General features: G+C 47.4%; 3 protein-coding genes, 1 long non-coding RNA gene and 1 pseudogene across 10 annotated transcripts; 3 read left to right on the forward strand and 2 right to left on the reverse strand.

Annotated features, from left to right (window-relative positions):
• Positions 1 to 1,901: 1,901 nt before the first annotated feature.
• TMEM150C (transmembrane protein 150C) lies at positions 1,902 to 69,586 on the forward strand. 3 transcript variants are annotated; one of them, XM_059152453.1, is made up of 9 exons: positions 2,384 to 2,504; positions 54,193 to 54,282; positions 55,130 to 55,183; positions 55,301 to 55,333; positions 55,814 to 55,881; positions 62,532 to 62,659; positions 65,198 to 65,375; positions 67,363 to 67,597; positions 67,845 to 69,586. In XM_059152453.1, exons 2-8 carry the CDS (start codon positions 54,203 to 54,205, stop codon positions 67,569 to 67,571), a joined length of 750 nt encoding a protein of 249 aa, XP_059008436.1. In that variant the 5' UTR covers positions 2,384 to 2,504; positions 54,193 to 54,202; the 3' UTR covers positions 67,572 to 67,597; positions 67,845 to 69,586. The 3 variants fall into 3 exon arrangements, with proteins under 3 accessions (XP_059008502.1, XP_059008436.1, XP_059008344.1); XM_059152519.1 differs by lacking the exon at positions 2,384 to 2,504 and adding an exon at positions 1,902 to 2,252 and having other exon boundaries at positions 67,363 to 69,586; XM_059152361.1 differs by having other exon boundaries at positions 67,363 to 69,586.
• A 3,039-nt stretch (positions 69,587 to 72,625) lies between these two features.
• On the reverse strand, positions 72,626 to 79,833 carry LOC131818346 (uncharacterized). 2 transcript variants are annotated; one of them, XR_009348797.1, is made up of 4 exons: positions 79,432 to 79,833; positions 77,260 to 77,331; positions 75,627 to 75,796; positions 72,626 to 73,111 (listed from the first exon to the last, which is right to left on the reverse strand). It is a non-coding gene; the product is annotated as an uncharacterized LOC131818346 (long non-coding RNA). The 2 variants fall into 2 exon arrangements; XR_009348791.1 differs by having other exon boundaries at positions 76,451 to 77,331.
• A 2,412-nt stretch (positions 79,834 to 82,245) lies between these two features.
• On the reverse strand, positions 82,246 to 114,033 carry ENOPH1 (enolase-phosphatase 1). 3 transcript variants are annotated; one of them, XM_059152139.1, is made up of 8 exons: positions 113,759 to 113,889; positions 97,439 to 97,471; positions 97,055 to 97,182; positions 95,528 to 95,629; positions 93,958 to 94,160; positions 90,884 to 91,016; positions 88,791 to 88,914; positions 82,246 to 83,365 (listed from the first exon to the last, which is right to left on the reverse strand). In XM_059152139.1, the coding sequence occupies exons 5-8, from the start codon at positions 94,044 to 94,046 to the stop codon at positions 83,226 to 83,228; spliced, it is 486 nt and encodes a 161-aa protein (XP_059008122.1). In that variant the 5' UTR covers positions 94,047 to 94,160; positions 95,528 to 95,629; positions 97,055 to 97,182; positions 97,439 to 97,471; positions 113,759 to 113,889; the 3' UTR covers positions 82,246 to 83,225. The 3 variants fall into 3 exon arrangements, with proteins under 3 accessions (XP_059008122.1, XP_059008048.1, XP_059008205.1); XM_059152065.1 differs by lacking the exons at positions 97,055 to 97,182; positions 97,439 to 97,471 and having other exon boundaries at positions 113,759 to 114,033; XM_059152222.1 differs by lacking the exons at positions 97,055 to 97,182; positions 97,439 to 97,471; positions 113,759 to 113,889 and adding an exon at positions 96,014 to 96,033.
• Positions 114,034 to 114,751: 718 nt separating this feature from the next.
• Positions 114,752 to 120,008, forward strand: HNRNPDL (heterogeneous nuclear ribonucleoprotein D like). Of its 2 annotated transcripts, XR_009348638.1 has the most exons (9): positions 114,752 to 115,428; positions 116,058 to 116,226; positions 116,304 to 116,465; positions 116,901 to 117,032; positions 117,366 to 117,480; positions 117,988 to 118,158; positions 118,501 to 118,593; positions 118,967 to 119,071; positions 119,744 to 120,008. XR_009348638.1 is itself a non-coding variant. In XM_059151759.1 (8 exons), the coding sequence occupies exons 1-7, from the start codon at positions 114,986 to 114,988 to the stop codon at positions 118,569 to 118,571; spliced, it is 1,263 nt and encodes a 420-aa protein (XP_059007742.1). In that variant the 5' UTR covers positions 114,752 to 114,985; the 3' UTR covers positions 118,572 to 118,593; positions 119,744 to 120,008. The 2 variants fall into 2 exon arrangements, 1 of the variants encoding a protein (XP_059007742.1); XM_059151759.1 differs by lacking the exon at positions 118,967 to 119,071.
• Positions 120,009 to 126,825: 6,817 nt separating this feature from the next.
• Positions 126,826 to 129,053, forward strand: LOC131818859 (mediator of RNA polymerase II transcription subunit 20-like; annotated as a pseudogene).
• Positions 129,054 to 141,745: the final 12,692 nt, after the last annotated feature.

A 141,745-nucleotide genomic window follows, 5' to 3' on the forward strand; every position in this document is an offset into this window, starting at 1 on the left:
CAATGGTCCCTATAAAGATTCCTTAATAGGTAGATGTTGGAAAAGATCAAATGCCGTTTCAACAAATTGCATAGTTTTGTTGTTTATTGGAGACTAACTTGAATTATCGGTGGCTGGCACTAACTTCGTGGTGCAGAGTTTTATTACAACAAGATATACTGCAACTCCAGCGGCAGCAAGGATCCCTGAACCCCCGCAGTGTTATTTATAAGTCGTGCTTCTCTGCTTTTCCAACCAAACAAGGGACGTGGTTTGCATCGTAAACAACCACAAACTGGCTGCCTAAGAGAAAGGAAATGAGCAAAATACAGAATTTCTTAGAATTCTGCATGTTTTGTTGTGGTTTCTATTAGATAACCAGGTCTCATATCAGAAGAGCCATGGCCCCTACTCAGACCAGTGGACACCTGTGCTGTTCACTGAACACCGGTCAGTAGCGCGGTATCAGAATCACGGTGCCTCCTCGTGGTCCTGGGGACTGATTAAGTCTCTGCATAATGATCTCCATCCTGTCCCACCGTGGCTACGGCGGGCGTCTACTGGCAGGCCTTAAACCCTATTCGTTCTGTACTTAGCCCTTTCCTCAAAGCCCCAAGCGCTTTGGAACACTGTCAACAAATCATTTAGGAACACAGGATGAATCTTTATGTACATTTTTTTAAAAGACAACCGGTTCTAGGAAAGTATTTCGATCTTACACACATATGTGATTTAAAATAGCACAGGTCATACTGAGTGCAGAGTGAACACATTTTAAGGCGTGCAGTTCGAAGAGCAATAAAAGGAGATAAGAGCGTAAAGTTGCGTTTTGTTGGTCATCAGTTCTCTAGACGTTTCACTAGATGGCTCAGGACAGTGACAGACCTGGTCACAGCAACCAGCACTCCTTCGTGGCCAGTATTTTAACATAATGTCTTAGTTGTCGGTGTCACCGTCAGGAATACAGTTTCGTTCATACTTGGGGCTTATCCAGACGGACATCTTGGAGAGGAAGGTGGTTGTGATCCGGTGTTGCTGGCGAGCGGCGCTGAGCCCACCATCCTTGCAAATCCAAGTTGGTTTCTTAGGAGTGGGCCTGACTCTAAGTGACAGTGACATCTCAGATAAATTAAATATAGTGCAGGAGTTCTCAATCCTCCTGTGGAGAAAAGGAAGGACATTCTATAAATCGAGGACCCTTTTTCCAAGAAAGGCAGTGACTTAGTCATAGGCAGGTCAAATCATCTACTTGTGAAAGTACCTTCCCCTGCCACCCCTGCTCCTCCCGGATCCCGACTCTGGGGTCTATGGTGGGAGCCGGCTCTTGTCTTTTTTTATTCTTTTAAAGGCCTTCGCGGGCGGTTCTGGTGTGCAGTTCAGGAGGGGTCGAGCTGTTTGGATGCGTCCGGAACTTCTGGGAGACGGGCTGGGAGACGGTAGAGGGTCTGGCTAGCGGGTTCCTTCAGGCACCGCAGAGAGAGGTGTAGGGCCCGAGGCGCATGGAGGGGGAGGCCCTCACACCCGGCTGGGGTCATCCACGGATGGGACTTGGAGGGGCTCAGGGATCCCGTGGAGAGTGTGATGAGGGACCATCCCCGCAGACACGCACGGGCTGACCCAGACCCCTCAGGGGGTCCCGAGGAGCAGGAGTTTCGTCGCGAGCAGGTGGGCCGCACCCGCACTGCCTCGAGAGGCCGGCGGGCTGGTGGCCGCAGCACAGCGGCTCGCGCCGGGTGAGCAGGGCTGGTGGGGGAGGGGCGCAGGGGGTCGGGCCGGGGTTGAACCCTCGGCCCTGAGCCGCCGCGGACCCAAGGAGATGGGCGTGGCCCGGCCGGCGGCCGTCCTGGGGCGGGGGCGGGGGTCCTCCCGCGGGGCCGCGAGGAACCGGAGCCCGCGCGGGCGGGGGGACAATGGCGCGGGGCTCGCGGCTGCCCGAGGTCCCCGGCGCGGCGCCGGGTCGGCCGAGGTGGGGCGCGGGGGCGACTAGGACGCGGGACTGCGGTCTCCCCGCACCCTGACGCGGCCGAGCGCCCGCCGCGGGGTCGGAAGCCGGCGGGGCCCGGTCCTGCCGCGGGGGGAGCCGCCCCGGCCGCTGGTGCAGACCCGCGGGCGCGGACCCGAGGCGGCAGCCGGAAGGTCACCGCGGGTCGCGGAGAATCGCCTCCGCGCGGAGGGTCGCCCGTTCCGTCCTGCCTGTCCCCGGGCGGCGGCGGGCGCGTCCACGCGGGCTCGGGAACGCGGCGCTTCGGCGGGGCCGCGCGGCGCAGCGCCCGGTAAGGACTCGGGGCCCGGGGATGGGGGGGGGCGGCGGCCGGAGGCCCGGGGGGGGCGGGGGCTCGGCTCCCGGGGGCGGCCTCGCGGCGGGGACCCCGGGAGGAGCGCGGGGCGGGCCGCGGGGCGGGGGCGGGCGGGCGCGCAGGTCCCACCCCTTCCTGAAGGAAGCGCCCGCCTCGCCGCCGCCGCCGCTGCCTCCGCCGCAGGTCACGGCCCCGCCAGGCGACCGCGGCCCCGCCGCTCCCGACCAGGTAGGCGCGGCGCCCCCTCCTCCGCCGGGCCGCGGGGCAGCGGGGGCCGCGGGGCAGCCGGGGGCGGGGGCCGGCTCCGCGCCCAGCTTGGAGGCGGAGACCGGGGACGGCGGGCGCTGCTGCGGGACTGGGGCGCCGGGGTCCTCCCGGCCGCGGGGGCCCCGCTCCGCCCTGCCCCAGCCCCGCAGCGCCCCGGGCGCGGGTGCGCCCGGCCGAGCCCCCGCGGGGGAGACGCGCGTGTCCGGCCGCGCCGGAGCTGCCCCCGCCTGTCCCCCGCGCCTCGGTCCCCGCCGCCGCCGCAGTCTGTCCGCCGAGCCCGTGCGCCGCCCGCCGGCCGCGGCCCCGTCCCGCGCGGTGACAGGTGTCCCCACGCGCCAACCCCCACCGCACTGCCCGGCCCTTTGTTGTCCGGTGGACTCGGTCGGGAGCGACCCCAGGTTCGGCCTCCGGGGCTCCTGCCGCCGCGGCTCACTTGACCGTTAGCCGAGTCGGGCCGGCTCGGGCGACGGGGCCCCGGGAGGGACCGGGAGGGACCGGGAGGGGCCCGGAGGGGCCCGGAGGGGCCGGGGCGGCACGAGCTCGCCTCGCCCCGCACAGCCGCGCCGTCTCTCCGGCCGCACGCGGGCAGGACGCGGGCTTTTCGGCTTCTCCGCGCCGGCGGGGGCTGCCGGGTCCGCTCGTCTGTGGGAGCGACTCGCTGCGGGTGGCGGAGGGCGACCCGGTGCGCGGATTTCCCCGCCTCAGAGGAGTGTCGCTCCCGCGTGAGACTCACGCTCCCCGCTCGGTGCTCGTCGCTCCCGTCCGCGCGTCCGGCCCCGAGCGCCCCACGGGGTCCCCACGCCCCACGGACGGTCCGCGGGGCCCGGTCCACTGCGCGGGGCCCGGCCGTGCTCGCAGCGCGTCCGCAAGAGCAGGGGCGGCCGGTGGCGGTTTCGAGGCCGGACGGCGGTGCGAGCTCCCGCTGGGGCATTTCTGCTCCGACCCGGGCAGGGTTCGGGGCGCGCGGCTGTCCCCGCCGGCCTGGCCGCAGGCGAGGGCGACTCTGGAGACCCCGCGGGGCCGGTAGCGAGCGGACCCGCTTACGGTTTCGAGGACGAACTCGTTGGGCTCGCGCGTGGGGTGTTTGCAGATCAGAGAGTTTGGGGCTCAGCCGTGGTGCGCGAAACCCCGCACTGTCTCCCCTCCGCGTCCCGGAGACGCTTCCAGGCTGCGTCCTCCTAAGGGGCGGCGCGTTTCCTCGGGGGGCCGCAGCTCGGGCCTTCTAAGGGCCGGTGGGTTCTGGATTTGCTCCCCAGGTTCGTCGCTCGGGCACTGGCCATGGTAGACAGAAGGGAGGAAGTGCGGCCCGCGGGGACCAGCCCTGGTCGGTGCTGCCGACCTCGGACTGACGCAGCGGGAGCGGGGAAGCGCGGTCACTCTGCCGCCAGCGCGAGGCCGTCTGGGTTGTTTAAATCCAGGTCAAAGTATCTTTGTAGCCGTTGCTCAAGGCACAGATTTCTCCTCAAATCCCCTTACAGTGTGCTGTGCGCAGGGGAGCTGCCCCGGGCAGTGACTGTGCGAACCCAGTAGGGCCGGTGTTAGGCTTTGCTCTGGATCCGCCACACCCGTGTGTGCTGTGACCTTGCTGGGTGTCCGCTCACGGCACCTGCTCTGCGGTCATCCACAGGGACAGTTCTTTGCGTCACTGCTTCGTTTCCCCTGTGCCCGGAGCGCACCTCCGGCGTCCAGCGGGCCCAGAGCCCCACGACGGCCTGCGGTCCCCACGCGGAGAAGCTGGCGGGGCCTGCAGTTTGAGCCTTTTGCTCCCACGAAACTCTGGCCACTGGGGATCATTTCAGGAACCAATGGAGCAAGACAGACACTGACAGGATAACGTATGACCTCTCAGTCTCCCCGTCACCAGCAGAGTCTGTAGGTCCCAGAATCCATCCCACAGTGGTGATCAGTTCTGAGAGGCTGAAGTAAGATTTGAGCTAAAGCTCTCAAAAGTGTGATACAAACATCAAGTGTTCCTGAATCGGGGCCTACATTCATGACAAGCGAGGAGCACACTCTGGTGTGTAATAAAGGCTTTACCCGGAGCTGACGGCAGAAGTGCCTCCCTACTAACTCCAACCGCAGACTTCTCCTGGCTCTGCGGGTGGCCTGTGTCTCCATGTTTCTCACCAACTGTTCTGAGTACTTTCAAAGGAGCTTATCTAACGAGTTGTTGTTTTTGCCAAATACCCTTTCCTGGCGTGGTGGGATGGCGAAAGATAGCTTCTTGGCGATGGCAAGTCTTCATGGGAAGAGATTTCAGACAAGCAGTTGCAATGATAGTGTGAGGTAGCGTGGAATCTTCCGGCAGACCAACCTCGCTGCGGAGCAAGTCAAGCCAGCGCTGCTGAGTCCGGCTTGGAATTCTTCTACTGATTAAGAAATCAGCATTTTTCTTTTAGCTTCTGTAAATGGCCTTTCTCTATATTGGTGCTGTCCATAGGGGCGCCTGGGTGGCTCAGTGGTTAAAGCCTCTGCCTTCGGCTCAGGTCATGGTCCCAGAGTCCTGGGATCAAGACCCACATCAGGCTCTCTGCTCGACGGGGAGCCTGCTTCCTCCTCTATCTCCCTTGCCTACTTGTAATCTCTGTCTGTCAAATAAATAAATATATTGGTGCTGTCCAGTAAAACTTTCTGTAGTTCCATCATTTGTCCGAGGTGCTGGCCACAAGCCACATGTGGCTGTTGAGCACTTGGTATGTGCCTCGTACAACTGAGGGACTCGATTCTAATTTTTATTTAATTTTAATTAATTTAAATAGCCACATGGGACTAGTGGCTATCATGCTGGACGGTGTAGCTCTAAACTGTTTTTACCTGTTTCCTGTAGAGATAACATTTAATGGCAATTCCTTTTTTTTTTAAGATTGACTTTATTTATTTAGAGAACATGAGTGGTTGGGGGGAGGGGCAGAGGGAGGAAGAGCAAGAAAATCCCTGCACTAAGCATGGAGTCCAATGTGGGGCTCGATCTCACAACCCTGAGATCATGACCTGAGCCGAAATGAAGAGTTGGACCCTTAACTGACTGAGCCACCCGGGGGCCCCTGTTGGCAATTATTCTTTGGAAGAAAGTGGAAATAGGCAGTGATAGACCCAGAAATTAAATTTCACTCTGTCATCCTACTGTTACCAAAACACTATCATTTACTCTAAAGGAGGTGTTTTATGCTGAAGTTTCAGCCCACTCTAAAAATTAAGTTTCCCTTTTTAATTTATACGTATTTGCTCACCCGCAGAATAAGCAATGTCCAGAGTGGTTTAGATGCTCGGCCCCTTGCGAGCAGGTGTTCTTCCACATCCTTGAATCTGCTGTCTTGCACGTAATAGAATCATTTATTCTTAAAGTTGGTTTCTGTGCTTCTAGATTTCTCAAGGGGAGGCACGTTTGAAGAAGAGGTGGTAGGCGAGGGCTGATGCACAACCATTCTCCCGTCCGATTCCCGTTCCTGTCTAACAGTCACAGAAATCCCGTGAAAAAGCCAACAAATGAGTACCCCCGCCTCAGGGAGCGGCTGAGGCCACTGGGGGAGGCTTCATGAATTTAGGAAATGTTCCATGTACTCCTGTTTTGGTTTGTCGTTGTTTTTGAGGTCTGCCGTGCACCGTAACATGGTCAAGCCTCCAAGACGAGACACATGTTCTTGCTTAACTTTCTTCTTATGTTTCCAAAACGTTTTCATACACCCTTACAGTATTTTTCAAACCATGTGTCCTGAGTCATGGAATTAATGTAAAAGGTTAAGGTCAGTGTTTTGTTTATTGTTTTTTTAATGAAATGAAATACACAGTGGAATAGGAATTCTCACTCTGTGTCCCTCTCAGTGGAAGCTGCTAGCGACTGGTGAAATTTTTGCTTCTCCCACGTCCGGCAAATACAAGGCCACAGGGAGGGTGGTGACAGAAAGCACAACATTACCAGGACCCTCGGACTCAAATCCTGACGCTGCAATGCCCGGTCCTTATATAGTGAGCACTGTATAAGCAGGGTCATTATTTCTAGTATTATTATATGAGTGTTTGTGTGTCTCTTGGATCATGATATCAAATATTGCCTTTGAAAGTAGACTCAGGACCCACTTTTGGGAAGCATTGATCTAAGGCCTCCACAAATCACTGAGTACTTCCCAAGGGCCCCCAAGGAATGCTTCACATGTATTACATTGCTTCTCACGACAGTCCTGTGAGCCTCGCCACGATCCCATGGTACCTCCAATCCCAGGAAGTCGGAGAGGCAGGATGTGAGCCCCAGGCAGTCGGTGACAGATCCTCACCTTCCACACTGCAGTGTGACAGCGATGTGCAGGGGGACAGCGGCACACCTGTGAGGCTCAGACATTGCGTAGCCTTGCACAAGCACAGAAGTGAGCAGACCACAGCTGTCGTCTGAGTAAGATGAATCCTGTTGGGTGGGTGGGGAGTCACTCTGTGTTTAGTCGCGGTCCTTATGCCAGGAGAGACCTTGCTGCTCCCAGCCTCTGGCCCCTGAAAGTGAATGCCCTGGATCAGGAAGCCTGGGGACCAAAGAAACGCAAATTACCCAAAGACTGACTACAGACTGTGTGGGCTTCCTTCCTTCCTAACCCCTCGCTGACTTCTACCCACTGCTTTGTAGCAAGTCGTCCCATATGGTCTGAATAGATAAGGTCCATCCCATAAATCTCCCACTTTTTACTACATTCTAAATTGTTTTTTGGAATCACTTCTTGCCTGTGTTTCGTGATATGTATATATTTTTATTTGTAATAGACATATAATAGTATAATACTTTCAGATGTACACCATGTTGATTAGGTATTTGCATATGTTGCAAAAGGACTAAGTCAGTCTAGTTAACCTCCCTCAGCACATAGAGATAGATATTTTTTCTTGGGATGAGAACTTTTGACATCCACTCTCTCAGCAATCTTCGAATGCAGAATACAGTATTATTTACTGCAGTCACCACACTATACATTATATGCCCAAGACGACTTTATTTTATAACTGGAAGTTTGTACCTTTTGATTTCACTTTAATATAATAAATGGAAAGAGTGTTGTTTTCAGAATTTTATGTATAGGGGCAGCCAGGTGGCTCAGTTGGTTGAGCATCTACCTTCGGCTCAGGCCATGATCCCAGGGTCCGGGGATGGAGCCCCGTGTCAGGCTCTCTGCTCAGCAACGGTCTGCTTCTCCCCTCCCTCTGCCTGCTGCTCCCCCTGCTTGTGCGCGCTCTCTCTGTCAAATAAATAAGTAAAATCTTTTTTAAAAAAGAATTTTATGTACAAGGAGAGGTCTTAAAACAAGCTGGAAATTTTTTTTTCCCTCACCTAGTGTCATCTAGAAAGTAAAACCAAATTCATTTTGGAAGGAAGGTTTCAGTTTTCCCTAAAGGTCAAACTAAATCTGAGCGACCACATGTCCATGGACTTCATCAGGCAGACGAGAAGAGGAAACAGCTTGTCGTCTCGGCTACTTTTCTTCTTTGGACTCCATGGGTAGAGTCTGTACCCCTGTCTCCAGAGGTGGACACTTCTGAAGCTTTGAACGACATCTGAATGCCTCCAGGACATTCTGGAGATTTTAAAGGAGTGCAGCGAAGGTCTTTGAAAACGTGCCGGAGGTCGTGTAATACTTTTAGGCAAGTGTAGGCAACGCTTAAGAAGTCATTGTGAGGGCGCCAGGGTGGATCAGTGGGTTAAGCGTCTGCCCTGGGCTCAGGTCATGATCCCAGCATCCTGGGATCGAGTCCCACATCGGGCTCCCTGCTCAGCGGGGAGCCTGCTTCTCCCTCTGCCTGCTGCTCCCCCTGCTTGTACTCTCTCACTCTGTCTGTCAAATAAATAAATAAAAATAAAATCTTAAAAAAAAAAGTAATTGTGATTAACTATGGCAGTAGAGGAAATCAGCCTGTAGTTTAAATGGTGTTATTTAACTGTGCAGTAATTATAATGAATTCTAATGGTTTTCAACTGAATGTAAACATAAGTGTCTCCAAAAATAGCAGAGCCTTACTGTTCATCAGACATTTCACTTATTAACAAAGTAGACTGCTTCCTGGTTTTTTTTTTTTTTTTACACTTATAATGATTTAGCTGCCACAGAAAATAGTTTAGATGGTAATAATGGGAAGTTTTAAGGCATAAATTAAAACCGTACACGGCCAAGGGCACCTGGCTGGCTCAGTTAGTAGAGCATGTGATCTGGGGTTGTGAGTGCAAGCCCCATGCTGGGGGTAGAGATTACTTAAAAACAACAACAATAACAAAAACAAAAGCGGGCCCCTGGGGGTTCAGTTAGTTAAGCCTCGGCTCATGGTCTCAGCTCAGGTCTTGATTTCAGGGTCATGAGTTCAAGCCCTCTGTTGGGCTTCACACTGTGTGTGGAACCTACTTAGAAAAACGAAAAACAGGGGCACCTGAGTGGCTCAGTCAGGTAAGCATCTGCCTTGTCTAGGTCACAATCTCGGGGTCTCGGGACCGAGCCTCACGTGGGGCTCCCTGCTCAGGGGGGTCTCCTTTGCCTCCGTCTGCCTCTCCCCCAGCCCCACTCCTGCTCTCTTTCTCTCCCAAATAAATAAATATCATCTTTAAAACAAAAAACAAAAGCAAAAGACAAACAAAAAACAAAACAAAACAAAACAACAAGAAGAAATCTGTACATAGCCAAAATGGACATGATAGTATTTAAACTGGTCTGGTTAATAAAACAGCCTTTCAAATTATCTTTCATTTTATTGACTTATGAGTGAAAGGTGGTTTTTCTTTTTTTAAAGATTTTGTTTATTTGAGATAGCAAAAACAAGAGATAGAGCGAGAGAGAGCAAGGAATAGGGCAGAGGGAGAGGGAGAAGCAGGCTCCCCGCTGAGCAGAGAGCCCGATGTGTGGCTCCATCCCAGGACCCTGGGATCATGACCTGAGCCCAAGGCAGAAGCTTGACTTGAGCCACCCAGGCGCCCCACTGAAAGGTGTTAATTAAGAAATACTGATACCATTGTAAAGCCATTTCAAATAGATACTATTTTTTACTGCACCTGGACTGTTTGTAAATTAGAATTCCATAATGTAATTATTCTGGAAATTCTAGTGGAAATGTATCTCCTGGAATTCCTGAGTTCTTCTTTTCAATAAAATTTTTAAAATGTATTTACGTAGAAACACGAGCAACTAAAAATACCTGCATGCAATGGCAGTAATATGAACTCATGGGGGATAGTTTTTCTTTCTTGTGGGATTATGTTCCCACATGCCCTAGACTTAGAAAATTTTGAAAAATTTTCCAGGCTTGTCCGTGGCAGCACAGAGTTCACAAGAACAGGATTTATCACCCTATAATTTTAATAGCTAATAGAATTGTTCCTGAATAAACTGATTATTTTTTCTATGGCATTTTGATTGGTGTTTTTCCATTTTATTTTGAGCTTCTATGTGGCATAACGATTGATCTGTATGAAAAGGAGTGGGTTGCCATTTGCATGCCAGAATCTTGATTTTCTATATGCGCATGTAAAAATAAAGACAAAGTCTTTCCATTAACGGATCTGGGGAAAGCACGTCCTTGTGATCAAAGAGCAGCACATGGTGACCTTTTAAGATGAGGCCGTCGAACACAGTGAGCGTTTACTTGTAGGGCCACAAACTTGGCAGTTCGCCAGCGCTGTTCTCTGTCAGCCGTCCCTCGCATGTTCCCTCGCCCGGAGGAACTTTTTCTTCACTGCTACTTCCTCCTTATTCATAACACAGGTTTTAACTCCTTTCAGCCCCTGGGAAATTAAAGAGGATTGTTCTGGATAACTGCTCCCCCAATGAGCATTTCTAAGAGCTAGAAAAGCCTTAGGAAGTCAGATAATTTACTTCTTAGAGTCGTGGCATGACCACAGTCATCACAGAAAGATATCTAGGCTCCGTTCTACTTTTAGCCTGTGAATATTTTACACCAGTTCTTGACATATTGTCTGTCCGGGCTGACTTCACGGCACTTTGACGTTGAACCTAGGCTCAGTCCCGTTTCAAGTGTCTCCTGGTTTGCTTGCTTGTGGCACATGTATCTTGTCTTTTCCAATTAAGACACGTCCTCCGCACGTCCCCTGCATTTGGACGGGTCTTTAAGAAGAGAGGCACTGGCTGCAACTTTGTCCTGGGTTGTGTTTCCCAGCACGTGTGTGTAGCGAACAGTCTTGGATGATAGAGGTGGCGTTGCCCTCGAGCAACGGGCAGGCATGCGTCCATCCAGTATGAAGGACACGGGTCCGCAGGGCGGCCTTCCTGTCCAGGAACGCTCCTGCCTGTGTGTGCAGGGGCCACGTGGCCCTTGTTGTGACACCTGTAGACGTCAGAGCTGGAGGACGGTTATGAGAAAATGCAGGTACTCTAGCTATTGCTGTTGCTGAGAGTAATACAGTCATCTGTCCCTGACCCAGGAGCCCCGAGTCTTCTTCAGCATCCATGACTTGTGCAAATAGCATAAAATCCCAGAATTTCCCAGTTCTCAGACACCAATTCCGTGGGCTATTATGAAACTTGAATAAGGTAACGAATAGAAGTCATTTAACACGGTGCCTGGCAGACAGTAATTGCCTGATAGATGTTAGCTGTGAGTTATTACCGAGCTGGCTATTAACTCTGAGGTGCGAAGGCGAGTCCCAGATTCTTGTCTCCAACTTGTATCTTAAGGTAGTGGTTTTTCAAGCTGTAGGTCAGCAGGGCTATGAAAACAGACGAGTAGATTAATTTTTATAATGAAACAGAAAATACAATAGAATAGAATAATAAAGAAAACATCCAAGTGCAGAATTTGTAGTAAGGATAAATACTGATTTCTGAAATATTTCTTTTCAGTTACATACATATATATCTGTATATTGGATTGTGATATTAAATACTTCTGTTTACTGTCAGTCTTGGTCAAAAAAGTTGGAAAGCCACCACTGCCCTAATACATGTAATGGAACTACTCAGAACTGTTGTTCATGGGAGCCTAGAATTCCTGTCCTAGTTCTCATTCTGGAAAAGGCGTATAAAGGGCCGCTTTCATCTAGGTGTGGCTGCTCAGAAGGAATGACCAGAAGTTCAGTTTGTTTACCCTCTGCAAACCATTTTGCCTGTGATTAACAGAAAATCAATATAGCCACAGGTTACTTTCAGAAGAAGGGGATTAGGGACACCTGGGGGGCTCAGTGGGTTAAAGCCTCTGCCTTCTGCTCAGGTCATGATCCCAGGGTCCTGGGATCGAGCCCCGCATCGGGCTCTCTGCTCAGCGGGGAGCCTGCTTCCCCCTCTCTCTGCCTGCCTCTCTGCCTACTTGTGATCTCTGTCTGTCAAATAAATAAATAAAACCTTAAAAAAAAAAAAGAAGAAGAAGAAGAAGAAGGGGCCTGGTAGTTGTTGTTAGCCTCCGCCACTAGAACTTTCTGTGGTAATGGAAATGTTCCCTTTCCGCATCTTGCCATATGGTGGCCACTCTGTGTTGAGCAACTGAATGTGCAACTGAGGAGCTGAATTTTTAATTAAAATTTTTTAAAATCTGGATTAATTGAAATTTAAATAGCCACGTGGAGGCCCTTGGACAGCACAGTTTTATTCAAACTGAACACAAAGTTGTGCTTTCCTCCAGTACAATTAACTGTGTTGTGGCTTCGGTACTGCCCCAAGTGCAGCACCCTTCCACTGCGTGGTTCAGACAACCACTGACCCTTGCCCAGGCCCGCTGGGCGGACATCAGGGTGAAGACGTGCTTGAGGAGCGGCTACCTTGGACAGCGCCACACACCAGGAGAAGACGACGTCTGGTTGCTGGGGGCAGAGCCTCTCAACCCTGACTGTACAATAGAATCATTTGAAAATCTATAAAAATCCAGGCTGCGCTCCAAACCAAAGAAGACATTGTTTATTTTTTTTAAGATTTTATTTATTTATTCATGAGAGGGAGAGAGAGGCAGAGGGAGAAGCAGGCTCCCTGCCTGATGCCTGGCTGGATCCCAGGACCCTGAGATCATGACCTGAGCCAGAGGCAGTCGCTTAACCATCCGAGCACCCCAGGTGCCCCAAATCAGACATTGTTTAGACGTTCCTGGGGTGCTCTTTCATTTCGTCATCTGGGAGCATCCCCGGCTGGCAGGACAGGCTCGCCTGTGGTCCCCAGCTGGCAGGGGAAGGGGCACATGAAAGACAGCGGATCCCTCTCTTCTCTTACAGATAAAGACTCCAGCTGATCTCTGGTGTGGAGAGCTGAGCTGTTTCCTACCTGGTTGCCCTTGCACCAGAAGTCAGTCCCCTTGCTCAGTGGGCCAAAGTGCAAATTTTTGTGTGACAAAACTGAGCTTCAAAGAAGGAAAATATAGTCTGTTACTGACCTGATTCACATGCGCAGTACTTACCATTTATATACCCAGCAAACGTTTGTAGACGTCTGCCTGTGTGTTTGCGGGAAGGCGTGCCCCTTCTGTCCGGCGGGGGAGGCCCACACAGTAATAGTTATCCGACCTCAGAGGAAGCGCAATGTGGAGAGAAAAGCCCCTGGGTGCCTCGAGAGCACTGCCAGGGCTGGGTGTCCTGGGTCGAAGAGCAGAGACATCAGAGGGTTTCTGAGAGACACGGACACACAAGTTGAACCTTGTAGGATCAGAAGGAACAGTCACATCTAAGAGGCGGAAAATGAAGGAAAGAACAGATACGACCTGGGAGGCGGCCCTGGCCTACGTCTTCCGTCCCTTTACTGCTGAGACTCTAAGACAGCTCCCTCCTGAGGGAGGCCCGTGCTGCAGTTTTAGCAAACTTCTTGGGATATCCTCATCCTAACTGGTTTTTGCCATTTATTCATTCACTCGATTATTCATTCCACGTGATTTATTGAGGTGTTACTATACGGAGACGTATCTAGGTGCTGGAGATAGAGCAGAGAACAAAACAGACGCATTCCTGCCCTCCGGGAGCTGTACAGTCTATGGGAGAAGACCAACCAGAAATGGGTAGATAAGGAAATAGATAGCGTACGACGAAGGGACGAATGTGCTGTGGAGAAAAAGAAGTCATGGGAAGGAAGCTGGAGACGCGTGAGAACTGGAAGCCTCCGAGCACGCTGTCTCTCTGCAAACTTAATAGCATTTCCTGCCACTTTTCTGAAACTAGACTGGGTCCTGCGTTCTCTTTCTTTTGTTCAAGCCTGGCCATCCACCGACGTCCGGAGCCCTGTGACCTCCTCCGTCTTCCACAGTCTGCGTCAGTGAGACCTCTCACACCCACCTGCCTTACCTCTGCCCGCCATATATCGTAACTTGCATTTTCATGGCTTCTTAACGTTTTCATTTCTGCTCCTCTTTTGAATCCCCCCATTCTTTCCCTCCGCACCCCAGGGAGCCCACGCTGAATGAAGCCCTTGACCTTCCGCTGATTGCTCTCTCCCTCCTCTGTGGGTCGCTGCATGGAAAGCCGTGTCATCCCCAACTCTAAGACCATGGTAAACCGCCTTCCACGCCTCTCAGCACACTCTCCATCCAGCTCCCAGGCACTTCATTCATATCTCGGGTTGCTGGCTCTGTGCCTGCCCTGCCTCCCGCCTCCCCATCTCTTGTCCTGACTCTCAGCAACAGCAGTCGTCCTGGATCATCAGACCATAGATCTGGCCTCAAAATCCACGGGACCTTTTCCATAAGTTCACCTCCAACTAAACCGTAGCTGTTCACTCCCAGGCCTCCACCCAGGTTCTTGTGCCATTGGGACTTTTCCACCTCAGACATCATAGCCTCAGTGTCCCCTTCCCTGGGCATCCCTGTGTTTCCTTCCAGCTGCCTCACACCCTCCTCCCGCCACTGCTCAGCTCCGCAGAGGCTCCAGGCTCGGACTTCCTTCAGGGGCCCCAGCTCTTCCTTAGAAATGCAAATGGAGTCCCCTGATCCTCAGAGGATGTGGTTTTCTTTTTTGCACGTCTTTAAGGCCAGTCCATTCCCTGAACCCCAAATGCCTTCTCTCATCCTTCCTCCGGGACCTTGGCTCTGTTGACAATCCTCTTTCTTCTGGGTCATGTACCTCTGCCCTTTACTGGCCCCTCCCCTTAGCCAAGCACCCACCGGTCACATCCAGAAAAATAATTTTCTTAGCTTAAGTAAATTAAGATAGATCATGCCAACAATACTATACTGAAAATTGGAATATTGGAATATTGATGGGGATACGTGTGTGTGTGTGTGTGTGTGTGTGTCAATCACACGGAGAGGTGATCACAAAAATAAGTTAAAGGATATTTAGACAGATTTATTAACTGATTTTCTTTTTAAAATTTATTTCTTTATTTTTAATTTTGTAGTAGAGCACGTATAGTAGAAAGTCACTCTCTTAACCAGTTTTAAGTGCACGGTCAGTGGTGGTAAGTTTACTCACGGTGTTGTGCACCCAGCCTCCAAAACTCTTTTTATCTTGCAAAATTGAAACTGTACCATTGAACGACTCCCCCTTTCGCCCTCCTTCTCCAGTCCCTGCAGCCACCATTCTGCTCTCTCTGAATTCGACTAGTGCAGGCGGCTTGTGTCAGTGGGATTCTGCAGTGTTTGTCTTTTTGTGACTGGCTCATTTCACTTAGCATGATGTCCTGGAGGTCTCTCCATGCTGTAGGATATGTTCGAATTTCCTTCCTCTTGTAAGGCAGAGTATTACTACCTTGTAGGTGTAACCCTATTGCTAAATGATTCCATTTTTGAAGTTATTATTAGTATAAACACACACACACATAACAGATTGCACAACAAGATGTTAACCGTGGTTCTCTCTCTCCGTTGTGGAATTCTGAATACTTTTCGCCCTTTCCCTGACCTGTACCTTCTAAAGTATTTGCAGTGAGCCTCCTTCTCTGTTGTAAAAGCCAAGGAGACTCTTCCTTGGTGACGGTGGGTCACACCCGCAATCGGCACCTGCTGGGCCGCAGGCCGCCCCCTCACCTGCCCCCACTCTGCTCTGAGCCCCGCCAACCCCAGCCTTCTGCATGCGCAGCCTTTGGAGGCCTTGGAGCCCTCGCGTGCCTCTTGCTGCGGCCGCATGGGAGACCTCCCCGTCCCTGCAGACGCAGCCCAAGGTCATTTCCTCCTTCATTGCACACCCCCTGCCCTCAGTGCCAGGTCGGTTCCTCCCTCTGGAGCTCCCCAATCCCCCGTACCTGTCTCTGGTGCTGTATCCTCTCCTAATGGACGGTGAGCACCTCGGGGCGAGTACTCTGCGTTCGTCGGTGGACTCTCAGCCAGTGGCACAGAGCCTGGTAGATGAGCCGAGCAGCCTGGGGAGCCTCCGGCCCTCAGAGGGGCTGGAGCGCAGGATGCTGAGAGATGCGGTTGGAAAAAGCTTGCCCTGAGGCCGTTTTTCCACCACCTGCTGTTGCCCCTTGCATGAACGATGTATTAAAAATACATTTTACTAAAAACTAATTGGACTTTTTAAAAGATTTTATGTATTTATTGGAGACAGCTAGCTAGAGAGAGCAGCAGACCCCCACCCCCCCACACACACACACACACTGAGCAGGGAGCCCAACGCGGGACTCGATCCTAGGACCCTGGGATCATGACCTGAGCCCAGCAAATTCTTAACCGACGAAGACAACCAGGCGCCCCTACATTTGATTTTAAAATCATTCAAAGACACCCCATTTTTATCTTAATAATGCCGGTGAGCTCTGGCCTGGTCCTCGGTCTCCCGTGGTGCGTGTTTGGTAAATCCCTGTTCATCTCCTTGGTCCCCGCCCAGCTCCCTGTGAGCAAACCTCCCTTCCTTCAGTTCTGCTGGTCGACAAGCTGGAACAGGAGTTGGGGGGGGGGGGCTCCTTCGTCATCCCCCGCCCGTCATAGGCAGTGACTAGCAGCCTCCACCACGGGTCCGACTGCTGCCGGTCAAGCCCGGTCGGAGAAGGGAAGGAGTGAAGCGATGCACTGCTGCTCCGGCTCGGAGCCCCTGGTGAGGGGAGACAGCGGAGGACGCTTGCCCGCTGCCCTTGACCTGGCAGCGAACATCATACTGTAGTAGTAGTTCACACGGAGGAGCCGTCGCGGGCCACGCACAATTGCGGAAACACATTTCAGGCGCGCCTGGGGGACTCAGTCGTTAAGTGTCTGCCTTCAGCTCAGGTTATGATCCCAGAGTCCTGGGATCAAGCCCCCTGCGAGGGGCTCCCTGCTCAGCGGGAGGCCTGCCTCTCCCTTTCCCACTCCCCCCTGCTTGTGTTCCCTCTCTCGCTGTGTCTCTCTGTCAAATAAATAAATAAAATCTTTAAAAAAAATTTCATAGGCTTGTTCGGGTAAGTAGTTTTGGATAGTTCCCTTCCATTGTAAATGAAGGATTCTAGTCCTCCTTTAGGAAGTATGAGAGGGGCAGATGAGAAGATGAAAAACAGGTTTTTTTTTTAAAGATTTTATTCATCTATTTATTTGATAGCGAGAGAGATCACAAGTAGGCAGAGAGGCAGGCAGAGAGAGAGGAAGAAGCAGGTTCCCCGCTGAGCAGAGAGCCCGATGCAGGGCTCGATCCCAGGACCCTGAGATCATGACCTGAGCTGAAGGCAGAGGCTTTAACCTACTGAGCCACCCAGGTGCCCTGAAAAATAGTTTTAGTTACTGGGGAACTTAATCAGTTGGGACCCTCTTCAGCTTCTCAACCCACAAGGATTTATATTGGTTTTTCTTAAGGAAAGTGGTCCAGTATGAGTGACTCACCCAAAGCACCTGAAATTATTTTAGCAAAAATTATTAATGATACGACACTTTGTATCTGAAATGAAACATTTTGCAACTTTTGGACCAGTGTGTGGTTCATTGGCCTGTCGGCACCCGAATCACAGTGGCTTCCTGTAAAGTCTCCTTCTTACCAACCAGCTCTGTTGCGGCTCGGCCAGACTGGAGAACCCTGCTGGCGGTACTGTCCTGCTGGCGGTGCTGTCCTGCTGGCGGTACTGTTGTCGTGTTTTCTTTTCTTACTGCCACACCACAAGGAGTGACAACACTCCTGAGAATAAGCGTTAGACTCGGAGATGTTAATAACGGCCTTTAAGTCTCGGCCTTCCCGTCCTCATTTCTGGCTGCGCGCTCGGATGAGCTACTTAATTCACGGAAGCTTCGAGTTTCTGTTGTTCATCAGTAAATGGATCTGTGTGTCCGTCTTGCTGACTAGGCTGCGGGCTCCCCCACAGGAGGGGTCGTGCTTCATCCATCCTTCGAAACTCAGTACGTAGGACGAGGCCTGGCAGGTAAGAATTCTGCGCGTATTTGCCGGGCAAACCAGATTCATCTTCCTTCCTCCCCTCGTCGGTGGTTTCGAGGAGCGGTGGGACGTGCAGCGGCGGAGTGTGTGATGCTGGGCTCTCGGGCTCTGGAGTCACCCCCCGGGGGCCGAGTTCTGGCCCCGGCATCCCCAGCAACGGGACGCTGGACAGGTTATCCTCCGTGCGTCTGTAGACACACGTGATGGATGGTACCTGCCTCCTCGGGTTGTGAGAACTCGCCGCTGTGCCTGTCCGAGGGTCCGGGCTCTGTACGTGCCAGTTCTTGGTGTGACACGTGAAAAGCTTTTCAAATTGCTGCTCAGGTAAAGGTGACAATTTTTCCATGAGGTCTTGCCAAGGATCAAATGCTCCGAGATACTTAACAGTAATGTGTCTTTCCTTGTCTTCCCGCGTGGTAATTCCTTCTGTTTCACATTCTCTAAAGCCCAGGTAGGGTGTCTTTCATGGGGGCCCTTTAATAAAAAAAACTCACGGCTCACTCTGATATAAAATATAAGGTTCGGGGACACCTGGGTGGCTTGGTCGGTTAAATGTCTGCCTTTGGCTCAGGTCATGATCCCAAAGTGTTGGTTGGGATCAAGTCTCACATCAGGCTCATGGCTTGGCAGGGAGCCTGCTTTGCCCTCTGCCTGCTGCTCCCCCTGCCTGTGCTCTCTCTGCCAAATAAATACATAAAATCTTTTAAAATAAATAAAATATCAGATTCAAAGAGGGCCTAACCTTGGGCTGTTCCTGGCTGAGACCAGCTGCCCGCTCTCTTCCCACTGTTTGCGATACAGAAATCGCTCTGGTCAGTTCCCAGCATTACAGATTTTGAAGATCACGTGAAATGATAAGGATTTCAGAGGTGAGGGCACAGCGGCAGGTCCTCCACTGACGTCCTCTTTTGCTGTCTCTTCCCGGGTCTGTCGTGCGCGGCGCTGTCTGTTCATCCTCCGGACATTTCTCCTCCATAAGGTCTCCCCGTCCAGGGAGCCTCGGAGAAAGTGCCTTAGTTATGGGACCAAACCCAAGTACTAGTGACATTCAAGGCCGTGTGCAATGGGAACCCATTCTATCCATGGTTTTATCTATTTATTTTATCGACTCTCTCCCAATTCCTCTCCAACGTACACTTTTCCCACCCACTCACCTGAACAGTCTTGGCTTCTCTCATTTTCCTGGTTCTCACACCAAGATGCCCTGCTAGGCCCATGGTGTTTGTCTACCTTGGTGCGCCGCCCCGTGGATTCTACGTCTTGTTGAGCACTGAGCAGCTTCTGTCCACGTGTCTGCGTTTCCCTGTATTGAATCTCGAGCTTGGTCAGGTGCTATTTAAAAATGCTCATGAGGACTCCGACTGTTGACTTGATATCAGAAGCTGATTAGCTGGGCATTGAGGGAAACTGCGCTGTTTTATATGTGTAGGTAAAAAAGTAAAAATCAAAAATTAACATTGCCTCTTGGCAGCTGTGATTCCACCCACCGCACACAGCCCGGACCGAATGTGGCAAAACAGACACCGCCGGGGAGCGGGTGGGGCTGCGGCGGCCGTTACCGGGCGCCTCGGTCTCTGCTTCTTGACATTCGTCCCAGGGCCAGCGCAGCCGCTTCGGGTGGCAGCGTCTCCTCCCTGCTGAGCCCCGGCTGGAGCGGAGAAGCCAGAGCCGGAGCCTCGACTCACCCACGTCGGTAGCGGACGCTCGGGGACGGTCGCGAACACGTTAGCTGCGGCCTGGTCTGGGCTCCTCCCCGAGGGAGTCTGACTTGCACGTGTCAGCTCAGTCTCTGCTAGTTGAGCGCATCTTCCACGGTCCCAGGATTTCATTCCGGAGTGAGACCGTCGTGCCAGAGCAGAAACGCTGCGTGTGTCACGGCCGCCAGCCTCTCCTCCTGCCTCCCCCTCCTCCTGTTCCTCTCCTTCTCCTGGCTGCATCCGAAGCGCAGACAGAGCCCTGGGCTAGGCCCGGGAGGGAAACGGCGCCTTCGCTCTCAGAAGCCACAGCCCAGCACGGGAGACACACGTGGGAGCAGCCGTGTTCTACCCAGAACGTGAGGCTGAGCTACATAAGAGGGTGCCGGGGTGGCTCAGTCGTTTAAGCGTCAACTCGATTTCAGCTCAGGTCGTGATCTGAGGGTCCTGGGATACAGCACTGCCTCGTGGGGTACAGCCCTGCCTCGTGGGGTACAGCCCTGCCTTGGGGGGGTACAGCCCTGCGTCGGCTCCGTGCTCAGCCAGGAGTCCGCTTGAGGATTCTCTCCTGCTCCCTCTGCCCCTCCCCCTAAAATAAATAAATAGATCTTTTTTTAAAAAAAGTAAATGGTGACATAGCAAACCAGTGAAAATGAAGAGAAAGGGAAGCTTGAAAAGTATGTAATTTGCATAAATCATACTACGTTTCTAGGATGTGCCAAGCTGTGTGCTAGGTAATAATTGTGTGATGGTAACCTCACGGCAAGGACAGGAAGCAGGTAGGTATAGGAGTCTACTTTTCCAAAAAATAAACTAGAACACAGTCCAATAGAGGCAGAGCTGGGACTGAATTCTGGACCACTCTTTCACTATACCAGCCTGCTCTTATGCCACTATAAAAATAAAGTTGCATCAGTAAATTAAAAGATTTAGAAGTACCAGGGGTACTTTTAAATAGCCACAAAGCTCTGGATGGGCTCACATTCCCTAGAGGAAATTAACCAGGGTAAAAAGGAATAAAATGCAGAGAAATAACAAGCAGAATAAAACAACTTTTTAAAGGAAATATCTTTCAGTTTTGAAGCCTCTAAAGTAATGAATGCTAATCTTTTATTAATTTAATAGCTGAAAGAACAGGCAGAGACATTGAATGACTTATTTTGTGAAATCTCCAAATAAAACTAACTTCCTTCAGGATTATTAAGAAGGTTTTAAAAAGGTTCTTAAACACAAATTCTTTTATGTGGTTGTGTTTCGACTATAATGTGTTTCATTCCAGATGAACTTTACAAATACTGTCAAATTCCAAATTAATCCCCTTGAGTTGTCTTTTTAATTGAATTCCGGATATCTCTAAATTAATGTGGCAAGAGTGGCTTTCTTCACAGTACTCTAATTAACCCTCCAGGAACATTTATTTAAGTTTTTGTGTGTCACGGAGTTTTGTGGGGTTTTTCATGTATATCTCTTATTACAGATAGTCTTAGATATTTTATGGTTTTTCAATGCTATTAAAAATCTTTTGTTTCCATTTTTTCTGTATAATTAAAAGTCGTTTGAATTTTCGTCTTTTATCCAACCCTTTATACAAACTTTCATTAACTCCAGTAATATTTTAATTAATCTCTGATCTTATTTTTGTAGTAGAAAATAACTCTACTTCTATATTTCTTATAACTAGACCCCTTATTTCTCTTTGTCTTACTGAATTAGTAAAAACTGCCAAGACGTGTTAATAATCATGGTAACAGTATCATTCAGCTGGTTTTGAGAGCAGAGAGAGACAAAACACGAGTGGTAGGGAGGGACAGAGGGAGAGGGAGAAGCAGGCTCCACACTGAGCAGGGAGCCCAACGTGGAGCTCCAACCCAGGATCCCGAGATCATGACCTGAACAGAAGGCAGATACTTAACAAACTGAGCCACCCACGTGCCCTTCATAGAAGCCTTCTGTTTCTAATTTTCCTAGGTATGTTGTAAGGGATGGGCACTGAATCTTATCAGTTATCTTTTCAATATTCTCTTAGGGTGTTTCTTATTTGGTGTCTTGATATATTACATTACATTGACAATAATAATTATCTATCTCCTGGGATAAACTCTCCTGGGTCATGGTTTCTTTTTCTTTCAGTGTACTGTTGACTTTATGTGATGTTTTCCATTTGGGACTTTTTATTCCTGTTACCCATCAGGGTTGTTCATACACATAAGCAGACATCCTATACACATGTGCATTTGAGGGTCACATGGTACCTCCACTTGTTTTCTGAATTTTGTTTGTATGCTGTAAACATTTCCCGCGGCATTTGAAATTCTTCAAAACACATTCTTTTTTTTTTTTTTTTTTTAAAGATTTTATTTATTTATTTGACAGAGAGAAATCACAAGTAGATGGAGAGGCAGGCAGAGAGAGAGAGAGGGAAACAGGCTCCCTGCTGAGCAGAGAGCCCGATGTGGGACTCGATCCCAGGACCCTGAGATCATGACCTGAGCCGAAGGCAGCGGCTTAACCCACTGAGCCACCCAGGCGCCCAAAACACATTCTTTAATGGCTGTACAATATATTATAGGTATATTCTAGCTTATTTAACCCTTCCTCTATTTTCATTGCTTTAAGTTTTTCCTAATTTTTGCTGTTACAAATCATGCAAAGATGAACATCTCTACATATAAACCTTTCCTTATGTCAACGGTTGTTTCCATAGTGTATTAGTTTCCAAGAGCTGCCACAATCTTAGTGGCCTAAAAGAGCAGAAATGTATTCTTTTATTGTTCCAGAGGCCAAACACCCAAAACCAGGGTGTTAGCCAGGCCTTGCTCCTTTTGAAGGCTCTGGGGAGAGACACTGTCCTTGCCTCTTCTGGTTTCTGGTGGCTCCCGGAGCTCCTGGGACCATGGTAGCATCACTCCAGTCTTCACATGACCTTCTTTCCTGAGTGTGTCTCTGGGTCCTTTCCTTTTCTTATAAGGACAGCAGTCATTGGACTTGGGGTCCCCCCTAAATGCATGATGTATCTTTTCACCGTACTTCGCTACACCTGCAGAGGTCCTGTTTCCAGATACAGTCAAGGGTTAGACTCGGGTCGTTTTCGAAGGGGATGCAGTCTAACTCAGTGTACTTTCTGTGAGTACAAACACAAAGTGAAAGATAGAAGCCTTCTTAAGCTTTTTCCTACTTAGGACCATGTGGTTTTCCAGAATGTGTAAGAGGTCATGGCTCGTTTATCGTTGCCGGTATAGAGAGTACCTGTTTATCTACATCTTCACCCGCATTATCATTTAAACACACACACACATACACATTTGCCTCTTGGATGGAATAAAATGGAAAATTCATTATTTTTACATTTCATTCCATCCGTTGTTGGGAAAGTTGACACCATTCTTAGGGACTTATTATGGACATTTATAATTCTCCTGTGCAATCTTTGTTCAAGCTCTTTGCCCATTTTTCTTTTGACACATTAGTTGTTTTCTTATTGACACTGTCATTATACACGAAGCATGTTAGTCCGTTGTCATGCTGCTTGTAAGTATCTTCCCAGTTTGTCCTTTACCTTTTAATTTTACAAAACTTGGGCCGTGTGTGCTCAAGGATATCGGCATTTCTCTTGTGATTTTTCCCATTTGTGCTTCCCTCTCCAGCCCGTACCTGAAATATTTTCCTAAGTTTCCCAGCCATGTTACAGCTTCAGGTTTTACACTTGATTCTGTTTCACCTGGAATTTACCTACGGGTATGACGTAGCGAGCATTCCCCCACTTTAGGACAGATTTTCTGCACGTCGGCGGGGACCCGGCTTCTCCTCTTCCTCCGCTGTCCCTGCTTGTGTCCTCTCTCGCCCTCTCTGCCAAATATACAAAGAAAATCCTTAAAAAAAACAAAAGCAAAACCCTAACTAGAGGGAAACATAAATTTAAAGTGTTTGTGCATCTGGTGTGTGAGATTAACACGGAACGAGTCTCTATAATTTCATCCAAAATTTGGATAGTTTTTACAGACAAGAATTTCCTTTATTATTGTTATTATTTTTAAGTTTTTATTTGCGTACTTAGTTGTTGGGGAGGGGGAGGGTAGAGGGGGGAGGGGAAGGTGAGGGGAGAGGTAGGGGGAGAGGCGGGCAGGAGGGCGGCCGAGCCCCGGGCCCAGGTGCTCCGTCGTCACCTTTGCTAAAATGCACTGATTCACAAACGTCTTGGGTCTCATGCCGGGGCTCAAATCAGGGCTGTATCTGGGCACCCCACTGAAGTGTTCTGTCTGTTCATTAGATTTTATTCACTGACTTGAGAGAGTGAGCAGGGGGCGCGGGGAGAATCCGGAGCCGACCCCACCCTGAGCACGGAGCCTGACGCGGGGCTCGATCTCACGACTGTGGGGTCATGACCTGAGCTGAAACCAAGAGCTGGACACTTAACCGATGGAGCCACCCAGGTGCCTCCATCCCACCGCATGTAAACATGAGTCCTCATGATCTTACAAGGGGACTCGACATAAAATAGAGGGGAAATAAGTGTGCCTCACTGTAACTGTAGGTTGCCTTAATTTCCCAGTCATAGCACTCACTGACCTGAAATATCCCATTAGACAGAGATGCTCGAATATAACGAACAATAAATTAAAGCTAATGTAAGTTTGGGGCATTTTACAAATTGACTTGGTGAACGGAACCCCACAGATCCCAGTTACGATTCTTATTTGGCCCCAAATAAGTTAAAATAGGACCTTCAGAGAGTAAGACTCATTATCTAAACCGCATACATACAGGAGTGATTATCCCCTCTGCCTCTCCATTTGACAGTCTAATTTTGCCTGTTCTTAAATCTGAAAAGTAACGGGGCCTCCTGGTGCAGCACTAAAGCTTAGTGCTGTGGCCACGCCAGCCGGCCGGTACCCAGCACCCAGCACCCAGCACCTAGTGTGGTTGAAGGTACTGACTGCTCAGCCGACCACCCGTAAGCTTTTGCTCTCACAGGGCGGCTCACGCGTTCGAGTCAGGGCCGCTTGGTCGGCTGTGGTGCGCCTCCCCGCAAAGGGACACCGGATGCCTTTTCTCAGCGGTCGTGGGGTGTTTCCACAGCTTCACCATCACACAGTCCTTCTGACCCCGCCGACATCCACCTTCCTCCAGGTCATTAAATCGATAACATCTTTTTCAAGAAGATGCACTTGATACACATATTAATGACACTTGAGTCTAATACCCTCCAGTGCTTTCTGGGTCGTGCCCACTGCATACTCCTCATTTGCCAACGTTACTTAATGAAACTGAACAGCGGTGGCGCATGGCAGGCCCCGTCGGAAGAGCGTGGGACTCTTGATCTGGGGCTCTCGGGTTCGAGCCTCACGTTGGGCGCACAGATTCCTTACATGAATAGCAAACTGGGAAAACGTTAAGATAACCCACAGGCACTGCCATCAGTGTCTTCAACAACTCCTTCACCGTAGAGGTTCGGGCAGCCGCTGGTTGCCCCCGGGGTTCGGAGGAAACTGCCCCTCCGTCTCCTGCTGTGCTCCCTCGGGACACCGAGTGACTGGCTACCGCTGGGCTCTCCCGGCAATAGAGACCCTCACAGACCCTGAGCCTGGGGCCCTCCGTACCCCGTTGCACCCTCTGCTTTGCATTAAAACAACACCCTTGCTCTGTCTGCTGAGGCCTCCTGAAGACAACTTGGAGCCACACCCGGACCCTCCGGCATATTCCATCACCAGGAGTGGGTGGCTCCCCTGTCCTCAGTTCCCCACCAGAGGCCAGGGTGCTGAAGAGAGGTCGCCACTGCCCCAGCGCCCCTGGCCACTTGGAGAACCTCTCGGGATTGACTGAGGGAAGCCCTGGGAGGTCAGGTCCTGTGTGAATGGCATGGCCAGGCCTCAGGCGTGCTGGAGGTCAGCGGAATGTTGCTGCTTTCTGTCCCTTCACCAGAACGTCCCCCGTAAAGGATGGGACCCGAGAAACAACAACATACGTGGCCAAATGTTAGGTGGTCATCTTAGCGCCAGACGCCCTGGCAGGTTATGGCCTCGTCCTCACATTTATTATATACTGTTGGGCCATTGCCTAAAAATTAGCTCCTTCAAGAAAGATGGTTGAGAAATCTCTTGCCTCACAGATCGCCAAGATCTAATTCTAAATCACGCATTCCTCAGCGTATGTTAAGGCCACAAACACGTGGCCTTGCCAGGACACTCCTTGTCCCCTTCAGAGTTACAGAGTCACTGGTAGGAACAAAGCGCACATTTTCACTTTTCGGAATACATAATGCCGGACTCTTGAAGAAGGTAGTCAACAGAATGTTCATGGAAGGTCCCAGATACTTGGTTTAGTTGAGAGAAATACGGTGTTCTTTTCAAATACGAGTACAACAAATTAAAGTTCTCTATCTTGCCCCCGGACTTAACTTTTTTTTTAAGATTTTATTTATCCGTTTGAGAGTGCGAGCGAGCTAGAGCCAGGGGGAGCAGCAGAGGGAGAGGGAGACGCGGACTCCCCGCCGAGCAGAGAGCCCGACGCGGGGCTCGATCCCAGCACCCTGAGATCATGACCTGAGCCGAAGGCGGACACTTAACCCACTGAGTCCCCCAGGAGCTCCCCCCCCAACTTACTTTAGTTCACTCTTACCCCCATCTCAGGGCTGAGGCCAGAAGAAGGGCACACACTCTCGTGGGACTCACTGGCCACACGTCATCCCGCCTGCCGGAGAGCTTGCTTCTGTGATGGGGCCCGTCTGAACCTAAACTTCCACCAAAAACGAAAACAAACGCCGTGGCAGGTGTGACTGTCTCCCCATTCTGCTGACTGTTGGCCTGGTTCCTGCTGGTCCGGGCACCTTCGCTGCTTTAGTCTGGAGACCCACTCGGGTGGGACCCCGTCCCGCACCCCAGACATCGTAGGATCGACCGCATTCTAACCTCTGAAAACGTCACCTTCCTGCTGCCTCAGCGTCCGAGTCCCCTTGCCCAGACGGCCAGGTGCGCCAGTGCCACAAAGCTGGTGCCTGCCACGGGCACCCTCCTCGGCCTCCCCGCCTGTGACCCAGGGACATTCAAGCGCACCAGAGAAATGCCTTCCCTTCGTGTGTGCGTGCCCTCCCCTCGGACCCCCAGTTAAGGCACTTGCCTTAATAGGTTCTCCCTCTCCCCCCACTCCCCCCTGCCCCCGCTCGCTGAGCCCACTGCTCGGGCCTCCTCCCGGGAACCCGAGGTGAGTGCCAGCGCTCCCTCTGCAAGGCTGCGAGTTCGGCCGTCCTTTCGGTCCGGACTCCCGGGGTGTTCGGGGTGTGCCCCGACCGATCGCAGAACAACACGGCACCAAAATCCATTCGGGGGCACCCGGGTGGCTCTGGCAGTGAGAATCAAATTCTTCTTTTTTTTTTTTTAAAGATTATTGATTTATCTGACAGAGAGGACAAGCAGGCGGAGAGGGAGAGAGCGGGGAGCCCGACGTGCGGGCCCTGGGGAGCCCAGACGCCGGGACCACGGCCTGAGCCAAGGCCAGGCTTTAGCCCACTGAGCCCCCAGGCGCCCAAGCATCAGACTCTGGATCTAGGCTCAGGCCAGGATCTCAGGGCCGCGGGACCGAGCCCTGCGTTGGGTGCTGTGCCGGGCGTCGAGCCGGCCCCGACTCCTCCTCTCTGCCTCTGCCCGCCGCCCCCACCACCAAAAATACAACCAGAAAGAGAAAGCATTGTGAACCTCATTTTAAGGAATGGAATCACTCTTTCCGCCTGGCCACGCTGTCTCTCTGGCGCGAGCACCAAGTCCTGCCAAACGTAGCTTCCGAACCGGGTTGAAGGCGCAGCCGGTCCTGGTCGCCCTCGGCCCGCAAGGACGCCAGTCAGCCCGTTCGGTGTCCGCGCTTCATCCGTTCATTCCGTCAACTTCCTCAGCCCGTACGCGGCAGGGTGACCAATAAGGGCCAAGCGACGGGGGGAGCCAATCAGAGTCCTGTTGCTATGCGGACTAAATTCGGAACAGCCAATGACTACGTCCTCCTGCAGGCGGGCTTCCGCGGACCGCGGTGGTTCACGAGCAGCGGCTTGTGTTGGCAGTGAGCCAAGCGCCATCTTGTACCGGCGGGACGTCCCGGCCGAGGCGTCCCCACAGTCCTGAAGACGCGGAAACCGGCGGGTGGACCCGATTCCACTTCAGTCACTTAAGACAGGATCGTCTTCGGACTCTTCCGCTACGTTGTTTGCAGCTTTTTGTCAAAAACTCGCATGATGTCCATTCCCGACGTGCGCGCTGGGCCGCGCCGACGGACTTTCCCGGGCGCAGGCCCCGTGGACCCCCGCGGACCGCTGGGGTCGGACCGAGGGGCCGGGGCACCGCCCGGAGCGGGGTCGCGACCCTGCGCGTCTGTCGGGGTCCCTCGGGGAGCCCGGTGAGAACCGTATCCGGCCCCCGTGGTTCTCGCGTCGGGGTCAGCCCAGGAATCTGCGCTTTAACCCCCGCCGACGCTTGGTCCTCGCCCCCGTGCCCAGACGCGCGGCCCGAGCAGCGGCCCGGGACCGGCCGGTCTCCACCGCCCTTCGCCGTCGGGTCGGCGGCCGCCGGGAACCACCGTCCTCCTTCCGACGGGTCGCCGGGCCCGCGGCGGCTCCCCCGGTCCGTCGGGGCCGCGGGGCGCGGGGTGACCGCCCGCTCGGTTTGCCCCCGCCGCGGCGCAACCGACGGTCTCGGGTCAGGCCCTGCGCCGGCCGCGGGGGCTCGGGACACGGGGTCGTGTTCCCCCCCACCCCGCGCGGCGCCCGCCGGCCCCGTCGCGTGTCCCCGCGGCCCGCAGCCTCCAGGACTCCTGCGCTCCCGCTTCCGCGGCTTCAGGGTTACGAGTGGTCGCGCCGTCACTGTCGTCCGTAAAGACGCAGTTGTTCAGAGAGTGGGTGTGAGGTCGGGGGCGCAGAGGAGGAGGGAGACGAGCAGACCCAGCCTCCACCCCAGGACCCTGGAACCGTCGCCGCGCTGAAACCCAGACCCCCAGGCACCCGATCCGCGACGGATTTTAGGTCTTTTTTCAGTTGGTGTGACGGAAAGAGCGGACTCTTCTGGTTTCTTCATGCTGCTGCTACCTTTTAATTTCATGAATAAACACTGGTGTTTCCGCTTATTAACATCTGTTGTATGACTGGCCCCGGGGCTGCAGGTCTGTGGATCCCCGGGCTACACACTTCACAGCACTCACCGGGGCACACGCCCGCCCCCTGGGCGTCCCCCAGCAGGAATGGGTGTAGAAACCGCAGGAGGAAAACATCTTTGTTCCTATACCCTCTTAAGTTCTGTAGCCGGGACCCTGTAAATTGGGGTGACAAAAGGCCGATGAACAAAGAAAACAACGAAGTTTATTGCATGGGAATTCCCACTTACGCAGGGAGCACCCAGAGAGGAGTGCCTCAAGCGGGGGGGGGGGGGGGGGGGCTGTGGCCTGAGCTATGTTGTATGTCATTCATACCGCAGTAAGAAGCACAGATTAGGGGTCCGTGTATCTAACTTCCTAGGCAAGGAGAAGAAGGGGCCCTACTGGAAAAGCAGACTTTGGGGGAAGACCTGTGGGCCCTTGGGAGAATAGACAGGAGACGTGCTAGTGTGTGACAGAGTCACTCCTGGTGGGGGATTGATGAGAGTTGATTTCCTTGGGGAGGCCCTTCTTGTAGACAGATAAGGAATTTCAGAAACTCCAATGTGTTCACCCCAAAACAATTCTCATGTCAAGGAGGCATACTTTGGCATGCCACCTCCTACCCGGTCCACTTCAAATCTAACTTAGTGGCTCTCAGTGTCTACTGAAGGAGTAAAATGGTTTTTCCTTTTTTTTTTTTTTCCTTTTTAAAGGGTATTAATAAAATTTCTAACCCATCAGGGCACCTGGGTGCCTCGGTTGGTTAAGCACCCCACTCTTGATTTTGGCTTACGACATAATCTCGGGGTCCTGAGATCTAGCCCAGCATTGGGTCCCTGCCCAACAGGAAGTTTGGTCAAGATTCTCTCCCTCCCTCTCTGCTCCCCCATCTCTAAAAATAAATACGTATATCTTTTAAAAAATATCTGACCCATCCTTATTCTTCTGAAATAGCTCATACTTGGTTGTGGTTCATTCTTCTTATTCATTTATTCCGAATTTTATTCCCTACAGTTGCAGTCTCTAACTGTGAGATATTTTCGTTCTAAAAAGTCACTTGCCTGCCAAACTACAGTTGGCAAAACCGAGGTATTAAAGATGAGAGTAAGGCACTGACTTCCATTTTGATTATGAACTAAATTCAGTAAAGGGAAAATTCTAGGTGGCAAGCTCTTCCAAGACAGACCAAATTCGTTGATATTAAAACCCAAGCTGAGAGGCACCTGTGAGGCTCAGTCAGTTAAGCATCCGACTTGGTTTCAGCTTGGGTCATGATCTTGTGGGTGATGGGATCAAGCCCCGACTTGGGCTCCACACTCAGGTGGGGGCATCTGTCTGCTGGAGGCTTCTCTCTCTCTCCATCCCTCCCCTGCCCATGTATGTGCTCTCTCTCTCTCTCTCTCTCCCCCTCTCTCTAAAATAAATTTTAAAAATCTTTTAAAAAAATAATAAAACCTGTGGCTGGGTAACTTTTTTCCTGATTCACATTCTCTAATTGATCAGAAAACATTTTTTTGGTTTCGTAGTTCACTGAGAGACTGAATACACTTTGAAAACTCCGTTTGTTTTTACAAATTTGGCTAAATATTCCTTAAACAATGCTCATTTAAGAAAATTATTGAAGTAGCTACTGGCGTGTTTTGGACAGGCTTCCTGATGATGGATCTGTGTATAGAGAAGACAGCCAAAAGATCTGTCTGATCCACTCAATAGACGTACCTATAAGATCTAAAGACAGCAATAGTTGTTGTCTTGGGGTTTTTTGTTTGTTTGTTTAAAGGCATAAAGTATATAAAAACAATCAAGAATTGCCTTCGGCTTGGGTCGTGGTCCCAGGGTCCTGGGATCGAGCCCCGCATAGGGCTCTCTGCTTGGCAGGGAGCCTGCTTCTCTTCCTCTCTCTACCTACTTGTGATCTCTCTCTCAAATAAATAAATAAAAAATCTTAAAAAAAAAAAAAAAAAGAATTAGTAATTTGGGGTAAAGATAAAACTTGATGAAGTTTTATATCAAAAATACTTATTCTGAGACAAACCATAAGACTCTTAATCTCACAAAACAAACTGAGGGTTGCTGGGGTGAGAGGCAGGGATGGGGTGGCCGGGTGATGGACACTGGGGAAGGTAAGGTGCTATGGTGAGTGCTGTGAAGTGTGCAAACCTGGCGATTCACAGACCTGTACCCCTGGTGCTAATAATACATTAGATATTAATTTAAAAATTTTTTTAATTAAAAAACTTATTCTGGGGCACCCAGGTGGTTTTGTCAGTTAAGCGTCCAGGTCTTGGCTTCAGGTCATGACGGTCATGCTCTCAGGGTGCTGGGATTGAGCCCCGCAGGGGCCTCCCTGCTCGGCTTGGACTACGCTAGCTCATGCATGTGTTTTTTTTTTCCTGTCTCAAGTAAATCTTTAAATATATTTATTCAAATATTCAAATACCTATTCAAAAATATGAGAGATGATATCTTTTTATTTAGAAATAAAATTAGTCTCTACATTTTTTGGAGACATGTTCATCAGTTTTTGGTATGAGAAAACTCTACTTTCGAAAGAATTTGGGTAGCTTCCCATAGTTTTCCATGTTCTAGTATAATATATTTAGCTTTAAAATTGGCTTTTCCTTCAAAGTTTGAAACTGTTAACAAATAATATTTAGAATTTGGCAAATTCGCGACTGTCATACAGATATAAAATGAACATGTGGTACAGACTTTATTGTCATTATTCAATGAGGGAACCAGGCAGATGTTATAACCAGTTCAAAGAGAATTTTTAAAAAACTTATAGATCAATGGTGTTGAATTATAGATAAGCAATACTGAAAGAATGAATAAATGAGCAAATGGAAGCAGAAGTGGTTTTTTCGCAGGGGAATCCGTGGAGCTTCCGCCAGACAGACTAGAGCCTGTGTGTGGGTAGGAATGATTTTTGTCTTGCTCTCAGTTACTTAGGGTTCATAGTGCTAAACTAGCTCCGGTAGATGGGATCACGGGCCTCTGGATAATGTGCGGTTTTCCACTGAACACAACTTTCTTTCCTACAGAAACGACACAGTAGGGAAGTTAAAGAAATCATTCAACAAAGGTTTGCATGTGATGGGTTTGCTAGTGCCCCCTAACTATCCATTTCTTCCTGAATTTAATCCGTTTGGTACTGATGCCTGCAAAAGTTTGAGACTCCCCCAACTAGTGAATTTCTGTTGTTTTCTTTTTAAGATTTTTTAAATTCAGGGGCGCCTGGGTGGCTCAGTGGGTTAAGCCTCTGCCTTCGGCTCGGGTCATGATCCCAGGGTCCTGGGATGGAGCCCCACATCGGGCTCTCTGCTCAGCGGGGAGCCTGCTTCCTCCTCTCTCTCTGCCTGCCTCTCTGTCTGCTTGTGATCTCTCTCTCTGTCAAATAAATAAATAAAATTTAAAAAAAAAAAAGATTTTTTAAATTCATTTTGAGAGACAGAAAGAGAGAGCAAGAGAGCACCAGCAAGGCAAGGAGAGAGAAGCAGACTCCTGGATGAGCAGAGAGCCTGATGTGGGATTTGATCCCAGCACTCTGGGATCATGACCTGAGCCAAAGGCGTACGCTTAACCGGCGGAGCCACCCAGGCACCCCAGAACTGGTGGGTTTCTTAGCCATTCTTCATGGCCCAGTGTCAGTGTTACTTGACCTCATGTGCAGAACCCTCCCAGGCCTCTCAGACAGAAGGAATGACTTTCTCCTGTGTCTGCCCGTAGTACTTTATTCCTGCGTTTCCGTCGCACTTGTCTCATTACGGTTCCTGAACAGTCTCCCCACTCCCTGGGTTATAAGGTCTAGGGTTATTGTTGCTCTTTGCATTTTCCAGCACCTGGCCTGGTGCCTGGCAGGAAGGAGAGCTGTGTCATACTATCACAAATTACTTTCATGTCTTCTGCTTCCATGACCCCTTTTCACTCTCTGTCTTTCCCTTCCTGGATCTTGGCTTCTGGGTGTGAATAAATCATCCACATGAGATCTTGCCATCCAAAAGGATTGTTTTCACTTGATTCAAGGCTTCAACCCCTTCGTATCTATCACATACGGCTCAAAGAGAGAAGCAAAACCACGAATGGAGATTATATATATATATATATATATATATATATATATGATTGATTATAGGGATTTAAATTTTTTTTTAAGTATCAATTTGTCAAAGAGAGAGAGAGAGAGAGAGCACAAGCAGGGGGAGCAGCAGGCTCCCCGCTGAGCAAGGAGCTTAGTGCAGGACTCAATCCCAGGACTCTGGGATCATGACCTGAACTGAAGGCAGAAACTTGACCCACAGAGCCGCGCAGGCGCCCCAGGGATGTGAGTCAAACACGGCTGCAGAATCGGTTAAACTGTGCAGAACTGTTGTCTTCCCTTCCGTGCGGGAGCATGAAGTTCCCTGGGCAGACACTGGGCAGGACAGATGCATGAGTGGGGATGTGGGGGAGCATGAAGGAAGACTGAGTCCCGTGAGCACACAGTGGGACTCGTGAGCAAGAACTGGAACCCACGAGGACAGATGGGGACCGAGTCTGTTCTCCTGGCGCCAACCTTGGTGAAGCAGATGTCCCACTGGAGAAGCCGGTGCCTCCGTCATGGAGCAAACACACTCCTGCCCCAGGAGCTGGAGAAGCTGAAGGGGGGGTTCTGGACAGAGGGGAGCCGCAGCAGACCCACAGCGGCCCCGCAGCAAGGAGGGCGTGGGCAGACGGACAACCCTGTGTGGGAGCCACAGGAGAACCCGCCCCAACATTCCAACATAAAGGCAGAAAGGCTCTGCGCATCTAAAATCCTTCTAAGATAAAGCCTGGTTTTGTTTTTTCCTTAAATGGCTCCTCTTCACTTTCACCTCCAGGTCTCTTGTGGCCCGCTCTTAACCAGAAACCTATGGGGAAGGAAATTCTGGAGAACTTAACAAAGTCAACACAATATCGGTGTGTCTGATTCGGAAATAACTGAGGTTTATTCTGTGAACTGAAAAATCTGAAATATGGGCAATATTTTATCCCCCAAAAAACCATTGTGCGGTGGTGGTGAGGGAAAAACCCTTCATAGATTGGATGGCAATGGAACTGGTTCTAGAAAGATGGTTAAGAATTCCCTGGTGGGGGGTGCCTGGGTAGCTGGGTCGTTAAGCCTCCGCTTTCAGCTCAGGTTATGATCTCAGGTCCTGGGATCAAGTCCCGCATTGGGTTCTCTGTTCAGTGGGGAGTCTGCTTCTCCCTCACTCCTCCTCTTTGTTCTCTCTCTCTCAAACAAATGAATAAAATCTTTAAAAAAAAAAAAAAAAAAAAAGAATTCCATGGGGGAAGGTTAAGACATCCCACAGGAGACAAGTCATGATGTGCAATATTAGACTCTCAGTCGCCAGTCAAAGGCACAATTATGTGAGTATATTGTCTTTCCTGAGGTGAGACAGACCCGAGCAAGATTATCAGTAAATTTCAGAGCAAAGCCATCTAAATGTAATTAATTAGAACATCATGCATTACAGTTCATTGAGTTTTTTTAGTAAGTGGTGAGTGTAATAAAGGGTAATAGCGTTTAGTAGAACCATAGTGGCCAAGAGCTGGGACTCAGCCACTTCTAGCTGTGTGACCTTGAGCAAGATGTTAAACCTTTGTCAACCTTTGTGTTCTCATTTGTGAATTGGCAGTAGGAACGGTCTGTCCCTCACAGAGTTCTTACGAGGACTTGCGAATTCATAGAAAGTACTCAGCAGAATATTAGAGGCATCGTATATTAACTGTGGCCAATATCCTATCATCATCGCTGTGGTTGCTATTATTTTATCATTGACCTAGGAAATACTTCCCAGGCCAGTTGATTTCCAGAGTCTCCGTAATACCTTTGTCCGCTCAAAGTGACAGGCCAGTGTAGCAGATGGGCCAGTGTGGACTGTTGGAAGAAATTTGCTTTAGTTATTAATAATGTAATTAGTTATTGTAATATCTTTGTAATGTAACTAGTTGCTGTAATATATCTGTAATGTGACTAGTTGTAGTATAACCTTAGTTGCAATCCGCTTCTTAGCCCCAGCCCCAAAATGCATTCCTGCACTTCCCTGTAAAACTTCTCTTTTCCTTTGTGGCTTTTCTGCATCCCCTGCTCTACCAGCCCTGGGGCCAGGATGGTTTTAGAACCGGGGTGTGATGGCTGGAGACAGGCATCCTGCGGGTCCGTGATGTGGGCCTCTGTGGTCTTCGCAGGAATGAGAGGAAAAGCAGACTGATGTCCACCGCAGCCATGGGTGTCATTTTATAACCATAAACAGGAGCTGGTAAGCATTTATCTATCTGCCCAAGAGAGAGAGAACCGGGTATCTCTTTATCTTTGTTCAACAATTAAAAACAAAGAATGGAATATTGTCCTTTAATTAAAGAGCTATTCTAACCTCTTTATCCTGATTATCATTGAGTTTCCATAAATCTTCATCTGCTGTAAATCTGCAGTCTCATTTTCTCTCCCCCATCTTAATTAGGTTTTCTGGTTTCTGGCCATTTTAACTGGAGAAAAATCACTGAAGTGTAATTTGGAAGTGATAGCCCCTTCTGGTTTTATTACCCAAGTCCAGTATTGATCGGATCCCCAGAATGTACTTTTGATGAAGTTCTTGAACCTAGGTGAGGTTCAATAGGGTGAGGTTCGGAGCAGACGGCTAAGAAAGAATTCTTTAGACATCTTTGGTGCAAAAAGGTGGTTTATTAGAGCACAGGGACAGGACCCGTGGGCAGACGGAGATGCTGCTGCGCCGGGCATGTGAGGAGTGGCTGGTTATATACACAGGAGTTGGGTAGGTGAGGACAAAGGGTTGTTCAGAAGGGCTATTGGGATAAAGAAGACTGTCAGGATATGGAAGGCCTGGTTACTATCAAGCCAAGGCCACTTTCCCTCTAATGAGGCACTAACATAAAGACAATTGGGAGTCTCCTGGTGGAATGTTACATTCCTGCTATCAAACGTCCTTGTTAGTGAGATTTAGATTTTAAAAGAAATTTAACTTTATTTACTTTTCCTTCTACCTCAGTCTCCTTCGGTTTTTTTATGGAGGGGAGGGTGACGTTAGGGCTTGAGGAACTGAGTTATGTGTCTTTGGAAATTGGGCTATTGATAAGGTAACTTCTTTGTTGTAAATCTCAAGGACATTTGTAAACCAAGAGAGACTCCTGCCTTGCAAGATAACCATTTGCTCTTCTTGTAGGGCAGTCAGGGGTGCCTGTGAAATGTCACACATATCACCAAGGGGAGTGGGTGGAGAGGGGGTGCAAGGCGCCAGCCCCTGCTCCATCCTCAGCCAGGCTCCTACTCCCTCATCACTTTCATTTACATCCCTCTCTTTTGGAACAAAATCTATGAATCGTATCAAAACAGGGATTTTTTCTCTTTTATTGAGCCCAAACTGACATTACTCCAAATAAAAAATTCCCTCGTTGGAAATGAATTAAAGGATTTCTATTCATTGAAAGATGCGTCCTGCAGGTCCCACCTCGGCTAGGAATGAAATGCATCAAGCATTCTTTCTGCTTTTGCCTCCAGAACCCTGACGTATTTCTTGAATTTGTCTCTTTCATGATCTTTCAACAGCTTCTGCTTTGGTCCAGGATGCAGGTATCTCTCTCCAGGAACATAGCAGTACCTCTCACTCTCCACCCCCCAGCCCCCACCCCCACCCCCGAATATTTCTGTACTGCAACCACAATGAAATCCGCTTCCTGGGTAAAATAGGTTCAAGACCACATCTGAGGCTTTGTTCAAGCTCTCCCTCTGCCCAGAATGCCCTTTGAAGCTTTGTTTGCTGGTGAATTCCGCCAAGACTATTTTAAATGTCACCTTCTCCTCTCATCTCTCCCAGCTCCCCCAGTCGGGATTAAACAGGTCTTATTCTGGGCTGCGTAGAGCTTGCTGGTATTGCAAAATCTGTTACATTTGCATCTGTAATTATTTCATTGTGTCTGTCTTCAAGAGGCCCTTTGAGACGGGGGTGGGGGGCCAATCCTTGCCTTTCTCATTGAACCTAAACCACTGGCTCCCCAGCGCAGTCGCTGAGGCAGGGAGGCACTTGGTAAATACTTGCTGAATGAATGTAAATACAATCTTGTTTGTTTCGATGGGCATATAAATAAGAAAGAAAGACATAATAAAGAAGACAATTACTTGGATATTTTTCTCAAGAAACTAGAGAAAGCTGCAAGTAACTTGTTTGCAATTTAAAAGAAATGGGCTATTCATTCACATTTGGAGGATGAAATTCTGGGCTCCCAGGACACACTTCTCTCTCAAAATGAAGTGCTAGTGCCACCTAAATGGACAATGAATGCTTTGGGGAAAGAAAAAACCTTTTTTAAAAATTTTCCTTGTTGTCCCTCAAAAAGAAAATCAAAGAGTAAAATGGTTCTTCTGAGAAAATCATAGCTTGTGTCATCTAATTTTGAGTTAGAGTTAGTCATGGTTTAGTTATTGTGTTTCAATAAAGCAAGTCATTTTGACCCAACACACTTTCCCCTCTCATTCTCTTAACGTCATCTAGAATGCTTCGTGACCGCATAGTTGGCTATCTGGATGGCCTGTGGAGACAGTGCCCAGTTTGATTCTGTGCGTTAAGATGCCAAAATTTCTTTGTCCCCCAAATCAATGTAAAGCACCTCTTTATCTTTGTAAATTTATCATTTAGTACTCATCTGGAAGTATACTCGTGAGTGCCCGTGACCTCTAACTGATTGCCAGAATACGTTCTGGGGTGTTTTGTTGGAGCTTCCTCCCACCATGGCCGCCCTCGCGGTCTCTCCACATTATCTCACCGCGGGCAGTTGTGGATTTTGGTGAGGGAACAGGACAGGGCACACCCTGGCTAGCTCACTATTCCCACCAGGAGAACTCCCAAGGAGAAGTGTCACTAGAACGTGGCAGTTCTTCATGTGGCCCCCTCGCCTCTACTTCCCACGTCTTTCTGTTTCTGAAGAATTCCATAAACATATAGTGAATTTAATCCTCCCAAAGCACTGTCTTCTCCTTATTGCTCTATAAAGGGATGCCCACCCCCCCACCCCTTTACCCAAGAATGTATTTCCTTTCAAACCCCTTCCCAAGCAAGGGTGGTGGGCTCCATACAGCCTGGCTGCAGACCCCTCCCCAGCCTTGCCTCCCACCTCAGGTCTCCTCAACCAAACGCCCCTCCCATCAGCCACGCTGCCCCACCAACTCTTCCCCACAAATACTTTGTACTCCCTCTTCCAGCAGTTTCTCTGCTAATAGCCTGCTGTTCCCTCTCAGTATGTTGGGATTCTACTCATCATCCGAGGCACAGCTCCAACTCCACCCTCTCCACAGACCCTGTCCTAACCCCCATAGTCAATTAATCAGTCTGCTGTAGTATAGACATCTTTGTTTTCAGTGTAGACACAGCAGTAATCAGATTGCTCCTTATATCATAATTATTTGTGTCCCCATTTATGTTCCCTTGAGCCAAAGTCCCTGCTTTCGTTTTACTCTTTCAAGTCTTGTATTTCCCATTTCCAAGCACAGCGTCTTTCATTCACTCTTGACCAGACATTCACTGACACCTGACTATGGGCCAGGCCTTCTTCTACACACTGGGGATGAAGCAGGAAACAGAAGATGAAATGTCTTCTCTCATAGAGCTTATATTTAGTGAAAGAAGGTCTGATATAGAATAAATTGATACAATACAGTACGCGGTGCCATGGAGAATAAGGAAGCAGACCGGAGCAGGGGTTCAGGAGGTGAGGGGTAAGGGTGATTTAAATCGGCTTTCAGGGAAGCCCTCCCCAGAAGGTACCATCTTGGTGAAGATTTGTGGGGGTGAGGGGAGTCAAGTGCATTTGTAGGGGCAGCTCAGGGAGGTGTCGGGGATATCCAAGGGCCGCGTGGAGGCCAGAGTGGCAGGAGCCCGGTGGGGAGGTAGTGGGCCAGGTCAGAGCAGAGGCCCCTTGGAGGTGGGGGCCTGGGTGTTTACCCTTGGCAGGTGTTGAGCTGAAGAAGTCCGTGATCTGATCTGTGTTTCAGAAAGATACCCCTGGCTGCTGTGGTGAGACAGAGCCAGGATCCGGATCGTTTCTAGATCAGGTTTTGCAGGCACGTTGAATGTGGGTGTTTGAGAAACTGAGGTGTGTAAGGTGACCCTGAGGCTTCTGGTCTGAGAAACAGGAAGGATGGAGTGGCTGTTAATGGAGAAGTAGAGACTGCAGGATTATGGGACCGAGATCGAAAGGACATCTGCGTCCACTGTCGCCTAAAGAGGCTCACAGTTCATTAAGTACAAGATTTCACACGTGCGTGACAGGGGGAGGCTTGGAGGATGGACGTTGTAACTGTCAGCAGCTCACTTTTTCCACATGGCATTGCTGGGGGCTTACGCTTCCCATTTCCTAACTCTTAATTCCACATGCGTGCAATCCCCAAGTGCAGGTGGTCTGAGGGCAGCACGATGTGGGAGACATGCCGGGGCCTCGGCGTGCGTAGGAAGAGTGCAGAGTAGGTGCGGGAGGGTGATGGGACCCCGGGAGTGCCCACGTCCCACACCTGGCTCGCAGCTTTTCACATTTCTTCCTTCACTCCCCAGAAAGTCCAGCCCTTGGAGGCCACCTCACAACGACAACCAGAACAGAAATGCATTCACAGTGGAGTTAAAGTAACGTTAATTATTTGCTTAGGAAATTCCTTTCTTGTCAGTAACTCCATTCAGAAAACCATATTATAAGGGCCCCCCAGGTGGCTCAGTTGGTTAAGCGTCAGCTCCGGCTCAGGTCATGATCCCTGGGTCCTGGAATTAAGCCCTGAGTCGCTCAAATAAATAAATAAATAAATAAAATCCTAAAAAAGAAAAGAAAACCATATTATAGGCCTATAGATGACTTGGTAGATAGGGATTTGCAAGAGAGGATATTTCTGTCAAACAAGACTAGTTTGGAATCAAAGCACCCCACCCCCCAAGTCCAGCACTACTCAGACACACTAGGAATTCTAATGGTTCAATGTCCTCAGTCAGCAAATCCACCCGTAATTCACACAAGCCAGGACAGTTCACCATGTTAAGGGGAGTACAGCGGGTCTGAGAATGTGCCTACCATGCTCTCAACTCGTTCTCTACAGAAAGAGAACAGGCTATTTCCTGATGAGCTCTCTCTCAAAGAAAACGGTTGTCCCGGTGCGTCCTTTGCAAGGGGACGAACGACAGCAGGGCTGGCACAGGGCATTAGAGGTACCAGAGCTGGGAGGGAGCAGCAGCACACGCAGGGGGCCTGTCCTGAGAGGTGGCCGGGTGTTCACTGTTCTCCAGCCAGGCCGCCGGACCACAGCAGAGAGAGACGGTTGCTCCAGGTCGGGTGAAGAGAAGAGGGAGGGACTTGGGAGAGAACGCGTGTGTGTCTCAGGGGTGGTTGCCCCGCCCCCAATCTTGTCCCCTCCATTCTGGGGAACGACTCTGGCGGGAGAGCGGGAGGGCTTCAGCCTTCATGGGGAGGTAGAGCTGGCATTTGAGCGGCGAAAAGGGACAGTGGGAGAACGGTATCCTGAACGGGTGACTCAAGTTCAAGGCCACAGTTGCCTTGGTCTGGTGATGGGACACCCGAGGGCCACCAAGAGGCACGCCAGCCTCTTGTTACGGAGAACTGAGAAACATGCCAGTCCTGGGGCACCTGGGTGGCTCAGTCGGTTAAGCATCTGCCTTCAGCTCAGGTCATGATCCCAGGGTCCTGGGATCAAGTCCTGCATTGGGGCTCCCTGCTCTTGAGGGAGGCGGCTTCTCCCTCTGCCCCTCCCCTCTGCTCATGCTCGCTCTTTCTCTCTCTTGCGCGCTCTCTCAAATAAATAAAATCCTAAAAAAAGAAATTTAAAAATTAAATTAAAAAAATATATAGAAACATGCCATTCCTCCTAGTGGCATGCTTATAAGTCGTTGTTGGGTTGAGGGGTTGAGGAAGACCGAGAAGGTTGATAATTTATGAGGTCTGCTGCGGGGGCTTTCTGGACAGGAACTGTACAAAATGAGAAACTTATTAGATCACCTTGTACAGGTGTGTGGTGGGCAGCCCGGCTGTGGAAAAACGAGCATGAGGCACTTAAGCACGTCTTCTGAGGCCCTGGATTCTGTGGTTCTCGCTGTGGGGATGCAGGGGTTCTGAGTGTTTGGGGGAGTTGGGGTTCTGAGTTATTGATTCATTCTTCTGGCCGTGGAAAGGACGCAAGGTGATGTACAACCTTCAGCACTGGTCTGAACCCCTCAAAGAAACCTCCGCTCCCACCTCTTTCATGTGGTTTTTCTCTTTCCAAAGAAAAGTCACCAGTGTGATTTCTAAGAGACAGCTGGGAGGATTTTTGTACAAGGTCATACCCTGCTTCACCGACAGAAGCAGGGCCAGCAGACGGGCAGCTGCGTGGTGGATGCCTTATACCAAAGGTGAAAAGGCTAGCCTAGATTCTCTTTCCAGTTTCTCACCAAATTCCCAAGTTGTTACCGTTAAACTGAAGTAAATCTGTAGTTCTTCTTGTTTCTCTTGGATCGAAGATGGGTCGGGCATCAGTGAGATTAGGACAGCTACTCACAATAATAGACTTCTCATTACTGAGTGCCTGCTATATGCTTACCGAAGAGCCTTACATGTATGAACTCCCTTAATCCTTGTGGCAGCCCGAGGAGACTGTACTATTATGATCCCATTCTATAGATGAGAAAACTGAGGTTTAGGGAGGTTAAGCAATTTGCACATCACCCCCCCCCCCACCCCGCCATACAGTGGCAGAGCCTGGACTTGAGACCAGAGAATCTGGATCCAGGACACGTGTTCATGGTCCTGGCTGTGGAGATGGGATGAATTCTCATTAGGGCCATCACCTTTGGTATAAGGCATCCACCACGCAGCTGCCCGTCTGCTGGCCCAGGACATCCAAGTTCAGGGTTTGGGCTTTGACGGCCAGGTGCAGCAGCCTAGCATTTCTCAGCCTGTGTTCTCCCCCTAGCCAGGTAAGATTCTGCCTGAGTTTCCTCCTCAGCGTCCCCATTTCTTGAACTTCGTGGACCGTGGGGATTTCTCGTTTGCTCTGGTTTGTTTCGTGTTTGGTTGTTTCTCTTCCCGGAGCCAGGCCTGAGAGGCGGTGTCTGAGCACAGCAGGCGGGAGGCAGCATCCTGCCCAGGCACTGTTTGTCTTGGCACGTGGAGCTGGGACTCTGAGTCAGAAGAGGTTGCCCTGATGCTCTTCGAAGCTGCGGGTTAGTGATTGCAGGCACAAGGATTTCATTTTCAATTAGCTGTGGCCAGACGGCTCTACCGAGTTGTGTTTGTGTTTCCCCTTAGGGATAGGAAGGCATATGAAGCAACTGCATATGGTGGAGGTTCTAGAAAAGGTTCTTCAGAGCTGCTGAATCAGGCATGTCAAGAGTAAACACCTCATTGTCATCTATCAAATAAAATTAATATTTCCTACCCTTTTTTTAGACCTCCCAGGATACCGTGAGTCATTGTCTAATTCCCAATCTATAAAACGCAGCTAGCTCTTTGCAGGGAAGCTGTGGGTATTTATAAAACCTTTGTAAAAGTTATGTGTGTAAAGGTTAGTCGCTGCTAAGGAAGGAAGCCATTCCCTGGCCTTGATTCTTCCGCGTCCTTAAAGAAACCACCTAGTTGCTTGGAACATCTGATCCAGCAGAGCAGAAATCTGTGAAATTACTGTTGCCTAAGAATGGAGCTCATGGAGAGAGTGACTTTGTCATTTCTGTGTCGAAGAGTGTGAGGAATTGGACAAGCTTCCTGGCCTGTAAACAGAGCATGTGAACGCGGTTAGAGTGTCTGAGTGTCAGCTAGAAGAAAAGACTCAGCTGTTACAACAGGAAAACCGACAATAATGGGGCTTAAAAATGAAGGTGTTTTTTTGTCGTGTTAGAGTCCAGGGTGACAGCCCCTGTCACCGGAGGAGGAGAGGTTCACGAGAACCAGGCCAGGCTCAGCACAGCTGCTTGCTTCCGCTCGTTGCCATCTCCGCTCGTGGGAAGAGTGAGAGCTGTGTGTGCCGGGCCAGGAAGGTCCCATGGCAGTTTAGTTCCATGGTGACTTCACAGCCCGGAGGGGTTTGGGCAGGCAAAGGCCTAGCTAGCCGTTCTTGAAACATGGAAGAAAGGCCCAAGAATGGGTTGTCTTTTTTTTTTTTTTTAAGATTTTATTTATTCATTTGAGAGAGACAATGAGGGAGAGAGCACAAGCAGGGGGGAGAGGGAGAAGCAGGCTCCCCCCCACTGAGCGGGGAGCCAGACCTGGGACTCAATCCCAGGACCCTGGGACCACAACCCGAGCTAAAGGCAGATGCTCAACCTACTGACCACCCAGGCACCCTGAGGATGGGTCTTCATAGACATGGACAGCTAACAGCCCGGGCACAGTCGGTCCCTCTGGCCACCAGGTTCACTGAACACCCTGTTTCCAACTTGTGGAACACTCTCTCTTCATCCCAAGCGAGACAAGCGAAACGTGTCCATGAATGCACCCCCTGCGAGTTCTGTCTCTGGGTAATGCACAGTCCTTCCACCAGGCTTGGATGTGGTTTCTAATGGTCTGGCCACCTGTGAACCGGAAGGCACATGACCTCCCCTCTACACCCATACGCACACTCCTTGCACAGTGGTAGAGCAGGGGTAGAAACCACAATTAAGGAGAAAGAAATGCACACAGCAGTCCCTGGCTAGAATTCCAGAGTGGGCAACGGGAGGGCTCCTTACCGTGCCAGAGAAGGTTCCCCATGAGACCCTGATTCTGCCTTTTCAAGAGGACTCCCCTCGTTCAGGGCTCTCCGTGTGTCCCTCAGCCCTGCCCTTGGACGGGCGTCGCCCTATACTCTTTAGCGGAACCTGAAGTGGGTGTTGGGATCTGCCCCCCTTGGTGGCCGCCCAGCTTTCGCAGCGCACGGCCTGCCGGTGCAAATCTGGAGAACTGAGCGCACCGCCGTCACGAGGCTTTATTGGCTGCCGTACCTTCACAAAAGCCACAATTCCCTCGGAAACTCCGCTGGCTCCTGATCGGTTAATTTCCAGGCAGTTCACATACCAGCAATCTCTCCCCAAGTTCTTTCCAGGTCGTGGCTCTCAAGCCTGCTCTATCTCTCTGCTTCCACGCTTGCCTCTCTTGCCTCTCTGCTCTCACCCTAGGCTCGTGTCTTTCTTATCATTCATACTAAGAACAAGAACAACTAATTCGCACTAATACACAGGCTCTTTCCAGTCGTTTCTCAGAAAGTTAGAATTGCAGTCGGAATGTGATCTGCTTTCCAAGTCAGACTATCAGGGGACAGTTTTATTTCTTTAAGAATCAAAAAACTTTGTTGACGCAGACCAGATTTTAAAAAACACTTTCCCTGTATCTATTTCTTTTAACCATGGTAAAATATCGTAACACTGAAGTTACCATTTTAACCAATGTAATTATGTGATTCAGTGGCATTAAGTACATTCCCACTGCTTTGCAACCCTCACCACTGCCCATCTCCAGAACTCTGTTCCCATTAAACATGAACTCCCCGTTCCCCCTTTCTCCTCAGTCCCTGGCAAGCCATTCTACTTCCTGTCTCTGTGAATCTGACCACCCTAGAAGTGCCCTTAAACTGCAATCATACACATGCGTCCTGCCATCACTGGCTTGTTTAATTTACTGTGAGATCCTCGAGGGTCATCCATGTTGTAGCCCGTGTCAGAATGTCCATCTTCTTTAAGGCTGAGCAATATTCCGTTGTTTGTACGTATCCCACGTTTTGTTTATCCCTTTCCCCATTGATGGGCATTTAGGCTGCTTCCTCCTTTTGGCTCTTGTGAAAAATGCTGCTGGGAACACAGATAGGCAAATATCTCCTCAAGTCTCTGCCTTCACAGCCGGAAACGGAAGTCCTGGATCGTATGTTAATACCTAGTTTAATGTTTTCAGGACCCTTTACGCTGTTTCTCACAGCAGCTGCACTGTTTTCTCTTCCCAGCAATGGTCACAAGGGTTCCAATTTCTCTACGTCTCTGCCAACACTTGCTATTTTCCAGGATTTTTTGGGGGGGGAGGGTTGATAATAGACATCCTGATGGGTGTCTTTTTCTTTTCCTTTTTTTAAGATTTTATTTTTAAGTAATCTCTCTACCCATCATGGGCATTGAGCCCACAACCCTGTGATCAAGAGTCACATGCTCCACTGACAGAGCCAGCCAGGTGCCCCTTCCCAATCTTTGTCATCACTCCATTGGTGAAGTGTTTGTCAGTTTTAGACATTATGATGATTTTTTTTTAAGATTTTATTTATTTATTTGTAAGAGAGAGTGAGAGCGAGCACAGGCAGACAGAGTGGAAGGCAGAGTCAGAGAGAGAAGCAGGCTCCCTGCGGAGCAAGGAGCCCGATGTGGGACACGATCCCAGGACGCTGGGATCATGACCTGAGCCGAAGGCAGCTGCTTAACCAACTGAGCCACCCAGGCGTCCCACATTATGATGATTGATCCCTAAATGCTTCGGTATGTGTCTCTAGGAAGTAGAAACACATACATCCTATATGATACAATGCTATTACCACAGGATGCTAAGTTTTATCATATGAACACTCCCATTCCACTGGAGAAAAGTTACAAATAGGGTCACGCTTACTTGAAAGGGAGGCTGCTAATGAGGCTGTAGTTGGGCACCATTTGCCCGGTTTTAATGGAAGAAGGAAGAATGGATTCTGGTACTTTACCAAGCTACAGCAACAGTGCAATAAAGGCTTCCCTGATTCGCATCACAAGAATTTGGGTGGCTGGTTTCTGGGAGTTTGGTGCAGTGTCTCAGTGATGTTATCAAGGAGTCTGTTCTTTCCGTCTTCTGCTCTGCCACCCTCAGTCTGTTGTCTTTGGATCCTCCTGTTTGTTGTCTCATGATTCCATGACAACCAACATGGCACTGGGTACCAAGTTTTCACAACAGCATCCCAAGTGGGAGAGGAGAAGAGTGGAAGAAGCTTCCCATTACCAGGGATGCAAGCCCTTCTCATTTGCTCTTCAGCAAGTAGACCTCCCCTTGACTCTCACTGGCCATGTTCAAGGGGTCTGGAAAGATACTCATCGCGGGAACAGGATAGCTATGTTTGGCTTAGACCAGTAATGACTTAGACCAGTTAGGGCTGGAGCCATTGCAGTCCTAAATAAAGCTAGATACTGTCAGGTAAGAAAAAGAAGGGAAATGACTGGTAGGTTGGCAATAAATCTGCCACATGAGCAACATTTTAAAGTACTGTTAAAGATATAAACGGATATAAAGATATAAATGATGCCTGGTTGGCTCAGTTGTTAAGCATCTGCCTTCGGCTTAGGTCATGATCCCAGGGTTCTGGGATCAAACCACGCCATCAGGCTCCCTGCTCAGCAGGAAACCTGTTTCTCCTTCTCCCACTCCCCCTGCTTGTGTTCCCTTTCAAGCTATCTATCAATTAAAAATATAATCTTTTGGGGAAGAAAAGATCATATAAATGGACTCTGGGGAGGATCTTGGCTTAGAAATTCTAAGAAGATATCAAATTGAAAACCTGGGAGGAGGGCCTCTTTCTGGGATTATTCCATGAATGGTGTGGGGACAGTGTCTACCATCTGTTTCTGAGAGAAAGAGTTCGTTGGGCCACTTGCATGAGAGGATCCCTACAGTGATCTGCTTCTAGATCTTCTAGACTGCTTCTAGAAATCGAGAACGCACTGGAGATAAACCAGTCACCATGGTTCTACTTAGAAATCATCATGTTATTTAGAGATGTAATATTTTATGGAAATCTTTTACTAATTAATATATCATCTTTTGCCAGTGCTCATAAAAATTATTTGGTGGCAAAATTTGACCTCATTGATTGAACAAAATTGCTCACATCCGATTAAAGAAAGTCATATAGGGCACTGGGGTGGCTCAGTGAGTTAAGCCTCTGCCTTCTGCTCAGGTCATGATCTCAGGGTCCTGGGATTGAGCCCCGCATCGGGCTCTCTGCTCAGTGGGGAGCCTGCTTCCCCCTCTCTCTCTGCCTGCCTCTCTGCCTACTTGTGATCTCTCTCTCTCTGTCAAATAAAATAAAGTTTAAAAAAAAAGATGTATATTTTAGGGTGACACCAGGTCACTCAAATTATGCTTTCCCAAACTTAGGATTCATGAAAGCAAAATTTTTACTGTCAGCATAATGAGCTGGTTGTACTGCAGTTTTATATCTGAGAGCCTGTAAACATTTTAGCAAAACAAAACAAGGAGTCCCTGTTATTACCCCTTATTATTGTAAATTAATTACGAAATAACACAAGCCTTCCACGCTGGCCCACGACACGAACCAGGAAATAGCTTAAGATTCCCAGAACGTTAAAAAAAAAAAAAAATCAAGGATGCTCACAGACACTGTGACAATCCCAGTTTTTAGTGGGTGACTCGCTAATCTTTCCTGTTCCATTCCAGCTGGCCCTGAGAGGAAAAAAAAATTGCTTTGGCAGGGAGCTCATTCCTGATAAATCATAAAATAAAAAACAAAAACAGAAAACTGAAGATCCCAAACATCACTCGCAGTGGAATATAGTTAACACTGAAAAGCCATCAAATGCTAGGCAGTTACCAGTGCTTTCAGTGTACTTCCAACCATTTTAAAAACCCTCTGAGTAGGTACCATTATTTTTCCCACTTGACTGATGAAGAAACTGAGGCACAGTGAGAGCTCAACAGCCAGCCTCACACAACAGTGCAGAGCTGAAATTCAAAGTCATGGTCGTCTGGCTCCAGAGTCCTTGAGCTGGAGCTCCCTCCTCACCGTGACCCTAGCCTGTGAGATATTCTTCCAATTCATAACAGGCACATCGTCTCCAGTCCCCAAAGTATTATCTTAACTTTGAGGACATTTTTTTGTAAGCAGTTTCTCACCAGTAAAGTTGTAAAATCTGTAAATGAAGATGACCTAGTGGGCTTTATTTTTCTGTTTGTAGGTTGGCGGAGGTTTACCATTGCTGCTAGAATAGGTGTGTCTTCAGGGATCATCACTGGGAACAGTATGCTATATTCTTGACTTCCCAAGCTTCATGAGGTTATATTGCAAGAACCATCTGTTTGGAAATTTGATTAATTATATGACCTCAATTTTATCAAGACCCCTTTTTCGAGTCCATTAAAGTAGTTGGAGTCCTAGGTGCTGGGGTAAAGTGTGCTTAAACTAACACTTTGTTGGGGCACCTGGGTGGCTCAGATGGTTAGCATCTGCCTTGGGCTCGGGTCGTGGTCCCAGGGTCCTGGGATTGAGTCCCAACTTCAGGCTCCTTGCTCAGCGGGGAGCCTGCTTCTCCTTCTGCCTGCCGTGGCCCTGCTTGTGTTCTCTCTCTCTCTCTGACAAATACATAAATAACATCTTTTTTTTATTAAAGATTTTATTTATTTATTTGACAGAGATCACAAGCAGGCAGAGAGGCAGGCAGAGAGAGAGGAGGAAGCAGGCTCCCTACTGAACAGAGAGCCCGATGCGGGGCTCGATCCCAGGACCCTGAGATCATGACCTGAGCGGAAGGCAGAGGCTTTAACCCACTGGGCCACCCAGGCATCCCATAAATAAAATCTTTAAAAAAATTTAACACTCTGTTTGCTTCCATGAGATTGTAAGTTTTAAAATGGCCAGGTCTTCTCTTGATGCTTCATAGCTAGAAGACTTATAGAAGAACCTAAGTGTCACCAGCAGGAGCCACCACAAATGTTTGCTACAGGTCAGGTTCTCTCTGAGGAAGAATGAAAGCTTCAGGAGAGCAGGGGCCAGGTCAGCATTTTCAGCCTTTGACTCTGTGCTGACGAGTCTCCACAACACAGTCTCATTTGTGCCACAGATGGGGTGAAAGAAAGTGAAGATAACTCAAACTTTGGGAATATTTATTGCAAGAAAAGGACACAAAATAGACATGTACAGAGAGTACAGAGAGCTCGTATTGGCTCTCTAGGAGGATCTGACCATCTGGATAACAGCTTTGCAACTCATTTGGATAAATGATACCATTTGGAGGAGAGCCTTCCAAACCAAATCTAAATGCCAGAACCCCTTCAAGAAGGTTTGTGCAATTTGGGCTCTTTGCCTCAGACAGTTTCCTCAGTCAGAAACGCTTTGGGTGCCATTGTTTCAGATTTAATTTACCATTTGGGACATGGGAACAATTCTAAGTTTCTTTAAGGTATAATTAGAAGATTAGTATCAATGGAGTAAATATTACACAGAATTAAAAAAAGAAGTATAATTCAGTATAATTCAGAATGCAAAGATAAAAGTATCTTAGGAGTATGGAGTACTCCTTCCCCACTCCCCCGCTTTTCCATAAAAAGGCAAGGAAAAATGTGCTGTCTTAGCTAGTAGGTACCATGTTGCTATAGCCCCGGGAAGAGCAGAATGTGTCCTTGCTAGGAAATATAAAGTTTGGGTGATACTTTCTAACGTGACTGGAAGTGATGGACCCGTTTATTTTAATGGTGTCTGGTCTGGGAGGGTAGAATAAAGAGAACCATCTCCGTTTCAACTCTTAATTCTCAGATAACACTGGGAAGCAGAGAGAGTTAATTCAATACATCAATTCATTTATTCTTTGCAGAGGTACTTCCAGTCAAATATCTAAACTTACCAAGCCAGAACAGCTCAGAGAAGATTATGAAACCTCACCAAATCGATGTTACTTCCTGCTGCCTCCAGACTCCTCCTCCAGCAGGGAGAGCAGAGAATGCGTCGGTGTTGTTTCTACAATGCAGGTTTCTCTGGTCACATTATAAGCTGCGAATGGGCTAAAGGACAAATAGGTTATTCTGGAAGGAAAGAGAAAAGTATACATAACAGAGTCCTCTGCTGTGGTTAATACAGTCCCACCAGGGAGAGAGAAGGAAGTAACAGGACAAAGAAATGTCAGACGGGGCATTGATAGGTTAGCAACACCAGAAACAGTACCAAATAACTTAAAGATGGATAGGGATATGACATAGGGAAGGGAGACCTGCCCATCTTCATACGCGCGCACACACACACACACACACACTTAACTGTTCTGTTAAGTTCATGCTTGTCCGTTGCCAAAAGAACGCGGCCTGGTAGGGTGTGTACTATGACCAAAGTATATGTTCTTCATTACAGGGTCTTCCTTTACTGTAGCAGAAAACTGACCTGGAGCATCACATATTTCCTGATCCTTGTCAAAGTGATTCACGAACTGTTTAGGGTCTAGCCCACTTCAGTAAGACAATAGAGATCTATAGTTTAAAAAGACATAAGCATGGGGTGCCTGTGTGGTTCAGTTGAGTAAGCGTTGGACTCTTGATTTCAGCTCAGGTCATGAGATCAGGCCTCACATCTGCTTAAGAGTCTCTCTCTCCCTCTCCTCCTGCGCCTCTCCCCTCTCCCCAGCTCCCACTTTCAAGTAGATAGATGGATAGATACATATATACATACTTACATATATACATACACATAACCAGGGGTGCCTGGTTGGCTCAGTTAGTAGAGCATTAGTTAGTAGTGACTATTGATCTGGGGGTCATGAGTTCAAGCCCCACGTTGGGCATAAAGCTTACTTAAAAAAAAAAAAAAAGACATAAGCAGACCACAGATTTAAACGTAAAATTATAGATCTTTTAGGAAAAAATAGAAAATCATTGAAATCAAGGGGTAGGCAAATAATACTTGTCTTAGACTTGACATCAAAAGCACAGTTCATAAGAGAAAATCTTGGTAAGTTGGATCTTCAATGAATTTAAACTTTAGTTGGGGGGAGGGGAGGGCGCACCTGACTGGCATAGTCAGTAGAGCATGACACTTGATCTCCCGCGTGTGAGTTCAAGACCTACATTGGGCATAAAGCTTATTTGGAAAAAAAAAATTTAAACTATCCTCTGCAAAAGACTGTGTTAAGTGCCAAAACTATTCAGTGGGGGAAAAGATAGTCTTTTAAACATTGTTCTGGATATGCAAATGAATTACATTACCTTGCACCATATGCAAAAATTAACCGAAAATGGATCAAAGACCTAAAAAGGAAGAGCTAAGGCTATAAAGCACCTTTAATAAAACAGGGGGGAGCCTCATTATGTTGGATTTGACAATGATTTCTTGGATAGAATATCAAAAGCACAGACAACAAATAAAAAAATACAGTGGACTTCATCAAACTTAAAAACTTTGGTGCATCGAAGGACACTATCAGCAGAGTGAAAAGGCAACTCACATCATAGGAGAAAAATGTGTAAATCATATACTTGACAAGGGATTAATATCCAAGGATTAACTAATATATTTATTAATATATAAAGAACCCCTACCACTCAATAATAGAAAAACCAAAAAACCCAATTTAAAAATATGCAAAAGACATGAGTAGACATTTCACCAAAGATATGTACATGGCCAATAAGCACATGAAAAGACACTCAGCCTCACTGATTATTAGGGAAATACAAATCAAATGGCTACTAGTAAACAAACAGAAAATAACAAATATTGGTAAAAATGTGGAGAAATTAGAGCCTTTGTGTACTGCTAGTAGGAATGTAAAATGATACAACTACTCTGGAAAAAATTTGACAGATTCTTTAAAACTAAACATGCAGACGTTCCTGGGTGGCTCAGTGGGTTAAGCATCTGCCTTCAGCTCAGGTCATGATCCCAGGGTCTTGGGATTGAGCCCCACATCGGGCTCTCTGCTCAGCGGGGAGCCTGCTTCCCCCTCTCCCTCTGCCCCTCCTCCCTATGCTCTCTGGCGCATGTGCACACTTTCTCTCTCTCAAATAAATAAATAAGATCTTTAAAAAAAAACCTACACATGCAATTATTACAACCCAGTACTTGGCAGTTGTGGGCATTTAATCCAGAGAAATAAAAATTTACATTGACACCAACTCCCATATGCTAATTTTCTATAGTTTCTTTATTTGCAATAACCAAAAACTTGAAACAACCCGATGTCCTGTAATAGATGAATAAATTTGTAGATGCATACCATAGAATGCTACCCAACGATAAAAGGTGCCAAACTATTGAGAAACACAAATCTTAGATGACTCTCCAGGGAATTATGTTGGGTGGAAAAAATTCAATCCTGAAGGTTTCATACTATATGATTCCATTTGTATGACATTTTGAAATGGTAAAATTTATAGACTGGAGACAGGATTCATGGTTGCCAGGAACTTAGAAAGGAGGGTGAGGGGAAGGTGGGTGTGGTTATAAGAGCAAAAAAAGGAATTCTTGAGGTCATGTAACTCCTGTCATATTGGTTCCCCTTTTAGGAACAACTGTATGTTCTTTATTGGACTGTTGTGGTGATCACACAAATCTACACAGGTGGCAAAATTGTATAAAACTAAATGCACACACCTAGCAAGGAATACATATAAAACTGGTGAAATCTGGATGAAGTCAAGAACTGTATCAGTGTCAGTATCTTGGTTGTTGATTGTACTATGTTTGGACAGGATATTACCATTGGGGAAATAGAAAAATACAGAGGATCTCTGTGTATTACTTCTTAAAACAGTGTGTGAATTTGCCATTATCACCACCCCTGCGAGAATGGTGTAGCCGATGTAAAATTCAGAAGAAGCTCCACAGCAGTTTCATTGGAAACTAAAAACAAAACTATCCACAGACTTACTCTTTTTATCTCCCAAGGCATCCCTTTAAGAAACTGGCAATTTCTTCTATCATTAGGCAAGCAATACAGTATGGTTTTCCCAAAATTTGCCCTATGAGCATTAAATTATTAGGGGCGCCTAGATGGCTCACTCGGTTAAGCACCTGCCTTGGGCTCAGGTCATAATCCCAGGGTCCTGGGCTCCAGTCCCACATAAATAAATAAATAGCATTCTGTTACTACAGACGTAGAAGACACTGTGCTTGGGTTAACCTCCAGGGTACTGCCTCTCTTGTGAGGCCACAGTCTTCAATGTCCTCCCTCTTTTAAAACCCAGTCTTTATGAAGCAAGATGGGGAAATGGTGTTAGGTACGTAACTGGCCCAGACCCAGAGGGTTGATTACTGGCAACGTTAAGGTTGAGAACTAGGCCTCTGGACTCTTACTCTAGTGTAACCATTTCATCTGTGCTCACCCTGTCAGAGCAACTGATTGCAGGGCCAGATGTGGAAGAACTGGTTTACGTGCTCAGTCCGCATTCCCATTTTCTGTACTCATGCTACATCTTTGGCTAATGATGAAATTATTTTTGTTAACAAAATTGATAGCTTTATTATAAGCCCATAGCTTTCTGGTCGGAAATAAATGAGGAGGCACTGACTAGCCACAGTGGGTGTGCTCCAAACGTTCATTCTCCTCCCACATTACATAAACTGTAGCCAGGCCCTGCTGGGTCCTACGACAGCTTCTCCATAGTGAAGAGACTATTACATAGAAGCAGTTGTATTCGTGAGATGTCCCCTCAGTTATTCCCACCTCCTGGTATGGTATGTGGCACAAGCAGGACGTCCATCCTTGTGGACTGGACTGGAGTAGACTGGATTAATTGGACTGAAAGTGGTTCTAACGTATTTCAACTCTCAGCTTCCGTCATTTATTTAACATCCATCCCACCCGGACAGCTGTTGAGAACACACCACAACTGATCACAGACACATTATTAGGTCCAGGTGTGTGTCCCCTCACCCAAAAGATCTACTTTATCAGGTAGGTCACTTCTGATAACCGAGACCTTCCTGACACTTTGTGGGTCACCACCTTCTAGGGAGGGTCATGTTCTCTGATCCAGGACTTGGGAGTGTCAGTGTGCAAAGGCAGATAGGGAGGTGCTCAAATACATGGCAGTGCTGGTTCAAACTTGTAAGCAGCTGGTGGTTCACTGGAAAACTCAAAATAATGAGCAGTGATAGCTCCTTAGATACCTACTAATTACATTACTCTTCTGTTTGGCAGGTCACCTGTAGAGGTCAGTTTCTCATAGACACTCCGGCGGCTTCTCTTTTTCACTTCCAACTTGTGGGGAATCTTTTTATGCATTTATTTTTGCTTTCAAATATAACATCCAAAATGCCTGACATCTGTTCTTGTTCCCCCCTTGTGTTCATTGGAGTTAGTCTGAAAGTATTCACAAAGCATTGTTTTCCCCAATATTCATCTTTAGAGTCTTCAGAGATAGCTGCTCAATATCATGTCATGAGAAAAGTTCAGATTTGCAAAGCATTTGTCATTTCTTCCTGACTGCTAATGTACTTAGTAAGCATCTGTTTCTAGCATTCTTGTCTACCAAGCTGTAGACATATGTACATGCCAGATCCATAGGGCCATAAATCCATAACTGTTAATAATCGCACGAAAAGTAGGTTGGAATAAGCCTTGGTTTCCTAGCCTTCTGTACGTCCTAACCTAAACCCTTTGTCCTTGCTTAAAAATACTGATGCTCCTATCAGGATAACTGTGTTTGTGAGAAGTTTCCCATTTAGTTCTCATTAAGGATCTGAAATATTTAAGCTAATGCTAGATAACAGTTATCCTTGTTACCTGCTCAAGGGATTTCCACGAGCATAAGTGGCAGTATTAGACTGATTTGGATCATGGTTTCATAAAATACACTTCTTTTAACTTCCTTCCCACCCTGAAAGGGTAAGGTAAATTTCTGCCTTAGTTATTAATGTCTGTTCATTTTATTTCAGTGGTACAGGCATGGATGGGAAGAAATGCAGTGTATGGATGTTTTTACCTCTTGTATTTACTTTGTTTACTTCAGCTGGATTATGGATAGTGTGAGTATTCTCTTAATTATTTAAGGACTCGGGTGCAGTGTAGATCAAAATGTCGTTTTGATAGTGTAGGGCATAGCTATCTAAGTGTCTTTTAAATACTTTAAAATAATGTTTACTAATTCGACCTTGCTAAAGTCCCCATTTGCCTTCCCTTCTTCTATTACCCAAAGTAAATAGCAAGAGCGAGTAATAAATTACACCAAGCAGATAGTGAAGAATACTGATTTTCTTTTGTGTTCCCGTGTTCTTTCAATAATGAACGTTCTATAAAATGAAATAATAAACGTCATTATTTGCAAGATTTGCTTATTATTCCCACTTGCTAAAGATTCCATTCACAGTTCATTGCATCATTCAGTGTGACTGGGTTTGGTATGTTTATAAAATGGGTATCGTTACATTTTAAGTCTCGGCTTATCACTAAAGGATGCCCACACTTGCTTATTTCAAGGCCAATTCCCTTCCAGCAAATTATTTTAGCTCCCTGCAGTTCATTGAGAGACGTGGACACACTCCTGAGAAATTAGACAATTTGAATTCTAATTTTATTTTGTTTTATTTTTTAATTCTAATTTTAGTTTGCTCAAAGTTATCAGGTCTTATTTGTTTTCCAGTTTCCAGATTATAATGATTACCATCAATTTGGCAGGGTGTCTTGAAAACTCAAGAAATAGAAATAACAATCACATTTGAACTTTAAGGAGCTAAGTGATTTATAGGTAAACATGATAATAATGCATAGAAATAATGCATAAGATTTAATGTGGCTAGTCTAGTAAAACTGGGCAACAAATGAGTCTTTAAAATTTTCTTTATTTTATAAACATTCCTTGTTCTTTCTTTACAGATACTTTATAGCTGTGGAAGATGACAAAATTTTCCCATTAAATTCAGCTGAAAGGTAAAGTCAGTCTCTGGGTAATTCATTGTTTATGAATGGATATAACAAAACTTCTGCCACTGGTGATTAAACTGTGCACAAATGACTATACTTTAATCCGTGTTTCTGGTTTTCCAGGAAACCGGGTGTGAAGCATGCACCTTATATAAGGTAACTCAATAGCCCTTCGAATCTGTGGGATGCTAGGAGAAGTTGGGAGAGTGATTTAGTTTGGGCTACTGGGTGGCTTACAAACAAAAATTTGTTTAAATTTAAATAAGTTTAAATTTAAATAAAATAAATTTATTTATATACAGCTTGGGTGGCTGGAGGTCGAAGATTAGGGCGCCAACAGTCAGGTCTTGATGACGGCCTTCTTCTGGGTTGTAGATGGCCATCCTCCCGCCATGTCCGCCCACGGCAGAAAGGGGTCAAGGTAGCTCCCTGGGATCCTTTTTATAAGGGCACTAATCCCACTCAGAAGGGCTCTACCCTCATAACTTGAGTATCTCCCATAGTCCCTACCTCCTCATCACATCTCATTGAGGGTTGGGATCTTGACGTATGAATTCTAAAGGGACACAGGCGTTCAGCCCGTTGCGGGTGACAGGTTTTCATATGGCGATAATGAAACATGTCATCATTTTCAAGTATTGCAGGTGACGAGCCCCCAGCAAGCTGCGTGTTTAGTCAAGTCATGAACATGGCGGCCTTCCTAGGTAAGCGGGATGAAAAGAGGGCTTCATGTGCTTCGGTAGCTTTCTTTTTTTTATTTTAAATCCTTCCAAACATCAAAAGCATGGTGGGCTTAGCTGATAATTTGCTGTTGTATCACGTCAGTTATGCTAACACTGGCTTTTTGTTTCGAGGGTCTTCTTCTTATACTTTCGTGTTCACCCTGCTTACCTTACACCTTCTCTCCCCCTTATCATCTTTATCATTTCAGTGTATTCTTGACATTATATCTTTTGTCACATGAAATACTTTAAGACTGTCATAAAATTCCCGCATGAGAATGTAGTGTCCTATAATACATTTGCATTAAAAAGAATGCCTTATGTATTTCTTCACTGGCAAGGGTGACAAATGCATAGGCTTTGTGATAAATATTGACATGTGGAGACACTGTCTTTAAATCCCCAGGCCGACATGAACATGGGTGACACTGTCTCCTGTACATATATACACATACCAGGATGGCAAACAGAGATGCAGGTTAAAAAAAAAAAAAGAAGAAATCTTTGGTACTCAGGTCTGGTCCCCATTCCCTACTTTCCCTTCAGGGCCCAAGACCATCATTTCACATCCTGTCCCCTTTGTTCTGTGAGTGTTTCCTTCCGAGGATCAAGAGAACCAGCCATCATCTCTGTCCCTTTCCACTTCCCCCTTGTATACCTTCTCCCCAAGACCAGTCTCCTCAGTGTCTTTCAGAGGGTCAGCTAATACCATCATTGGCATGTTGTAGGGGATGGGCCAGTGACAGCTAAATTTTTCAACAACAGTTCTCTGGAAATAGTTCTTTTGGATGGTGAGAATTTCAGCCTTGGTAGCACCTGTCCCCCAAAGAGATGACCTGCTATTCTATGTAGAACGCCATCCCCCCAAAACCCTACTCATTCTTAAGATATTTTTTAATGTTTGCTGTTGGAAAAGGAAAGACCTATAGAAATTACTGGAAAATCAAGGGAGATGGTTCATCCAACAGGCAACACGGGCACAATCTTAGTTTAGAAGGCTCAAAACATGAGAAACATGGAGAATGTACCGCAGGAGGCCCAAAATGCTTCTCCTGAACCTGTCGAGTTCGATGAGAAGCAAAATGGGGGACTTGGCTACAGTTACTAAAGTTCCTCTCTGGAGCTAACTCTGTGTGGGTCAAAACCTTTCACCACCCAGGTGTCCCCAGAACATAGCCCATTTGCCTGAGCAGGAAGTCTTCTGGAAGGCATGGACTGCCAGGCCACCACTAAGGAGGAGGTCAGATACAACCCTCATGTCGAAGCTGCTGAGTCTGGAAGAAGCTCTCCTCGTCATGCCCTTGGTAGGCAGGATTTTCATGTCCTGGCTATTCCCCAGTTCTGGAAAAGGTAGTAGTTGCTGCAGCTGATGCACACCTGGGCACCAGTTCCAGTCCCGGCCTATCAGGTTTTGTCTTCCCTGCCGTCAGCCTCAGCTACCACTAGGTTTAATTCCCACTTTTTTCCTCTACTCTTGACACCAAGGCCTGACTGACTGCTAAGGAGCTATGTGCATTTAAGAGAACACAAAGGCCAGAGAGAGAGAGAGATTTCTTGAATCCCAGGGTCAGGCACCTTTCCCAGTTTGCCTGTAGTCATACCACGTAGGCCTGAAGGTCGGAACCTACTCATCATATGAGCTTCCCCACGGGGCGCAGTAATAACAATAATTAATAGCAGTTATCCATATTCCAGGCACAATGCTAAGTGCTTCGCAAATACCACCTCATCTACTCACAAGACACAGGAGACTGTCCTTATTAAAAAGCTGTCACAAGCTGTTTGTCCTCCATTTGGGCTTTAAAGACACCAATGAACATGCTGGAAGCCACATATTGCTTCCTTCACGTTCTGAAGACAATATGATATTTCCCCATAGTCTTTAGTGTGTACTCTTCAAAATGCCAATTTGCACAGCTCACAAATGTATCCAGTTATAAAGCTTATGATTAACTAATTAGAAAAGCATTTCCAAAAACAAAGTAATGAAAACCAGCTCCCCTCTTCCAGATGACATTCGTCATCATCTGATCCGCTGGTCCTCCCATTCCAGCAAGAGACACTTAAGCCTTTACTAGCTCTTGCTCTGAAGTGTTCTTTACTATCTTCTGTCATTTTCGGTGCCATCTGGTAGACACAAACTGATGAAGATTAGTGTACAGTGGGAGGAAACTAACAATTATTTATCAACTCTGGGAGTGAAAAAGAATCCATTTACTAATGATTCCTGCTCAAAGTGGAGGAGGCTTTCGTCTCCCCAGGCCAGTCCCTGCTAGACCTCAGACTGTTACTATAGACGGCATTACTAGCTTTAAGGAATAACCTGGACTGCCTATAAGTCACTGCTTTTTGGCAGCCATCTAGATTTACAAATGAGTCAGTGTAGCATTTATTAAAATCAGCTAGCTAGCAAAGATCTTCTATCTTTTTGATGTACTAATCAATGACCCAACTCAATTATTTTCTTTATGCAATTAGTTATGCACTTTGTCCCTAATCCACATTTTTATTCCCCACCCGGGGGCAGGTGGGGGAGGAGACAAATTTCTTGAAAGGAACAATCTTTTCTGTCTTTTGTGAGGATAAAGCTGATAGCTGGATGATTTCAGTCACCTAACAGCAGCTGCTCCCCCACCTCAACTAAAACACATTGATTGTCATGTTCTACTGCAGTCATAAATAGGAATTATTGATGCATAAACAATAAAACTAAACAAATGAAAGAAGCATCTGGCCAGGCACCAGTTTAGTACTTCGAGGAAAAGCTGCTACTTTGGGTTTCAGGTTTAAAAGCCCAACCAGGGGTGCCTGGCTGGCTTAGTCGGTGGAGTGTGGGACTCTTGACCTGAGGGTTGTGAGTTCAAGCCCCAGGGGTACATGGAGCCCACTTCAAAAGCAAATAAATAAATAAAAATAAAGCTCCAGTCAGCCTCACAGTAAGAAATTTAGTAAAGAAAATAAACAATTATTCTACTTTCTGTGTTCTTTTAAAATAGATAATAGGGGATACTTATATAGCAAAGGACTATTCCAAATACCATAAACAACAGAAGGGTAAGTTTTAACAATCTTTTCTAAAACTGTTAATCTAAAAATTTCTTTTAGAGATTTTATTTATTTATTTGACAGAGAAAGAGAGAGAGAGAGCACCAGCAGGGGGAATGGGAGAGGGAGAAGCAAACTCCCCGCTGAGCAGGGAGCCCAATTCGGGGCTTGATCCCAGGACCCTGGGATCATGACCTGAGCCGAAGGCAGACACTTAACCAACTGAGCCACCCAGGTGCCCCTAAAATCTAAATTTTTTAATGGAACTAAAAGACATATCTTCTGATTAGAACATTAATGTAGTATAAAATTGGTCAGCACATATAAAGACAGCTTTGAAATCATCCCACTACCCCGAAGTCTTTTTCAAGCATGTATATTTAAATCACTACTTGGTTGAAAAGGACTTTGTAACCAATAATCTGAATCTGCCTCCATTAAACCTGCTAATAAAACTGTTAAAAGGACCAGAAACTTATAATCTCCACCTTAAAACTTCAATTAGAATCTTTTTTTTTTTTTTCAGTGTAGTCCCTATGATCAGCATGAGGCCTGAACTCACTGAGATCAGGAGTCACATGCTCCACTGGCTGAGCCAGCCAGTTGCCCATACAATCTATCTTTAAAGGAAAATTTGCCTAGTCAGAGCTGATTAATAATGGTGTTAGTAGGTAAAGAGGGCAGAGTGTGGTGTTTGGACTGCTGTTCTGGAAGTTAGCACTGTTGGGTTGAATTCATGTCTTCAAATAGGTTTCTGTTTCCTGCTTAATTTCATCATCTGTTCATGATCAGATGATTTATCATCATATTACAAGGGGGAAGGCTGGGACCAGAAGATGACACATGTCCTGTATTGACTAGGAAGAAATTAGTAGCACAGAATATGGCCACTGACCCTCTTGCTCTGGGAACAGGGAAACAAACTGACCAGATAGGTCAATATGGAAAGCCATCTGTGTCTGCTTCAGCAGTAGGTTAGGGCTTAAGCCAAAGTTCTAGTGCCATCCTATCCTCCCCAACCGAAATGGCATCTAGAGAGCAGTTAGAGTAATACTTTCCACTAGTCATTTTAATATTTTTAAGTTGTTTTTAAAGATTTTTGGGTTTTTTGTTGTTGTTGTTTTTAAAGATTTTTATTTATTTGACAGAGAGAGATTGAGTACAAACAGAGGGGGAGCAGCAGAGGGAGAAGCAGGCTCCTTGCTGAGCAGGGAGCCTGATGCTGGCCTCCGTCCTGGGACCCTGGGATCATGACCTGAGCCGAAGGCAGCTGCTTAACTGAGCCACTCATTAGTCACTTTTAAAATAAATGAAATGTGCTATCTTGGTATTTTGTCATTATGTCCTAATATCCACACACAATTAATAGCAAGTGTCTCCTATGGTGCCCTGTGTGGAGGCTTCTGGTCTCAATCTAGTGACCGCTTTAATCTGATCACTTTGTGTCAAAGGGCTTATGTGAAATTTCTTCTGTCTAATTCTTCCTCCTGTGCCCATCCTAGAAAGCAGAAAAAGCTGTGCTGAGTTTTTCACCCTCTAGGATACTTGTTGTCATTATTACTAGACATCAGATATATCACAACTTCTAACTAAGTCCTTCAAACCATTAGGTTTGGACTCTTTCAACTCAAGTGTCATTTATAAATTCTATGAACTCCAGTGGGAATTAGATGAAACATAAAAATACTAAAAGCTAAATCAGAGCTGAACAATCTGCAATTTTATAAATTATGGCTTACTGCTATTTTGTTTCTAAAATGCAAATCTTAACTAGGTTGTATTCCACTCTTGGATCAGAGATACTTGGACTGAAAATCAACTTGCTGAGCTTAACTTCGTAGCTTGAAACTATGACATTCAGCAGATTTAGGAAATGCAAATTTATGGACGAGTTTTCTTTATTAATGACTCCTAATAGGGAATGAAGATAAAAACTTTTAGCAACTAATTACCTACTTAATTGCTATATAAATAGGATAATTCTTGAATTTCTAGTCATCTTCCCTGTTAAACCTTAATGTCAGAATAAATTGTCGTAGGAAGTAGAAAGTGCATTTCCTTATTTGTAGATATAATTCATGCTAGCTGCAAGTACTTTTTTCCTCTTATTCATAGACTAACCTCCCCCGCTTTTTGTATAAATATGAAAATATCCCTGTACTAAGCTGTTAATAAAAGGAGATTCTTATATTCATGGCTTGAGTATGTACTGTCCTGAAGGTTACTATTAGAAATCAGGTTTGAGGCATGCCTGGCTGGCTCAGTCGCAAGAGCATGTGATTCTTGATCGCAGGGCTGTGAGTTCGAGCCCCACATGGGGTATAGAGATTACTTAAATAAATAAAACCTTAAAAAAAAGAGTCAGGTTTAAATCTAGGTAATTCCTTCAACCTTTCTGATTCTCCCGTAACAATTTGCTTCAAAAGATGGAGTGGTCTTCTAAAGTAAGTAACACCGGGGCCCCTGGGTGGCTCTGTTGGTTAAGCATCTGCCTTCAGCTCAGGTCACAGTCCCAGGGTCCTGGGATTGAGCCCCACATCGAGTCCCACGTTGGGCTCCCTGCTGAGCAGGGAGCCTGCTTCTCTCCCTCTCCCCCTCCCCACCTCATGCTCTCTCACTCTCTCAATAAAATCTTTTTAAAAAATAAAATTTAAAAAATAAAGTAACATCACTGAAAAATCAAGCTTTCTTAATATAATCAGCTAAATCATTACTGTAACACCTCTAAGTTAGATCAACTATCCTTGTCCTATGACAGTGGACACCTCCACAAAGAATTAGAGGGAGGAGGGAATAAACCAGCAATCAAGGGATTTGTACACTTGCTTTGTCTTCTTTGTGTCCCCAGGAATGATTTCTGGCACAGGGACCAGCCACCATGTCTGGATGTGGATCCCTGTCTTCTTCCCTGTCTTCCTTCCCCTAACTGTGAAACTAAAGGGGTGGTGAATTCGTGAATTCCGAGCCATGGATTGTCTTTCTCGCTGTCATAATTGTTGCGTCAAGGCCTCTGTGATGTTCTCCTAAGCCAGTGGGTACTGGGCCGACCTTGCTTTTGAGAACTCTGAGCACCACCCTTGTGGCAGCTCTGTCATCCTTGCTTCCCTCAAATAACATAGCACTGCCGCTTCAGCTCCTCTCTGCCTCCCTCAGGATAGGCATAATAAAACATCCAAATAATCATAAGCATCGCGTGAAAAATTTCTTTTAAAAGCTATCTGCCGGGTGCCTGGGTGGCTCAGTGGGTTAAGCCGCTGCCTTCGGCTCAGGTCATGATCTCAGGGTCCTGGGATCGAGTCCCGCATCGGGCTCTCTGCTCAGCGGATAGCCTGCTTCCCTTCCTCTCTCTCTGCCTGCTTCTCTGCCCACTTGTGATCTCTGTCTGTCAAATAAATAAATAAAATCTTTAAAAAAATAAAAAAATAAAAAAATTTTAAAAAGCTATCTGCCATTTCAGAGATGTAAAACTGCACCATGGTGAAAAGTTTAGTCTTGCACATTGGGGCTTCAGAACTCTGCCTCCAAGTCTAGCTGCATGGTTTAGATTTTTAAATAACCTTTTTTTTTTTTTTTTTTTTAATCCCCAGCTCTCGTGGTAGCTGTTCTGCGCTTCATACAACTGAAACCCAAGGTTTTAAATCCATGGCTGAATATTAGTGGATTGGTGGCGCTGTGTCTGGCTTCCTTTGGAATGACCTTACTTGGTAATTTTCAGGTACTTCATTTGGCCTTTTTCACCTCCTTCTTCCTCTTCACCTAGCCACTGATTCTGCATGAATCTTTTCAGTAATGCTAATCGTGCTTCCTTATAAGCACAGATCCTTCAGCAGTCAGTCCTTCTGGCCTTCGCCCCCGTGTACCTGTGTTCGCACCACACGTGTGAGGGTGCTCCCTCTGCACTGCGAGGACAGCACAGCTACGGGGAGAAGTAGCCTCTCCAATCACTGTGCATCTTCTACAAAGGATTTCAAAGTGTTTTACTCTTTTTCTCAGAACAAACTGTCTCCTAATGGAACTTTCTAGAAAACTAATAGGATCGTGACCTTTCTAAAATTAAACACTGAACATCCTTTTTGGATGAAAGCTCGCATTTCATATGAGCAAGCTCACATGGGACTCAAGTTTGAAAACCCAGAATTTCTCTAGAACACATAGGACTTGTATAAAGATCTCCTAGCACTAAGTCTTCTTCCCAGACATTTAGAAGCCCAAGGTCACAACATTTAGTAGTAAGTTCCCTAGGGGCGCCTGGATGGCTCAGTTGGTTGAGTATCTGGCTCTTGATCTCCGCTCAGGTATTGATCTCAGGATCATGGATTCAAGCTCCGTGCAGGGTGCCAAACTGGACATAGAGCCTACTTAAAAAAAAAAAAAATTCCCTTGCTAATACGATCATCTGCCTCTTGACTCCAATGACTCCATCTGTAAGACAGACAAGGAGCTCCCCTGCACTGGAACAGTTCCCCTGGCTCCATTCTCTTCCCACCGTCCTCCAGCCTGTGTTCTATACCCTGGTGAGAAACTTCCTCCATCCTCACACCTCTCCCTGTCTGTGGAGTAAAATCCAAATGGCACAGGCATTCAAAAAAAATATGGTAGTGGATTTTCTAAGACTGTCTCTTGTTCCACCCCTCAGTCCTGATAATTCATTATATCAGAACTTGTTCCCCAGCATTCCACCTAGAACAGAGAGGCCGTGGAATAATGAGTTTTGGAATCAATGGGTCGTTTGACAAGCAATCCCACTCATTATTCTACTACTCTAGGTCCCATCCCATATCAAGACTTGAGTGGCTGTGCTGGTTTGTGCTGCAGGGACTAGCATGTTGTCCAATGCTCACTACCAATTCTCTCAACCAGGGCCTGGATGGAAGTTACTGAGGAGACCTTTCCGTCTTTCCTGAAGTCCAGAGATTGGGTTGTTTTGGTGCACCACAAATACTCAAAACCATGAGTGATCACGTGACATAGGAGAACACTTTCTGGACCATGTACAGAGAACACACAAGAAACAACACCTTAGTTGCCTGTGAGGAAACCAAGTGGCTAGTGTATGGGATGGGAGACAAACTTTTCCATCTGTACTCCATCATTTTTTAAAGTTTGAACCATGTAATTATATAATTTATTTTAAAAATTAAGTTTAAGATAATAAATGAATAGACTGTGTATAGCATGGAAAACCAATTTCCTAAAAATAAAATTTAATTTGCGGAATTGTTATTTAAAGTAAGATCCGGAGCACTTGGGTGGCTCCGTCAGTTAAGCCTCTGCCTTTGGCTCAGTTATGGTCCCAGGGTCCTGGGATCGAGCCCCGCATCGGGCTCCCTGCCCAGTGGGGAGCCTGCTTCTCCCTCTCACACTCCCCTTGTGTTCCCTCTCTCACTGTCTCTGTCAAATAAAAAAAAATAAAACATTAAAAAGAAATATATATATATATACATATATATATATAATTGCTAAAGATGTTTCAAGGGGGCAGTGTATATATATTTTTTAAAGATTATTTTATTTAGTTAGTTATTTATTTGAGAAACAGAGCGCAAGCCAAGGCAGGGGAGACGGAGAAGCAGGCTCCCCGCTGAGCAGAGGGCCCGATGCGGGGCTCGATCCAGGACCGTGAGAAGATGACCCAAGCCGAAGGCAGAGGCTCAACTGACTGAGCCCCCCAGGCGCCCCGAGGCCACTACACTTAAGCAAGAGGGGCCCGTGAGCTTTCCCACACCCGTAGGCGACCATCTGGAGAGTTCGCGTCTGTGACGCTCAAAATGGAATCGCGCGGACGGGTGTCCTTCAGCCTGCTCGCTGCGTGAAAGGGAGAGTTCGGACACGAATGTCCGCTGGCGGGCCTGCGACTGCGGGAGCTCTTGCGTGGCGGCTCTCTCACAAGGGCAGCCTTCGGCAGCGCCCCGCACCCCGCCCTGCCCACCGCAGCCGGGCGTGCTCCGGCCTCGTGTGCAGAAGGACGCCCGGGGCGTGCGGCCGCAGAGCCCGACGCCCCGTCCCGCTGCCACGGCTCCTCCTGTGCCTGCGCACGCGTGCGGGAAGCCGACTCCCGCGACGCACGAACACGCACAGTGCTCGCCGCACGCGTGCTCCCAGGCCCGGGGCGGCCCGTCGGCCTCCCGCCCTCCGAGGTCAGGCCCGAGAACACTCGCCAGGAACCGGCGGCGACGAAGGCCCGCCCAGTCCTCCCCGGGCGGCCCCGTCCCTGCGCGTCTCCCCCTCACGCGCCCCCTCTGCCCGCCCCCAGCTCACGAACGACGAGGAGATCCACAACGTCGGCACGTCCCTGACCTTCGGCTTCGGCACGCTGACCTGCTGGATCCAGGCCGCCCTGACGCTCAGGGTGAACATCAAGAACGAAGGGCGGAGAGTGGGCGTCCCGCGCGTGGTGCTCGCCGCCACCGTCACCCTCTGCGTGGTCCTCTGTATCCTTTGAGTGCGGGGAGAGGCCGGGAAGCGCCCCGGCGGACGGTCTGGTCGCCGACCCTGAGGGCGAGGAGGACGAAAGCGCGCGGCCGCGTTCCTCACCCAGAGAGGACGCGGGGAAGCGTGCGTGACGCGCGGGTCCGCCGCCTCCAGATGCTGTCTGTGGGGACGGCGTCCGCCTGACGGAGGGCACCGGATGCGCAGCGAGAGGGCGGCCGGCTTTCCCTTCCCTCTTAAGACAAGGTTAGTTAGCGACACGATTAGGGCCGCGGTTATTTCCTGTCACTGGCAAAGGAGAACGCGGCCGGCCTCCCGGGCCGCACCCTGGGGGCGTCCCCTCGCGTCCGCGGCGGGCCGGGAAAACGCGAGAAACCCCGCCCGATCCCGCGAGACCAGTTCAGCGTGGGGGGGGGGTGGTGCGGTGACCCCACCTCCCGGCAGCGAGGCCCGATAGAAGCCGGCCGGTGCCAGCGCGGCCAGTCCGGTCAGCCCGTCGGGCCGAGCGCTCGTCGGTGTGGCGGCGGCAGGGCCTCCCCGACACCCGCGGAAGCCGACCGGGTTCCCCGCTGCTGGGACGCGGCGCCGAGCGGAGGCGTCCGGCGCGCGCCGGCGACGCTGATTAGGCAGCACGTGCCGGGCCCCCGAAGCCCTCTCCCAGGCTCCGCTCTAGTCCTCGCGTGGCAGCAGCAGGCCCCGGCCGCGCGCCGTGCCCGGTTCGCGGCTCCTGCCCAGGCGCGGCTGGAGCGCTCGCCGCACCCTGTCGCGTGGGGGCCCCGGCGGCGGCCCGGTGACGCCGCAGATACCGCAGCTCGGGGTCTTCGCTTCCTTTTCCTCCCCAACGGCCGCTTGCCCGGGTGTTTGAGGTCGCGCAGCACCTCAGAGGACAAGGCCGGGAGGGTCCAGCCCGGAACGCTGCTGCAGCGGCCGCGCGACGAGGGGCTCCGTGAGCGACCGGGGAGACTGTGCCGCCGAGGCCCAGCCCCTCCCCCGCGGCTCCCGCAGCCCTGCGCGGCCGCGGTGCGGAGCCTCCCCCAGGCCCGGCGGAGACTCGCATCCGTTGGCATTTTCCGCGTCTACCAGCCCCGCCCCGTCGTTTCTGAGCGCTCGGAGCCCCGCTGGGTCCCGGGGGGGGGGGGGGGGGAATCCGGGCCTTGTGCGAAGCCGCCGCCGCCGCCTGCTCTCTGCAGACTCGCGGGTGCCGGGGCAAGGCCTGCGGGCAGCGCTGGCTCCGCGAGCCCCAGTGTTTCCTGACGCGCGCACTTCGGGCCTGGCCCCTTGGCTCCGGACTGCAGCCTTGACGCCTCGCGTCCCCGCCGCCACCGCATGCTGTGGCGGCGCGGCGGCGTGGACGCTCCGCGGGGATCAGGCCGCGGAGCCTCAGTCGCTGTCCTGCGGGAGCTGGGCAGAAGACGACGCGCCCTCCACGGTGGCAGGAGCTTCGGTGTCGGCCGCTAGTGATTTCGTGTGTTCGGGACGGTTTCTGCAGGTGCAGTGGTGACCGCGAATCCACGGCCACACGCACTGGTCTTTAAAAACATACATTTATTTTTCTGGCCGACTTTTTTTTGTTGTTTTTGTTTTGTTTTGTTTTGTTTTTTGGAATTTTAATCCTCTGGCTAATCTCACAGATTATTGGGCGGCGGGAGAGCTGCCTGTCCGGCCTGGGAGTCGGAGCACTTGAATTCCAGCTCCACGGCTAACACCTCTGTGACCGCTTTCCCCACTTTTAAGTGAACCGGTGATAATAGGGTTGCTGTGAGGATTAAGTCAGATTTTTCATGCAGGCCCCTAGACGCCTGTCCCACACGAGGGCAGAGCCCGGTACTGAGTCCGAGTTATTCGTGCAGGTGGCGAGTTCAGCAAGCCGTCGAGCCGAGTTCCGCCGGTGAGGGGGAGAGCGAGCGTTCTTGTCACCTGTCCCTGTCCAGAAAAGAGCCCGGTTTCGATGCGGCTGAGGGGGTCCTTTCCTTGACTGCTGCTCCCCAGATTTCATCCTCATGGCCCAAGGCATCCACATGTATGCGGCCCGGGTCCAGTGGGGACTGGTCATGTGCTTCCTGTCTTACTTTGGCACTTTTGCCGTGGAGTTCCGGCATTACCGCTACGAGATTGTGTGTTCCGAGTACCAGGAGAATTTCCTGAGCTTCTCCGAAAGCCTGTCCGAAGCTTCTGAGTATCAAACCGACCAGGTGTAAGGCGGCTGCTTCTCCCTGCGGGTGAGGTGGGTGCGCTGGGGGGAGGAGCCGGAAGGACGCGCCCACGGGACTCGGTACAGAAGCTCTTCACACATTTCCACCCACACGTTCATGGCCACATCTGCCAAATGAGCTTTTCAGGGCAAGGTATGTCTTTAGTGGGAAAAGCACAAGCCCTTATGTGTTGAAATACACGCTGTTACACTGAAAATACATGCACGACAGAGCCAGAAGCCTGTGCATGATCACTTCTCCTTTCCCTCTCTCTCCCAGTACTCTCTGCTGCTCTCATGCTCTCACACGTTTCAGACTTCGTGATCTCCCTGCCAGAGTAGGGCGGGCCACATGTAACGCGGGAATAATGCCAACTCCCAAAGTGGCCTTCAGATCCAAAGGGCTCGGACCCAGCTCATGAGGAAGTTCTGAATCTGGCACTCGGACTCCTGAACAGACTGCGGATCATCTGACTGGATGGAAACTGCAGTGATGGGACCCCTGTAACCCATGGAAAGGACTGGGGTCTGGAACTTAACTCCTTTCACCATGGTTCGGTGGTCGGCTGTGTGGAGTCAAGGAGGGGAGTAGGCTACTAGCCCATCACCATGATTGGGACTTTACTGTGACTGAGAACTATTTCCAAATGTGAATATTTCTAGGGGTGTGGTCTGCCAGGCATGGGACAAGATGGGGGCACTGAGGGTGTGGTGTCATTTTTGCTTCTGTAGTATGTTATGTACAGCTTTTGTTTTATAGTTCATAGTTTAACTTCTTTTTTTCTTTAAGTAACTACCGTGGGTCTCTTGAGGCCCGTGGACAAAGAAGATGTAGGCCAAGTGCAAGAGCTGAGCTTGTTTTGGGTTCAACCATGACAAAAGCGAAAAAAAAAAAAAAAAGTGACCTGCAGGCTTCATTTGCTGCTTTTAAAAAGGTTCAAAGCTAAGAAAATGTTCACAGAAAAGCACAAAGAAATATTTGTGGAGGTAATAAAAAGAGCTCCTGCTGGACATTTTATAAAAGGGGTCTTAGAGTATCTTGTTACAAGTCCAGATCAAGGGAGAGCTTCTTAACATGTATCTGTAGCTCAAATTTAGTATTTGATTGGGGGCGGTGGCTTAAGGGCTTTTTCATACTTAGGATTTATAGAAACCAGCTAAACGATCACCCCTTCCCACCCAATACTGGCACAGCTGATCCCCTGCTGCCCAAAGTACACTTTCCACCTGCACAGAGTTTAGAACGCAAACTGGAGGCCTTGGCTTTTGGGGCCGTGCTTCATAAAGAGCAGAATTCTAAGTTCAAAATGCCCTGGAGTGGGCCACGTTGACAGACTCTCCGTGAATGTACTTTGTTTCAGAAAGTCCCCAAATGTACTTCCCAGGAGCCTGGGACTTCATGGAATGTAATGTGAAAAACGCTGTTTTTTAATTCAACCCAAACTCAGACTCTTGAGGAAGGGGTTCGTGACTTTTCATCTGTGTTTCTCTCTGACTCCCAGCACAGTGCCTGGCACGTATGGGTGCTGAACAAATGTCTGTTCAATAGAATGACTGGTATTTAAGGGCAGGAGAAAGGAGTACCAGAGAAAGAGTCAAAGAGGAGTGAGCAGATGACTGTTTCAAGCAAGCAAGAATGGAAGAAATCCGAGAGTAGGAGCAGATGGGGATGAGAACCCCTACGAGGGATACGTGAAATGTGAGGAAAGAATCAAGAAGCAGAGAACATTCTGCTAGGAAAGAGGCATCTTACTGTACATAGTCCAAGGTGACATTTATTATTTTTGAATACTGCTTTGGGTTTGTTTTTTCATTTTTATATTTTAAGAAATTTTAATCAGAAAACAAAGACTTATGAAGTTTTCTTTTACTCTGCACAATCCAAATTAAACAGCTTTTGGCGATGCATTGTACACTTTCTTAAGTATATCTAAATAGCACATTTTAGCAGAATCAAGCAATGACTGGCATTATTCATTGGGATCTGACCACTAAATAAAATTCTTTTATGCAGAATTATGATTTGTCTCTTACACTAACATTTCTTCTGTAATATTAATGCATGTGTAAAGGCCATCAGACATTCTGCAGAACATACACTTCAGTGGGCACCTGGATGCCTCAGTCAGTTAAGCCTCCGACTCTTGGTTTCCCCTCTAGTCATAATTTCTCAGGGTTGTGGGATGGAGACCCTGCTGCAAGGCTCTGTGCTCAGTGGGGAGTCTGCTGGAGGTTTTCTCTCTGCCTCTGAGCCTCCCCCTGCTGACACGTGCCAAAACAAAAATCTAACCAGAAACAAACCAGAAGGGATGCCTGGGTGGCTCGGTTAAGCATCTGCCTTTGGCCCAGGTCATGGTGCCAGGGTTCTGGGATTGAACCCCTGCATCAGGCTCTCTGCTCAATCAGGAGCCTGCTTCTCCCTTTCCCTCTGCCCTTCCCACTGTCATGCTCTCTCACTCTCTCTCAAAATCTCTAAAAAATACCAGAAATTATACTTGTGTTATGGGGGTAGCATATCTATCTCTAGGGTGTTTTCCAACACCCACAGCCAATTCTCTGATTCTCTGGACACCAACCTGATGTTCTACAATTTGGTTCGTTCTAACACTACCCAGAGTTATTGTCACTCCCACGAGACTGCCCTCTCTCACTTCAAATGCCAGTCCCACAGACTGCATGACTATAAAATTGGTGGGGAAAGGGATGTCCCACAACTCCCTTCCCTTTTAAATTAGATAATTTGCTAGAAAGTCTCCCAGACTCCAGAAAACACGTGTGCCTGCTTATTATAAAGGATATAACTCAAGAATAACCAAAAGTAAGCGACAGGACAAGGAAGGGGAGGGGTGCGGGCATGCCATGCTCCCAATGTTCCCACGTGTTCACCAACCCAGAAGCTCTCTGAATCTCTCTGTGCAAGAGTTTATAGGGCTCAATTTCCAGCATCCTCCCCCACATCTGCTTCTGGAGGTTGGTCAAGAGGTCTAATCCCTTAGTCTTCTGGTGACCTGAGCCTATCTGGGGGCCCCCTCCCTAAGTGACCTCATTAGCATAAGATTGGGCTTATAATGAATAACGCAAGTCACTCCTGTCACTCAGGAAATTTCTAGAGTTTTAGCAGCTTAGTGGCAGAAACCCTAGGACAAAGACCAAATACATTTTTTTATTAGGCCACACATAAATCAAGATCAAGATTACAGTACTTCCTAGGAGTTAAGAACCACAGGAAGCTTCTCGGAAGCCAAAACCAAGGTCTCTGTGTTTGGAATGAGCACGCCTGAAGGATCTGATGCAGGTGGCCCAGAGAACAAAGCTTGTAATAAACTAAACTTCATTTTTGTAGTCCAACTAGGTCTCTTGAAGAAAAGTTCTCCTCCTAGTTGGGAGAGAGATGTTTCTAGAACAATGTTGACATTTCAAAGGTTCCATCGTTTTTTATTGAATGGAGAGACCTGACAGGGAGGTGAAGTTTTACCACCTGTTTCTGGGTCTTCTTTGCCCCTGATGTGGGAAACTGAAACTTTCATATGCTAGACTTGGTCTTCTGCTGGTTATAATGGAGAATGATGAAGTCTAGAATCTAGGTGAAGTTCAGCGGGGTAAAGTCCGGAGCCGATGACCAAGAAAGAATTCTTATGACATCTTTGCTGCAAAATGGTGATTTCTTAAAGCATGGGGACAGGACCCATGGGCAGGAAGAGCTGCTGCCCTGCTATCCTGAGAAGTGGCTGATTACATACACAGGAGTTGGGTAGGTGAGGATAAAGGGGTGTTCAGAAGAGCTGTCACAGTAAAGAAGACTGTCAGGATAATGGAGGCCTGGTAATTGTCAAGCCAAGGTTGTTTTTCCCTCTAATGAGGCACTAACATGAAGACAGTTGGGAGCTTCCTGGTGGAATGTCCTCCTGTTACACATCCTTGTCAATGAGCCTTAGGTTTAGAAGAAATTTAACTTTATTTACATTTCCTTCCCCTCAGCCTCCTTCAGTTTTATGGAGGGGAGGGTGATGTTAGGGCTTTAGGAACTGAGTTGCTTGCCTCCGAAAGTTGGGCTTTTGATAAGGACATTTGTAAACTGAGGGAGACTCCTGTCTTGCAGGACTGTCTCTACAAGTTAATTATTTGTTTTCCTTTTAGGGCAGCCAGGAGTGCCTGAGGAATGTCACACATGTCACCGAGGTTGGGAAGAGAGGGGGTGTAAGGTGCCAGCTTTAGCTTTGTCCTCAGCCAGCCTCTGCTCCCTCAACAGAGAATGGAACATTGGTTCATTTTTGCTTAGCACTGTGTCCGTCAGGGTATGCTGGATTTTGCTGTCCCAAAATAAAAGGAATAAAACTTAAGTTCACTTCTCACATGAGGTGTGTATCCAGGCGTTGGCAAGGGGGCCACGCTCAGTGCTATGACTCAGACCCTGGCTGACAGAGGCTTCATCTCCACACGTGCTTCTGCCACTGTCACCGACAGCTAAGAACTCGTAGACTGCTCAGTGGTTCTTGACGGTTCTGTTAGTGATGAGGGAGCAGGAGGCTGGCTGAAGACAAAACAAAAGCTGGCGCCTTGTACCCCACCCTCCATCCACTACCCCTCAGTCCTATGTGTAGCATGCCTCAGGCAGCCCTGACTGCCATGAACAATAAGCAAATAGTTAACTTGAAGAGCTCACAATCCTGCTAGACAGGAGTCTCCCTTGGCTTAGAAATGTCCTAAATCTCACTAACAAAGACGATTGATAGGATTGTGACAACCCACCAAAAAGTCTCCCAACTATCTTAATGTTAATGGCTGGTCTAAAGACAACATTGATCCAGCTGCAAGGGCAAGGCCTCCGGTAGGCCTGGGACAGCCTGGCACCTTGTAGGCCCTCTTTAGCATATGAAAACTCCACTGAAAGCTCCCTTCCCCTCACCTTCCCCAACCACAGGGTACATAACCTGCCTACCCTCACAACCCGGGGCAGCCGCAGCTCTTCCTGTCCACGGGTCCTGTCCCCGTGTTTTAATAAACCACCATCTTGCACCAAAGATGTCTCAAGAATTCTTTCTTGGTCATCGGCTCCGGACCTCAGCCCACCGAACCTCACCTAGGTTCTAGAACTTCATCATTAGGAAGTGACAAACATCATGTAGCTTGCATTTCATTGGGCAGGACACATTGCACAGTCTTATCTGAGAGCCACGCTCCCACTGTGTGCCCAGAAGGGAGGAACATTTCTGTGAACAGCCTACGACTGTCCGGGTTCACATGACTTTTTTTTTTTTTTTAAAGATTTTATTTATTTATTTGTCAAAGAGAGAGCGAGAGAGAGCGAGAGCGAGCACAGGCAGACAGAGTGGAAGGCAGAGTCAGAGGGAGAAGCAGGCTCCCTGCGGAGCAAGGAGCCTGATGTGGGACTCGATCCCAGGATGCTGGGATCATGACCTGAGCCGAAGGCAGCTGCTTAACCAACTGAGCCACCCAGGCGTCCCTCACATGACGTTTTTAAAACTTCTTTGGTCACTGTCATTCCTTTGAAGCGGAGTAATGAAGAATCCGTGAAGAACCATCATCCTACAGAACCGGGAAAAGTGCGATCAGTGGAGCTGACACAGCCAATCACAAATGTGAAGCACCACGCAAACAAAAAATGAGAGAAATGCAATTCCTTGGAGCATCTTGACCGAATCTCTGTTGTTTCCCCAAAGCAGGGGGATCAAGAGCTGGGGGGGGGGGGGGGGGCATTCTGCATATGAAAGAAGCTGGATTTCACAATCCTCACTTCCTGGCAGTTCAGATTCCCCATTGTGAGGGCTCCAACAAACAGCAAATACCTAAACCAGTCCGAAGAGGGGAGTGTGCGTGACAAGGCTGAATCCCTTACTGGAAAAGCAAAGATCTTTTCATCAGGATAAAATATGCTTTTATTTCTCCTATCTCTAAAAAAAAAAAAGTGTCCCCAGGTACCTGGCTCCTGGCTCAATTGGTAGAGCATGTGACTCTTGAACTCAGGGTCATGAGTTCAAGCCCCATGGTGGATATAGAGATTACTTTAAAAAGAAAAGATTTAAAGAAAGTCCCTATTTGCTGTCTCCAGTCCCTCTCTCCCAATTCTCTCTTGAACCCAGTCCAATCATTGGAGCTCTCACTCCTGCCACTTCGTGGAACTGCTTCCCTCATTCTCCAGAGACCTTGTGATGTTACATACAATGGTTGGTTCTTTTGCAACCTTATCTAGACCCATAAGCACTACTTCCCCCTTCTCTCCTTGAAACATTTTCTTTACTTGGCTTCCAGAGATCATTCCCTCTTCATTTGCCTCCCGCTTCACTGTCCATGCCTCTGCCTCCTTTGCTGGGCCTTCTCCCTGACACCTTCACATTGGAGTGTCCCACACCTCAGTCCTTGGAACTCTTCCCTTACTAGCTACATCCTCTCTGCTGGTCACTGCATCCAGCCCTTTTGTTTTAAAGGCTGCCATATGCAGACCTCTCCCAATCCACCAGCTCAGACTTCTGGATATCCAACGAACTTATGACATCCCTACTTGTCATCTCGAGTTCAGGAAGTAATTCCTCCCAGAGTCTTCCCATCTAATTTAAGGACAACTTATCTTTCAGTTGCTCAGACTGAAACCTTAAAGTGATCTTAAAGTATCTCTTCTTTTTCTCACACCCCACATCTGTCAGCAAATCCAGCCTACCCTATCTTCAAATTATTCTGGAATTCATCCACTGCTACCCTCTGGTCCAGGCAACTTCCATCTCTCATGGGCTTTTATAATAGCGTACAAAAACTGGTCTCTCTGCTTCCATCATTTGCTCCCTTCGGACTGTCCTCGACACAGCAAAATGGTCTTGTGAAAAGCCAAATGAGATCATCATCACTTCCCTACAAAACCCTTCAATGGCTTCTGTTGTACTTAGACTAAAAACCTCACGCACTAAAATGGCCTGCAAGGGCCAAGAAGACCTGTCTCTCTCCCTTTCATTCTCTCTGCCACTGTAGGTTCCTCCAATAGCCAGCATGCTCTGACCTCAGGACTTCTGCACTTGCTGGAACCTCCGTGCCCTGGACGATCTTCCCCCAGATATTTACATCTCTCACCTTTCTACCTCCTCCAGAGTCACCTTCTCACCGAGGCCTACCCAATCTCTAAAACTCAAGCCCAGCCCAGCAGGACTGCTCTTTCCAGTTTTATCTTGCTTGATAGCATTTTATAAACAGGGTCCTGTGATTAATTAAAATTCTAACATACATAACACTGTCTTACAGGTTTCACTTAGTTCATTATCTCATTATCTCTATCCCCAAAATGCAGCTCCGTGAGGGCAGGGAATTTTTTTTTTTTTTTTTTTTTTTGCAGAGATTTTTGCCTGCTCTGTACCTGAGGCAGAAGAAGATCTGGACTCAGATCCCCTCAACCCTAACCACCCAAACATTCCCACAGAACTCTGCCCTTTGAGGAGTCCATCTTCTATGACAGCTAAAACTCTCTGCCCCTTGAATAGTGTACCTTACAGGAATGCGAAGGGAGGCTGCTCACTGAAAGGAGGGATGATGAAGACTGGTGAAGACTGGACCAAACCAATCTGTGCCAAGATGGACCCCAGTGCTGAACTTCCACCTACTTCCTCCCTCATTATAATACTAAAAACAATGCCCAGAGCGGAGAGATGACCTGTTAGATAGGCAATACACGGAGAGGCATATTCTGTCCACTGTGCCCGCATGCCCCACGTCCTATCTCTCCCTGCTCCAACATGCTTAGACGCCGCCCTTTCCCACCCCAGCCCCCCTGAAAACTTTTCCCAGCCTTTGGTCTGAGAGTCAGCCTGCGGGACACTTCGCCCTTACACCATCTCCCTTGTGCCTAAGTCCTAATAAACGCCTCGCCTGGGATTCCCTTTGGGCCTGCTGTCAATTTCTGTGGCTTAGAGAGCCCAAGCACCCATGTCTGTCACACACCTGGCCACTAAAACAGCGGCTGGCACAGAGTTAGATGCTTTGTAAATACTTTCATGATAAAGGCCTGGTAGTGTCCCCCCTTTTCCTTTTTTCTCTCTTTTTTAAAGATTTAATGTCTTACATATGAGCTGCTCCGGGTGGCTGGGTGGCTCAGTTGGTTAAGCATCTAATTTGGTTTTGAATCAGGTCATGATCGCAGGGCAGGGAGATGGAGCCTCGCATCGCATCGTTCCAGGCCTGCAGAAGATTCTCTCTCCTTCTGCTCCTCCCCATCCTGCTCGCAGGGTCTCTCTATCAGAAAAAAAATGTGAGCCGCTCAAAATTCAAGGCATTTAGGAAACAATGGTAATGCAGTGAGATTTCAGAGGATGTAACCGTTCTCCTGCTTCTCATAGCAAACAGCTTTCTGTGTCTTAAGGAAGTTCTAGATTATAAAAAGGGTTATTTCTTATAGTGTCTGCTGTAACTAGTACATGTCAAAGATCCATGGTCTAAATGAGGCCTGAAATAATCGTATACAAACTCTGTCAGTGGCAGACTTCCACTCATGTAGCTTCAAAAATAAAATAGTAGGGATAACCGGATCCTTACCTAAAAAACTCCCATTTTTTTCCTGTTTTTAAAAAGTAAGAATCTAAGATGACTCTGTAGGCTATATTCAGATTTATTAGCTTAACTCACAAAAACTCTCCCTACAAACGCTGCTTGGGTCAACACAAGGAAAAAGCCATGGTTGTTTCATGAGTATTTCTAGAGAAAGCAGCACGAAGGGATTTACTTGACAGTCAATATCGGAGCGCTGTCTAATACCACTAGCCTTCTGTAAGCCAAATTTAGCTTTGTAGCCAGGGACAGTTAAGAGGAGCTGGAGGAAAAGGTCTTGGGCCCAACACAGGAACAAAGTCGGTTCAGGACTAAGAGCACGAGAGGCAGACTGGGTCTCACCTTTTGCTTTCCCTGGTAGGAGACAGTGGTCTCAAACCACAGGGGACTCTCCTATCATACTGATCATCGTTAGGGATGGGAAGGAAGGAACAAATTTGTGTGAGCACCAGGGAAAAAATAATGGGCATCACGTGTTGTCTCTGTCAGGAGGGTCAAGGGAAAGGAAAAAATCAGACACCCTGTGGTTCCGGGCCTGGGTGTTTGGGAAGAGGGGGACACTTGCAAAGTCTAGCAGAACAAGAGATGCCACTGTCAGGAGGGAGGGAGGGGTGAGGAATGAGGTCATCTCCACGCTCAAACTGCTGCTTGGGCACAGTCCTTTCCCAGCCCAGCTATACTGAAGGGGAGGAAAGGTCTGTCCCCTGCTTGGCACCATTTAATTCACTGGGTGACTGTTCCAATTACTGGGGCTGTTGAACAAGTCACCAGAAAATGCAGCAGCATAAAATCACTACATTTGCAGAGGCCAGGGGTCAGAAATTCAGACAGGGCATGGCCCAGAAAGCTCGCTGCTGCTCCGCGAGGTCCGGGTCTCAGCAGGAAGACTTGACAGCCGGAAGCAGTCTGAGGCCTGGTTTATTCCTGTGTCTGAAGCCTGAGGCTGGCCGTCAGTTTGGGACCCTAGCGCCTCTCATCCTGGTCTCTCCACGTGAGTGAATTTGGGCCCCCCCAGAGCATGGGAGCCGGCTTCCCCAGAGCAAGTATTCTAACCCCAGCTCCTACAAAAAGGATATGGCGCAGTAGCCTTTCTATCACCCAGCCCGGAGAGTCAGAGAAACTTCTCTTGTCCTTCTTGTTGGAGCACTCACAAGCAACGTCCCGACGCGGACTGAAGGCGGGAGAACCCATTCGGCCCCCTCGGTGGGAGGAGTGTCAAAGTCCTGGGGTGAAGAGAACAGGTGGGAAGACAGCAGTGAAAATGGAGGAGTGAGGAACACCCCAGTCCGTCCCTCTGAAACACCAACACATACAACACTGGCAAAAACCACCAAACACAACTGTCCCAGAACTCTGGAAACTGAGTAAGAGCTCGGGCAAGCGGGGGAAGCTTGCTCAAGAAAATCTGGCTGACTCTCGGTGCAAACAGAGAGCTTTGTGGTCTTTTAGCTTATCTTGGTCCCACGCCAGGCCCCAGCTCAGTGGCGGCCTTGACAGTAGCAGCCGGTGTTTCTGGGGCCGGAAAGAGCACCAGAGGGACAACAACGGCCTCAGTCGCTAGGAATGGCGCTTCTGAACTACCCACCCATCAGGCCGGGCTGCTACAACAAAAGACCACGAACGGGGTTTTAAACAACAGAAATTTGCTTTCTCCCCCTTCTGGAGGCCGCGAAGTCCAGAACAAGGTGCGGCTGATGTGGTTCTTGGGGAGGGTCCCTGCTGGGTGTCTCGTCCTCGCACACAGGCGTCAGTCCGAGTGCCTTAGGACCCCAGCCCCAACAACCTCGCTCAAGTCCAGACAGTCACGCGGGAGGCGAGGGCTTCCCCGTGGCGAATTCTACCTGGGGGGCGAGAACCCCATTCCCTCCATAGCCACCTGTCCGCTGGCTCCTTGGGGGACCGGCTCCAAGGGTTTACCTTGGCTCAGTGACTCAGAACGCTGCCGGTGCCAAGGGGCTACCCACGGGCCGTGTCGAAAACACCCGAGCGCAGAGGTGTCCGCCCCGGCTTCCTGGCGCGGTGGGTGCGGGCCGGGGCGGACAACCGACACCCTGAAAAGCTTGAGAGCAGAGAGTGGGGGATGCGGCGCTCCGGCAGGTAAGGGCTTGGAAAGGCTCGGACTTGAACTGTCACCCCGAAAAGAGAGGTTGAAGTCCTACTCCCCAGTACTTCTGAAGGGGACCCTCACTGGCGACAGGCTCGCGGCGGGCCCAGCCGGCCCCACAGAGCGCTCCGCGACAGCGGCGCCGCCGCACTTCTCTGCGGCGCGCGGCCACGCTCCAGGGCCGGCCGCCGTCGGGCCCCAGCACAGGTCTCGACAGGTCTTCAAAGATCGCGACCGGACAAGCACGTTCACGAAGTCCTCAGCCGAAGGAAAGCCGGGAGGTCCGCGCACCGGAACAGCACGCCCTTCCGCCGCCAGGGGCCGCGGACGCCGTCGGGGCCGCCGAGCGCGCAGCCGGAGACACGGGCACGAGCGCCCGGGACCCCGGACCCGCGGCTGCGTGAGGGCGGGGCTGGGGCCGACCTACCGCGGTCACTGCGCGGCCAGAGGAAAGACCTCGCAGCAGAACTTAACCTTGCCCTGGAAGAAGTCGCCGAGAGCAAACCGTGTGCGCGGCCCGCGGAAGGAAAGAAGAGACGGAGCGGAGATGCGTCTGACAGAGAAGCCCGGGCACTGCCGAGTCGCTTCTCTGAAGAGAAAACCGACGGACCTTGAGCCTCCGCTTCCCTCAGCCTGTGCTCGCCGCACGCCGGAGCCAGAGGCCGCCCTCCACCCACGCGAGGGCCGCCGCCCGTCGCGACCCCCCGGAGCCGGAAGCGGCGTCAGGCTCTGCTCACCAGGCTCCCCCGCCCCTCCTGGTTCCCGCCCGCGAGGCCGCCGGGTCGCCGCCGTGGGAGACAGGAGCTCCGGCCGCTCCACGGCAGCGGCCTCGTGGCTTTGCTGTTGTTCCCTGGCTCCCCCGCCAAGGTGGCAGGCACCCGGGGCGTAGGACAGGACGGTAACCCCTCACCGCAAACCCGGCCCAGCCCACGTGCCGCAAATAGAACAGACGCCGGCAGCTCGCGCGTTATCCCCGGGGCGTCCCCCCGCCCCGGACACGCCTCGTGCTTGGTTCCCGCACGCGCCCTCCGCGTGCACGCGCCCTCCGCGTGCACGCGCCCTCCGCGTGCACGCGCCCTCCGCGTGCACGCGCGAGGGACCGGCCTGGGCGAGGGAGAGGGGCTGGGCTCCTGTGCGCTGCTCCGGCGCGTTCGCGCGAACGGACAGTTCTTCGTAAAGAGTGGGGGAAAGACGGGGACACGGTGCCGTCTGGGCTTACGTGGTGCGAGGACGAACTGTTCGGCCTTCGCGCTCTGGCGGGAATTTCAAGACCCTGAAGATCCTTTTTCACGAGGCCGCGGGAAACCGGCGACCGGAAAGCACGGTCTCGAGTGCTGTTTGCCGACGTGACTGAAGGAGTAAAAGCGAGGAGGAGGCTGGGTGGGCGGTCCCTGCCGTCCGGCCCGACCGCGGGATCCCGCGCCTCAGTCGCAGGCCGCAGACCCGCTCACTTCTCTCCTCAGCCGCCGCCCGGCGCCACCTGCTGGGCGCGGCCGCCTGGCAGCGGGGAAGGTCCCTGGAGGAGCAGCGCCATCTGCCGGGCGTGGCCGGCCGCGCGCCTGTCTCCGCGGTCCGCCGGCGGCCCTCAGCCGTCCCTCGTGCAGCTCCAAGTGGCCGTCAGTTCGGGGGTCAGTTCGGGGTCGCAACTAAGGCCGGTCTCCCAGGAGGCCAAGCAGGAAGCCCCGATACCCCAGAAACGCTGATGACATCAGCGACGGCCTCTGACGCTTCCCTTCCAAGGAACCAGTCTTTGGCTTGGGGGCGCTTGGCTCGTCCCGTCAGTAGGGCTCGCGACCCGCTCTCCGGGGTTGTGACTTTGAGCCCCACACGGACCGCTGAGATTACTGTGCCTGGGTGGTTCAGCGGGTTAAAGCCTCGGCCTTCGGCTCCGGTCATGATCCCAGAGTCCTGGGATCGAGTCCCACATCGGGCTCTCTGCTCGGCGGGGAGCCTGCTTCCTCCTCTCTCTCCGTCAAATAAATAAAAATAAAAATAAATCAGTTTGGGCTTTGATCCAAATCAGTGCCATGGTGAGAAAGAGCAGAACTGAGGTAGAAGATGTGCGTTAACAAACAGGAATAAAAAAGGCCACAGTTTTAAGGACTTTCTCCCCTAGAATTCTCTGCAAACAAAATGCTGACAAATTGTAATAACTTTGATCTCTTTTTGGAAATTCCAGAGGTGAGATCTTTCCTCCTTCCCTTACGAAGGACCATGAATTTCTGTGGATTCACCACCGAGCTCCCTTCTTGCTTTCTAGGCATTTTTCCTTCCTCATGACCAGTCTACTTCATACCTCAACTTCTTCCTAAGATCTTTTTCCATAACATTTGTGAATGAGTTTTTAGGGTCTAAGAAATATTCCACTCAACTTTTTTCCCTTCCTTTCACCTCCCACTTTGACAAACTGAATCTGATGGCGGACGTTCTCTTTATTCCTGAATCTATTCTCAATTACCCAAAATACATTAGTCTTGGGGCGCCTGGGTATTAGCAGATTAATGGTCCAGGTCATGGACCATTTTTGGCTCAGGTCATGATCTCGGGATTGTGAGATCGAGCCCTTATAGGGGTCTCCCTCTCCCTTTTCCCCTCCCCCCTAATAAGTTTTTCTGCTGCCTTTTTCATCCGGGATAGGAAACGTCCCTTGCTGTAAACTGAATGTCTTGTCCCCCTCAAAATCCATTTATTGAAATCTAACCCCCAAGGCAACGGTATTTGGAGGTAGGGCCTTTGGTGGAACCCTCCTAAATGGAATTAGCAACACACACACACACACACACATTTATTTTTTAAGTGATCTCTATGGGCCAACATTGGGGCTCGTACTCACTACCCCAAGATCAAGCGTTGCATGCTCTACCAACTGAACCAGTCAAGCCCCCCAGAGTAGCTTCCTTATAAAAGTAGCCCAAAGAATGCCCCTTTGCCCTTTCCACTATGTGAGGTTACAGAAAGAAGACTGGTCTGTGAGGAAATGGGCTCTCACCAGACAGTGAACTTGCCAGCACTATGATCTCAGACTTCCTAGCCTCCAGAACCATGAGAAATACAAATTTTGTTAATTATAAACCACCCAGGTCTCTGGGATTTTGTCAGAGCGGCCCCAACAGACTGCAACACCTCCACCCTAACTTTCTTTTGGCTTACATACAGAGCACCCTCCCTTTCCTTTAATTCCTTCCTTCCTTTTTTCTTTTCAAGTAGGCTCCACCATGGAGCCTACAGCGGGGCTCTATCTCACAACCTTGAGTGAGATCAGGACCTGAGCTGAAACCAAGAGTCGAATGCTTAACTGACTAAGCCACCCAAGCACCCCAATTCCTTTCTAATCTAGACTCTGGTGCGTAATCTTTTCTCATTTCTTCCTTACGTTACCAATTATTCCTTTACTGGCATTAAGAGATACCTTTTCTATCATCTTCTCATGAGCTTTTTTGAAAACTATAAGAAGTGCATCTCTTTATTGCCATTTGTGGCTTTACCATTCATAAATTACTATCACTTCCAAGATGTACTTCCTCATTTGCCTTTTACTACCCTTCCAAATTTTCATAGTCCTCAGACTTCTTAGTTACTAGGAGACAAAAACTATCAAATAAAGCCTTTTATATTCCCTGTCCTCTCAAATCTGTAACACTTTTTCATATTCAAAGCATCCCCCAAATTATTCCTCCAGGATTAATTTTAGCTTTTCTTGATTAATTAAGAAAACATCTTCCTTCAAGCATTATTTTATATAAATCAAACGTAAAACTCTCAAAAATCTAAGAAACCCCACTCATGAGTGCTTACTATCCAAATGAAATAATAACCAATGAGATCATATGTGTATACATAACTCAACTAATAGTCAATGCCTTTTCACTGGCATTGCATTCTCTCTCTCTCTCTCTCACACACACACACACACATCCACACACAAGATTAAGGCAAAAACTAAAATAAAGCTCTTATTTTCTCAATCTCTCTTCAGTTTGTCTTTTGTTTATGGCAATAGGTGGTATGGTTCAGGAACCTACATAAAACTGAGTGAAGAAGAAAATGTTTTTATTAATCACAGCATGAAGTTGACATGACATCCCACTAGAATTGAACCAGGATAAATAATGCTGTTATAAAATTTACACTCTTCGTATCCATTTCAGAGGAAAATATTACATTATTAGGGCTCTTCTAGAAGGATCTTGAGGAATGATTTCAGTAAACCTTTTGCTTTTCAATAGTAAACTGCAACATATATTCTCAAACTCTGCTAAGAAGTAGTTAGAAAGGCAACTATACCATCTATGATGATGACAATTGGCAGGATTAGGACTATTCTGTTAAACATTAGGAGTCACATTCCTATTTTAGCTGTTAACAATGCACTTTTTTCATTGGTAAGGCAACCGCTGCTGGGGATGCCACAATGATCAGCTCAAATTTCTTCAGTAATAGATGTTTGCATGCAACTTCAAGATTCAAATGAGTTTCCTCTCCCAATTTTGCTCTCTTTTAGAGCAGAAATAAATGGCTTTTTATTCTGTACAGAGGGAGGCTAATATTTTGAAATTCAGCTGTCACAATCTTCTAACTCATAATTTAAAAGAAGAATTATTATTGGGAAGAAGTAGGTGAAATACTTCTAGCTTTTTAAAATAACAAGGCTTCTAAATAACTTCTCGAACCTACCTTTCCACACTGATACAGGACTCGATAAACATGACACATGTGATCTGCACTGCGATAATTCTTCTATCAGCTACGTTTTGCCCTCAGTAAGGGTTAGATTTGTGGTTTCAAACAATTTCTACACAGAAAGCATCTTTAAATAAGTTTCCTTTTCACTGAACAGAGATTTTTTTTTTTCACTTATTTGCCTGTGGAAGGCAATTTAAATGTATGCATGTATACACTTGCATACCTATGTGTGTATATATATGGATTTTTAAGTTAGTTACTTTGACCATTAGAATAAAACTAGACTACAGGGAGAAGTCTGTGAGGCTGGTGTTCCCTCCGGCTCCTGCACTAGGCTGAGGAGGGCAGGTACAGTTCGCTGAAGGACGTGATGAGGCTGTAGTAAGTCTTCTCGTCGTCTGTCAGCCCCGCATTGCCGGGTCTCACCACCACAGCGACGTGCACATCTGCTTCCTCGGCAGCGCTGGCCTCTAGGAAAGTCAAAGTCCATGTCAGAAACATGACAGGTGATGTCTGAGGTTTGCTTCAAAGGAACCAGGGGCGTGTGGGGGAGGACGCCTCCAAGCTGGGCCCTGATCTGATCACTGCTGAAGCTAGAAGACGGGCACACTGGGGACTGAGCACATCATCCCTCCATGTAAATGTGATGCTTCCACAATAAAAAATGTTTAAAAATACATGATTGTGCCTGACAGACTAGAGTGGTCTAGACTTCCGTGTCCTTGTGTATGGTGTATTGTGTATCCCAGACTTCTGAGCTTTAAGTGGTTATGAGTGCAGAAGCAAAGAGTTATGTTCTGTCCACGACGTTCCTCCACTCACTGCCTCAGTCCTACAGAAAACTGAGTGTTTCCCAAAGGTCAAACTGTTGGCCATAGTACCAGTTAGGGACAAATGGACAAACACCAATGGGACAAATGGAAGTCCATGACCCGATCAGGCCAAAATTCCTGCTGTCACATCAGGAGCCCAAATATGTCCTACCCCCAGACCCGCCTGCTCATCATTTTTTGCCTGGCAAATTTCTACTCTTGAAAATTCAGCTCAACGATCTTACCTTCAAGAACCACTGCGCCACGTGTCTTAGAACAACCCACGTGCTCCTCTAAGGCTTCGTGTTTGGCTCTACCAACATTGTATGAATTGGCACGTTATTACCTGTTGTCTCTCTTCGCATTAGACTATGAGCACCTTATGATCAGTGACTGCATGGTGCGTAAAGGAAAAACAGGACAAGTCAAAGGAGACTAGGTAAGCTAGGTACAGCAGGGGAGATCTCTAATACACCTTGGGTCATACTCCTCTCTCCATTCTGCTTCCATGTGGAAGAGAACAGCAACACCTGGTATTGTTTGACACCTACTATGGGCCAGGTACCCTTTTCGGAACAGATATGTGTGAACAAAACAAAGCTCCTGCCCTCAGGAAGCTCCCATTCTCATTTAAATCTCCACAACAACCCTGAGGTAGTTAGTATTACTACCCCCATGCTAGCTAGAGGCAAGCCAGTGAGTGGCAGAGCTGAGGTCTGAAAGTCTGTGCTCTAGAACACAGGACAGCAAATCATAACCTGCCACGAGCTTTTGTAAATAAAGTTTTATTAGAACAGTCAGGGCCATTCATTTGTATATTTTGTATGGCTGCTTTTCCACTAAGAGGACAGGGTTTAAGAGTTGTGACAGAGACCGGAGGGCCTGCAAAGCCTAAAAAACACCATCTGGCACTTCACAGAACCACCTGTCAACTTCTGCTCCATAGCAATACTATTCCAAATGTGACCCACGGACCTGAGGTGCGGGAATCGCCTGAAAGCTTGTTAAGAAACACAGCATCTCTGGGGCTCCTGGAGAGGGGGTGCTCAGTTGGGTAAGCATCCAACTCTTGATTTCTGTTCGGGTCATGATCTCAGGGTCATGGCATTGAGCTGGGCATCAGTCTCCACATTCAGCGGTGGGGGGCGGCTGGGGATTCTCTCTCCCTCTGCCCCTCCCCCACTCGCTCATTCCCTCTCTGAATAAATAAAATCTTTTTTAAAAATTTTAAAAAAGGGGCGCCTGGGTGGCTCAGTGGCTTAAGCCTTTGCCTTCAGCTCAGGTCATGATCTCAGGGTCCTGGGATCGAGCCCCGCATTGAGCCCTCTGCTCAGCAGGGAGCCTGCTTCCCCCTCTCTCTGCCTGCCTCTCTGCCTGCTTGTGATCTCTCTGTCAAATAAATAAAAAATCTTTTAAAAAATTAAAAAAAAAAAAAAAAGCAGAATCTCAACTCCCCAATATGGAACACTGAATTAGAATCTGCAATTTAACACATGACTTCTCAGCACAGAAGGTAAGTTCTGATCAGAAGTTTTGAGGAAACAAAACTGCCAAGAGAGGAGGCATTCTGGGCAGACAAAATACACGTATAAATATTGGAAGAATGGAGCGAGTGAGTGTGGGAGACAGGACGTTGGGTCAAATGCAGCATATTTGAATAGAGCGAAACCGGCAAAGAACACGCTGTGTGGAGTTCCGATCTGGTGTAGTAAGAAACCTCAGTGGCTTCCTGACCTTTGGAAAACAGTCGCACCATCCACATGGGGTAAAGGGCAGCCATGCCAAGAGAGATTAGAAGTTCCCAGAGAAAGGAAGTGGGGCAGAGCTCTCTTCCACCTACCAACCTCAAGTGTCTAGCTTCCCGTCCTGTGAAAGGCTGTCACCTTCCCAGAGCAAACAAAGTGCTAAACCATCCCCTCTTCATGAGGAAATCCCTTCCTCCGAGCAAACTGTGCAGGCGCTATTCTTCTCATCCCTAGTCCCCAGCCGACCGCCGCAAACACAGCTTTCCCTTGACTAGCAACCCATGATCCCAACTGCGAGCCATAGCGGTCCACATGGGACCCGACACTCGCTAGTGGCCACGGCACATTCAGCCTCTTACCGAGACCATCCCTGGGCAACTGTCCCTAAGCATCTATTTGCCCTACTGGCATGATATTGACTTAAAACCCTGGGCCTCCCTCCTTTCCTCCGAGAGGAAAATGTCTTTCGGGTCTCTCTTTCATACTTGGATGTTACTTGGGGTATCAACTTAGTCTTCCATTCTGCCTTGGCAACGGAGCCTGGGCATGTGGCACCCAACAGAGGATCGGAAGTGACAGGAAAGAACAAGGCCAGCAGCCAGCTGCCTGCTCCCATCCGAGCTACACACGAGCCCCGTTCTGGCCCTACTGCCTTAGATGGGTGTGGAGCCGGCAGAGGAGGAAGGACGAGAACAGAGCCTCCGTGCAGAGACCTTGGAGAAAGCCAGTTTTGTTTCAAGACCAATTTGGGGATCATCTCTATTTGCTAAAGTTAAGAATAGTTTCTGGGACTGCAGCCCAAGGGAAAAGAGGAGGATATTACGATTATAGATGTACCATGATAAGAACTAGGGAACATGTGGCTCAAGACAAGAATATGAAGAACCTGTACATGACCTTACTAGAGAAGGGACTGTAATTATTAACGGTAGCCAAAAGGTGAGGAATGGGGAGAAGACCTGGGGATCACAACACGTTCAGTGCCAGAATACTCGGGATAGGCTGACACGCCAGGAGCACCAGCCACAGAGCAGTTCTCTAACTCCAAGCCTGCGTAAACTTCTCTTCCAGGGTGCTAGGAAATTCAACAGACGGCAAACCACGGATCTGCATCTCCAGTAGCCCCTTCCATATGGATGATGATAAAAAAGCAATTCACAGATTAAAGCAGCTAGCCTCAGCAGAGCAAGGCCTAGCTCCTTTCCATAAGGAAGAAAACACAGTAAAAGGTCTTCTAATTATCCTTCGTCACGGGGACTGCTGTGCTTCACACCCCGAACCTCTCTAAAGCAATCCCCTCACCCCACCTCTCTAAGTCCCCAAAAGCCATTCACAAGGGAGGGTATACCATAGCTTTGAATTGGCAAAAGTTTCTGTAGAGGAATAAGACAGGCAAATATTAACCGGGCAGGGTAGGGGCCCAGTGAAATAGCTTTGCCAAGGCTGACTCTTGGCCTTGGTACATCTATGTGGCCTAGCTACCTAGTTACACAGGGAACCCTGAAGCAGCGTGTCCATGCGTCCTTCTGTCTGTTCCTCTCCTTCAGTGCAGCCCGAAAGTAAATATAAAGTTCTTCCGGAGGCAGAAAACTGAGACAAGTCTTGTAGAAACCCTTGGACTCTGGACCCAAGCCAGGACATGTAAGACACGCAATCTGCTGAGTTTTCAAAACTCAAGAAAACAAGTGGCGTGATCTGGTACCATCTACCTGGATCAAAGCTTTCAGTCTACACTGACCAAGGCCTGAAATTTAACACTCACTGAATGTCTACTGTATGCCAAGTAAAATTAAGACTTTTTTTCTCCAGAAAACATTATCATCACTTTTTGAAGGCATTACATCATCTCTATGCTGGTTAAAAATTTTTTTAAAAAAACCACTTAGCAACTTAGTACTTGCTTATTCGCCTCTAACTCTTGCCCGACACAGCAGACCAAAAGGTCAAAGGTCAGCAGCACAGCAAGATCCCAGTTCAGACACTCCACCTCTGGTAAGGTATGTCCGTCAGCAGCTTGGATTTGCCTTTGGGCCCTATCTCTGAAAGTCCCGGTGGGTAGGGGCGACTCTAGTTCCACACAGGAAGGACCAGGGAGAGGGAGACAGCCTACAGGCTCCGGAGGGGGGCCAGGAGTCACATGGAGCCAACCAGGCAAGAGCGCACCGAGCCCTCAGTCTCTTTGCCTAAGCGCCCTTCACCAGCCGGCGGACCCAGACGTCGTGTGTCACAGCAGCTGCGCGGCCCACCAAGTCCTGCTCTGGGGCAGACGGAAGCGGCCACGCACAAGCCCACTAGCAGGAGGAACACAAACATAAAGGAGGGCCCTCAAATACCAGCGTGATTATGAACGCACCACAAACAGGCCCCGGGAGATGCATGAACTCCGAGGGCCATGAGCGAGCCGTCCGCAGCCGGAGCCGGTGGGGGTGTGGGAAAGCCGCACCAGCAGACGCCTTCCGAGGAGAAGCGGTGCAGTCCTCCACCAGCACCCACTACCTCTTCGCCTGCTGCTGCCGGCTTCCTCCTGATTTCCTGCTGGAATCCTCTAGAGCGTGTACATTCTCACACAAGAGCTGGAGTGGCTGTTTTACATCCAGTCAAAAGTGCTCTTGAACTCACTTAAATTACCAACAGAGTCGAGCATAGGCTGCCACCCGCATTCAGTCCTTACAGCAACAGTGCGTGAGCCACCGCACCATATGTGACAAAGAGGGCCCCGCCGGGGCAACAGGTCTGCCTTTCAGCAGTGAATCAAGCGCAACCAGAGGCTCCGAGCACGAGGGTGTCTGGGGACTGAGATCACCTGAGGGAAGGCAGAGAGGAGGCTCGTGCTCACAGAGGGGCCATGCTCGTCAACCAGAACAAAGAGGAAAAGGGAATTCTCCCTCCCTGTAGCTTTTTGCTTCTTTTTTGGCTTTTAGCCTCCATCACTGCTGTTAGATACACGTGCTCAGGTCCACGGCAACTTTATGTCGCTGTCTAACCACGCACCTACCCTCACACCCTTGCCTGCAAGCTCCTACCAGGGACACCCCTGAAACTGTCCTTCGTTGTTCTGCCAGCCCGTCTGTGTGTTCGTGTGTACGGAGGATAGGTGGGGGGCCGTGGACAGAGTGACAGCGAGAAGATCTAGTCTTTCCAGTGCCACCTGCCCACACACAAACGCCAGGATGGGAAAATGGAGAGAAACATGGATCGGCTGGTCCACGGCTTCTTTTTATAAGCCCGTTCCATTTTTCAAGGCTCCCCACAAACCTCCTTCACAGAGGCCGCATGTGTGCAGGGCAAGGTTCGGCGCCCACCCGCGAGTATACAACAGAAGGGGTGGGATTACTCACCCAGGGTGACGTCTGTCAGAAACAGGATGTTGTTGGTGGCGCACCCAATGCTGCTTGCAATCTTTCGGTAACTCTCACTCTCCACTTTGTGTCCGATCTTGGTATCAAAGTGCCCGTCAACAAGCTGTACACAGGGCGAGGAAAGATCGACGTTACAAATACACTTGCGACCTGACCCTTTGTCTCTCCTCGTCTGCTCTGAAATACACAACAATCACAGTGACTTCGTCCCCTCAATAAATAATCCCTGAAAGTCTGCTTAAAAGAGAACTTTACGCAGGCTATCTATAGAAAATAAAGGAAGATTTTACAGAAATAAACATTTGGAAGAAAACTACCAATTCAATGTATATACAATCATGCTACAATTTACTTGGTTTTCTTTGATTCGCGTTAATTTTATCTTCAAAATCTTTTAAAATATACATGCTTGACTTTGTATCCTTAAAACCCTATTTGCACCCAAATTATTTACTGGACTAGGTGTCACTCCTGATTATAGGTCCCGAATATTGTTCTTTTGACCCCAAGAAGAACAGATTTCTCTAACCTGCCTCATTAGTAAACTGCTACTTAACTTTCTTTCTCTGCTGCTGACCTTTGAGATTTTGGTCTATTGGGTCAGGCAAGAGTTAGAGGTATGTAAGTAAATTTTTTTTAGGATTATTTATTATTTGAGGGGCACCTGGGTGGCTCAGGTCATGATCTCGGGGTCCTGGGATCAAGCCCCACATCAGGCTCCCTGCTTGGCCGGGAGCCTGCTTTCCCCTCTCTCTCTGCCTGCCTCTCTGCCTACTTGTGATCTCTGTCAAATAAATAAATAAAATCTTTTTTAAAAAAAGGTTATTTATTATATTTATTATTTGAGAGAGAGACAGCATGAGCAGAAGAGGAACAAAAGGAGAGGGAGAAGCAGACTCCCTGCTGAGCAGGGAGCCTGATGTGGGACTCAATCCCAAGACCCTGAGATCATGACCTGAGCTGAAGGCAGACGCTTAACCGACTAAGCCCTCCAGGTACCCCCACAAGTACATTTTTATCATTGAATTCAGTAACTATTGTGTATTATCTACTATCACCTTACTGTCCTATCAGAGAGAACAAGAGTTGTTTACATCTGTATTCAGGAGATACACGTATCTGTATACCAATACAGGGTTTTAAAGGGTTTTATTCTTGATTTAATATTTAACCTAAACTAAGATAAAACACAAGGAAGTACTAAAATGAGAAAAGGACACCTCCGAAGCCAAAGTGTTCTTTCTCTGTGCCTGGCAGAGGCTCAAGAAACATTTATTTAAAAGACAGCTGCTGAGTGACCTAGTGCACATCACTAAGTTCAGCCTGTATTCAGTCAGTCAGCATTTCTTCTTCAAATCCTAAATGCCTTCCCTTTCCCAGTGCCCGCCCTGTCCTCCAGAGGGCCCAGGGATGGTGGGGACAGAGGAGCCGGAGTTTTCTCATCTACAGGAAAGGTAACAGGTGTCCTTAACACTCCACACTCAGTCCTCTCACAGGAGAATGCGGTTTCTGCTAAAATAAAATCTGCTCTCTCTCCAAAGTGCCAGGAACAAATGAGCCACCCTGCACACCGCTTCATTAAAGTACATGCACGTGTCTGGAGGGGGTACGTGCCGCTGCCGTACCGCTCACCGGCTCCTTGAAACAACCAAAAGAAGTGGCCTATGAGTTTCGTCCGAGTTGACAATTTTCTAATGTCGGCAAGACAACTGATTTACAAGCCAGCTCATGCCTTACTGGCTGTATTACATATACATATACATATTCCTGGCCCCTCCATTCCCAGACTTGCCAGTGCAGATTTGCTAGGAAGCGTGGCCCAGGGATCTACACTTTCAACAAACTCCCCTGGTGCTCATTCTTCACCTCGGATGCCAAGACTGGCACAACAGAAACATTCTGCCCTTCCCTCGAATCCACTCCCCAGTGTTCCCACTTCTCTTCACCACCTGCTTGGCATATATACACGCAATGATCTGGACACTGACTTGGCTTATAATCGTGGATACTCCTTTAAGATTCATTATTACATGCTTTGATAGTGTCAGAAAAACAGTAATCAGGTAACCTACCTCAAGAATGTCTCCCTCTGTAGAATGCCCAAATAGTAGCTTCTGGGCTTCTACACTCCCTGAGGAATAGATATACACCTTCATTCCAGCCTCTCTCCATTTCCGGACTGCTGGAACTACATCTTCGAAGAACCTAGAGGAAAGACCATCAAGTTCAAATGCAGGAACATGGTATCTAGCCTGATGAAAGCCAATCAAAATAGCTGTAACAAGTTTCTTTTATTTGAGCCCAAAGGGTCGCCATGAGAAGCACCTCCAGGAGACTGCAAACTCCTGCCAACCTACCAAGTCGCTGGGGTTCCAAGACCACAGCAGATTAGAAGCAACAACGTAGGTGCACAGAATAGTCTTTGACAGGCGGCCACACTAATAATAGTAAAAGTGATTACAAATAAAGGATGAAATAAAATGCTTTGTTAAATTCCCAAAGAACTCAAAAAGGTAAATAACAATTATGTAATCTTCGATGAAATTCATGACAAGAAGAGGCTATTATGTCCAGTGTGCCTTCAGAAAGCATGGAAATGCCTTTAAAAAGATTTGCTCCCAAACAATTACAAGGAAAACATTTGAGAGTTCAAAGCTATTCATATGTAACCAGCTATAAAATGGAACTCTTTTCTTGAGAACTAAGAAAACCTAAACTTATAAAATATAGGAAAAAATGACATAACAAATCAGTTAAGAGACCCGCACCATGTCACGTAAGCTAATTGGCAGTGTCTAACTTTTCTGATTCCTGACATGAGTCCTGCTTCCTGGTTCTACAACTTCTTCCATACTCGGTGGTGGAATTATCACAGAAATAAGGTAGAAAGAGAAGCACAAGAACTTGGAACATGCAACCAGTCATCTTTAGCAGATTAACTGGAAAATATCAGGAAGTCTCCTACTGGATCCAACAGCTTACTAGAGGGCATGGACTGAAGGAAGGAGCTCAACTAGTTTGAAACCAGCACCCATGACCGTGGGTTATTCTGTGCATTACGCTGCAATCACAGAGACAGGAGTTTTCCACATTGAATTTGCAGATTGTTATTGCTCCAAGTCAGGGCTTAGAGGTCTAAGGTAACTTGTTTCAAGTCCTTGGTTTCATAATTAAGGAAACTTAATTATGACTAGCTCAAGCATCCTCTCTCAACTCCATCATTTAGTGTCTTACACACTGAACTAACGGGTATTCCCAGACGACTGGCCTATCCTGAAATCCTAACGTGTCCTTTAAAAAGTGGGAGCCCCCCGGGGCGCCTGGCTGGCTCAGTCGGTAGGAGTCAAGCATCTGACTGCAGTTTGGGTCATGACTTCGGGGTCCCGGGATTGAGCACTGGGGTCAGGATCCTCGCTCAGCGGGTCATCTGCTTCTCTCTCCCTTTGCCCTGCATGTGCTCTCTCTCAAAGAAATAAATAGAAATCTTCAAAAAATATATTAAAAAGTAGAAGAAAACCCTTGTGAAATACACAGAGGAAGGGCAAATCGTTTGACAAGAAAAAAAAATATAGCAGCAACTCGAAGTAGTCTTGGGTCTTCTGCTGTGCATCAGGCAATGGCCTAAAATCCTTAGTGGCAGTGTCACATCAAGAATTTCTTTCAGGCACCTGGGTGGCTCAGTGGGTTAAAGCCTCTGCCTTAGGCTCAGGTCACGATCCCGGATTCCTGGGATCCAGCCCCACATCAGGCTCTCTGCTCAGTGGGAAGCCTGCTTCCTCCTCTGCCTCTCTGCCTACTTGTGATCTCTGTCTGTCAAATAAATAAATAAAATCTTTTAAAAAAAATTAATTTCTTTTTGGGCACCTGTGTGGCTCAGTCATTAAGCATCTGCCTTTGGCTCAGGTCATGATCCCAGAGTCCTAGAATCGAGTCCCACAACAGGCTCCCTGTTCAGCAGGGAGCCTGCTTCTCCCTCTCCCACTTCCCCTGCTTGTGCTCCCTCTCTCACTGTGTCTCTCTCTCTGTGTCAAATAAATAAATCTTTTTAAAAAGGGGGATTTCTTTTTTTTTTTTAATTATGTTATGTTAGTCACCACACAGTACATTAGTTTTTTTGTGGTAAGAGTTTCTTAGCAGGCGCTGTCTGGTTCAGTCAACAGAGCAGGGGCTCTTGATCTCAGGGTTGTAAATTTGAGCCCCATGTTGGGTGTAGAGATTACTTAAAAATAAAATCTTAAAAAAAAGAAAAAGAAAGAAAGAATTCCTCAGCAATACAGGACTCCGAGTCTCCTTGGACAGGATGGCATTCGGGAACACCACAGCCCAGACTCAGGGGTGTGTGGAAGCTGCTCCCCAACACAGGACAGAGTGGCACTGCTGACAATTTGAATGACCCCAAGATGACATATAAATCCTTGACAGCATCGTTCCTTCTCCGGTAGTGCAGAAAGCAGGAAACCCGACGGCCCTGAGAACCAGCCCGACGGCACTGTCTGTTGAAGATCAAATGTGACCGAGCTCAGACACCTTTTCCTGGGAGCTGTTTTAAACTGGGATCCAAGGGTGCCTGGGTGGCTCAGTGGCTTAAGCCTCTGCCTACAGCTCAGATCATGATGTCAGGGTCCTGGGATCGAGCCCCAAGTTGGACTCTCTGCTCAGCGGGGAGCCTGCTTCCCCTTCTCTCTCTGCCTGCCTCTCTGCCTACTTGTGATCCCTCTCTGTCAAGCAAATAAATAAAATCTTTAAAAATAAATAAATAAATAAATATATAAACTGGAATCCAAGTCCTCAACCACCATCCCACAAAGCCAGGCATGCTAACATGGGGAGCTTAGCTAGGTGGAATGCTTTATCCCCGCCTTGGAAAAAACAAAACAAACACTTGTTTTGTTCAAATAAAAAGAGGGTTAGGCGCCTGGGCAGCTCCATCCGTTAAGCATCTGCCCTGCTCAGTGGGGAGCCCGCTTCCCCCTCTCCCTCTGCCCACCCCCCCCCATTCTCTTTAATAAATAAAGTCTTAAAAAAATAAAAAGAAGGTTGACTTTATCTATCTGACTAATCACACAACTAACACCGGGCAGAGGACCATGTACATGTCTCGGGCTTCCGGGCTGGCCAAGTGCGTGGAGCCGCGCCCAGCACGTACTCGGCCTTGACGCGCCCGGCTGCGAAGGCCGCCCTCCACATGTGGCCCTGCAGCTGCTTCAGCGCCGTGGTCTTGCGGTCCAGGGCCATCTGCCAGCACACGTTGTCCACCACGGCCTGGATCGTCCGCTGGGGGTCGTCTCCTCCGCTGCCAGACCAGGCCGGAATGGGAACAGCCCCATCCAGGTGCGAATCCTCTTCCGCCTTGAAGTCATAAACAACATGAAGTTTGTTTCTTACTTACTGTAAAAAAGATCACTTAAAATGAGGCCTGAAAACCTAGCGGACCCGCTTTCTCCAGCTATCGCTGGCACCTACATTGCTACAAATTAAAGTACCTTACACTTTGGGGGCTGACAGGAATGATCCTAAAGGAAAGTGGATTAGAATGAATAAATTTGTATCCATGTTGTACGGGAGAGAGACAGCATAAAACGGTAAAATGATATCGTGAGACTCGGCGTGTTGATTCACTTACGGGATCAACAAACCAGGACATCGGTTAAATCCGACCATTTTCTCTGCACGATAATGAGTCAAGGGAAGAAACAAAGAAAATGTCCGTGAAATTCACTTGTGCCCGGGATTCAATACAAAGAAGCTAGGGAAGCAGTCTGGGGTTGGTTCTTTTTCAGTATCTTGCAGTTTTCCTCCTCTTGCCCAAGGTATCTAGCAGGTACTTAGAACAATGATGCTTTGACAAAGCATATGTCCAGGTTCTAAAGACCAACGATGTGTATACTATAACAGGGACTGAATATGTAATTTCGATAACAAGAACTAAGACAAAAGAAAGCTTAAGGGAGGGGAGTGTTTCAGACGAACCCGGAGTTACCTAGAACATTTAAGAAACCCAAATACCCAATGGCCCCGAGGGTATTATTTCCAATCCCAACTCCCAACTATTAAAACATTTCCAGAACATTCTACATTGTCTGACACAGAACACGACTAGAAAATAACTGTCAGAGTTCACCCGGCACAGTGTGTAAGATCTTTGCCACTGAAGCAGTTTGAAGGAGAGAGTGAGCAGGAGCTCTACAGCACGGAATGCAGAAAGGAAAACCGACTGTAAGCTGGCCAGAGAACAGAGCAGAACAGCACAGGAGATGAAGGCTGGGCCTGGTGGGAGCGGGATGCGAGGTGTGCAGGGCTGTGTGGAGGCGAGGGCCCAGGAGGGCTATGCAGGAGGCAGGAGAGACTAGAGGCTCCCTGGGAGACGGTACTGAGAAACGTGGCAAGATGGCAAAAAACCTCTTGCACACGACCAGAAAAAGCTTACTTTTAAAAATCCATGACATTTTTAAATAATCAATTAATTTTTAAAAAATGACAGCTTTATGCAATTGAAATGGCTCCAAAGAGAGGCAACTGTGGAGACAGTAACTGCCACGATTTGGCCATTTAATGACGTGCTTTGAGTCCCTAAGCAGGCAAGCCACCACACCACTCACGCCCTCAGAAGCCGGGGCGCTCGTTTCCAGTGCGTTCGGAGCACATGTGAGTCTCCGGGCATCCTCAAGTCTCAGACACCTGGGAATGTGGAAGCAATGGAAGAGCGATGTCCCAACCTGTTTCCTCAAAAGACTGACGTCCTGCTGGCACTCCTCTTCTTCCCAGTGTGTCTGCAGATACTCTCTAACATTTTCTTTGATGTAAGGAAATAAAATGTCCTGGATAAACAAGTTAAAAAATAAGAATTAGCTTTAGTCATCTGCACGAGAGCAAGTTCTTCCAACAACCTCACCTCTGCTAACCGTGGCAAGTAAGCCCCTGAAGCTTACATGGCAAACGTGAAAATTTCTGCTGGAGAAACAAAGACCAAGAAACAAATGAACTAAGTCAAGAGTCAGCCAACCATGGCCCATGGGCCAAAGCCAGTCTACTTCCTCCTTCTGTAGATGAAGAATTTTGTTTTGCTTTTGTGTCTTAAGTAAGCTCTATGCCCAGTGTGGGGTTTGAACGCCCAGCCTGGAGATCAAGAGTCACATGCTCCACCGACTGAGCCAGCCAGGTGCCCCCGGAAATGAAGTGTTACTAGAAATGGCCACACTCACTTGCTTACAGCATCGGCAGCTGCCCTGGGGCCACAAATGGCAGAGTGGAATATGTGTAACCAAGATCACATGGTCTGCAAGGTCCAAGAATGTACTGTTCAGCCCTTTACAGCGAGTCTGCTGACTCACACACACCTGCTCAGAGCTGCAGTGTTCATACACACAAGCTAGCACTTGTGCACAGCTCAAATTTCGGCTGGAAGATGGTGTCCACGCAGGGTAAATGCTTAAAAAAAAATGTGATCAGCATGATTCTTTCTTGGTGGTCAGACTACCTACAAGACAGAGATGGGCAGGACAATTCAAAATTAAATACCCTGTCAGTAAGGTGAGCTCTCTTATGTCAAAATTTTTATTTACTTACAATTCAGCACGGGGATACTTTCAAATCAAATATGGCACATTCAATAATTTTTTTAGTGTCTACTAGCGGGGCATGCAAAAGGGAACTGGAAAGACACATTACACCGTGAGGTTAAGAATCTAGCGCGGGACAGGAGCACGGCAGGTGAAACCACCCCTGCGGCGTGGTGCAACGGGAGGGACAGGCCAAGGAGCAGGACACTGTACGGATCCAGAGGCTCACGACTGAAACAGTCTTAGCAAGAACCTGTCTAAAAACCCAGCACAGGAACGTATGCCAGGAGTGTAGACCCCAAGTGTACACCTCAGCGGAGGTCTTACGGTTTAAGGAGAATTCTATAATCAAGTTGAACTCAAGAAGTCTGTTTACTTCAACTCATCCACTCCTTTATTTATTCAAGTATTCACTGAACGCCCTTTGTAATTATCAGTTCTAAAATAAATAAGTGATGGGGATACGAGGTATAGCGTAGGGAACACAGGGAAGAACTCTGGTTAGGGACGGTGATGAAGCTTGGTGTGGCGACCGTTTCCTAACGCGTGTAGAACGTCCAGCTACTATGCTGCCCGCCGGAACCAACAGGGTAGGGGAGTCAGCTGTATTCCAACAAAAAAGATAAATAAACAAACAGGGCCAAAGCATTTACCTCTCCTCACAACGCGTTACTACAATCTCACCTGCGCTAGTAGAAACACAGAAGCCCCCCCAGTCCGCTGGCTGTCGCACGGCTTCTAGTTCGTCACGATCGTCTAGAACAGAGCGCAGTGGAGCCCGGCGGACCGTCCAGCAGACTTGGCAGAACAACCTTGTTTTTTTTTTTTTTTTTTTTTTTTAAAGTTTATTCTTTTTTTTTTTTTTTTTTATTAAAGATTTTATTTATTTATTTGACAGAGAGAAATCACAAGTAGGCAGAGAGGCAGGCAGAGAGAGAGAGAGGAGGAAGCAGGTTCCCTGCTGAGCAGAGAGCCCGATGCGGGACTCGATCCCAGGACCCTGAGATCATGACCTGAGCCGAAGGCAGCGGCTTAACCACTGAGCCACCCAGGCGCCCCCAGAACAACCTTGTTTAAGCTCAATAAAAACTCATTCCGGATCTCAAAGAAGGAAAACAAAGAGCCGAGACTGGCACTTGCTTTTTCTGCAAGAGATTCCCTTCCCAATACCGACAGAGCCCAGCTTTTCTTTCAAGACTTGGTTTCCCCGTCGTGTCCTACATGGTGCCCCTCGCCCCTTCCTTCGGGCCGGAAGGCAGGCGGGCAGCCCACTCAGAGCACTGTCGGAGGAGAGAGGAAGATGCTGGAGGTTCTGTGCACGCGCACCCAGGCCTCTCCTGGACACGCACCAAAGACTCTAACACACATGCACAAAGAGGAAAGTAAAAAAAATGTTTATTGCAGTACTTGGTGTAACAAAATTGACGGGAGCAACCGAAATCTTCCCCAGTGAGAGAGAAGATAAACTCGGGTATATTCATTCCTACTCAAGAGCAGTATACAGCAGTTAAGAATCAGCACACTTAAATTATACACACGAACATAAACGCTAACACACAAATAACCCTCCTCTCCTACCACCGGAGACGTACCCGAGAGTCTCAGCTACAGCTGTAATGTTTCATTCCTTACAATCTGAAACAAAACAGTATAAAACCTAATAAGCTTCGCGGTAGGTGCGCAGTCATTAGATTAATCCATATACTTCCTTATTTAAAATGTTCCGCGGTTAAACAAGCCAGCTTTGATCCCTCACCTCTACCTGCTTCCTTCCTGGTCATCCCCCTCTAACATCCTGTTTCCCACTGTCCCCCCATTCTCGAACACCTGGAAGCTTTCCCCGGGGAACTGCTGGTTAGATTCAGGGCCTCCCCAAATCTGAAAAGCTGAAGTACGTAAAAGTTCTAAAAGTGCAAGCAGAGCTACACTCCTCTGTGCGTCACAATGCCCGATTCCCTAATCCAGCTTGACGGGTCCCAAGAACAGTTTCCGAAGAACCTTCGAAGGCCAGAGCCCAAGTCCTCCATGAAGAGTGGGGAGAAGAGAGGAGCAGCAGAGACGCGGCAGGGCACCAGGCCGGGGTCCGCCCCTGCCTCGCCCTGCTGTGTCCCCCAGCCCTCTCTGCACCTCGGTCTCCTCACCTGCTGAGCGGAAATGGTATCCCAAGCAAGGTCGCTGCAGTGATGGGAGAGAGAGAGAAGTAGACAGACAGGCAGACAGATAGACCCAGATCTTGCCACTTACATTCTCCAGCACAAACATTTAAACCGGGCAACGATCACCTTAGACCCAAACTGAGTGACAGGATGGCAGCAAAGTCCCCAGAGGATAAATCACAAGTTCGATGAACTCATGCGTTCAACTGTTACTGAGGACCCACCAAGTGCCAGAGACTGCTGGTAACAGAGTTACCAACCACAGCCTCTGACCTCAGGGGACTCAGAGAAATACAGGGTGCAAGGTCTCAAACAATTTTGAACTTTTAGGAAAAGCTTCAGAGTTCCTTATCATCTAATTTGCCTCTTCCCTCTAGACACGAAACTGCCCGCTGCACTGAGTGCACACACACGTAAGCGACGAAGGGCAGAACTTCGTACACAACACACGGGGGGATGTCAGGACTCACTGGGGAGACGTGTCAGCAGACTTGGACCTCAGTGGAGTAAGCGCTATTGCATCATATAAAGGCATATGCGGCCAAAAACTAAATCATTAAGATTTCTTCCTATTCTTTCAGCATACTTTTTGAGCAACCTATTTTATAAAATAAATAAAATGCCTTCAAATCACTTGCTTTTCAAAAAGCCGTAACTATATGAATTACATGTGCTGTGACAACATACGAGAAGGCTCTAAAAATAGATTCAGGAAAGCTAGAGCTTACTGCCCAACGCTGGCCACTCAACATTTTCAGGCTTTAAAAGTAATTCCAGAAATAACTGTGATGACAGATGTTTTAACTTCAGTCACAATCCATTTATGGGTAATTTCAGAATACTACAGTATGAAAAACATGCTGCAATAAACCTAGGGTTCTCTAAACACGTGAAATATTTTTAGTCCCCCAGGCACCTAAGGGGCTGGTCCGGCTTAGTAGTACATATAACAAAACGCCAAGAACCAAGTGAGAGTATTTCCATCGAATGCTGGAGGGGACACTACACAAGCAGCACTTCACATGACCCAGGAAGCCCAGCGGTGGCTTTCTGAAAGAGCCCCATTAAGGCTCTGTAAGGGCCACATTTCTGAAACATCTAATTAAGGAAGCTGCCTCATTAATGTTTAGGAGTCCACTATGGATTTGCTTTATGGTCAAGAGGTTGTTTTAATAAAAAGGTCATAGAATCAATAAGAATAAAACAGTCACTCTATTGTTTACTCAAGTCTCCTTTGAGGAAAATGGATAATAAAAAGGTAATGAGTAATACTTAGAGTATAGCTATTTAAAGAAACTATTTTAAAAGCCTTCCAATGGGGCGTCTGGGTGGCTCAGGTGGTTGAGTGACGGTCTTCGGCTCCGGTCGTGATCCTGGAGTCCCAGGATCAAGTCCCACACACCCACACAGCCTCTCTGCTTGGCGGGGGTCTGCTTCTCCCGCTGACCTTTCTCCTCTCATGCTCCCTCTCTCTCAAATAAATAAATAAAATCTTAAAAATAAAATAAAATAAAAAAAAATAAAAGCCTTCCAATGAACCACACAGTACAACAAATGATTTAAAGTATTTCAGAACTTAAAACTTTTTCAGCCAGGGGTGCCTGGCTGGCTCAGTGGGTAGAGCACGAGACTCGTAATCTCAGGGCTGTGAACTCAAGCCCCTATTGGGCATGGAGCCTACTTGAAAATAAGGTAAGCAGCACCTGGCTCCCTGCTCAGTGGGAACTCTGCTTCTGTCCCTGCTTGTGCGCACACATGCTCACGCCCTCCCTCTCTGGCAAATAAATAAATAAAATCTTTTAAAATAAAATATTTTTTAAAAAATAAGTAAATACAACTTTTTTAGCCAGAAAATTAAACAACACAAAAGCAGTAATAGTGGACTATAATCTTTTTCTCTGGACTACTATTTTTCTACTAATCTCAGAAGATAAAAGGAAAGGAAAGTTAAGTGGCCTGACGGGTCTTAGAAACAAATTACACTCTCTAATAAGAAATGAAACAGGTTTCAAATATACAGCATAATCCCCTCCTGGGGACTATCTAATCCACAGAACAAAAATCAAGGGGAACATGGCCATTTGCAAAGGTTCTCAGTTTTTCGGTTTTGGTTTTTTATTTTTTCGATCTGGTAATTTTTTAATTTGGTAATTCTTTTTTAAATTTCTTTTCAGTGTAACAGAACTCATTATTTTTGCACCACACCCAGTGCTCCATGCAACATGTGCCCTCCATAATACCCACCACCTGGTACCCCAATCTCCCACCCCCCTGCCCTTTCAAAACCCTCAGGTTGTTTTTCAGAGTCCATAGTCTCTCATGGTTCACCTCCCCTTCCAATTTCCCTCAACTCCCTTCTCCTCTCTAACACCCCCTGTCCTCCATGCTATTTGTTATGCTCCACAAATAAGTGAAACCATATGATCATTGACTCTCTCTGCTTGACTTACTTCACTCAGCATCATCTCTTCCAGTCCCGTCCATGTTGCTACAAAAGTTGGGGATTCATCCTTTCTGATGGAGGCATCATACTCCATCGTGTATATGGACCACATCTTCCTTATCCATTCGTCCGTTGAAGGGCATCTTGGTTCTTTCCACAGTTTGGTGACTGTGGCCATCGCTGCTATAAACATTGGGGTACAGATGGCCCTTCTTTTCACGACATCTGTATCTTTCATGTAAATACCCAGGAGTGCAATAGCAGGGTCATAGGGAAGCTCTATTTTTAATTTCTTGAGGAATCTCCACACTGTTCTCCAAAGAGGCTGCACCAACTTGCATTCCCACCAACAGTGGAAGAGGGTTCCCCTTTCTCCACATCCCCTCCAACACCTGTTGTTTCCTGTCTTGTTAATTTTGGCGATTCTAACTGGTGTAAGGTGGTATCTCAATGTGGTTTTAATTTGAATCTCCCTGAGAGCTAGTGATGATGAACATTTTTTTCATGTCTGATAGCCATTTGTATGTCTTCACTGGAGAAGTCTCTGTTCATGTCTTCTGCCCACTTTTTGATATGATTATCTGTTTTGTGTGTGTTTAGTTTGAGAAGTTCTTTATAGATCCTGGATATCAACCTTTTGTCTGTACTGTCATTTGCAAATAGCTTCTCCCATTCCGTGGGTTGCCTCTTTGTTTTGTTGACTGTTTCCTTTGCTGTGCAAAAGCTTTTGATCTTGATGAAGCCCCAAAAGTTCATTTTTGCTTTTGTTTCCTTTGCCTCTGGAGACATATCTTGAAAGAAGTTGCTGTGGCTGATATGGAAGAGGTTACTGCTTATGTTCTCCTCTAGGATTCTGATGGATTCCTGTCTCAGGTTGAGGTCTTTTATCCATTTCGAGTTTATCTTTGCGTATGGTGTAAGAGAATGGTTGAGTTTCATTCTTCTACATATAGCTGTCCAATTTTCCCAGCAAAAGATTCTCTGTTTTGTTTTGTTTTGCTTATACATTTTCTGCAGTGACAGTATATAATCTCTTTTTTAATTGAGATATAATTGACATATATCAGTTTCAGGTGCACAACATAATGATTGGACAGGTACATACAATACTGCAGAATGATCATCATAATTAGCCCAATTACCATCCATCACCACACAGATTTCTTCTTGTGATGAGAACTGTTAAGATACACTTTCTTAGCAACTTTCATATATTCAGTAACAATAGCATTAATCAAAGTCACCATGCTGTACATTACATACCAGAACTTACTTATTTTATAACTGGAAGTTTGTACTTGCCTGAACACTTCCAAAGATGGGAATTAATGACTTCACAGGAGTGGTCCCTGTCATCTGTTAGACAGCTTCAGCAGCTGTGGGATTAAAACTGCTCCTTAAATATCTTTCTGAAGACCATCCTAGGAACTACAAAAGTCTGGTGCTCTCACTGCTACATAGGGCCACAGGGGCTCAGAGACTGTAATTCTGGTGTCCCTATTTTCAATGCTGTACGCAGGGATGTAACCATTCCTCTCTGAAAGCACAAGTCTTACATTTCATATGTGCATTCAAATGAGTGAATAAATGCATTGCCAGATAAGAAAAAAAGTCTTCTAAATCCCATTAAGGAGATTAAACTCCTTAAAGAAAGATAAACTATAATCTAATTAATTGCAATGAATCACATCACACAAGGAAAGGTTATCATTACAAGGGGCTGGCTAATAGCTGGGATAAGATTTTAAAAATAGGCACTGGGAGAGAATATCCGTTATGGTTGGGAGTTTCAGAGAAGGAAACCTGACTGGCCTGAAGTCGTAGCCCTTAGCAGTGGAAGGGAAAGGGAAGGAGTGGATAATTGATTTTTTTTATTTTTCTTAGAGAGAGAGCAAGAGCGAGCACGGAAGGTGCACAAAAAGGAAGACTCTTAAGTAGGCTCCATGCCTGGCTCAGAGCCCAGCTCAGAGCCCTCATAACCCTGAGATCATGCCTTGAGCTGAAAGAAGCTTGACTGACCGAGCCACCCAGGAGCCCTGACATCCCCTTTCTGAATCCACCTGGTGTCCCTGCAGGGTGACCCCTCTGAACACATGAAGAAGCTGAGGTTCTAAAGGTTTCATTGCTGATACAAAGTAAAGGCAGGACCCAGATGCAGGCCTACCAAATCCCAATGCCTGAGCTTATCCAGTTCCGCAAACGGAGGACTCTGGGGAGCACCACTCACTGCGATCACCCAACCTTCCGGGATCCTGACAGTCTCACAGAAACTTCTAATAAAGCTTTCAAATACATTTGTACTAAGAAAAATGAGACATTTCAGTTCACCTGGCAAGTCTGGAACATTTCTAATAATAGTAGTAATAACACAAGCACTGTAGTAATAGTGGGCGTGACTGCCAACATTCACTGAGCCCCTACCATTCCAGGCACATCCCTGCCCATAGCCAATCTTCAGTGCCTTCATCTAATCACAAGATTTTATTTATTTATTTGACAGAGACATACAGCAAGAGAGGGAACACTAGCAGGGGGACTGGGAGAGGGAGAAACAGGCTTCCTGCAGAGCAGGGAGCCCAATGCGAGCCGGATCAGGAACCCTGGGATCCTGACCTGAGTCGAATGCAGACATTTAACAACTGAGCCACCCAGGCGCCCCTAATCTCAAGATTTTAAATACCATCTATTGCTGATAGCTTTAGCATGGACTTTCTCCCTGACCTTACCAAGCACTCCACACCTATTCAATGAATTGATTAATGAATAGTCTTAATGAAACCATTTCAATTTGCATAAAAGCCTTATGAAACAAGGGCTATTATTCCATTTTACAGAAGCACATAAAGGTTAAGTACATTTTTTTTAAGACTTTTTATTTATTTATCTGACAGACAGAGATCACAAGCAGGCAGAGAGGCAGGCAGAGAGAGAGGAGGAAGCAGGCTCCCCGCTGAGCAGAGAGCCTGACGCAGGGCTCCATCCCAGGACCCTGGGACCATGACCTGAACCGAAGGCTGAGGCTTTAACCCACTGAGCCACCCAGGTGCCCCAGGTTAAGTACATATTAACAGACTATGGTAACAGTTTATTAATCAGATCTTTTTTTTTTTTTTTTAGTTTGAAGTGCCAGACCCCAGAGCTTCATCATCCCGCTGCAGGGATCTAATGAGCTTAAACGAAGCTACAATGACTTAGACCCACATAAGGCCCCGCCCGGGAGTCAGCCAGCCTCTTGGACCATACCATGTGAACTGCCGAACAACGGCCTGACCCCGGGTCCTTTCCAAATTCTCACCCAGGTCCCACTGCCGTGATGACCACTAGTATCCAAACGACATGTCTTAGTCTCTCTTTACTCAACGAAGGGTGTCAACCCCACACTTTTTAGACTTCAGAAATGGAACTTGCAAGAAGGCCACATAATGAATCACTCAAGAGAAAATCAAGTTAAGGAAACCCTCATGTACACACGCAGAGGACAAAGAACCCTTTTCGGGGGCGCCTGGGTGGCTCAGTGGGTTAAGCCGCTGCCTTCGGCTCAGGTCATGATCTCAGGGTCCTGGGATCGAGTCCCGCATCGGGCTCTCTGCTCAGCAGGGAGCCTGCTTCCCTCTCTCTCTCTCTCTCTGCCTGCCTCTCCATCTACTTGTGATTTCTCTCTGTCAAATGAATAAAAATAAAATCTTTAAAAAAAAAATTAAAAAAATAAATAAATAAATAAAAACCCTTTTCGGTATTAAAGACTTCTTTGGAAAGAAATCTGTGTTTCTGAAATGGAATCCTCTGCAAAGAGGTCCTGGGGCCCCATGAGGGCCCCTGAGGACAGACCCTCGTGGGGTCTCCCGGAACCTCTTCCCGGGGGATTCCATTTCAGAAACATGGATTTCCTTCCAAAGAGGGGTGATGGAGAACCGGGTACAACAGGCTCCCAGGGCGTTGGCTTTCCCTGTCTCTGACTCCTACCTCCACCAAAACCAGTTTTGAAAATCAAGAGTTAATAAATACGAAAATCAGAAGTATTACACAAAAATAAGCTTTTACTATTAGAAAAAAAGGCTTTTTTTTTTCCCTTTAGTCAAGCTGTAAGAATAGAAAATTTTACGAATCATCAGACAAGGAAGGACTTCTCAGAGCTAAATACAGGATGTCCTTAAAAAGTTTATCTGAGGGACGCCTGGGTGGCTCAGTTGGTTGAGCAGCTGCCTTCGGCTCAGGTCATGATCCCAGGGTTCTAGGATCGAGTCCCACATCGGGCTCCTTGCTGGGCAGGGAGCCTGCTCTCCCTCTGCCTCTGCCTGCCTCTCTGTCTGCCTGTGCTCACTCGCTCTCTCTCCCTCAGTCTCTGACAAATAAATAAATAAATAAAAATAAAAAGTTTATCTGAGCAAAACAAAACAACAACAAAGAAAACAAGCTTATCTGAGCAAGACAGAGGCCTACTACATATACTTAAAAAGTTAAGGTTATATAACTGATGTCTTTTGGGGAGTAGATTGGACATTTTTTTCAATAATCTCAATTACTGTATGCAGAGGAAAAAATCAAAAGGAATGTTCACCAAATTCTTACTGGTCATCTCTGGGTGACAGAAACAAAAGGAGACATTCAGTCTCTATTATATTCTTCTATAATGTTTGCAATTTATAACAAGCATGAATTATTCTGAGGAAAAATCTGGGGGGGGGGGGGGGGGGGCCGGGGAACCACTTTCTTCTATCCACAAAGTAACAGATACAAGTTTCCATTCAATGATATATTTAGCTTTTTAACTTAATTTTTTTTTTTTTTAATTTATTTATCAGAGGGAGAGAGAGTGAGCACAGGCAGACAGAGTGGCAGGCAGAGGCAGAGGGAGAAGCAGGCTCCCTGCTGAGCAAGGAGCCCGATGTGGGACTCGATCCCAGGACGCTGGGATCATGACCCGAGCCGAAGGCAGCTGCTTAACCAACTGAGCCACCCAGGCGTCCCTTAACTTAATTTTAATTGTGAATAAATTTTCTATGTCTCATGATTTTTTTTTAAGTAAACTCTACCACCAACATGGGGCTCAAACTCACGATCCTGAGATCAAGAGTTGCACGCTCCTCCAACTAAGCCAGCCAGGCACCCCTTTTTTCATAGATTTTAATGTCCATTTTTACCTGATTTCTTCCTTTGGACTTCTAGGTTTAGAAACGCTGCATCAATGAAAATCCATGTCACTCTGGAAACACTTCGGCTAAAGTGCATGTTGTTCAGACACGATAAAGTAGCGCCTTGAGGAAACCTGGAATAGCACAGATCGCAGAGGCCATCCTGAACCTCAGCCCAGCCTGTGCCCATTCTGGAAAGCACCATAGAGCACCATCAATAAGCACTGGCTGAATGCCTTGGTCCTGAATTCCTATGTTTTAGATCATACTGGGTCCCAATTAATTTGTATGCACAAAGTTAAACTACATACTTATAGGCCATTATCCTAATAACCTACCAGGCTTCCCATCTTATATGGAAATCAAACAGTTGCTATTAAAATTTAAAAATGGGGCACCTGAGAGGTGCAGTTGGTTAAGCATCTGCCTTCAGCTCAGGTCATGATCTCAGAGTCCCGGGATGGAGCCCTGTGTCGGGCTCCCTGTTCAGCAGGAAGCCTGCTTCTCCCTGTGCCCTCTCCCCAATCGTGCTCTCTCTCTCTCAAATAAAATCTTTTAAAAAAAAATTTAATAATTTTTTAAAAAATTAAAAAAGGCTTCAGTTTCTGTCCACAAGGAGCTCTCAGTAGTGCTGGAAGACAGGACACAATTACAACCCCAAAGGCAGCAGGTGCCGCAGTGGCAAATGCACAGACCTGCAGCAAAGGGGAGAGGACTCGAAAACTCCTGCTCAAACAAAGTCCGCTGAGAGCAGAAGCAAGTCTTAGCACTGCCTGCCCACAGCCCAGCCCAGTAAACAATGTTTATACGTAACGAGTGCATGGAACCAACCTGCACTTGGAGGGACAAAAATGATTACCTTCCAAGCTGGAGGAACAGGACAGCATCAAAGAGCATGGCCTGGACGGGCACGTTCAGCTGTATAGAGGGCAACAGAAGAAAGGGATAGGGCACTGGAAATCCCTGCTCACTCAAGTTCAGGAGCTAAATCTTCGTAGCCCACAGGAAAACACACAGCAGTTCCACGATGCAAAGACATCGCCTTCCTTACCAGGTTCCATGAGGGTGAGGTCTAGGTCTTAAGGACTATGGGTCCCTAGCAGAACCTGGCATGATAGGTGTTCATATAAATGTAACAGAAGGAAGGAAGGATCATGCAAGTGTTAGGACACAGAAGGTTCCAGAGTAAGACACCTGACGTTCAGGCCAGTGGAGCTTTCCATCCACCTGGTATACTCAGACCCAATACAGTGACTCTCCAAGGGCTCTTCCCTTTGTTTCTCCCTGAAAAATAAAGCCCCATCACATACCACACTGGGTCTATCTCCCCTCGGGAAACAGTACTAAGCAATGGGGCGGTCTGGGGGAATGGGAAGCAAACCCACAGGTACTTATCAAGACAGTCTTGCCATTCCAAAGCTTCCGCAGATTCTTTGAGATTAGACACGTTCTGGGTCTCATTTTTACCATGTTTTTGACGAGGGCCACAAGAGCAGAGGTGGAAGGAATCATGGTGGGAAACCGCAGAGCAGGTGGCTTTCACTAAAGGTCAGGTCCCCTCTTCCTGACTCTTCACAAGCACTGTCGGTATTCGCCTGGTTCTTCCGCGTCATAATCAGTGTTTCCGTGGAGCTTTGCCATCTTCAAAGGCTTCTGCATTCCACTTCATTCAGCTTCATCACCGCCATAAGCACAGCAGGTCCTGTTCATTCAGCTTCATCACCGCCATAAGCACAGCAGGTCCTAGAACCTCATTCTTGCAGCTGAAAAAGCCTGACAAGTTCATAGCGTGAACGAAGACCAGAAACATGACGCAGCTGCAGTTACTGGGGTCAAGAATAAGCAGCACAGGTAGAAGGAAAGTTCTAGTTCACTGTACCTTGACAGTTGTCTTCTAGCAGTTTCCTACTGAGGGCAGAATGGCCATCACAGACCTCTCAGTGCTGAAAACATTAGAAGCGACACTTATCAAACAGATGTTTCACTGAAGCTGGGATACACTATCAGACAACACAGCTCTCTTCCGAGAAACACCATAAAATTAACACAGCAGTTTTCATGAGAAAGAAATGTCAACTTCGGGGCACCTGGGTGGCTCAGTGGGTTAAAGCTTCTGCCTTATGGCTCCAGTCATGATCTGAAGGTCCTGGGATCGAGCCCCGCATCGGGCTCTCTGCTCAGCAGGGAGCCTGCTTCCCTCTCTCTCTCTCTGCCTGCCTCTCTGTCTACTTGTGATCTGTGTGTCAAATAAATAAATAAATAAGAAAGATGTGGTATATATACACATTGGAACACTATGCAGCCATCAACCTGCCCCCCTGCCGAAATCTTGCTATTTGCAGCAACGTGAATGGAACTAGAGGGTATTATGTTAAGCAAAATAAGTCAGTCAGAGAAAGACATTATCAAATGATCTCTCTGAGATGAGGAATTTGAGAGGAAGGATGGAGGGTTGTGGGGGGAAGGGAGGGAAAAATAAAACAAGATGGGCTCAGGAGATAAACCATAAGAGACCTTAATCTCAGGAAACAAACGGAGGGTTGCTGGGGGGAGGCAGGTAGGGAGAGGGTGGTGGGGTTATGGACACTGGGGAGGGTATGTGCTACGGTGAGTGCTGTGAAGTGTGTAAACCTGGCGATTCACAGACCTGTACCCCTGAAACAAATATTATATGTTAATAAAATAAAATAAGCAGAAATTAAAATTTTTATCATTTTGATTTTCAATTAAATGGGTATCTGCTCCTTCAAATAAATATTATTTACAAGATCAAGAATTCGTCTGTTTAATTCATATTTTCTAACTTAGAAAGTTTAGTTTGAGATCTTTTCTTCCCTTCAGTCTAAATCAAAACCTTGCCAAATATCTCATTCTCTAAAAGTCCAGCCCCTAAGTGCTGCCTTTACCAACCTCCATACCAACACAATCTTAATGACAAATTTCAAAACAAAAGTGGACCCATTATAAATTCTAATTCCTATGCAGCCTAGAACTATAAAGGATCTGCTAGAAATATGTGTACTCGTCAAGTATGGTAAAGGGGAAAATTTCCCCACTCTCAGATATCCATATCCTAAAGCTCAAAACCTGTGAATGTTACTTTATATGGCAAAGGTACTGTAGGCATGATTAAATTAAGGATCAAGATAGGAAGATTATCCTTGGATTATGTGGTTGCGTCTGATATAATCACAAGGGTCCTTAAAGGTCAAAAGAAGTAGGAAACTCAGAGAGTGATCTGAAGATGCTATGCAGCCGGCTCTGAAGACAGAGCAAAGGCCCATGAACCAGGAAATGTGGGCAGCCTCTAGAAAGTAGGAAAGGCAGGGCAATTTTTCTGCAACCCTGTCAACATCCTGATTTTAACTCCATGAGATCCATTTCAGAGCAGTCCCTCCAGAAGTGTGTAACATGATAAATCTGGATTGTCTTAAACCACTAAGTTTGTGGAAATTTGGTTGCAGCAACCACAAGACACAACACAACAGGTTTAGTAAAGCGCGATTCACTGCCCATCTGCCAGACCATTCCAAAGGCTTATCATGCAGGTGCCAACTATACACACACACTCAATTACACATTTAAACCAACTATCTAGGTGGTCCTGTAAGTACACGGAACTCCTTGCTAATGTTCTATTCGTCCTTTAAGAATGACGGTGTAGGGCACCTGGGTGGCTCAGTGGCTTAAGCCTCTGACTTTGGCTCAGGTCATGATCTCAAGGTCCTGGGATAGAGGCCTGCATCCGGCTCTCTGCTCAGCAGGGAGCCTGCTTCACAGCCCCCCCCCCACACTTGTGATCTGTCTGTCAAATAAATAAATAAGAACGAATGGTGCTTTCACTTTACACTTGAGTTCTGGCAGTGATTTGCTAAAGTTGGGAAATGGCCACTGGCGTCATGCTCTGTCGTCTATCCACCATGCTTATGCATCACGCTGTTCTTCGTAAGGGCCTTACTGACCCCTAACAGTTCACTTAACCTCTGAGAGGCTGGGGCTCTGTTAACGTGGACAGACCTCCTTAGTGCATCTATACTCTCTCGCTCCATCTACTTTACCGGGCCAGATGAGCTCTGAGCGAAGAGCAGCGCTCACAGGCCTACACACAGGTGTAACTTCCAATCTGCAAGAAGACTAAACACTTGAGAGTGTGGAACATGGAGCATCACTGGGCACCTGTGACAAATTCCACACCCCGTCCCACGCCAGGCCTTCTGACTCCGAAACTTCGATTTAACAAGAACCCGACATGATCCGTATACACATTCAAGTCTGAGCAGCACAGACACAAAGAACCTTTGGCTAGGGGACCCACCATGCCCCACTTAATATATTTTAGGGGCAAAAATCCCAATCAGATCCATATTTTCAGTTAATGGGATCTTCTCAATTATTACCAAGATTATTACCAAGTATTCCTAAGGCATAAATGAGAAACATGTCTCCTGCCCACCTCCTCTAACAAGATTTATTGGGATGGTAGATGAAATATTGATGCAAACATATTCATTCATTTCACAAAGTTTTTTTTAAGGGCTAAGCACCCGTTAAATGTCCTCAGCAGCCTGATGAGGTAGATATCCCCACACTACAGCTGAGGAAATATGTACCTTATTCAGAGACACTAACTAACTTACCATAAAACACAGAGGAGCCAGAATGCTCATCCTGCCCTGTACGGCATCCAAGCCTACAGGGTGACGACTCTACACTACCCATCTCGTTACCTGCGGATTCCGCACTTGCAAATTCTCCTACTCAAATTTATTTGTAACCCCAAAATTGAAATATGCCACACTTTCCTGATCGTTTAAAAATAAGGACATGCGCATGGTGGCAAACATCTGCAAACACTTCACTGTACCCATGGAACAAGCACTGTGGTTTCCACCTTAGAGGTCAAGTGTAATAATATAAAGAAGTTTTGGAGCCAGAAAATTTGGGTTCAAATCCAGACATACCATTCAATTTTTAAGAATCTTAGTTTCCTATGAGTAAAATGTGGACAGTGCACACACCTCGCAGAGGTTTTGAGGATGAGTCAAGTATACAAGTGGCACGTGTGTGGTACTCGATGTCTGTTTCCACAAGAAGTAGAGCTGTATGTTCCACATACCTAACGTAGCTAATAAAGTCCAAAGTAGAACAAACATGTCCAATTTCCACCTCCATGCTCAGAGGTTCACGAAGGGTATGATTTAGCATCTCTTTTAAAAGGTTTAAAAGATCAGTCCTTGACATACTCTGCTACAAAGTGTTTTGTTCAAGTAAAATTTGTGAAATGTCACTCTCTTGAAGACTCATGAAGCACATATGTGAGTGTATGTGCATTATATAAAGGCTCTGAGAACTGTGTAATAAAGAAACCAGGTAAATATTTTCCAAAAGTGCATTTAATAATGGAATCCATTTTGCAGAATTACTATAAATACCCACCAGACTTCTGAATATACTTTTGGAAATACTAATTTTGATATACTAATGTATACCAAATAAATTATAGCTTATTAGATTATAACAGACTGAAAAGTAATGTGAATAAAGTAACAATGGAATACAGGACAAAGCACAAGAAAATATCCTTTAAACAAAGTCCCTGAAACGTGCACTGGGTGTTATAGGCAACTGATGAATCACTAAACTCTATCCTGAAAGTAATCATACACTAACTTGAATTTAAATTAAAAAAAAAAATACATTTTAAAAAATAAACAATCCCCCCCCCCGCCCCGAAATCATTTTTTCCAGCCTGCCTGGACTCTACCCAGTGTCAAACTTTAAAAAAAAAAAAAAAAAAAAAAAAAAGTCTATTTAGGCCATGAAGGCATTTTAACTTTCAGAGAGATGTCAAAATAAGTCTACCATAAACAAAAATTTCAAGAAGTAGCTCATGTCGTCTGGCAAAAGACAGGATTGGGTGGCGAGTGGGGAGTGGAGAGGTGGTGGGTATGGCACCCATGTTTTTGTTGTTGTTTTAAAGATTTTGTTTATTTATTTGACAGACAGAGATCTCAAGTAGGCAGAGAGAGAGGAGGAAGCAGGTTCCCCGCTGAACCCACGACCGGGGTTCATGACCTGAGCCAAAGGCAGAGGCTTCAACCCACTGAGCCACCCAGGCACCCTCACCCATGTTTTGTTACAGAACTGATTTGCAGGACACCTGGGTGGCTCAGTGGGTTAAGCTTCTGTCCCTGCTCAGGTCATGATCCCAGCGTTCCGGGATCAAGCCCAGAATCGTGCTCTCTGCTCCGCAAGGAGCCTGCTTCCTCCTCTCTCTCTGCCTGCCTCTCTGCCTACTTGGGATCTCTGTCAAATAAATAAATAAAATCTTTTCATGAGATATCCTAGTCCCTAACCAACTTTTCAAGAATGGTACATAATCTTGTGTTGCATCACTATCTCTCCTGTCATTATCCCTGGTAGAGTTCATAACTTGTGAACTATATAACCCACAAAGATGAGGAATCCTTTTTTCCTGAAAACTCTGAGAAAGTGGTTATTTCGTTAGTTGTGAAGAGAAAAACAGTCAACTCTATTACCAACATGTGGGGTCAATTCTGAATATTTCTGCAGGTCTCTGGTGTAATTAAAAACTAGGAAAAAAGGTCAACCTAGGGACGCCTGGGTGGCTCAGCGGGTTAAGCCTCTGCCTTGGGCTCAGGTCACGACGCAGGGTCCCGGGATCGCAGGGTCCCGGGATCGAGCCCCGGGCTTCCTGCTGAGCTTCCCTGCTTCCCCCTCGCTGTGTCTGCCTCTCTGCCTACTCGTGATTTCTGTCAAATAAATAAATAAAATCTTTTAAAAAAGGAAAAAAAGGTCGAACTAGATTTCTTAAGATCTTGTGCTAAGACGGTATTGTAATTCTCCTAAAAACTCCTAAGTGGTTATTACACCGCAGTCCTGACTTTACGTAACGATTCACGTCAAGGAAATCAGTCTTCACGGTCAACGTTGGAAGTAAGTCCGACCGCTCAGCTTGTTCCTGCGCTGCAGACACTCCTGTGCTGTGCAAACCCTCTGGTAACGCCTCCGTTCACCCCCAGACGTCGAACAAAGCGAGGACAAGGCCCAAGGAATTCCTTCTAAAATACAGGAGTGTTTGACATTCGTTGACCAACCCAGGGCTCGTCGAGGCCCCGAAGGAGCAGCGGACACTGTCTGGTCGGCGGCGACGCGCCGGGATGCGGGCTTCGGGGCAGAAAGAGGCTCCAGCGGCCGCGGCTTGCGGGGACACCGCCCGCAGCGCAGGCAGGTTCGCTAACGCGGCGCCGCGGCCGGCGACCCGGGCAGCGCGGCTCGGCCGCGACCGGCAGCGGCGGGAGGAGCCCCCCGCCCCGGACCCCGGCGCGGCCCGCAACGCCGTCGGGACGGTCCGGCCCACGTTCCGCGCGACGGGAAGCCCCAGCAGCGCTCGGTCGCGGCGCCCGCCGGGCCAGGCCCAACCCGAGGCCCCCCGCGTCCCCCTCCGCCCTCCCCACCCCCCGCACGAAGCCGGGGCAGGGGCGCGGGAGGACGCGTCCCGCACCCCGCCGCCGCCCTCCTGCCGCCCACGCCGCGGGGCCCAGCCGCGCCTCCCGCCTCCGGCCGAGTCCGCGAGACTCAGGCGCGCCTCCGCCGGCCCTCGGGGAACCGCGGCCGCGCTCCCTTCCGCCCTCACCTTCACGAAAGCAATCGGGGTCGTGGTACCTTCGACGTCCAACAGGATCACGCTGACCTCGGCGGGCACGGGCAGGACCACCATCGCCCCCGCGCACGCGCCCACCCGCCTCGGTCCGCAAGGGAGCGCGGAGGGCGGCGCCCCGGGCTTCCCACGGCGCCGCGAGAGCGTCCACCCGCAGCCGCGTGCGGCCGAGCCCGAGGAACGCCGCCGCCCCCGCGCCGGCACAGCCCGCAGCCCCGGCGCCCGCACCGCCCAGCTACCGAGGCCCAGGCCGAGACCACGTGGGCCGGGAGGGGGCGGTCCTGGCGGGGGGCGGGGGGCGGGGCGGGGGCGTCGACGCCGATTGGCCGCCGGGGAGCCGCGAGCGCGATCCGTCCACAGGGGCCTCGCGTGGGCGGGAACAAAGCAGCGAGCGCGGGAGCCGGGGGCGCGGGGACGCGCGCGCTCGCCGCAGACGGGTAGCGCGAGCGGGAGCGGCCCGGGGCACGTGCAGACGGGAGCCCCGCGAGTGGCGCGCCGGGGATGTGAGTGCCCCTTGCCCTCCACGGCAGCCGGCCCCCTCCCCGCCCAGTGCCGCCGCCGGCGCAGCTTCACAGTAGCCCGGGCGGGCTCGCGCCCCTCCCCCCGGCGGCGCCCGCAGCAGAGGCCGTGCGGGACCGGCCCGCCGTGCTGCGTCCGCCCCGGCTCCGGCCGCGCGCAGGGGGCCCCGCCGCGCCTCCCCGGCCTGCGCGCCTGCGGCGGTAGCGGAAGAGGCCGCCGCGCCGCGGTCCGGAGGGGCCCCGCGCGCCCGCCCGCTGCCGGGCCGGTTCCAGCCGGCTCCAGGACAAAACACGCGTGCGCGCGGCGGGGCGGGCGGGGGGCGCGCGGCGGGGCGGGCGGGGGGCGCGCTCGCGGGCTCGGCCGCCGGCGCCCGGCGCAGTCCGCCTTTTTCCGGGAGCTTCCCGGCCGCGGTGCTAACCGACAGCGGCGGCCGCCCCGCAGCCGTCCGCACGCGGGCGCCGAGGGCCCTGGAAAAAGGCGGGGCGGACGGCTGCGCGCGGGAGCGGCCGGAGGACGCCGGAGACCCAGGCCGCCGGGACCAGCGGGCCTGGGGCCCTGCGACGGCGCCGCTCGGACTCCCGGCCCAGGACTCGTCGCCCCGCCGCCGTTCCTCCGCCGACGCTCCTCTCGTCTTAGGCCCGCGCGCCCTCGCCCGCGACCTCGCTCCTCAGCGGGAGGGCCGCGATGGAGGTCCCGCCCCGGCTCTCCCATGTGCCGCCGCCATTGTTCCCCTCCGCTCCCGCTACTTTAGCCTCCCGCAGCCTCTCCCATTGGCGGCCGCGGGCGCCGCGGCAGCTCGCCCCGCTCCTCCCTTCGCTCGCCGCCAGCTCCGCCCGGCAGGGGGCGCGCCGGGCCCAGCGCCACGTCACCGCGCAGCCGCCCTCGCGATTGGCGGGCGGGGCGGCTATAAAGGGAGGGCGCAGGCGGCGCCCGGATCTCTTCCGCCGCCATTTTAAATCCAGCCCCATACAACGCTCCGCCGCCGCTGCCGCCGCGACCCGGACTGCGCGCCAGCACCGCCCGGCCGACAGCGCCGCCGCCATGGAGGACGTGAACGAGTACAGCAACATAGAGGAGTTCGCAGAGGGATCCAAGATCAACGCGAGCAAGAACCAGCAGGATGACGGGTACCGCACGCTTCTCCTCTCGCCCCTCCCCCAGCGCGCCGCACGCGCCCTCCGCCCCTCGGGAGCCGCGCGCTGCCCCGGCTCCTGCCCCGAGTCGATTCCCCGCGTGCCCGCCGGGCCCCGGCGGCCTGAAGGGAAGAGGAAAGTAGGAGACGGAGGGGGTGACCCGGGAGGCCCGCGGAAGGTGGGGGAAGGGCGGGGAGTTGGAGGAGGCGGGCGGCGGCGCGGCCGGGCCCGAGTGCGCAGGCGCCGCGTGGGGCCCGAGGGGGAGGGGCGGCCCGGCCGCGCCGCTCGCCGCCGCCGCCGCCTTCTCATTGTGTCTGTGCCGCGGCCGCCGCGCGCTGGCCGCGCCGTGTGGCGGGTGCCTCGGGTCGGACCGGAGCCTGGACGGCCGCGGGCCGAGGGACCGGTCGGGGCCGCCGGAGACGCGAGCAGCGCGGAGCGGTTCGCCGCGGTTGGACTTCGTGTCCGGCGGCCGGTGACCGGCCGCGGTGCCCGCCGCGCTGGGGCTCGGGGGTCCGCGGGCTGAGTTGTGGAGGACACGGTGGAGCGACCCCGCTCTGTCGTGCGGACGGAAGCACCCTCGGGGCGCGGCTGAGCTTTTTCCCTTTTAATAACTTGGTTCCCAGGAAAATGTTTATTGGAGGCTTGAGTTGGGATACGAGCAAGAAAGACCTGACCGAGTATCTGTCCCGGTTTGGGGAAGTGGTGGACTGCACGATTAAGACGGACCCGGTGACCGGAAGATCCAGAGGATTCGGATTCGTGCTTTTCAAAGACGCGGCTAGTGTCGACAAGGTGGGAGCGCTGCCCTGCGCGGCTGCCGGGCGCCGGGCGTCGGGCCGCGCCGGGCACTGAAAACGCTTGTCTTCTAGGTGCTGGAGCTCAAGGAACACAAACTGGATGGCAAATTGATAGACCCCAAAAGGGCCAAAGCTTTAAAAGGGAAAGAACCGCCCAAAAAGGTGTTTGTGGGTGGATTGAGCCCAGATACTTCGGAAGAACAAATTAAAGAATATTTTGGAGCCTTTGGAGAGGTGCGCTGTGTGGTTCTGAGTGCATGTACCCTGAGTCCCCAGCTGTCAGAACAGATGGATTAGTCCGGTGGGGGAGGGGTGAACTTCGCGGCTCGGGCCCTCTGGTCACTGCACCTTACTCGCTGTTCTTCTCTGTGCTGGGATGGAAACCAGCATCTTTATTTTGGTCAAAACACAGGTGCTTTGGGGTGGTCAGGGTTTGGACTTACCAACCAGTGGCATCTGTTGGGTACAGAACGATGCTGAATAAGTTCCGCTCCCCTCGGAACGCTTCACAGATGAATTTTTGTGGTGCGATGTTGATCATAAAATACGAGTTCCTATGCGGAAGTATTCTGACCAGAGGAACTTGCAGTATGTTCTGTTGAAGCTTGAAGATTTGGGCGTTAGCTTTTATCATTGGTGGATGATCTGGAGTGTGCTTCTGGGTTTCAGATTGAAAATATTGAACTTCCCATGGATACAAAAACAAATGAAAGAAGAGGATTTTGTTTTATCACATACACAGATGAAGAGCCAGTAAAGAAATTATTAGAAAGCAGATATCATCAAATCGGTTCTGGGAAGGTAAAACCATTTTCCTTCTATTAAATGAAGTTTTTGGTTTTGGGGGGGTGTTTTTGTTTTTAAGATTTTGTTTATTTATTAGATCACAAGTAGGCACAGGGGGAGGGGGAAGCAGGCTCCCTGAATGTGGGGCTCAATCCCAGGATCCTGAGATGATGACCTGAGCCCCGAAGGCAGAGGAGGCAGAGGCTTAACCCACTGAGCCACTCAGGCACCTGAAATGAAAATTGTGAAGGTGGTTTTTTGTTTTGTTTAGGGAGATTTTTTAATTTGTTTTGAGAAGAATAAAATGGCTTGACATTACAGTAAAAGAAATTTCTCATGTGTTTACAGTGTGAAATCAAAGTTGCACAACCCAAAGAGGTATACAGGCAGCAACAGCAGCAACAAAAAGGAGGAAGAGGTGCTGCAGCTGGTGGACGAGGTGGCACTAGGGGTCGTGGACGAGGTGAGGCTTAATTCTTTGAAAGTGACTCCATGGTTTAAGCTGTAAACTGCTCACTAGAAAAAAGCCCAGGAGAAAATAAAGCAGATTTTCAGCATAAAATGCTCAAGTTAATGGGTGGGTATTTGTTAGTTCACTGGTTTCCTGTCTTCCAAGCATGGCCACTTTTAATGGGAAAGTAATACCAGTTTAATGTAGTTAGGATTACATGATAACACCATGGCATGCTAGGTTTTGGGGGCGGGAGTCCTTGTTTTAAAACCAAACAGCCTTCCTGTCTTCACCTTTGTTCTGATTTTTCTGTTACATTTAGGAAGCTCTTGGTAATTGGCACAGTTGGACTTTCTGTCCCCTTTTATGACAACTGGAGTAATTTTTCTCAGTCAGATAATTATATAGATGTCCGTTCACCTGTTTCAGATTTTCAGCATGAGGGACAGGAATACAACATTTTGTGGTAGGATTGGGGGTCAGAAGTTGTTATCTAACAATCATTGTGCATTGTTTCAGGTCAGGGCCAAAACTGGAACCAAGGATTTAATAACTATTATGATCAAGGATATGGAAATTACAATAGTGCCTATGGTGGTGATCAAAACTATAGTGGCTATGGCGGCTATGATTATACTGGGTATAACTATGGGAACTATGGATATGGACAGGGATATGCAGACTACAGTGGTAAGAATATTTAACTTAATTTCATAAACCAGTGGTATTAAAATTCCATGTTACAGTACAGTCCTGTTCTGAAATTGTTTGTGTGTGGGTTTTCCATTCTTGAAGTGTTTGGAGTTAAGTTTTTAGGCATTTGGTAGTCATCGGGTAATTCTATTAATGTAAAAACTTTGGTTATAAATGTTGTAGAATATGTGATATATGACTAGTTTATAATGGCTATTTAAGATACCTGGTATTTTAACATTTGGCATGCAGAGTTGTACATGTCTCTAAAGTATTTATAACGAAACCATTTTGTAGAAAACTATATCTTAATAGAATTTTTTTGTGTTTTCAAAATAGGCCAACAGAGCACTTACGGCAAGGCATCTCGAGGGGGTGGCAATCACCAAAACAATTACCAGCCATACTAAAGGAGGACATTGGAGAAAACAGGTGTGTGTAAGAGTACAAGAAGCCAGTGGAAATGTCTAATTTAATTTAAAGATCAATAGACAAATGAAAAATAAGTAAAAACAAAATATTATGTAGTCTGTTTTTACTAAATTGTTAACTTTTTAATTGCTTTATGAGCCCGTTTTGCCTAAAGTGTCTATAGATCTTTAACTTTAAAGTCTTATCTCACTTTCTTTAGTATTACAGAAAAACTTAAGAGTTTTTCTGTTTGCGTTGTGTACCAGGTGGTCTAGAGGAATAATTAAACTTTTTTAGAACTATTAACAGGTAAAGTACTGAAATGGGTACAACTTAAGGAAAACAAGAATGTTGTCTTCTAACTCTGACATTATACCTTGTTTGTACCCGCCAGCGGGAACTTCATTGCAGGCCGTGTGTCACCCTGACCACGTCTATCTCTGGGGGTCGCACGTTGCGGGCAGAGCGCAAGGCATACACCAGAAAACGCTGTCCTGTGGTATGGTCTCTTCCAACTTCATGTACCAGCGTAAAGATTAAAGTGGAAAACTTCAGACTTTGGCTTCTTTTTTAATCTTTTTGAAGATTAAGTGTCTAAACTTAACTTAAATGGTTTTTTACAGGAGTTAAAGTACATAAATGCCTTTTTACAGCTTAATCATTTTGGTCTTCTGTTTAGTGTTGTATTTCAATTGTGGAGCCTCATTTTAAGTGTTCATTCTTTAAGATTTAATGCTTGCTTTTTCTTTTTATAGCTAATAGTGAAATCTACAAACCAAAACAAGAACTTTAAAATCTGGGATATAAATTAAAGATCATATGCACAAAGCAATTTGTTTTCTTAAAATATAAAAGCTTACTAGAAATTAACTTTTGTAAGAGGGATTTTTGGCTTACTAGAGATCCTTCTAGTAGACCTTAATCTAGCACAGTTTAACCTGTGAAATGGGAAGATTGCATTCCCCAATTCCTTAACTGAGTTAACTATCGTTTGGGAACTCCAGGGTGAATTTATTAATGACCCAAATTACATTTTGCAATTGAGTATGCATGTGATCTTTAATTATTGAAGAAAAGAATAAATTGAGGACTTAAAACAATTCATGAAAGTGGACCTTTGAAAGCTTTCAGAGTTGCACAAATCTAATTGCTATTTTGTTTTTGTTTTTAGGAGGAAATTGCTAAAGTTAACCCATCTTGCAGGACGACATTGAAGATTGGTCTTCTGTTGATCTAAGATGATTATTTTGTAAAAGACTTTCTAGTGTACAAGACACAACTGTGTCCAACTGTATATAGCCGCCAATTAGTTTTCTTTGTTTTTACTTTGTCTTTTGCTATCTGTGTTATGACTCGATGTGGATTTGTGTTTATACCAATTTTATTTGTATGATTTCATGTTAAACCTCAAATAAATGCTTCCTTATGTGATTGTTTTTCTGCGTCAGGTACTAAATAGCTCTGTAAAAGTGTAATTTAAAATAAGCAATAATTAAGGCACAGTTTATTTTGTAGGGAGTATTGGTCCATAGGGAGAAACTGTGGTCCTTTATGAATAGCCAGCTACAGTGTCCCCCTGTTACCCATTTTTGTTAGATGTATACTATCCGCTAAGGCTTCATTTCCCTGCTGAAAGAGATTTCTACCACACCTTTAATGTTCTTTGTGTATCTGGAGGCCTTGTCATAGGGTTGTCAGTAGTGGAGGTTTTCTAGCAGACCATGAATCTTTTTGGACTGTGTCTTGGTAAAGTGCACCTTTTTGGCACAAAGCATGTTGGTAGCTCCTTTCATGAATAGAAAAGATTGTGCTTTGTTTCTGTCTCTGGGAAGCCATTAGAGATCTGCTAAATCAGGATCAGTGTGGTCTGTTAGAGCTTCGGCTAATCATAATACCCTGACTTTGTTTTCTTAATTAAAATGTCCAGATGTACCCAGGCAAAAGGCCCTGTTACACTGTATGTAGAAGCTACAGTTTAAGAGTATCAAAAACAAATTTTAACAAGCATTTTGTCAGATAGGTGGTTAAAATTTGAGCAAATGTGAGATTGAGGTATTTGACGTAGTAGTGGCTGAGGAAATAAAGTTGTATTCTGGTATTGTCAAAGCAAGCACCAAACTGAACAAAATGTTTTCTATTGGGGCATTTTTAGGAAGCTATATTGGGTGTTAACTGTTAATGTGGTGTGAGTTCTTAGAAAAAGTCATGGTAGTAGATTTCATCATTTTTAATGCATTAGTGCATGAGCCGAGTAGTTAAGCATACCCAAATTCAGATATAGGAAGGAGTAATAGAAAGTACACTTTAAGTTTTATGTATGTCAATGCAAGTCTAAGTGACTGAGTCATTAAGACATCTTCCTGGTACATCAAGAAGCAGTTTTAGCCCTAGATTTGGGATAATTTCCTGGGTAAACCCTAGTTTTGAATTTTAACATTCAGTGTAGTTGGATCTAAGGATTTTAACTTTTGTTTTCTGTGGTTCCACATTAAGCTCTAGGATTGGCATACACATTCAAATGCGTAGTAGTTGACCTCACCTTCAACCAGATGTTAATTTTTTATGCTGATGAACCTGCTTTTTGTTTCATTTGGTGCCTGCAACTTTTCTCTGTTCAATGATGTTTGTACTTGCTGGCTATCAAGTTACAATGCACTTGGCCTCCTTTTGCATCCTGTTTTGCTATTTGACCTTAAACCTAGGCCAAGTACCAATGTTGGGTTATTGCAAGGGACTGTTCATTATATCAACATGCAACGTTAGGGAAGGAGGAAGATTTTGATTTTAAGTTATGTTGTCAAAGTCTGTAGGTGCAGTGTCTGGAGGGCAGTGAATCCTGTTCAAATTTATGATTAGGTGAGAAGTTGACATGGAGATTGTCCTTTCCCTGATCAAAAATGAATAAAGGCTTTTTAAACAAAATCCAAACTTTTCAATCAAGTCTTGATATATATATGACTTTGAAGAAATACACTACATCTGTAGATGATTGAGAATTACAAAGAACTGAGTAAAAATGCGTTTGGGTTTTTTTTTTCCCCCAAGGGGCTTTAGATTCTATAAATTCAGATTTTAGGCTCTATGGATGCCGACTGATGTAAATTTTAAATACAGCAAGGCTAAGCCATAGGACTTCATTTGGTTGAACAATAAAGTTATCAGGGTGTCATCCAAGTATTTAGAACTAAGTAATTTGACAAAGGTGTGAGGGTGGAAATTCTGAGGTCCTTAAGACACAAACATAAGTAGCCTGTGTTCTTGTTAAATGTGCTTCCCAAATGGTTTTGACTGAGTTCTGTGTGGTAGTCCTCATCCTAATAGAAACTTTATTAATTTCACCAGTATTCTGTGGTCTCATGGTTCTGTTTATAAGATTATTAAGATGTCTGTTGGGATACTAACATGGATAAGTGGAGCTCTTATTCCATTCCCTGATGCAGCTTTCAGAATGGTGACAGGGACGGGTTTCTTGCTAATTGTAAATTTTAGTACTTAATTTTTAATATCTGAAAATTTCATCACTACCCTTTACGAAGATTTTCTGATAGGATGTGAACCACAGGATGCTAAGTTTCAGTGATTAAAAGTGATTCAAGGACACTGCAGGTGTACTGCAATTTTTCTGTTACCTTTTCTATGAAGTCATTCAAAAGTACTGTCATAAAAATACGGGTTTTAGGGTTAGTTGGGGTTTTGTATTTTTGTCTTGAAATAGTTTAATTTGATGTGGAATTTCAATGGATTTTGGTTGAATGGCAAGAAATAAAAATTCACCTTTGACTTCTCAACCACTGCTTCTTATAAACTAGGGTAGAGCATAGTGCTTTCCTGAAATTACACATAAAGTACATTCTGAAAACTTGAACTATGTTTAAGTGGTAGCTTAATCTGGTTTTATTTGAGTATCAAATATTTAAGAGGTTTACCCCTCAGGCACCTGGTTGGCTTAGTGGAGCATGTGTCTTGATCTCAGTGTTTTAAGTTTGAGCCCCATACTGGGTACAGAGATGACTTTTGAAAAATCTTTAAAAAAAAAAAAAAGATATACCCCCATTTTGGTGGAGGTATATCCATCTCAGGGTGCTGGGACTGAGTTGTAGTTTGAAAAAAGATATTCGGTATACTCTGATTTGTTATTTAAAATGTAGAAATTTCAAATAACAATGCTTTAGAGTTTGAGTTTATCAAAGACCAACACAAATGAGAAACACTTTGTAGACAAGTTTCCTTATGCTACTGTAGTGGTTATATCTTGAGAATCTAACCCAAAATGAATTTTGACCTCCCAAAAGATGCATGTTTATATATATTCTAAGTATAGCATTCAGAGAAATTTGAAAACCATCTAGTTTAAAAGGCTCTTGAGGTTTGTTGGCTTTAATGGTAATGGACTAAAGTTTATTGAATCTGCTACCCTTGATGAGGTTGCACAAAGGTGACAGTGGGGGCTAAGTGGTATTTTAGGGTAGTTCCAACTTAGCATTACCAGGACACACTTTAAATACATTCTTTCACAGACTCGGGGGGTTTTTGTTGTTGTTGTTTTCATTTTGTTTATTATTGGGGTTTGCTTTGTTGAGAGAGCACAGGGGAAGGTCGGGGAGATAAATCTCAAGCAGGCACCACACCCAGCCCAGAGCCCAGTGCGGGACTGATCTCACAATCCTGAGATCATGACCTGAGCCAAAATCAAGAGTTGGATGCCTAACTGACGGCGCCACACAGGCTCCCCCGGATTGTGTTTTGAATGGCTATGTATTTATCAACTACATTGCTCACTGTGTAATCATGCTTCCTTTTTTTTTTCTTTTAAGATTTTATTTATTTATTTGACAGAAATCATAAGTAGGCAGAGAGGCAAGCAGAGAGAGGAGGAAGCAGGCTCCCTGCCAAGCAGAGAGCCCGATGCAGGACCCTGAGATCAAGACCTGAGGTAGAGGCCTTAACCCACTGAGCCACCCAGGGACCCTGGGTGCTTCTATTAAAATTCCACATAGGGCATCTGGCTGGCTCCGTCAGTAGAACAACCTTCATCTCGGGATTCTAAGTTCGAGCTCCACGTCGGGTGTAGAGATCATTTAAAATCTTAAAAAGACATCAGCTGTCGATTGGAATTTCCCACAGTATGATAATTGGCATCATATCACCAATTTCAATGCCAGCTAAAACCAAAACCAAAGAATCTTCATTAGCTTGTCCAGGTTTTTAAATAAATAAATAAATATAAATATATATATATATATATATATATATATATATATATATTTTTTTTTTTTTTTTAAGATTTTATGTATCAGAGAGAGCGAGCACAGGCAGACAGAATGGCAGGCAGAGGGAGAAGCAGGCTCCTTGCCGAGCAAGGAGCCCAATGTGGGACTCGATCCCAGGACGCTGGGATCATGACCTGAGCCGAAGGCAGCTGCTTAACCAACTGAGCCACCCAGGCGTCCCTTTAAAAATATTTCTATCAGACTTTTAAAATATTGAAAATAAGTCTTAAGAATTTTTATTACTACTTTCTAGGACTTTAGCACTATACCTACCACATTATTGAAAATAAGGAGAAACAAAATGTATTTTTTTTTAAAGATTTTATTTATTTATTTATTTGACAGAGATCACAAGCAGGCAGAGAGGCAGGCAGAGAGAGAGAGGAGGAAGCAGGCTCCCCGCTGAGAAGAGAGTCCGACCAGGACCCTGAGATCATGACCTGAGCCGAAGGCAGCGGCTTAACCCACTGAGCCACCCAGGCTCCCCAACAAAATGTATTTTTAAGTACATTTCATATTCTAGAGAAAAGTTATTTTAAAATACTTCAAATAACTATAGTTACAGTTATCCGTACTAAACTATAAGTATAAAGTAGTTATCCATACTACTTAAAATGTAGTATGGATACAATTCAAGTTTTTCTTTAATTTTTTAAAGATTTACTTATTTGACAGCAAGAGAGCACAAGCGGGGAAAGTGGCAGAGAGAGGGAGAAGCGGGCTCCCCCAGGGAGCAGGGAGTCCGAAGTGGTTCAGTATGGGGCTCGATCCTGGCCCCTGAGCTGAAGGCAGACAGAACTTGAATGGCTAAGCCCCCAGGCACCCCAGTTCAAATTTTTAAAAATCATGCTTTGAAGGACTTCAGAACAAAAAGGCCTCTAAATTATACCTCTGATCTCATTTTAAACATAGACTTCTGTTTGTCATACATTTGTTCTTTAGTCACATTCCATGTAACTAAACTAGACCTTAGAGACTGTCAAAACTAAGAAAAACTCACCCTGGTCTAGGTCTTCCTTATTCTTTTAAAGTTATTTTAATTGCTATTCGCATGATGTTTTAGGACACTAAGATGTAGACATCGAAAGGATATTTAATTTTCTTCCATTCCCCTTTGTAACACAATGACAAATTCAGGAACATCACCTCACTGCCACTCTCTGCTGACCGTGGGATCCGTCCGTCCGTCCGTCCGTCCTTCCTCTCTCTTTCCTTTTCTTCCTTCATCTTTCTCTCCCTCCCTCCCCCCTCTCTCTTTCTTTCTTCCTTTTTTTCTTTCTTTCATCTTGAACCCCCAAGAGAGGAGGGTCTTGGTGTTAGGGGCAGGTAGAGAGATTTGCCACTGGCCCGTAACCAAGATCCACAGTACTACCAGGCAAGTGTTGTTTAATCTGAATCATTTTCGATTCTGTTTATAGATATTTGCCCTCGAAATCATCCTCTTACTTCGTTAAGGACACCAGGGGGGCAGATTTTACTCCTCTGCCTCTAACAGAAACAATCAAGCACACACTTAGCCAGGAAATACATAGGCATTAATTACTGTTCTCTTGATAATTCCAGGAAAGGTATGCAAATTCTTGGTATAACTTGGTTAAGAACAATGGTCACAGTTTATTAACTCCATTTGTTGCTATGAGGAAAGAGAACGTCTTAGGTAAGATGTCAGTTCTTAAATTATCCATAACATGCTAAGATGATACTGTGTTCTTATTTAGCAGTACATAATTCACATTTCCAGGCATTAGCCTATTCTTCATAATAGGGTAAGAACATGTACTCAGGTATACATCTACATGAGATACAATTTTCATTAGACATTTGTTCAAAAAGTATTTAATACTTGCTTCCGTTTTCAGCAACTATGGCCTAAGTAATTCAAATTAATGCTTCTGAACATAAGCAGGATGAAAAGGATTTTTAAGTCTTCTTAAAAGGATTGAACGAGCTAAAAATATAATGAAAAATTCACCTGGCTAAAATCTAGAGGAGGTCAAAACCTAGAGAAGTACGCCTGGCATTTACAGTTGGGTTTGATGGCCTTACCAGACAAAGAAAACGAAGTCAAAAGCGTAGGCCACCCCCAAGTGTAGACTCTGATACCCCAATTACTCCATTAAACTAAGAGTTTCCAAAAGACCTGAGAACCCAGTTCCCTCACCAATGTAGTTAAGGGAATCTTAATCCCAGAATTTAAACTAAGATAGTTCTCGTAAGGGGCCCCTGGGTGGCTCAGTGGTTTAGCCTCTGCCTTCGGCTCAGGTCATGATCCTAGCGTTCTGGGATCCAGCCCCGCATCGGGCTCTCTGCTCAGCGGGAAGACTGCTTCCTCCTCTCTGTCTGCCTGCCTCTCTGCCTACTTGTGCTCTCAGTCTGTCAAATAAATAAATAAAATCTTAAAAAAAAAAAAAAAAAAAAAAAAAAGGAAAAAAAAAAGATCTAGTACAGTAAAGGGCCTCAAATGCTTGGAAAAAGGAAATGAAAATCATTTCTTTGTCCTAGATTTCTGATGGTTTCCACGAAGGTTTTTTCAAACATAATGACCAGTACATAATAAAATCCACCATGAGCAGAATCAACGCAATGAACAAATCCAGAAGATAACAGGTCTCCTTGCTTACTGCGTTGAAATAAAATACAAGCTTGAAAATATCTCAGGGAAGAGGAAACTTAAAGCAACACAACAGATCTGATAAAGAATCAAACAGAACTTATACAAATAAAACAATAAATGAAATTAAAAACTAAAGATGGATGGGTCTAAAAATGGAGTAGATACAAGAATTAGTAAACTGAAGGATAAATGAGAAGATACTTTCCAAAATTTAACATGGAAAAACAAAAACATGAGAACTGTCATGGAGAACCAGTGACATAAAAGTTCCAGTAGGTGTATAACATGTTTGATTGGAGTTTTAGATGAAGAATCAAGAGTTTTCCAGAGGAGCCCACTGGGAAGGTGAGTACGGCACACCGGGGAGGGATGGCAGAGGTGCCTTTGGCCTTTCCTTTTGGGCACCCCCCAAAAAGTAAAAGAGACAGAATGAGGCAATATATGAAGAGAAAATGGCTGGAATTTTCCTAGAAGTGATGAGATGCAATCTACAGATTCGATATACCAACAAATTGTGAGTTTGAAGAATATCAAGAAATCTGTACAGAGATACAACTTGGTGAAACTAAAATGTTTCACAACAAAGAGGAAAACCTTCTCGACAGAACCTTGCATTCGGAGGCTTCACTTAGGGTGGGCAGCCGGAGAATATTGTGATTCAGCAGCTCGGACCTGCCACCCTCCAATTCAGAACCGCGGGAGCCACCTGTGTGTCCCAGACGTCTGTGGCTGAGAGCAGGAATGTCCAGAAGACCGTGGAGCTCCTCGCCGGAAACTGGGAGATGATGCTCGCGGCAGAGAAGCAAGGAACATTTTTTTGTGGACTGTGAGACCCACCACACAGCTGCCTCTATTCTTGGCACCCAAGGTCAGGCCGGGAAGCCGTGGACATGTTGCACGACTCAGGGTACCCTTTGAGAAGGGCCATTGCCCCACTGCCAGCGCCAACTTCGATGAGCTCATGGTGAAGCTCAAGGGTTTCTTCCAGGCTGCAAGGCCAGCAGGATGGAGAGCCAGAGTGCCCGTTACCAGTCCCGTGACCTTCTAGTGAAGGAAGACACAGTCCCTGTGGGGCCCAGTGCCCAGGGTGTCTTCACAGCGGTGGAGTCTGGCCCCTGTGCGGTCTGTAGCAGCCTTGGATCTCGCTGCTCTGGGTCCTACAGAGTTTTCTAGGCAGCCACGCGCCAGGGAACAGTGTCTGGGTACAGCGATGCCAACTATGGCCTAGCAGTTACCACGGTCCGGCACTTGGGGCTCTTCGACACAATTCGCAAGCTGCTGCAGGTGCCGGTGGCTGGGATTCATTGGTGGTGGCCGCTGCCCGCCTGAGCTCGGTCACCGGGGCAGCATAGGAGGAACAGGGGCTGCACGCTGAGGCCTCTGGACCCCAGAGAAGCAGGACAGACTTGGAGGCTTCCTGTCCCTCTTCCCAGCTGTGGCTTTCGTTCTGGGGATCCGAACTCCCCTCCACTGACCCGCACACAGCCCCCCAGCAGCTGTCCCACTCTACGCCTTACTGGACCCGGCCTGTTCTCGGAGGTAACCACGACGAGTGCAGAAGTGCAGAGCTTTCCTGCTTTGGGGAAGAGGCAGGACAGGCCCGTCCAGGCCTAGTGCTGGTGGGGAGCCGTCTGGATCTCCAGTTACTGAGGATTCGGTCGAGGTCCGCAGTGGATGCCCTGGGCTGGGCTGTGCAAACGTCTCCTTCCTCTGCTCTGGGAATGCAGCCAGGCCTCTCCCAGGGAAGCAGCAGGAGGCCTAACTTGGCGAAACGCCCACTGTTTCTGACCTTCTCACCAAAGTGACCTGTGAATTGACTTTTCGAGGGGGCCGGGGGAGTCCTCTGGAGTCTCCCTCCCGAGTCCTTCCGTTCTGCCAGGCATGAGGTTCTCCTGCTGAAACAAAGAAAACCTGAAGCGCCGTGGCCCTTCGACGTTGACGCTTCCATCTTCTGGGCTCTGCGGTGACTGCGTCCGGGGGGTCACATGGGCTGGGGCAGATTTACCTGTACGAGGTCACCAGGACCTCGGTTTCCTTCTATCTTGTTGTCCAGCCAACCCTGGAGTGTTGACCTTGCCCACAAGGTCAGCTCCGGGTCTACAATACACCAGCGAAAGCAAACAAAGCTGTTTCTTTTCAAAGGATATGACCTGGATTCCCTCCCATGGGTGTGGCTGCTGGTGTCCCTCGCATCGGTGTGGCCCCACTCTGCGGAAAGGGATGCTGGGACGTAGAGCCTCTTCCTTGAGTGGCCGTGCGTTTAGTCAGAACTCAGAGGCTCCTGTAACTAAACGATGAAGGGGAGAGTGGATGGGGGGGCCCAGTCGGGGGCCTCTGCTATGCGGACCTCAACAGATGTGCCCAGGAGGTCCCTCGGTGGCTCTCAGTGGCTCTCCGCAGAGCGCGCCGGTAATGCAGCCATCTGTCTGCACGCACGTGGGCTGGTGCCAGAGCCACTTGTGAGTTTCGGGGGCTCAGTGGCACTGGACCGTCAATTGTGCAACCCTCGCCTAAGGGCTCACGGTTCCCCCAGCTCTGTCCTCTCATCGGAGCCTCCAAGCCGCTTGTTTGACCTGCCCTCTCTGCTCCCGCTGCAGACACGCTCCGTAGGGCTAACGTTGGTGTATACGGTCAGGGATGGTCTTAGGAAACATGTTAATGGACACACTACGGAGCTGTCCTCAAGGAGACCAGCCCTCATCGAAGGCACCTAAGAGAAATTACTTTTAGATCTAAAGCCTGTGCCGCGGAATCAGGTGGTAGGAGGGTTTCCCTGGCAGGAAGCTCCATCTAATTTTCTAACTACAGGACCTGCCATCTGCATGTTTTGTTCTCCTTTTCCCTTGGCTTTTTTGTTTCTTTGTTTTGTTTTTGCTTTTTTAAATGGAGGTGCATCTTAGATGTCATTTACATACAACAAAATGCATCGATCTTAAAAAAAAGAGAAAAACCTTCAAAGTAGCTAAATCTAGATCCAACTACCAGGAAGCAGGAAATACAAAAAACAGAGGCACATGTAAAACTACCAGGAGAACGCAACCTTCCCGGGGCACCTGGGTGGCTCAGGTGGTTGAGCAGCCGGCTCTTGACTTTGGCTCAAGTCATGATCTCAGGGTCACGGGATCAAGCCCTATGTCAGGCTCCATGCTCATTAAGGAGTTTACTTGAGATTCTCTCCTCTGATTCGTGCTCTCTCTCTCAAATAAATAAATAAATCTTTTAAGAATGCAACCATTCAAATCTAGAATATGGGGAACTTGACAATTAGAATGTTCCATTTCTTCTTCAACAAATAAACAACGTGAAAAAAAGTGTGACGTGAGGTGGTTCTAAGAGTAAAGAGGAATTACGGAAAAGCAAAATTCATCATGGCAAGCGAGCATTTAAGGTAGAAATCATTTTGCCTAAATTATGACACTGTATGTGTTATATGGAGCATGGAGACAGCCTTCCCGTGTCTGGAGAAGCTGCTGCCCTTGGCTCTGTTAGAGCCAGAGCATTGACATGAGGCCTGTCCATCAGAATTCTCCTACATTAGACTTGGAGACAGGAACTAGTACATCAAATTGATTTAGTGGAGTCGGTGTTAAGACAGCCACCTTTCTTAACCACGGTGGCAGGTGCTTCCTTAATGGAGCTACTAAGGTTTGAAAGACCCGCGGATCCCCTTACCCAAGAATCCAACACTGCCACTGGATGCAAACAGCAAGAGGTTTATTGTCACGCAGGTACCGGCGGGTGGTCGGCAGCTCCAGCTAACCGAGCACACCGCCGGAGTGAAGCAAGGTCTTTTATAGGAAGGTACAAACAAGTTTTGGGTGGGGCGCAACTGATTGGTGGACAGTTTGAACTTTTGAAAAAGGCATACTTGGGGTTTGCGGATTGGCTCCAGGGACCCGCGCGCGCGCGGGAAGAGATCGGCGGGAAGGGGGGGATAAGCTGATTGGTTCTGAGGGCCCGCGCGCGCGAAGGGAGAGGTGGGGAAGGGGAACAAGAAGGGGAAGGGAGGAATGCCATCATGGCGTCTCCATTATTTCTATAAGCCACGCGGCTAGAGAAAGGCAAAAGAGCAATTAATAAGCAATTAATCACACAATTGATAACCTAATTTCATACCTAAGAGCCAGCGGTTTACAGAAAAGCAAACAAGCAGTTAGTTATCCTATCTATCTACTAGGGGAGGGGTCTTTCTAGGAGAGGGGTCTTTCAGGTTCTAGCAGCTGCGTCCAGTTTCTAGCGTGGATAAGGCCAGTGTTGGAAGCAGCAGGGTCAGCGTACAGCAGGAGCAGCAGCAGAAACGGAAGCATCTTTCTGGAGCCAGTTTTGGGGTGTGATTTGGAAATTATTGCTAGATGAGAGTTCCCAAATGTGGCTTTCCAGCTCTCCTGGAGGGTGTAAGTTACTAAAATAGACATTATTAAATTCATTTTTACCTAAACACATATATGAGTAGATGTTCAACACACTCACTAGTCAGAAGCACTTCCAGAACAGCAGAGTGAGGGCATCCAAAATTTCACTTCACCATTAAAACAATGAGAACGGTGGCAAAAAACATCAAAGTCCACTTCTCTAGAATTCTGAAAATAATGTCTTGCAACAAACAAGGTGCATTTTTTAAAAAGATAACTGAATCTCAGAAAAGAGGGCTTTATGATGTTGTAACTTCCCTTTAAGGGGATACAATGGACAATTGTATGCCAACAAATTAGATATCTAGGTGAAATGAACAAATTCCTAGAAAGAACTACTGTGAAACTACAGAAGAAGAAATAGACAAATTGAACAATGGATTGAATTAATAATTTTTTAAAACTTTCTATGAAGAGGGGTGCTTGGCTGGCTCCGTTGCAGGAGCATGCAACCCTTGATCTTGGGGTCATGAGTTCAAACCCCACATTGGGGGTAGAGATTACTTTAAAATAAAAATTTCAAATTAAAAAAAAAAATTGGGAGGTGCCTGGGGGGCTCAGTGGGTTAGCCTCTGCCTTTGGCTCAGGTCATGATCTCAGGGTCCTGGGATGGAGACCTGCATCAGGCTCTCTGCTCAGTAGGGAGCCTGCTTCCCTCTCACTCCCTACCTCCTTGTGACTTCTCTCTCTGTGTCAAATAAATAAATAAAATCTTAAAAAAAAAAAAAAAACTTTCTATGAAGAAAAACCCAGGACCACATACTTCATTGATGTATTTTATCAAAATGTTTAAAGAATTAACAACCCCCCCAAAAATGAATTAACACCAATCCTTCATAAACTCTTCCAAAAACAAAAGAGGAAAGAACACTTTCTGACTTATTCTGAGGTCAGTATTACCCTGATATCAAAACCTGAAAAAGATATAACAAAAACAGTATAGATCAATTTCCCTTATGGATAGGCACACACAAACTCTCAAAAAAAATTCTAGGAAAGAGAATCTAGCAACATAAAAAAGGATTATACACTATGGCCAAGAGGAATTTTTCCCAGGAATGCAAGGTTGGTTTAACATCTAAAAACCAATGCCAGTATAACATACCATTTTTTAAAGCATGCCGTTTTTTAATATACTAAAGAACAAAAAATACATGATAACTTCAATAGTTGCAGAAAAGCAACTGACAAAATCCAATGCCCTTCCATGATTAAAAAGAAAAGAAAAACCCACAAAACAACAACAACAATACCAAAATACTCAACCAACTAGGAATACAGGTGTTAGGGACTAAATTGCATTCCTTCACCAAAATTCATATACTGAGGCCCTAACCCCTAACTGTATTTGGAAATAGGACCTTTAAGGAGGCAATTAGGGTTAAATGAAGTCATAAGGATAGGGCCCTAATCTGGTATACCTGGTTCCTATAAGAAAAGAAAGAGATGGGGCTCCTAGGTGGTTTAGTTGGTTAAGCGTCTTCCTTTGGCTCCGGTCATGATCCCAGGGCCCTGGAATTGAGTTCTGCATCAGGCTCCCTGCTCAGTAGGGAGTATGCTTCTGCTTTTCACTCTGCCCTTCCCTCATCTCTGCTTGTGTTCTCTCTCTCTGTCTCTGTCTCAAATAAATAAATAAATAAAATCTTAAAAAAAAAAAAAAAAAGAAAAGGAAGAGACACCTGAGATCAATCTCTTCCTATACACACACAAACACACATACAAAAAAGGCTACACCAGAACATAGCAGAAAGGAACACATCTGTAAGCCAGGAAAAACATGCCTCACCATGGGGCATGTGGGTGGCTCAGTTGGTTCGGTGGCTGGCTCTTGATTTTGGCTCAGGTCATGATCTCAGGGCCCTGGAATGGGGCCCCACATCAGACTCTGAACTCAGGGAGTCTGTTTGAGGATTCTTTCTCTCTCTGTCTCTCCCTCCACCCCTCTCCCCATTTGCATGTTCTCTCTCTCTCTCTAATAAATAAATATATAATTCTTTTTTAAAAGATGCCTGGGGGGGCGCCTGGGTGGCTCAGTGGGTTAAGCTGCTGCCTTCGGCTCAGGTCATGATCCCAGGGTCCTGGGATCGAGTCCCACATCGGGCTCTCTGCTCGGCAGGGAGCCTGCTTCTTCCTCTCTCTCTTTCAGCCTGCCTCTCTGCCTACTTGTGATCTCTGTCTGTCAAATAAATAAATAAAATCTTAAAAGAAAAAAAAGGCCTCACCAGAATCCAACTCTACTGCGACCTTGATTTTGGACTTCTAGCCTTCAAAACTGTGAGACAATAAATGCCCGTAGTTTAAACCTACCAGTTGGCAGTATTTTCTCATGGCAGCCTGAGCAGACCTGTAGAAAGGAACTTCCTCCACCTGATACTGTCTAGAAAACCCCACAGCTACATCACACTTAAGGACTGAATGTGCAGCTCCAGGGTGGCTCAGTGAGTTGGGCCTTTACCTTCAGTTCTGGTCATGATCTCGGGGTCCTGGGATCAAGCCCTGCATGGGGCTTTCTGCTTGGCGGGGAGCCTGCTTCCCTCTCTCTCTTTGCCTGCCTCTCTGCCTACTTGTGATCTCTGTCTGTCAAATAAATAAATAAAATCTTAAAAAAAAAAAAAAAAGAAGGACTGAATATTTCCTCCCTAAAATGAGGAGCTACACAAGTATGTCAACTCTGTCGCTTCCATTCAACATTGTACTGAAGGTTCTAGCCAAGCCAGTTAGGCAAGATTGAAAAACAAAAGCAATCCAGATTGAAAAATAAGTAAAACTATCTCTATTTGCGGATGACATTATCTTGTATATACAAAATCTTAAATATTCCACAAAATATTGGGTAATAAAGGAGCTCAGCAAGGTTGAAGGGTACAAAATTAACATAAAGCTTGCATTTCCAGGATGAATTTTATTTAGTTATAATGTATAGTTCTTTTTATATTAAATTAAAAACTTCTGTGCTTCAAAGGACTATACCACCTAAGTGAAAAGGCAAGCCACAGAATGGAAAGAAATATTACAAAACATATAGATGATAAAACACATATCTAGAATATATAAAGAACATTTGCAACTCAGAAAGAAGACAAATAACTCAGTTCTTAAATGTGCAAAAAATCCAAATAGACATTTCTCCAGAGAAGATATACGAATGGTCAAAAAAGACATGAAAAGATATTGAACATCATCAGTCATTAGGGAAATGCAAACATCAAAACCACAATGAGATACTGCTTCCCACACACGGGGACAGCTAAATCGAAAAGACAGTAACAAGTTTCAATGAGAATATGGAGAACTTAGAACCCTTGTATATTATTGGTTGGAATGTAAAACAGGAACAACTTTGGAAAACAATGTGTCATTTCCTCAAAAAGTTAAATGTAGAGTTACTACATGACCCAGCAATTTCTTTGTTTTTTTAAAGATTTTATTTATTCATTGAGAGAGAGAGACCATGTGCACGTGAGAGAGAAAGAGAGAGAGAGGGTGTGTGCACAAGCAGGGGGAGGGGCAGAGGCAGAGGGAGAAAGAGAATCTCAAACAGACTCCAGGTTGAGCGTGGAGCCCGATCCAGGCCTCAACATCACAGCCCCGAGATCATGACCTGAGCTTAAATCAAGAGTCGGATGCTTACCTGATTGCACTACCCTAGTGCCCCACCATCAATTTCATTCTTAAATTTATACCCCAAATTGTATTGATATCCAAATGTGTAAGTATAAAAACTTGTACTTAAATGTTCATAGTAACATTATTCATAAAAGCCAAAAAGTGGAAACAATCCAAATGTTCATCAAAGGATGAATGGATGAACAAAATGTGGCATATTTCCATGATGGGATATTATTTGGCCATAAAATGTAATGAGGCACTGACATGTAGGATGTATGATAAAACTTGAACATGATGAAACTTGACAACATCATGTAAGTGAAAGTCACTAGACCCACAAGGTCACATATTATATGATTCCATTTATACGAAATGTCCAAAATATGCAAATCCCTGGAGACCAAAAATAGGCTAATAGTTGTTCAGGGGCCAGGAGAAGATGGAGGGAATGCCCACTGTCGTGCATGGGGCTCCTTTCTGAGTGAAGAAAAAGTTCTCAAGTGGTGATGATTGCACAACTCTGTGAACAGATTACAAACCATTAAATTATACATTTTAAGAGATGAATTTTTAAACTATATGAATGATAAACTATACGAATTATATCTCTCTAAAGTTGTTACTAAAAAGAAACCAAATCCATCCAATACAAATGATATAGTTCTATTTGAAACAGACTTGAACTATCACTATGACAAGACAGTTTTAAAACACATTAAGGGGGAGTCTGGGTGGCTCAGTCGGTTAAGCATCTGACTCCTAATTTGGGCTCAGATCTTGATCTCGGGGTTTTGAGATGGAGCTCCACTTTGTGGTCATGCACTGGGCATGGAGCCTGCTTGAGATGTTCTCTTTCCCTCTCCCTCTGTCCCTCCCCTCCCTAAAACAAACAGAACAACAACAACCACAACAACAACACACACACACACACATTAAGGAAAATTAAAATATGGACATCACAATAGTATGTAGTTACCGTTTAAAGAAAGTTTTTACCTGTTAGAGATACATTAAAAAAAAATATTTATGCTAAAATGATATGGTAGGGGCACTTGGGTGGCTCAGTGGGGTAAGGCCTCTGCCTTCGGCTCAGGTCATGATCCCAGGGTCCTGGGATCAAGCCCCACATCCGGCTCTCTGCTCGGCGGGGAGCTGCTTCCTCCTCCCTCTCTCTCTGCCTGCCTCTCTGCCTACTTGTGATCTCTATCTGTCAAATTAAAAAAAAAATCTTAAAAAAAAAATAAAATGATATGGTATATGGTATTATCATAAGAAGAAAACAACAGAAAAAAACAAGATAGGAATAACACCGATAATTTTTTTTTTAAGATTTTATTTATTTATTTGTCAGGGATAGAGGGAGAGAGAGCGAGCACAGGCAGACAGAGAGGCAGGCAGAGGCAGAGGGAGAAGCAGGCTCCCTGCCAAGCAAGGAGCCCGATGTGGGACTCGATCCCAAGACACTGGGATCATGACCTGAGCCGAAGGCAGCTGCTTAACCATCTGAGCCACCCAGGCGTCCCCCGATAATTTTTTTAAAGTGGGTGATGGGTACATGAGTCCATTTTATGATTATTTCTAGTCTAGTGTATGTTTTGAAATTTCCCTTTAAAAATATGAAAATTAATGAATGGAGAGTAAAATAACAAGCAACGGGGGAGAGAGTACTGTTTCCACAGGAGCGACAGTGAGGCATAGAGTTGACTTCAGAGTGGGAAAAAATGGCGGCCAGTCAACAGTAGATGACACGTTCAAATGGGAATAACTATGCCCAAGAATTCTGTCAGCCAAAAATTTTTCAAGATTGAGATGAAATTAAGATAGTTTCTTAAGAAAAAAACTAACCCATGAGGAAGTTTTCACTAAAGGAAATTGTAAAGCTTAAACTAAATGTAGAAAATAACTGATCCCAGAGAAAAGGCCCATGTTACAAAAGGAGTGAAAGAAAGTTAGTGTAGATGTGGGGAAATGTAAATGAATGTTGACTGTGAAAAAATAAATCTTCATAAAAAGTATATGTTCTTGTAAACATTCCACCATTTTTAGAAGGTCATTGTTACCACTTGGAGTTTTCAGAATTTTGTTTTTGTGAAGAAGACTATGAATAGCTCTGCACCATATTTTTCATTCCTTTGGAGTAATTCTATCTTGTACATTTCTCAAGGTATATAATTGTGCTCTCCAAGAACACTGAATACTCTGCAGTGGTATTTATAACATTTTTGTGCTAATTCATTCTATTTTGTTTTGTGTGCCAACAGTGGTCTTTAGGGGTTTGTTTTTTTTTTCCTAGTTTTAGAGAGACATAACACTTAAGCTCTTTTAGTCTGCTTTTGGTATTTAGTTCCTAAATTGCAGAGGAAATTTTATTATTTACTTCATGATCTTGTTACTGAAGCAGGACACCTTGACTCTGTCATTTTGGACATTCCAACTATTTTCATACACCACTCTTTGTCTTTGTACTAGCCATAGTGCGGACAGTTGTTGAGTTGTTGTGTCATACCGAAACTGACCTATGTATGTGCAGAAATTAGACTGGCCAAGAATTAGACGGTCTAGTAGAATGGAAGAATCCCAAATGATCAAGAGGCTCATAACTGTCTCAGGTTTTCTGAGAAAGAATACAAATTATCCGTCTTTTAGCAAAGTCAAAATGAATATTACTGGTATGAATGACAGAAAATAAAAATGATCTCATCTAAAACTGCATATGGTCAAATTAATGACATGCATTTTATTTAAAAAAATAAATACGATCTCAGGGGTGCCTGGGTGGCTTAGGTGGTTAAGCAAATAACTCTTGATTTCGGCTCAGGTCATGGTCTTGGGGTTGTGCGATCGAGCCCTTGCTTCAGGCTCTGTGCTCAGCTCAAAGTCAGCTGGGAGCTCGCTCTCCCTCACCCTCTGCCCCTCCAGTCCACGCTCTCCTTCTCCCTCTCAGATAAATGAATCAATCATGGTCAGGCTGTACCATAACACATTTGTTTACACCACTGAGGTGTACTTATGTGTGGCCAAGTTCCCACCAATAAAATAGCACTACATGGTACAACACAGTGTGTGTTTGTTTAAGTTTTTTTTTTTTTTAAGATTTTATTTATTTATTTATTTATTTGGCCGAGAGAGACAGGGAGAGAGGGTGCACGACGAGCAGGGGGAGAGGGAGAGGGGGAAGCAGGCTTCCCGCAGAGCAGAGAGCCCGATGCGGGGCTCGATCCCAGGGTGCTGGGTCATGACCTGAGCCGAGGGCAGAGGCTTAACCCACTGAGCCCCCCAGGCGCCCCTGACCTCCCTCCTACTTGCTGGGAGAGAAAATTATTAAATATCCCATCCGGCAAGCTTTGTCGACATGAGCGACGCGCGGTCAAGCCAGAAGGGTCTCCGGAGTCCGGGCGCGAGGCCGGGGCGTCCCGGGTCCACCTGCACGCCTTCGGCGAGCTCCGCGTTTACCCGCAGCGGAGAAGGGCGGTTCGCGGGCCCGCGTAGACAGCGACACGCAGGCGCGAATCCGAGGAAGCGGGACGGCGCGGCCGCACGTCCGAAGTCGCCTGACGTCGCCGGAAAGAAGGAGCCGTAACGTACTTGGAAGAAAGAACGGGGAATCCCAGGCACGGGCGCAGGCGCGGGAGGGAGCCCCGACGTCACCGGTCCGGGTCCGCGGCGCGATGCGGGGCGCGGGGACGCTGCGGGGTGCGGCGCGTGCGGGCTGTGCGGTTCGTCAGCACGTGAGCCGCCGGGCCGGTGGCGAAGGGGCCGCAGCGCGACACCGGGGAGCGCACGCGTGGCAAGGCCGACCCGGGGACGGGGACGGGGACGCGGACGGGGACGCGGACGGGGACGCGGACGGGGCTCGCCGCCCAAAGCGACAAAAGGTGACGGGAATCGGTCCGGACGAATCCAGGACAAAACGCCAGGAGGAGATACTAGTCGTGATCATGGAACGAAACAGAATCCAACGCAGATTCACAGAAATTAAGCCGGAGTCACTAAGGGACTAAATTAAAAGAAAGTAACAGCCATAAAGAGATCCAAGGGGCGCCTGGGGGGCTCAGTGGGTTAAAGCCTCTGCCTTCGGCTCAGGTCATGATCCCAGGGTCCTGGGATCGAGCCCCGCATCGGGCTCTCTGCTCAGCGGGGAGCCTGCTTCCCCCTCTCTCTCTCTGCCTGCTTGTGATCTCTGTCAAATAAATACATAAAATCTTTTTAAAAATACCGTATCGGAGCGCCTAAATTGTTCGATCAGTTAAGTGTCCGACTCTTGATCTCAGCTCAGGTGTTGCTTTCAGGGTCATGAGTTCAAGCCCTGCTTTGGGCTGCATGCTGGGTACGCAACCTGTTTAAAACAAGGAAGGAAGGAAGGAAATTAATAAATAAATACTAAATGTACATATAGATTTCAGCTGTAGCCTAACTTTAGAAATATTATAATGTGCTAGAAAAGACAACATCTCATGTGTCTCTGGTTCTTAGAGACTGTCTTTTCAGGCAGCTGTTCCCTTTGCAAACTGCAGTTACTTCTGCATCCTCCATCTGGGAGGAGCAGCACATCAATGACTCCACCGTCCCCTCCTCCAGACTTTCTTTTGCTTTTCAAAGCTCTTGGGTAATATATGTTGGGGGACAGGAACAATGGTAAATATAGGTGCCCGTTAATGCCTTTAAGTCTCGCACTAACCCGAATGAGAGAAAGGCGGCTTCGAGCGTGCAAAGTAACATGCTCAGTGCGAGCTGACCCACTTTTCAGCGAGGACAACAATTCGCCCAGTGCCTCATTCTATCATAGGCAGGATCTCGAACACGAATGTGTAGAAACCTGTACCGTTTCACACGGGCGACACTGCAGAAGTGCTTGTCCTAGCTTGGATCTTCATGGAAAAGTTCATCAAGATCATCTATACACCAGTCTATACCCCTTCAGTGGATCAAGCCAGGAAGAAATGATTTATAATATCTCAATCTTATGCTTTTTTCTCTCCTGAACAGTGCTAGAAAGAGCATCACTGTTTCTGCAGGCTTTGAACTTGAGAAAATAATAAACTGCCTGGAACTGACAAAGTGAAAACACACCCGGCTCTGTCAGTCTCGGAGGACAGACCAAGTCAGCGGCAAATGTCACAAGGAATAATGTGAAGGACACGGTGCTGTGGTAAATCACCCCGCCAGCCCCCATCACTGAGTGACTATGGAGTCTTTGTTGTTGCTGTGGTTGTTTTTATGATTTTATTTATTTATTTTTTAGAGAGAGAGAGAGCGCTCATGACAGAGAGCACAAGCAGGGGAAGCATGGAGGGAGAAGTAGGTTCCCCGGTGAGCAAGGAGCCCAATGCAGGGCTCGATCCCAGGACCCTGGGACCATGACCGGAGCCGGAGGCAGACGTTCAATCGACTGAGCCACCCAGGCATCCCCAATTCTTTAAATCATAGACTAGAAACTTTGCTCTTTGAAAATACAGCAAGAAGGAATGCTGCGCTCTTTCTGAGAGAACGTAAGGCACGAAGAAACGATCTGGATGTCCAGTCCAGGTGCAACACCTCAGAGAAGAGGTTTCCAGAGACAGCGCTCCACACGGGCACTTTCACTTGGCAGTTTCCAAGGAGACAGGGGCCTGTTCCGTTTTGGGTCCAACACTCACCTCGCCCCCTTCATCCATGATCCTGCTTTGCTTTGGTGCTATCGAAACCCTGCTTCGTTTACATTTTACCTAAATGTCACCCTCCCCCCAACCCTGTAACTCAACTTTTCCTTGGCTTAGTGAGACACCCCATACTTCCTCCATGGGAGTCTCTCTGTGAGTACACCCAACCTGGTCTGACTACGGGTTTGTCCCAGGTGGTCTTTGGCTGATTGGGCCAGAACAATTACACCAAGGAGAGCCAAGGCCCTCCCTGCTATGAACTTGGATGTCCGTTCTGTCAGAAGGTACACATCTGAGACCATCTGAGCTTCCCCTTTGAGACCTCTCTCTCCTTGATTGCTTTGATTTTATGCTCTACCTGGAGGACGTCCTTTATCTCTTGGGCTCTTCAGAGTCCTGCTGACTTCAGGAGTAAGCAGGCAGAGCAACTTTTCCTTGAGGTTGGGGCCCCAAACCGTGATATTTTTATTTTTGACCTGCTACCAGCCAACTTCTAATGGGTGCTTGCTAATGAATTTGCTCTGCTGGCTGACGTAATTTCACACACAACATCTTGGAGCGGCTACTCTGAAGAGTTTTGACTTCAATAAGATTGTCCATTTTGGAGATGCCTTAGAATGAAAAAACGGAGGGGGGGGCTTCTTTTGAGGACATTCTCTCTCCATCAGTCCACAAGAGACTTCATTTAGTTTAATGGAAGACTCCGCACCTCCTCAAACATCCTTCTTTTCCATTCTTACAAGACGAATAAATATCAGCTGTCTCATGCCTTTGACTTGATAAAACTGCCAAGAGCCCAAGTTACTGTTTAAAGCAGGGTATCCACTGTGTGTGCGTCTGTGTGTGTGTGTGTGTGTGTGCTGAAATGCGTTTTTCTAACTCTAACATTTTTCCCTCACCTAGCAGCAGAAAGATTATTAGTTTTTCTCCGATGATAATTTTTTATATTTGTCTAAAGCTGGGTCCCACTCACCTTTATTCCCTCTGTCCTCTCCCTCTTGCCCTCACTGGAGAAATTAAAGGTGAATTGACTAGGAAAAATCATTTTGTTGCCTTTCGTGCACTGAGGGAAGACCTAGTCCACAGAAACAATCAAACATTTCTAAAAGAAAGATAAAGTAAATTGTTTTATTGTACGAAATTAATGCTAACATTATATTTTAATTTTTATAAGACTAAAATTAAAATTCTCATGCTTTAAACTACCTAAATTTTTTCTCTTGGTGTTATGAGTCAAATAAGTTATCCTTTCCAAAAATTGTTTAAGATTAAAAATATAAAATGGTGCTAATTTTTTTAAAGATTAAAATTTTTTATTTTTTTATTTTAAAGATTTTTATTTATTTGACAGACAGAGATCACAAGTAGGCAGAGAGGCAGGCAGAGAGAGAGGGGAAGCAGGCTCCCCGCAGAGCAGAGAGCCCAATGTGGGACTCGATCCCAGGATCCTGAGATCATGACCTGAGCCAAAGGCAGCGGCTTAACCCACTGAGCCACCCAGGCGCCCCAAAGATTAAAAAAAATTTTTTAGAGTAATCTTTACACTAAACATAGGGCTCAAACTCACAGATCGAGTCACATGCTCTACCAGCTGAACCAGCCAGACACCCTTGGGGGTTGGTATGTGTG

Source organism: Mustela lutreola, chromosome 1, assembly GCF_030435805.1.
Source record: "Mustela lutreola isolate mMusLut2 chromosome 1, mMusLut2.pri, whole genome shotgun sequence".
NCBI lineage: Eukaryota > Metazoa > Chordata > Mammalia > Carnivora > Mustelidae > Mustela > Mustela lutreola.

What these genes read in the sequence shown, in the direction of transcription:
- ENOPH1 (XM_059152065.1), bottom strand. Translation starts at nt 113,842, where the DNA reads ATGGTGGTCCTGCCCGTGCCCGCCGAGGTCAGCGTGATCCTGTTGGAC. An exon ending in TCAGTCTTTTGAGGAAACAG is followed by an intron (nt 94,161 to 95,527) that starts GTTGGGACATCG and finishes TATGACTTCAAG; the next exon opens with GCGGAAGAGGATTCGCACCT. An exon ending in CAGAGGGAGACATTCTTGAG is followed by an intron (nt 88,915 to 90,883) that starts GTAGGTTACCTG and finishes CCCTGTGTACAG; the next exon opens with CTTGTTGACGGGCACTTTGA.
- HNRNPDL (XM_059151759.1), top strand. Translation starts at nt 114,986, where the DNA reads ATGGAGGTCCCGCCCCGGCTCTCCCATGTGCCGCCGCCATTGTTCCCC. An exon ending in AAGAACCAGCAGGATGACGG is followed by an intron (nt 115,429 to 116,057) that starts GTACCGCACGCT and finishes CTTGGTTCCCAG; the next exon opens with GAAAATGTTTATTGGAGGCT. An exon ending in ACGCGGCTAGTGTCGACAAG is followed by an intron (nt 116,227 to 116,303) that starts GTGGGAGCGCTG and finishes CTTGTCTTCTAG; the next exon opens with GTGCTGGAGCTCAAGGAACA.
- TMEM150C (XM_059152519.1), top strand. Translation starts at nt 54,203, where the DNA reads ATGGATGGGAAGAAATGCAGTGTATGGATGTTTTTACCTCTTGTATTT. An exon ending in AAGCATGCACCTTATATAAG is followed by an intron (nt 55,334 to 55,813) that starts GTAACTCAATAG and finishes ATCATTTTCAAG; the next exon opens with TATTGCAGGTGACGAGCCCC. An exon ending in CACCCTCTGCGTGGTCCTCT is followed by an intron (nt 65,376 to 67,362) that starts GTATCCTTTGAG and finishes GCTGCTCCCCAG; the next exon opens with ATTTCATCCTCATGGCCCAA.